This window comes from Centroberyx affinis, unplaced genomic scaffold (genome assembly GCF_046629955.1).
Source record: "Centroberyx affinis isolate AG114_WGS23_722 - 3 ecotype Tasmania unplaced genomic scaffold, CSIRO-AGI_Caff_v1 ptg002426l_1, whole genome shotgun sequence".
NCBI classification, from domain to species: Eukaryota; Metazoa; Chordata; class Actinopteri; order Beryciformes; family Berycidae; genus Centroberyx; species Centroberyx affinis.
The window spans coordinates 1-121731 of NW_027280672.1; the positions used below are offsets into that span (position 1 = coordinate 1).

General features: G+C 42.0%; 4 protein-coding genes across 8 annotated transcripts; 1 reads left to right on the forward strand and 3 right to left on the reverse strand.

The window, feature by feature from the left end:
* Window positions 1-2546: 2546 nt before the first annotated feature.
* Window positions 2547-56742, reverse strand: atp11a (ATPase phospholipid transporting 11A). 2 transcript variants are annotated; one of them, XM_071533760.1, is made up of 30 exons: window positions 56303-56742; window positions 27968-28090; window positions 27296-27385; window positions 26999-27079; window positions 26743-26850; window positions 26075-26203; window positions 25549-25652; window positions 25391-25438; window positions 24854-24918; window positions 24523-24604; window positions 23670-23820; window positions 22984-23181; window positions 22790-22903; window positions 21681-21740; window positions 21417-21583; window positions 20842-20913; window positions 20045-20118; window positions 19716-19819; window positions 18168-18349; window positions 17725-17976; window positions 17455-17632; window positions 17239-17341; window positions 16876-17021; window positions 16669-16728; window positions 16377-16504; window positions 12111-12246; window positions 8347-8412; window positions 8079-8182; window positions 7800-7965; window positions 2547-3971 (listed from the first exon to the last, which is right to left on the reverse strand). In XM_071533760.1, exons 1-30 carry the CDS (start codon window positions 56345-56347, stop codon window positions 3690-3692), a joined length of 3618 nt encoding a protein of 1205 aa, XP_071389861.1. In that variant the 5' UTR covers window positions 56348-56742; the 3' UTR covers window positions 2547-3689. The 2 variants fall into 2 exon arrangements, with proteins under 2 accessions (XP_071389861.1, XP_071389862.1); XM_071533761.1 differs by lacking the exon at window positions 2547-3971 and adding an exon at window positions 6062-6206.
* A 1811-nt stretch (window positions 56743-58553) lies between these two features.
* tubgcp3 (tubulin gamma complex component 3) lies at window positions 58554-76925 on the forward strand. 4 transcript variants are annotated; one of them, XM_071533766.1, is made up of 24 exons: window positions 58554-58705; window positions 60048-60155; window positions 61867-61934; window positions 62112-62189; window positions 62400-62608; window positions 63119-63125; window positions 63867-64011; window positions 66126-66238; window positions 68724-68849; window positions 68998-69066; window positions 69720-69852; window positions 69967-70133; window positions 71293-71403; window positions 72210-72318; window positions 72899-73088; window positions 73223-73358; window positions 73504-73572; window positions 73778-73913; window positions 74488-74576; window positions 74751-74882; window positions 74989-75129; window positions 75326-75442; window positions 75830-75924; window positions 76643-76859. In XM_071533766.1, exons 1-24 carry the CDS (start codon window positions 58630-58632, stop codon window positions 76707-76709), a joined length of 2691 nt encoding a protein of 896 aa, XP_071389867.1. In that variant the 5' UTR covers window positions 58554-58629; the 3' UTR covers window positions 76710-76859. The 4 variants fall into 4 exon arrangements, with proteins under 4 accessions (XP_071389867.1, XP_071389864.1, XP_071389865.1 ...); XM_071533763.1 differs by lacking the exon at window positions 63119-63125 and having other exon boundaries at window positions 63833-64011; window positions 75830-75932; window positions 76635-76925; XM_071533764.1 differs by lacking the exon at window positions 63119-63125 and having other exon boundaries at window positions 63833-64006; window positions 66115-66238; window positions 75830-75932; window positions 76635-76925.
* Window positions 76926-79651: 2726 nt separating this feature from the next.
* Window positions 79652-81889, reverse strand: LOC139656252 (nuclear factor 7, ovary-like). Its single transcript, XM_071533762.1, has 3 exons — window positions 81194-81889; window positions 80659-81124; window positions 79652-79680 (listed from the first exon to the last, which is right to left on the reverse strand). Exons 1-3 carry the CDS (start codon window positions 81887-81889, stop codon window positions 79652-79654), a joined length of 1191 nt encoding a protein of 396 aa, XP_071389863.1.
* A 31714-nt stretch (window positions 81890-113603) lies between these two features.
* LOC139656254 (fibroblast growth factor 14-like) lies at window positions 113604-114972 on the reverse strand (the record flags this gene model as incomplete). Its single annotated transcript, XM_071533767.1, has 2 exons — window positions 113604-113752; window positions 114774-114972. Coding segments are annotated over 2 exons (348 nt in total), but the record flags the coding sequence as incomplete, so codon positions are not given.
* Window positions 114973-121731: the final 6759 nt, after the last annotated feature.

The following is a 121731-nucleotide window of genomic DNA, read 5'->3' on the forward strand; positions in this document are numbered from 1 at the left end:
TACATTTAGACTAATAAAAAAAAATGTCATTGAGTATTTTTGGTGCAACTGGTAATTCACTCGTTCATCCATTTGTACGTGTGGTCACAGCTGTTATATTCCAGTGCTGCATTTGATTCGAATGCGTCTTGTTCATGTTTCAAGTCTGCATAAAATCACTTATGACCACACACAAGTGCATTTACACATTCATTCACCCGTTCGTTCTTTCAGTCATAATCATGCGTCCATACATCCATCATCTGTTTGAGTGCCTTTGTGCCATCCAAACACCAAATGCCTGATATTAGCAGAAGTATATGTAACATAGAGCGAGCAAAGACAGCTCACCACCAACATATGAAGATAGATTTCAGAAACTAGCACAAGGCACCTAATGTAAAGCAGCTAAAAATATCTCTATCTGCAACAAGGCTTTGGTTTGTAGACGTACTGTTAGAAATCACAGCCTCCTTTTTTGCCCTCTTTCCTACTCTGCGTCTCCCTCTTTGAATTTCCCAGAGACTCTTCCACCGTGAGATGAATGAATGGATGGATAGATGGATGATGGATGGAGCAGATGGAGGATGGGGACGGACGAGAGGAGAGGACGATGACCAGACGAGCGGAGGCGGTCGTCGCGGAGGTAGGAAACGGAGGACGGACGACTCCCGCGTCAGCATCACTTCCACCAGAGGGAGGAAAGAAAGAAAGATGGAGAGAAATATAGAGACAGAGAGAGAGACTTAGAGGGAACAAATTTGAGATTTGAGAGAGTGGGCAGAGAGCAAGAGGTAAGTATTGGAACAGGAAAGCATGAGACAGAATTGAAAGACTAAAGTGCAAAAGGCTGAGGTTGTGAATCTCATTGGACCTTTCTAAGACTTTTGTACCACCATCATAAGGCTTTTAAGAACATGAGCACTGATGTATTTGATGCTATAATCAATCTAACCTTGTAAACCAAAACACCTTTCCTTTCACAGCGTGAGATGGAATGAACTAAATTAACTAAAACAGCAAAAATCAAGACAGGGATCGGGACTGAAATACATTCTAGGGTAAATCTTTCCAGAACTGACACTAGCCAGCTCCACCCAGGCCAGTGGGGTTGCATGACATGAGGTCAAACTAGGTCAAAGTATGGATCTGAATCGTATGGAATGGTTACACACCTTGGGGTGCGCTTGATATACTGCATCTCAGCTAGTTTTAAATGTCCAAAAGGATTTCATTGATATTGTTTGCATAGGTTTGTCTCATCTTAAAGGAATACACTGGGTGTTTGGTAGATTGTCCCATTGGTTAACATAGAGAGCAAAATGATCCATGTGTCTCTAGTATGCTAACACTTTAGAATATGCTATGTTGAATGATAGCAGCCACTAGCATTATCTCAAATGTGATAAAATGAGAACTCTAGCAGCTCTAAAGATAAATGCTAAGTGATCTTGACCAACAAGACAGTCTCCCAAAAACATGATGTACTGCTTTTAGACATGAGCTCTCGACATCTTTGTGTTTGGATCACCTCGATTGTAAGCTAGGATACAGATTCACTTTTTATGCTTCAAGATGCTTCCGGGAGACTGGACCCACCTGAGCCAAAATATGAGAGTTCCTCAAATAAAAGTTCCTAACACTTTGGTTCCTACCTGGGTTTGTTAGCACTTAAGCACTTAATCTGAGGTGAGGAGGCAGGACTGACATGCACCCCATGATGTAACCAGAGAATTAAGAGGAGAATGGAGGAGAAGCTACACTTTACATCTCTGCAATCCAGCTTGTTCCATTTGAACAAATCTCCCACTAACACCCACTGAGCTACATATGCCGTGTCCATTTAAGTATTTTACAGAATCATGAGTGTATTCAGTTTTCGCATGGGTGGCCCCAGTTGGAATCAAACCCCTAACCCTCGCCCCTAACCCTTGCTCTCTACTCATTGACCTACAAAACACACATCGTCTAACAACTTGTTGCCTAAGAGGAGGCCATATTTATCTCGCTGTTCCTTTGGTAACGGATCCCTGTGGAAAATCACAAGGGATTTACAAGATGATGTTAAGGCAGTATGAAAGACACAGCTAGGAAGCCGTACTGTATGTCAGCCAGCTGTTTGTATTGGTTTACATTGGCATCACTACAAGGGATAAGCCGTGAAACGCAGACTAGTCCCTCAGCGTCGTATGTTGAATATAAGCTGAAAATCTAAAGTTAAAGTGCTGCAAAGACGATAAGACACAAGGAGATCCTGCAGAGATGAATACGGCACATAGACGAACACAACACATACACACACATGTTCTCTATTCTATTCTGACCTCTATCCTACCAAACACTCCATACTATCTACTGTATATCCAAGCTTAAGTGTCGGAAGAGGGAGCTAAAGTTGGTCTTTTTTTGCTTGTGCCTTTTTTTTAACAAAGACCCACGTTCAAAAGTTGACTATTCTTTTATCTCATATTCATTGATTCATATGAAATCCATTTGACACTGCAGATGATTAAACAGCGAAAAAGACAGCAACTCAAACTCGCCGCTCCGACACTTAGGCTCCGGACGCTCTACTGTATCCCTCCTTACAATGTTGTAGGATCTGACCCCAGTGTCCTAGGGAGTGTTTCGGGATAACAGGTTTGCACACAGGCAACACCAGTTTGTCCTATAAAAAGGCAGAACAGACAGACAGAGAGAGAGAAAGAGGTGGTGGGGAATTTAAAAGGAAAAGAAAGAAAATATTTGGTCAGAGAAAGAAGCCCATGCTGGCATCGTCACTCATGATTATCGTCATTGTCGTCTTCATCGTCGTCGTCGTCACCATCATTTGTCACCGCTGCCGTCACAATCCCAGTCACGACCGTAACGATTATCACCATAATCATTTAAAAAATATGATATAAATCCTAATAATTCTAATTCATCGTTGTTGAAGTACACTTCAGCTGCCCCGACAAAGGCAGGCAGACATAAAGGGCAAATGCACATACAGTCATATGCCAGAGTGTGGTTTTAAGAAATCAAAAGTCTCTAGTCTGCTTGTTTGCTGTGACATCAATAGACTTGAGCCCTTTGCATGTTGGATGGGGTCCTTTCCAGAGCCGTCCCATCATGCTTTGTGCCGTACTTGGCCTCTGACTTGGGATATAGGGTTGCGAAGGTCACTTTCAAACTGTAATCCTTTACAGATGTCTGATCACCTGCGATTGGTAATCAGCAACATAGTCCGTAGTTTACTCCAACTGAGTAACTTAAACAGTTTTCAGTTACTTTTGGGTTACTTTACTGTCCAACCTTGCTAGTGTGAGTGAATCCTAGCGGTGACCTGGGTCAGTTCCTAGGACTCCAGCATGAGAGTTACATTTAAAGCTGCACTATGCGATTTTTGCACGTTGGCGACACCAAATGGCAGCGAGAGGTAACTGTTTGAATGTTGAGGACTTCAATACCCAGAAATCCTGTAAGGTGATGTCAGGAAATGGCACAAAACCCGGACGGTCTGTGATGATTTATACCAAAGGATTCCAAAAGGAGGAGATGGAAACGGAATGCTTTGCCGCTACTGTTAACTTAATTTAGAAAAATCTTGCATAGTGCAGCTTTAAGACTGACTCCAAGTGGGAATGACGTCTCAAGCTCTACACCTGGGAAGCCATCACTGATATCTGGTAACAAAAAAATAAGAAGGGAAGAACACTAAATGGAGACTAGACGGAGGTCTCGGGCCCCGCCCCGCAGTAGGCGTGGCCCTGCTTTGAGTGGCGGGAGCCGTCGGCGAATCGGAGGAGGGGGGTGAAGGTGCAGTAGTCCGGCGCACTCCGCCAGCGCGTGAACATGAGTTTCTTGGTGAGGGGTTCGGACCTGCGGGGGTTCGGGGGGTTCCTCTGGAGCGCCGAGCCTCGCCGCTGGCCGCCGCCCTTGGGTGGGGCGTGGAGAGACGCCAAGGGGGTGAACTCGGAGAGCTGGCCCTTGTAGAGCTTATCAGCGTTCTGTAAGAGGGGGAGAGAGAGGGGGAGAGAGAGAGAGAAAGTGAAAATGGAGGAGAAAACATAATTAATTGTGGAAGGCGGGTGGAGAGCAGGCGGAGGAGGAGGTACGTGGAGGAGACAGTATCATCCCAGCCGGCCAGAATTGAAGGTATGTGTGGAGTTTGCCCTGTCTCTTGCACCAGACCTGCTGTATAAGGGGCTGAGAACAGCTGATAGTGTTTCCATACTTCCATACTGTCTCAACAGTATGGAATATAAATGGTGAATTTGTATGTTGTTTTTTGACTGGAGACTGATCATTTAATCACTGATACATCTCACCGATTTTATGTTTAGATTTGAGTTAGCTTGTTAGATATCTAGGCTAACCATAGGCCTATTATCTGGTCAGCTAACCATCACTGTCATGTTAACACATTTGATTTACTCAATAGCTAACATTACATTGCTAGTAGCTTTTAGTGCTAGTAGCTGCATGTTAATTCATTGGTTGCTTTGCTAATTAGAGAGTTAATAAAGAATAATGACTCTTCTCAAGCTGCAACTCGGGCATTTTGGAGTAGAGACTTTAGAGCCAGACGCAGCTTCAAAGGCTCTGTTCTGATTGGTCGGCCGTGATGATAATGTCCCATCCATACTGTTCTTTCCAGACAATAGCAACACAACGCCAGCGAAATAAATACATGAACGAATAAATAAATGAGTATAATAACACATAAACACAAGCGTGCTTTTACAGAAGAAAACCAAACCAGGTCATGCAAATGTGACCAATAAACATGCATGAATCCTCAATCCCAGAGTGAGTCCATGTTCTTCTCTCCCTTCAGTGCTGCCAAAATGTTTCACCAGAGGGCAACAGAGCTCCATTTACAGAATATCTGAAGTGAGGCATTCACCTACCAGAACCATAGTGTCTTGGAGAATAGAATTGTCCCATTGAACTTTCCTAGAGCTTCACACAGACACACACACACACCACACTCCGAGTGCGTTAGTCAGTCACAACCCCCAAAAGTCAAATCTATACCACACACCACGGCAAAGCAAACCCCCATCCAAAACTCGACAGCGTGTTAACGTCACCCTCCATGACCAAATCCCACCGTTACACACACACACACACACTGGCAGGGTGTGTGTTTTACCGTGCTGAAGCTCTCTAGGCTTCTGTGACTGCGACTCCATCTAGTAAGGAGTCAGAACTCTGGAAGGTGATGACCCTGTCAAACCCTCTATCAGCCCTCACACGCTGTGGACACACACACACACACACACATACACACACACAGAAACAAACGCATTTAATGTGTACCACACACACACGAGTAAGCGTAGGTGCTTTTGTACCGAAACACACAAAATACACACATCCTCTCTTACCCATACCTGAATATTGCAAAGAAAAAGTACATTTGCAAACGAAAAAGTCATCTGTCATTCACAAGGAGGTAATAAGTTGAAGCCATACTGCTGCAAAACATCACACTTCACATAGGCTGCATTTACAGTACAGGCCAAGGAACAAAATCTGATCTTCTGATCATATCTGATAGACTGATGAGGCTGTTTCGCAACACATTCTCTATGTGGCAAAGGCCAGATTTGTATCTCCAGACATTTTCAATTAGTAGCCAGTGAATTAAGTTTCCTCTACCATTGGAAAAGTGGGGTGGCTCACTCTGCCTTAAGGAGCTGCCAACCCACCTAAAAGAATTTCATTATCCTGGGTTTCAAGTGAGCTTTAGTGTCACATAATACCCTTAGTGCTGTTTCAGAGGCTTTTCCACTCTAACCCTAATTTATGAATTTCTAGCTGCAAAGCCTGTTATAAACCTTGAGCTTGAGGTGAAGAAGCTCTCAGCACTATAATAGGTGTCCCAAGATGTTCCCTGGATGTCCCCAGATTTATTTGATTCCAGCTGTTTCGAGAGTGAAAAGTTCTGTGCCACATATGGTCAGAAGATTGGATTTTTTTATGCCTGTGTAAATTCAGATGAAGACGTATTGGCATGCAATCAGACCGGGTGGCGAGGGACAGTCAAGCCATGCAAAACAGGATCAGGAGGAGAGCATAAGGAATAGACAGAGAAAGAGGGATCCTACGCAAGGCAGAGACAGAGGGAAAGGCAGAGGGTCACCTCCGGGAGGGCTGGGTTAGAAACTGATTCTGCTGGAGGTCTGAGACAGCATAAAGATGGTGGAGGGCTCGGAGGCAAGGCACCGGCGCTTAGTCTGCCATGGAGAACAAGAGAGGAGAGGAGAGGAGAGGAGAAGTGGGGGGGAAGGGGGAAGAGAGAGGAGTTAACGGGGGGGAAAGGAAAGAGTTAAAGCTCAGAAGATCAGGAACAAGGATCTGCGCTTTAACCGTTTGAAGTTAGAGGGAGGGTTAAGGGAAAGGAGCAGTTAAGGACGTGGAGGAAGAAATATTAGGGAAGTTCTTCCAGGTCGTTGGCAGGCGGAGGTTCACGCTTCACAGCAAACAGTCAGAAACCAAACAGCCTACATCACATATCCATCCTCATCTACTGAGTTGAGTGATTTCCTCTCTTCTCTCTCTCTTTCTTCTCATGTGTGAGAAAGGCTGATATCACAGCAGACAACTGATCTTCTTACAAAGTCCTCCATCTATCTAGCTATTATCTATTAGTACTGTATACAGTGGTAGCCGTGGTAAAAGTCACCCAACTGTCTAGACTTTGTGCCCTAGTTTGCAAAAGATACATATAAGTGCCTTGTTTTGGTTGGTTTGTGCTCTCATTTTGATTATTTTAGGAGCACAATTTCATAATTTGTAGACTTTGTATTACGTGGTTTTGTTGAATGCTTAATTCTGATTGGCCGATGAATGCATTCTGATGTGTGTTATTTCTTACTCAGCAGTCAAGAAGGCTGGCCCATGTTGTTGATTACTAATCAAATCAAATTAACATTGTAAATCAGCCTTTTGTGTCAAATTAATGTCTTTGGTAAATTAAAGAAAAGCTGTTTAATAAGCGGGATCATATGCTATTAGCCTCCACTTCTCATCGGTGTCTTCATTCACCCTGTTGGGGCTAATTTTGCGATAATGACCGAAATTCATTTTTCCCATTTTTGCCACACCCAGGCTCTGTAGAGTGGAGCAGCAAGACTTCTACAATAGCTACATTTGTAATGCTGTATTCATAAAATATTCTATGTATTACTTCTCAATTGTATAGGTTTGATTTAGGAAGAAATGAGCACTGCACACAGACAGAGGGGCTGACTGACTTACATCCAGCAGGGCGGGGGCATAACCATAGCCAGCATACATCTGCTGACCCACAGTCATCAGTTAGACATTTGATGCACCGCATGATCACAATCAACAAACAGTTTCTCCTATGGACATATCTATAGACACCTGTGTGTGTCTATGTATGTGTGTGTTGAGAGAGTCATTTATGCATGTTCATTTTCGAATAATCTAGCAAATTACATTAAATATTCAGATGATTTAGAAGACTTTCAGTGTAGCCAAATTGATTAAAAAATGTAAATGTTGATTTTTTTTTTACCAATGCAAAAGGTCAAAGTATTCTAACAGTGTAATCTGTCAACTAAATATAACAGCCTAATGAACCAAAAGTTAGAAACTTTTCAAAATATGAAAAAAAAAAATCAAATATATATGTATCTTGAATCAATTGAACTGTATTTAGTGGTAGAATATAACACCGGATCATTGCAGTGTACAGTATTGGCTATCATATAAATCTTTATTTCTGCAGTAAGTATGTATTTCTGTATGTATGTACAGTATGTGTGCATACTGTATGTAAGCATGTATGCAGGTGTGCCCACCTGTATGCGTTCGGTGGTGGTGGGCCACAGCGCCCTGCACAGGACCTTCTTCACCACGTCTGGCAGCAGGCTGGCTGTTATCAGCAGGATGATGCTGAGCCAGGCCGGACCGCTGGACAACATCTGCATGAACACATAGTACATCCTCTGGTAGTTGAGGAAGGGCCTGGTGGAAAGGAGACAGAATAGAAAATGATTGATTATGAATTGATTGGTGATCAATGTATACATCATTTAAAATGTTTAACAGAAAATGACGTTTGTTAAGTCGAAGCATACCAGATGATGCCTCCCCACAGTAGAGAGAAGACCACAAAGAAAATCAGCGAGCCCCAGATGACAAAATGATTGATCCAAGTCCAGTAGTGCGTGTCTAGAGCCAGCTAGGGTCAGCCAGAGAGAGAGAGAGAGAGAAAAGAGAGAGATGAGAGGAGAGAGAGAGGAACATTGTGACCAGTCAAATGCTGTTGAATCTCAAAGCTCACTCTGAATGCATACAGTGTGTGTGTGTGTGTGTGTGTGTGAGAGAGAGAGAGCGTGTCGGTACCTTGAATGTAACAGTGAAGACTAGCACAGTGAAGACCAGCGTTCCAAACGTCCAGTTTCCAAACATCTGCAGACAGGATTGGAGGCAGAAATGTCAAGACTTCATGTTAAATATATTTCATATGAGATTAAATCCAATTTTCAATTCAATGCAGACTGTCAAAAAAGTAAGTACTTTAACTAAGAGTATTGGGACAGTGAGCAAGTCTATTTGATGCTTTATACCAAGGCATCACAGTTCATTTGACAATGATATACTGATGTTTTCAAATGATACACATAGTAGCTACAAAGTTAGAAAAAACATGTTTTCCATACTGTACTATAATGTCACATACATATTCTGTTTCTGCTCGTACCAACGCTTCATTAAAGCTACAGCTGCTTATTCTGAGTGAAATATTCAAACCCAAGATTTTATGGCTGCACCACTACATCAAATGGAAAAAAATCTAGATGTCTTATGCATTATTTTATACACATTTCCCAGTAATTCAGCATGCAATGTTTGGTATCTTTTGAAACCTTGAGATCTTGATTCTAATTGAAAATAAAGTTCTGTGGGTTTGAACGAAGCTTAGTCGCTTAACATGTGTTTGTAATCAAAATAGTCATTCTATGGTTTCTCTATGTAGTCAGACTGTGAATGCTAGATGTGGAGGTATGGGAGTGTGTTAACAGAACTGATATGAGGTGTAAGGGAATGTCCTTAATATAGGGTCAATATTCTCAATATTGGCTTTTATATTTCATAACCAACTCAGCTCATATGGTCCACTGGGGGCTCGATACTCTAAAGTGCAGTGCCTAACATGCATTGTATATGATATGTGCATTGTGCAGTGAACATACCATGTGCTAAATATGGTATCCTGTACATACCATGCACCAATAATTAAGAATAATTCCTGTATTTTGCTAATAATATTCCTGTGATATTAAAATGATGATGCGATAAGAGCAAAGCCCAGCCCCTGCTAATGCTAAATGTTCTTTCAAATCAATTGAATTCAACACTTTTATTTACTCTCTTGACATTTCATCATAAATAAAAATGATTTTGATTTGTTAGAAATTACCCTTATGACTCCTTTACATTTAGCATTAGCACTGGCTAAGCTTTGCTGCCATTAGCTGCTACCATGCAAGAACCATCATCATATACAATAAAAATAAATCACACAGGTTTTACTTTTACTGTTGTTGAAATGCTTCAAGTCCAGGAGAACGTGTAACAAATTCAGTGAATGAATAAAGTAAAAAAAAACAAATATGAAAAGACAAAAATGTTGCTTTTTTTAAGGGCATCTGAATGTGGCTTGTGTTTGCAGTGCTTGTAATGTTGATGTTATGGTCATAAAGTGAAATGATGATAATGAAGATTCATAACCCTTATATTTCATTTTAACCCTAGAGTGAGGCTTATTGGGAAAACTCAACCCAAAATTCAAAGTTTTTATACTAAATGTCATACGTTTTTTTCATATATTACATGGAAGATTGAATATAAGGAAACGTTTTTTTTCTCTGGTTCGTCAACTTCCCAAGAGGCTCTTATGCCTCAAGTAGTCACATACTGACAGCTGCCACACACACACACACACACACACACACACACACCAATGAAACACAGAACAGAGAGTCTAGGTGTCTTATAATTACAATAAAACCTGGACACATGAGTGGGGTTCAAGGAGGAGGCGGGTCACTACACAAATGCCTACAGCTCATTGGTCTACAGCGGTGGTTCTCAATCCTGGTCCTCGGGATCCAGAGTGCTGCTGGTTTTCTTTCCTACCAGCTAGTTAGTAAATCAGTCCTAGACAAGATGGCTAGAATGAAAACCAGTAGGATTCTGGATCTTGAGGACCGGGATTGAGGACCACTGGTCTACAGCAAGCACTAGGGGCCGGACATGAGATGAAGGGTGGACAGCTATTGGATGACGGGTGGTTTGGTGTCAGGCCGTGTGACAGGACAAAACAGGAAATAGGAAACTGAAACTAGGGAGGGATGACAGAGAGAGAGAGGGACAGGCTTACCATCTGTGTGTTGGTTGTCATTAGCTGGGAGGAGGAAAGAGAAGCAAAAAGAAAAAGCAACACAAAGGTAAGAGGAGAGGACGAAGAAGAGGAGAAGGCCAGAAGAAGAAAAATCATAATGAAATAAACAACAGTTTTGTGGCTGGAGAAGAGTAAAAAAAAAAAATCGGATGCAAAATCAAGTGGAATCAAGCAACTCAAAGCAATCCAGAAGGTTTTGTCGGGTGAGTGATGCTCCTTGAGTGTGAAAGGAAACAAAGAGAGAGCACAGAGGAAGATGGTGGCAAACCCGCCATGCTGTCGCGTCTCGGATGTGAATGGGGAAACTCCCGTAGGATTTCTATACAGTCATCAGTCTGCTGAAATGATCTAGCTATCTTTCTTAAGTCCTCCTAGAGTCCTTCAAACCTTTTCAACCTGCCACCCAAATGAGAAGGTTAGTGTCTTTTCCTGGAACAAATGCTCATTACAGGTAATTAATCTGTGTATTATATGGAAACCTAAAAGATCAGTATGTAGCAAAACACAGATATCAACCTGGTAACATTGAAGTGCAAGTACGAATACTACACACTTACTGAATACAATACACCTTTAATGTTAATACCAGTAAATACCTGGTATTACAACTTGTTACTACATACTTGTTAAGTTACAACATAACACACACAGATTAATTACCTGGTATGTTATTACAACTTGACAAAATAATTCAACCTAAGCCTAAACCTAAGTCTAAGCCTAACAACCAAAATCTTCAATTCCAGTCAAGAAATTGCAGTCTGGAAAAAGTCTAAAATTTTAAAATGAAAAATGAGTAGGAACCTTTTTACTCATCATGAGATAGTTTGGACCTTGACCCATTGTTTAAGAAACTAACATGAACTTGAGAGAGAGAGAGAGAGACTAATTTAGAATGTAATTTTTTACATTTTTCAAATTAATTTACTAAGCTACAGATACCGGGATAGACAGTAAATAAGCTGAAAATGAGTTTTTACGTTTACAGTATCGTCAGGCTACCAAGCATTTGTTTGAATTTGCTTTGTTTGTGAACATTAAAGTAACACCAACCTGTATTTTGAGTTACAATTAGTTAGTTAGTTATAATTATTTTTGTGTAGTTTTCAAATTCTTGATGAATTTATCATACTATATCAAGGATTCAGTATATAGCCAAGCAAATTCTGGATTGCAGTGTCTTCATTACAATTTTTCCACGGTCTAAACTATGTAAAAGGCTACCTATTACCTAAAAGCAAATCCACCATTAAAGCAGCTAAATTCCTGTATCTGGTGTTCTACATTTTGGTTAAAAGCTAGAGTAAACCGACTTAGACATTGGTTACTAAGAAGAAGCAGTGACTAAGCTTTTATACAACAAAGAAAAATATCTCTGCTTTATGTCTACTAGTTAAGCCCAAACGTCCCAAAGAGACTGAACAAGACAAATGAGAAACAGCAAAAAATAGATGAGGTTTGGCGAGAGCTGCATCATGACAGAATTTTGCCTGTTGAGAATGTGGTACTGTTAGTGTCCTTTATGTTTTATTTGAATAGGGATACATAGAAACACATTGAGAAATATTAACAGAAAATCAAACGGCAAGTATGTATGATTTATAAAAACATAAATGTCAAAAATCCATGGGTTTCAATGTGAAACTCAAAAAACAAAGGACGAGGACCTGACTATTAGCTGCCACAGACACATGGGTGTTACCTGTCCGTTGCTGGTGAAGGTCGTGTTGTCGAACAGGAAGTAAGCACCAAAGAACATCACGATGGCGTCATACACACCCAGGAAGGTCCAGTATATGAATATGGGCCATCGCAACAAGCAGTTCTTAGCAATGTCCCTGTGGAAAGAAACACAGGATGATGGTAAATATTAAGGTTGGGATATATCAGGCCGAGTCAGTGTGGTCCACCTCTGATATGATGGATATAAAAGTTTGACTGATTACATATTTATTGTAGAATTGATCAATACTACACTGGTTGTCTATGGGAAGACCTTAACCTGAATTGATTCTAATGAGACATTTTGTCGGATTCAACAAAACTATGTGTGAATTTGTGTACTTTGTTATTATGCAAATTGCTAAAGATGGACACCACTCACATTGTACCTGAGTAGATGACCATACATGCAATGTGGTAACTTCTAAGCGTGTTTTTCTTCTTTCTTTCTTCCGGTATATTCCGTACTTTGAAACCAAAGGAGGTCAATTGTAACCAGAGCCGGGCGGCCCTAAACGCTCACTACGCAAGTTGCGTAGGGCCCCGCAAATTACGCAAGGGCCCCGCCTCCCCCTCGTGTCAAAGGATGGAGGATGAAACGGAACTATCACGAAAATAGGGGGGAAAAAAAACACCATGAGAGTGAATTGCGGGAACACCAATTAGGTAAACTTGTGTTCTCTCCTCTCCAAGGTTGATGTCGGCAAATCACAGTAAGGTTAAGTTGATGTGCTAGCTTGCAGTGCATCTCTCTCTAGTCTGTCTGTCTTGCTAACCTAGCTGGGCAGTGCATCTCTTGGTCTGTCTGTGTCTTGCTTGCCAGCCACTTCCAGGGCTGTTCTGTGACTTTGTGCCTGACAAAAGTGAGAGTGAAATACAACTATTTATTCCGTTTGATAAACGCCAACGGGCAGCGGTGTTTATAGACTGCTGCTCAGAAAAGATAACCGCATCGCGCATGAACATGCGTTCATATGCACGTGCACAAAATGAAACTCGTGCTTTCCAGCAGCAGCCTCTGTGGGGACCAGTCCAGTCCAGTCCAGTTCAGTCCAGTCCAGACAGTATAAGGGCGTGATGGCACTCCTCATAGGCGCACATCATTTTAAAACACGACAATGATTATCTAGTCTCTCAGTCAAGGTTTAGTTACAACTCTGGACTAATGCAAGATGGAAAGCAATGGATTGACATTGACTATTGATTAAATATTGAATTTAAAATGTTGATTAGCTGGGCATACTGGGAAATATGGATGCACATTTCTCAGTAAATAATAACCATCAAGTATTCAGCCAAGCCATAGTATAAATAGTATTTTATATTTGAAAATGTATAAAAGGAAATCTGGGGGAGCCAGTTTGAATGGGCCTGATGCAGCTGATAAAATTAATAATAGTAGGCTATTGTTATCTATAATTTACAGGTGCTATGCTTAATTGTTGGATTGTAGTGGGAGCACTGGGGTGTCAGGTGTGACTGTGTGGCAATGGCAAATGGTTTACATGGCTCACGGGTCAGGTAGGAGGGCCCCTTAGCAGAATTTTGCTTAGGGCCCCAGGGAGGTCAGGAACGACTCTGATTGTAACGGATCATTTTCTCTTTAAGTGTGTTTTTCTGTGGTATATAAAGTAAGAAAAAAGAAGTTGCTGCATCGGGCCTCGATCTTGAGTCTTGAGAAAGAGCAACTTAACACTCCCAATGGATTTTGGGGTTTGAAGAGAAGACTAACAAGCCTTCAGTTGAAGAGGGTAAATCTAATCAGAACTACGGTTTTCTTGTGTGATTTAGAAAATCTACTAAATCACACACTTTTCCGAGTATATGAAAAAACATGGAGGAAACTGAGATATGTCAATTCTAAAATTCATCTGTCAGTTGACTGTGGCTTGGCCTTTCGAGTGTCAACAAGGGAAAAAGGAGTGGGGAGAATTTTGCCTTTTAAATGGATGCAATGGTAAATGGTCCATTAGCTTAGGTCAGTTAGTTAGAGTGACTGTGTTTATCCATGTAGAGGAACAGGAGCAGGTAACATGATAGCACATCCATCCTCTCGGATCCAGCCCGTTCATGTAACTGAGACACTTTTCCACAGATAAACACCGGTCATACAACACTTCCAAAAACACACACATTCCTGAAGGAACAGAAAAGTGACAAACACAAACATCGGTAAATACAGATTTCAACAGCGATCAGCCCAAAGGAGAAGGATCCTGGAAACAGCGTCCTGCTTCTCCTATCTCCCTTCGCTTGCCACAATCTAATTTAACAAAAATGCCATGAAGCTTATCTTAGAAAGCAAAGATTTGTATTGACTGGAAACTCAGAAGACAAACAACCTCAGTCTGAGCAGAAGAAATGCTTGGTGTCTTTACGGAATCTTGTGACGTCTTGAGTTGAGTTTGGGAATGTTTGAGTTCTGAGTCACACTGCAGAACCAAAATGAACCAAACTAAATCAAATCAGGCCAAAGTTGGGGGTTTTCTGCCTTCAGATTCTTGGTTTTAATCTATTGCCTAAACCTTTTCCCTTGCATAAATGTAAAATCGTTAGATATTGCGTGTCCTTACAGTTTATTAGGAGTCAGATCTTGTTTCTGAGAACTGTGGGACACTGCAGTAATATGCCCACTTGAATTTGAATGTACTTAGGCCTTTCTGTATTGTTGCTCTGCACACAAACAATCCCAGTGGATTTATCTTAATACCAGCAAATGGCATTTAGTTTACTGACAGTCACCTTACAGGATTTCTGGGTAATGAAGACCTTCAAATTCAAGCAGTTACCTCTTGCTGCCATTTGGGGCCGCCAAAGAGTCTGATTTATTCACGTTTGTTTCTTTTGCTCATGAAATAAACCAAAACGTAACACTGCTGCTCTGGGATCTGTTCTGGAATACACCATGTGAAGACAGATCTGTCCCAGCGCAGCACAGTACAGCTCCGCTCAGCATTACAGTGGGAAACAGGCAGAGGCTCATTCTGTGATGCTGCTGTTTACCGAGAGCAGATTAGATTTAGTGAACCACCTGGAGAATTTCTCTCTCTCTCTTTGCCACTTTTGTGTCGTGACTGAACGCTTTCCCAGAGATGAACAGATGAATATTATGAAAGAAAGAAAGAAAGAAAGAAAGAAAGAAAGAAAGCTGGTGTGGCTGCCAACAGAGCTAAATGAGATGATCTCTGTGGTATCTTTATTCAGTCTGGTATCGCTCTCTGGCATCATTATCTGGATGGAGAGAGGCTTGGACAATGCTGCTCTGTTCTCAGAGGCTAAACGCCAAGCAGGGCTCTTGTTAACTTTTTCAGTTCCAGACTCAAACCAATGTGCTTGACTATTGACATTCACAAGTTATCTACTGTTTGAGACATTGTTAATGCTTCCTGGAATTGAATTTAAATGTCAAATTGAAGAAACGAAGCTGGAAAAAACTATTAAAACTATTGAATAAATCTATTTCTGATTGAACATGGCTAATGAAAGTTCTGAAACTATAAATGACTAAGACAAAGGACAACTGTGTTTAGTACAGCAGATAGGATGCATGTTGTACTACTAAACCTGTTCTGTATTAATCTAATTGTGGACATGCAGCGTAAAGACAACTGTCAACGCATGGTGAATAAAATAAGGCCTCTAATAACTGGATTTAAGACATTTTAATACTTTTTAAGGCCTGAAATTTAGCATTTTTTTAAGACTAAGAATTTTCCAGATACCCTGATTTATGTGATAGGATGAGAGAGACCTGATATGAAAGATGCAGTAATAGATGATCTAGCATTGCAGACAGCTAGTGAGGTAGTGATTTAGCACATGCAGTATCTATGTTGTAAATTGCCATTTTTTCATATTTTCTCAAATGTTCTACATTGCATATACTGTATCTCAATATTTTCATACAACATATATTCCCATATTTTTCATGTATTTTCACATCACACATATTTTTTCAACAGCAGTAGAACATACTGTGACAAAGAAAAAAAAATGACATGAACATATCCAAAAAGCAACAAATATGCACTATATAACAAATGAGAGAATATGAGAATATGAAAAAAGGATGTGAATTTACAACACGTATACAGGATGTGCATAAGGCCACATAGTAAATATGTACCGAAAGTGACTAGGGACGCAGAAACTATTAACTTTATCAAATATATTTAATTTACAGATATGACATATGTACAAAAGGTGCATATTTTGTATATGTGTGTTACTAGCGACTGACACCAACCTGTAGAGTGAAGGGTCCTTCTTCAGGATGTCCATGTTAATGTGCTGCTCTATGAGGCTATAGAGCAGAATGGGCAGGGAGGTGAAGCTGATGTTGTACAGAGTCAAGTAGGCTGTGTCATACAGCGGCTGAGGGAGGGAGGGAAGAAGGAGGAGGGAGAAAGAGAAAGACAGGGAGGGAATGAGGAGGAAGAAAGTGGGGGAGGGTGTTAGAGTTAAAATCATTCCTTATTTTATTCCTTCTGATTATTTATTTTGTGTACATGGTTGTGTGTGTGTGTGTGTGCACCTACCTGTTGTGAGAAGCCACAGAAAAACTGGTAGAGGAACTGGGGGAAGATGAAGCAGACATTCTGTGAAGAGAAGATACAATAATTAAACTGAGAGAAGAAAGAGGGGGTAGAAAGATAAAAACTAAACTGAAATAAACATTGAAGAACGAATGAAAAATCCCAAACTATACCAATCACAAACAAATAAATGGCATGGACATGAACTACCTTGTAGAAGAAGTACTGTACGAGCTCGGAGATGCGGATGTAGTAGTAGTGTCCGTGGACCAGCAGCATCTTCTTGAGGTGTTTGAACTTTGGGATGGCGTAGTCGCTGTTCCTCGCCGCCTGACGCCCCTCCTTACCCATAATGCCTGGGGAGGCAGAGAGAGCTTTCTAACTTCCTGCTGTATGAAATGACTTGAGTAGTGAGTGTAGTAAATGAGTAGCAAATGTACATGTACACGCAGATAAAAAGGGTTCAAAGGACCCTCTGGTTTAGTGGGAGGAGTTAAGAAGAGGTCAGTTATCGGGGGGGGAGCATGTTAGCCATAGTGCATGATGGGATTGCCGAAGCGCTAGAAGACCAACCGATGCCGACGTGGGCCTCCAGGATCATGCTGACGTCGTTGGCGCCGTCTCCGATGGCCAGCGTTATTGGGTGCTCCTTGGACGCTTTGATCAGCTTCACAATCTAGGGAAACACGGCGGAGAACAAAACCGACATGTTAGTTTAGGGGAGAGAGAGAGAGAGAGAGAGAGAGAGAGAGAGAGAGAGAGGGAGAGAGAACCGACGACCTCCATTACCTGTGCTTTCTGGAGCGGCGCCATCCGGCAGCAGAGCACGGCGCTGCAGTTGCGGCAGATCTCCAGGAAGATCTCCTTGTAGTTCCCTGAGTTCGAGTCCTCCTGGCCGGGCTTCAGCACCGCAGAGAGGGTGGCCCCGTCGATGATCAGGCCGTAGTCGGTAAAGTCACCTGACAGACTGGAAAAACACATACAGTATGAAGAACTGCCAAAATCCCCCGTCTGTAACTGTAACCGCAGTATGTCTCTGCCCACTACTTTGACACCCACCCGGAGAAGGTGTCCCGGGTCAGGCCCCCGTGCTGCCGCAGGACGGTCCGGCTCAGGTCGAACAGGACGTCGTGGAGGCTCTGCTCCTCCGTGCGCTTGGTGGTCAGCTCCAGGATCTGGGTGCTGCGGCGGAACAGCTTGCTGGCGTAGCAGGTGGCCGCCGCCGTCTCCATCTTGTCGCCCGTCAGCACCCACACCTTCATGCCGGCCTTGTGGAGGGACTCGATGGTGTCCGCCGCTTTCTCCTGGAGCCTGGGGGCGGGGAGACGGAGGGAGAGAGAGAGAGAGAGAGAGAGAGAGAGGGAGAGAGAGAAAAATTCATAGTCCGAATATGAAAAAAACAAATATCTGGATTTACAGCATATGTAATGTGCATCGTATTAAAAGCTTGCGTCTTCCAGAGGAAATACAAACACGAAATAAGTAAGTTCATGTACGGGTACCTGTCCTCCACAGCAGTGGCTCCCAGCAGTATGAGGTCTTTCTCTATCAGGTCGTAGGCCTCGGCCAGCCTCTTGTCCCGGTCCTGTAATGCCAGCTTGGCCCCGCTCAGCAGGTGGCATACCTCCTGGTACTGATCCGGGCTCAGCGGCCTATAGGCGACGCACAGTGTCCTCAGACCCTCCTGGAGGACAGTGGAGAATTATGCAACATTTTGAACACATTAGTATGTTTAATTATTATCAATATTATCCTGTTATTTCATGTTTTAGTGTCCCGTGATGGTCTAAATGTCGCTTCCGAGGCTTTTCCACCCTGACAAGAATACAATTCTGGGGGAAACACTGAAATCTGAATCTGCATATTGGCACAAAATATTGGGCATCGACGGCTTCAATCCAAAAAATATTGGTATCAATATCAGCCTTCAAATCCCATTCAAGCTTGCTAAGAAGAACTTATTTCCTCATATTCAAGAGGGTAGGGATAGAGGAGGAAAGGGTGGGGGTGAAGGGGAATGGAAAAAAAGAAAAAGAAAAAAGAGATAGAGAAGGAAAAAGAGAAAGCACCAGAGGTAGAGAGGAGAGGATGGAGACGTTTCTAGACAAGATTCCCTCATTGGAATCTACACACAAGGTCAAAGGTGACAGATAAAAACTGAAATGCTGATCGCTTTTCTATGTTCTCCTGTAGCCTTCTTTCTTTTTCCTCTTGCACCTTGACCCTGGAGTTACAATCATCGAAAAAGAACAGCAAAAATCAAGCTACTGCACTCCGAAACTCTATGTGTGATGTGTGGGCAGCACTTGCCCTTTCCATTTGAACTTCCCAATCACAACTCCCACAACAGATCTCTGTTTCCGCTGAACAGTAAGCTAGTTGCCTGGTTTCACTGACAGCTGCAACACTTATTTATTAGTGTGGATTCCACTACATGTTCAATTAAGATCATTTTAACTGTCACACTATTTCCTAAAGAAGAACATTAAAGGGGGAAATCCACCCTCAGATCCTCTTACACTGTTAGATATCACCAATCTGTAATGTTCAGTGCATTCCAGGAGTTAATTTGTGATGAAGTGTTGTCATTTACTTTTTTGGTGAACCCACTTTCCCTCAACTTGCCTTGTCTACCTTTACTTCAGTTAGTGATTTCCTACATTTCCCACAATGCCTTTCAACAACCCCCACAGAAGGGATGTGAACTTGTTGCTTTCAATCAAAGGTTGTGTGTCTATGACACGTATTGTTTATATATATCTATGTATATATGTAAGAAATGGCATGATATGTAAAGATATGAAAGACTGCCATGCTATTAATCGCCAGTGGGAAACCATACTAGTCTCTGCTGTGGAGCAACATGAGTACTGCTTGATGGAAGTGGGCCATGGTCCACTGACCGACTTACCATAGTAACCATGGAAACCTCCCACAAGAAGAATCATGGGAAAAATGTTACTGGCAAGAACTTGAACGAGTCACCTGGCCCTGACAACATGCTGTGTGTGTGTGTGTGTGTGTGTGTGTGTGTGTGTGTGTGTTCTTACCACTGCGTTGTGCTCCACTCGAGCTTTGACCTGATCCACCTTGCCTGAGACAACCCTGGGGAAGATGGAGGAGTCTGCACCCTTACAGAACAGATAGAGCTCACCTGGACACACACACACACGCACACACACACACACACACACACACACACACACACACACACACACACACACACACACACATACAGAGAGCAGAGGAAAGCAGATACAAGGTGTGTGAGAGGGGATACATGCACATATACTCTCTCTCTCTCTCTCTCTCTCTCGCTCTCTCTCTCTCTCTCTCTCTCTCACACACACACACACACACACACTGTAGTGTGTATTACCAGTGTTGGCCCTGACAATGACGCTCATCCTCCGTCTGACTGAGTCGAACGTCAAAACTTCCAGCAGCTCAAACCTGATAAAACACAACACACCAACATGTAAACATCAAACCAACAAATATCTACCTTAAAGTAAACATGTCTCTTATAAATGCACCCATTTTCAGCCAATAAGAAAAATAATACAATTTCCAAAATGTGACAGACAAGTTTTAATGACTGAGAAATCTATTGGGAGGAGTTTATTGGTCTTCATAAGAAACTTGTTACTCCAGATAAAGTGTGTACAAAATTCTATAAAGTACATAAATGATGTACAAAATGATATTTGGTACAGAAATTGAAATATGTTATAATATATAATATTTATACTGTATATTACTATATATAGTGTAATAAATTATTTAGAAAATGTCATGATCACTCCAGATCACAAGATGACAAGAAATATATTTGCACAAATTATTTGAATTACATTTCTATTTCCTCCTTATACATTTTACAAATCTTGATTTGTTTCTTGGTGTGTAAAAATATTATTATTGCTATTATTACTATTATTATTATTATTATTAATATTATTAGCAGTAGTAGTAGTAGTGAGAATTACAATAAACTCAAGTTCTAATTTCAGTTTTCATTTTTTCACATTTTAAGAAATAACCTAAATATATAAATATATAAACACAGCTGATAAAATACTGATAAATATCAAATTATTTTGTGCAAAACGGACTGTTGCCTGGGGTAAAAAAAACAAAAAAAACAATAGATAGTTTTTACGGGGACACACTCACCTCTCAATCTCATCCTCCCTATTTAGGATCTCCATGTGACTGTCCTTGAGTCTCAGATAGGTGAAACCAAGCCTGAGGCAGAGAGGAACGTACCATTAGTGGAAATAAAGGGGGGGGGGGGGGGGGGCTGGAACCTGAATTACTGAGCTTGAATGAGGAAAACAGTAAACGCTGATACAGCAAAAGTTTGTAATGCAGCAAGGGAGTGAACATGTTGTTGATTGGGTAAGCTAGTGTGTGTGTATTTGTGCATGTGTAGTATATACATGTGCATATATGTGTATGTGTGTATATACTGTGTGTGTGTGTGTCCCTGTATGCCTGCGTGTGTATTGTGCAAAACTGTGTGTATAGTTTTCTGTATATTACTGTGAAATATGCATATACTGTATATGTGCCTATATTTGTATGTACTGTATGTATGCATATATGTGGGTGTGTATGTGTGTGTGTGTGAGTGAGTGAGAAAGTGAGTGGGTGGTAGACAGAGAGAGAGAAAATGTATGTACATCCTGAAATCTGTATCTCACGGTATGTATGTGTGTGTGTGTGTGTGTGTGTGTGTGGGTGTGCACCTCTTCATGCCCTCCACCAGTGCCACCTCGTCGGGGGAGGAGGAGATGTAGAAGGAGGTGGCTTTGCCCTGGTGGATGCCGTGCTTGATGCTGTCCACCGTCTCCTCCTCCTTCACCTGCACCGTGTGGCACAGACACAGCGCCCGGAAAAACAGCTCCTCGCTCTCCTGCGGGACAGCCAGACACCGTGTCAACACACACACACACACACACACACACACACACACACACACACACACACACACACACTGAGGCTGTACTCACCCTCGCACCGGGACCAGGCGAGGTGTCGATCATGTCCATACCGGCTGCACCGGGCATCACCTGGCCATTACAACACATATCAGTCAGTCAGCCAATCAATGGATGGATCAGTTTATCTATGTATCCATTAAATGAGATTAGATGAAACAGATAATTGGATACAGAAAAGGAAAATAGGATATAAATAAGGATAGAATGTGGGGTAGTTGAACAGCATAATTCACATTTACAACACTAGAACATATTAAGTAAGACTATATGAATGAATAAAGTTGAAAAATATATTGATTTATAGCTTATATTTATAGCCAGTACTGTGCAAAAGTCTTAGGCACCCAAGAGTTTTTATATAAATTGTGTCTTCGATTTTTTTTTTTTTTTTCTGCATTAGTGTGTCAGTAGACTGCTCTTTATAGTACATTTTTTGATATTTAGAAACTTTTCATTTAATTATTTTTGAAAGCATCTTCGCTTTTTTTTTTCTTTTACATGTGCCTAAGACTTTTGCACAGTACTGTATGCAAGGTGTGCAAAACAACAGCAGTTGAGGCATGGAATGGAAAACATGATAATGTAATATGTAATATATGAAAGTATATGAAAAGGGTGAGAATATTTGAATTATGAAAATAAATGAAACTATACAGATAAATGTGAAAAATAACAAATTTGAAAATATGAAAATATGTGAATTTAAAGCAGGATGTACTATTCATCTTATTAAATATATTCAATTTACAAATGTAGATAAAATATGTACAGAACATGCAAATTCTATCTATTTGTCGGTTTCTCCACCCTCTAGGGATGCACCAATCAGTTTTTTGGGTCCGACTCCCATTATCGATTTTCTAACAGTGTGATCGGCCGATCACCGATCTGATCGCTGGTTGAAATGATGCCAGACTTTCTACTAACAACAACACATCATGTACCAGTGCACAGCAAGTATAAACAGTAGCATTGCTTATGGCTGCATGACACTGCTGGAAATAAATCCTAGGTTTTATCCAAACAGTCATCATTGATCAGTGCATCCCTATGACCCAGCCTTCCATCCCTCCATCAACCCATCCACCCCTTTATCCATCCATCCATCAGGAGGTTACCTGTCCGTTACAGATGACATCAGGTACGTAGACGTGTCCGTCCACGCAGCACTCTATGAACTCCATGTTGTTCTCCGTCAGAGTCCCTGTCTTGTCTGTAAACACATACTCCACCTAGAAGGAGAGGGGGGTGAAGGTTAGTATTTGTGCATGTGTGTGTTTGAGAGAGAGAGTGTGTGTGTGTGTGTATAGACCTGTCCCAGCTCCTCGTTCAGGTCGGACGTGTTGACCACGGCCCTCTCTCCCAGCTCCTCGTCGAACATCTCGTCGTCCCACATGATGAAGTAGGAGCCCAGGAACTTCTGCATCTCCACGGTCACGTACATGGAAACGGGGATGATGTAGTTGAACAGGACCATGAAGGCCAAGAAGTCCGTGAACGCCCTGATCACCTGAGGAGGAGGAGGAGGTAAAGACGGGGATGAAAAATACAAGAGAGGAGTGGAGGGGGAAGTATGAGCAGAAGCAGGGAAGAGAATTGGGAAGTTAAGAAAACTGTCGAGAAATCTGACTGTAGACTGTAGGTTTGAATGTCATGTCCATTCATAGTTAAAGACAGTAGAGACTGTGCACTTTTGCACTTGATACATAAGACTGACACTCTATAGGATTTGGGTTGAATATACAAGTGATTCCCAGTGTGGGGTCAAGGGACCAACCAGGAGTCCTTGAGAATGCTTGAGAATAGTTTCATTTTACTACAATTTCAAGTTAGAACAGTGAGAGAATGATATAGGATTCCAACAACAGAGACAGAAATCCTCTCAATTGGCATTCCTTGGGGAAAAATCTTATCAAATGGGGTCAAACTGAATCTATTCGGGGTCTCTTCACATAAAAATACAACTGAGATGCAATAACAATGATAATGGACTCTCACTATGTGCCTCTGTCTCTCGGACTCGGTCCTCTCGTTGTACCAGGGCTCATCTCTGTTGGGGTCGGCCTGCCAGACGTACTTCAGCACGGTGTTGATGAAGGCCTTGCTGATGAGGATGCACAGGTAGACCACCAGGTAGGCGTTCATCGACCTGCAGGGGGCGACAGAGAGCAATGGACACAGGGCGATGTAAATTTGTTTGTTTGCTCGTCCATTTGTCCATCCATCACCCTTAATATCTCAAATATCTCTGATTGGAGTTTGATTAAACTTGGGGGAATGATGCATCTCATCACTCCGTACCAACATTTTCTACTGTGCAGTGATTAGCTCAAAGGGGGTGCCACAATTACAAGTCAAATCAAGTGTAAATGTAATGCAGACAAATCCTATCCAGAAACCATCCAGATACAAGACAGAGCCAGATGGAAAGGAGGCCGTTCGGGCACTGCAGTGAGTCAGACGGGCGGGAACACGCGAGGAACGTCAGTCAATGGATGGAGGGGGAAATGAAAAGATGAACAGATGGATGGAGGGACGTCTGCGCTGACAGCGTTTATGGATGTCTGTAATGTGTAGGCTGAAAGTGAGGCTGTGAGCCCAGCGCGATGCCAAGGTACTTGAAAGCCTCGACCCGCCTCTCCATTTATGGTGGTCGGGCGGCGTCTGCTGTCAGCGGGTGAGCTTATGATGAGTTCTTTAATTATCTGAGCCGGGCCTTAATGGAAAAATTGGATACCAACAAACTCAGTGAAGCACTTGGATGTCAATCAATGCTAACTGATTCTCCTGCGGAAATAAGGCCAACATATAATGGGAGAGAGAGAGGGAGAGAGAGAGAGAGAGCGCTTACTTTTCTACTGCAGAGCGTTTCTGAGACTTGGTCTGGTAGTTGAGCGCCATCTTGGTTTCCATGCCTGTGTAGATGGCAACCGCTACATGGAGGAAGAAAGAGTGATTTTTTTTCTGTTTCATTTGAAATGATTATATCATTGCCCACACTACTACATGTATTTCCTTGTTAGTGATGGCAGAATTCAGGAAGTCTGAGAACTTAGGGTCCAACTTAGTACCCAAGGTTCCTAAGAAGCTGAGGTGCATGGTATTTTCTAGCAGGATCCTTGTATCTACCATCTTTCCCATGTGAGGTAAATGCAGCATGAGCATATTCAGTATAACATTACCATGGATGTACTCGGTGTTCTTGAGTGTGGCTCCTCGGAGCAGCAGGTTCTCCGATCCTAACGGCCTGCAAGCAGACGACAGCTCAGTTACACTGCTATCCTGCCATATTCTTACCTCATTAGTCATTTCAAAAATAATATAATTACTTTACTTATTACTGCCTGGGAGAAGTTATTTGTTACAATTGTTATATTGCTTTTGGTTTACACCCCCTGAATTAGCGACATCTTGTAAACATTAACTTCAAAAATCAAAAAAATCAATTGCAGGGAGACTAAACAGAACTGAAGTCCAATGCTCTTGTCAATATTTGACTGAATAATATCAAAGTAATAGGAATATTTCCACCCAGACAGTCAACTTTTCTACCATTTCTCAACTAAACTATTTCAGCATGAGAAAACAATGACTAAACACAAGAAAACCAATGGAATTTCAATTTGATATCACTGAAATTGCACTGAAATTACACTGTTTGTTACTGGGGGAAGTAATAACACTACTGTAATATGTAAGTGGTTCCCTGGACTAGTTACCTGGCCACTGGATCATTGTCCATGTAGATGTTGATGCGACCCACAAATCTGTAGGAGGAAGGGAGAAAGAGGAGAGAAGTGGGATGTGAGACAAGTTTCAGACTGTTCTTTGGCAAGTGAGTGTATTTCAAGTGTGTGTGTGTGTGTGTTGTACTGACTTGTACAGGTCAGGCTGTGGTTGTTCACATTCTATAGTGGCGTGGATGGAGTCCACCTCCTCCTCTGTGTTATAGGCCTTGGTCTCCTGAACTGCATAGTATGTCTGCAGAGGAAGGGAGGAGAGAGGGAGGGGACAAAGCAGGACAGAACAGAGATGAAGAGGGAGTATGAATAGGGAGAGGAGGGCCGACAAGGAAGGAGGGAGGAACGGAGAAGATGGATGGATGAGGAAAGAAGGAGGGAAGGAAAGGTGGTGAGATGATGATCGAGAGACACAGGATGTAGAGAGGGGGAGGGAGGGATGGACGGAGGGATACAAAAAGGAACAAATAGAGACAGGGGAAGGAACAAGGGAAAGAGAGAGGGATAGAGAGAGTTAGAGAATTAGCTGATGTTTCAAAACAGCTCCAATACGTTCCACCCATATACAGTAGGCATTTCCATCCACCAATCTAGAAAATGCCGTTCACCAATCTAAGTGTCACACACACACACACACACACACACACACACACACACACACACCTTGTGGCTGCTCTCTCCGTCCAGACTGGCTGTAGTAACGAAGCAGGTCCCGTCGTCCCGGGACGAGGAAAGCAGGATGAGGTCGCAGGGAAACGTCTCGTTTTCTTTCACCAAAACAACATCTCCGACCTGAGAGAGAGACAGAGAGAGAGATGAAGGGATGGAGAGACGGAAGAAGAGTGAGTAAGTCGTTGTCATGTTCCTCTGTAGATGCTGTTCCATGCTCTGTTGCGTCTAGCTTTAGTAGAGTCCATTTTCACAAATCTAGACCAAACCATCTCATATCTCAGGGATCACATGGTGTGGAGTTTCACTGTAATGAAACGCACACTCAGCATCTTATTGTTACTACATCTTATCATTCTTCATACTTTCAAAATCTGGAATATTGTGTTGTCTGTTTATACCGGTGACTCTACTGTTATCTCTAGCTCTCTGAAAGTTATGCAACAGATGCTGAGACCTAAATTGCTTAGATGGACACACACACACACACACACACACACACACACACACAGTTTAGTAGCAGTAAAATCTCTAAGCATGAGCCAACAAACACATATGCCAAAGCTCTATTCAATCTGTATGGAGTGAGATTTATGATATTTATGTCGTCACACACACACACACACACACACACACACGTGCACACACACACACACACGTACCCTGAGCTTGCGGCTCTGTTTGCGGACCACCTTCCCATGCTGCACCACGTGGACCGGACACTGGTTGACAGCGTTGTCTGCTTTGTGTCTCAGCCAGTCCTCATAGCCCTGAGAGAGAGAGAGAGAGAGAGAGAGAGAGAGAGAGAGAGAGAGAGGGTGGGGATGCAAGAGAAAGTGATAAAAGTAAAACAAGGGAGGTGATGGAGCGTACTGAATTGAATTGAAGTTAATTATCATCTGAAGATTTCGGTCTCACCTGTTTAATGGCGGTGACTGTGATGACGAAGAAGAGAGGCAGTCCACTGGTGATAGGACTGGTGGGAGTGTCAATGATCAGCTGGAGAGAGAGGGAGAGAGAGAGAGGGAGAGAGAGAGAGAGAGAGAGAGAGGGATAAACGGCAGAAAAACATTGTCAAGACATAATGAGACAGCATTATCATTATTAGTGATATATGACCTCTAATGCTGTCGTACCAAACAGGATGCAACTGACCATTACAGCAAACATATTCATAGAAATATATGAATGAATAAAGAGAAAAAGGCTTCTTACCTGGACTAGGAATATGATGAGGAAGTAGAAGTTGGCAACTCTCCTGAACTGCTCGAACAGATTCTTAGGGATGAAGTTCCAAAACGTATACTGGAAATATGAGAGAAATATGTGAAATATGTGAGAGTCATGGTCAGGTTTAAAGTCAGGGGCAGACAGGGCTGCACTGTCACCAATAGGAAAATAAAAACCATTGTTTTACAGGTGCATGGATATACAGAAAAGCATAGAGAAGGAAAATGCATTGCATACCATACAAAAACCAACACAGGAAACAAAAATGATGAAAAATGCAGCGATTTCTGAAGTGAAAAGTGATTTTAATACATGTGCCAAATGCAGGACGGATACAGGATTAATGCTATTTACTATATAGAAGCCATGTAACTATGTTTACACTCATAAAAATAAATGTGATTTTTGGCTGATTCACTCTGAAAGTATTATGACACATGATTATGTGCAATATTTCCATGGTTTAGGGGACAAATTGAGGTAGAACTGACTTGGTATTTCCTCATTTCTTCTTATTTCCTCTTTATTAGGCAAAATAAATCTAATTCAGGCTTCTGAGTGCTGTAGTGAACTGTGTAACCCAGTTTTGAGGTTCTGACATATCAGTGTATTTGGTTCTTTGAGTGTGTGTGTGTGTGTGTGTGTATTTTGACTGACCTTGGAGGAGACTATTCTGTTGTCGGGGTATCTCTGGGGTATGTAGGCCTCGGCTCCAGGAGGAGGCTCCTTGTGTCCGATGTAAATCGTCCTGCTGTCCACCCAGTTCTCCTCACCAACACACTGCAAGGGTAGAAACAGGTTGAGTGTGTGTGTGTAGGCGTATATGTGTATGTGTGTGTGCGTGCGTGTCAATTTTCATTGTAAAATCAGATTTGTAGGTGATATACGGTTGGGTTATGGGTTTGATTCCCCCTGTTAAATACAATTAAACCATGCTGAATTGCTTTTCTTAATACAAAAATGTCCATCAACTGCTGAAAATATTACTTCATTTTTCATTTTCCTTGCATTCCTTCTCATTTGACTCCAAAATTTGGCAAGATTTCATTGTAAAAAAAAATCCTATATTTTGAAGCCTTTCAGAAAAGAAATAAATTGAAATAAAACAAATATATTCAATACAATAAAAAGTAATATAAATAGTACAAAAGTGCTACAATCAAAATAAATGAAAATAGATAAAAATAACAATCAATTAAAATCCGTAATTACACTCACACACACACCTTATCAATACACTCATCTTCAGTCATACACACCTTGTCACTACAGTCCTAAACTATAACAGACCACTGTGTCATACACACACACACACACACACACACACAGATTCCCAGACATTTAGCGTGGGCTAGAGTGTGTGAGTAACTTCTCCACTGTGAATGAGAGCTTTTGTTGCCACGGATACACGGGCCTGCATGTGACTCAGACTGGAATGCAGAATACACACACACACACACACACACACACACACACACACAGATAAGACACCTGAGTGCTTGGTGAATGAAAACTCCCACTATCGATACTCCTCTATCTCTCCCCCTCTCTCTTGTTCTCTCTCTGTTCTTCCTCTCATTCATCTCTCTTTCATGTCTACAGGGTGGAAGACTAGCCTTGTTTCAAGTGTGTGTAGCATTTTTGAACATCAATATATCATTGTCAAATGAATTGTGATGCCTTGGTATAATTACTGTAAACAAATGAAAACATGGTGGAGACGATTGGTCGCCTCTATCTCACACCAGTGGTATTGTTAGTGCTAGTGTTTCTCCACGTTAAGACTACGTTTCCCATAAACCCCGTTGCTTCCTTTTGCTTCTCTGGCCAAAGATTTTCTCTTTGTGTTTACTGAAGAGGATAAACAGGTTGGAAGTGATTTTTCCATCAACCTATGAGACTAAGTGACTTGTTGACATGGACGTTTTTAGCAGTGTGGGACGAGCTCACAACATCCTGTCTGAACAAGTCGTTTTTAACCCTTCAGCAATTCAGTTTTTTACGACCTGGCTGTAAAGTTTGGTGCTCGGCAGCAGTAAGCAGCCAAATCTCTGCTTACCGCCTGACAACATTCAGTCGGGAAGTATTTGAACACTGTGGGGACGGTGTTTATGGGATAGCGGGCGGCGGCCATCTTTAAGCACCTGGTCCACTTGAACTGTGGTGACCAGAGGGAAGGGAAGGCCTGGGCGAGACAGCTGGACACCTAATCCTCTCTCGCTCTCTAGTACTCTCCTCTGCCTCTTTCTCCATCTCTCTTTTCTATCCTATTCTACTCTTTAGTTCTTCTTCTGTTTATTCCAAACGAACCGGGAACCTAGAACGCATCACTTCCTGTGAACCAGAGGATTTTTCCCAGGAAACAGCTACCAAACATTTTCTAGGTGTGTCCAATGACAGCTGTCAATCACAGTGACAGAAGTAAAACTGAAGACACAAGAAGCAGTGGTAAGGATATGTATGTGATGCCAGGGATTTCATTTATCATGAAATAGTCGCTGTCTACACACACACACACTCACACACACACTAACAAGAGGTGACAGTAATCCATGGCGGGTGAATGGGATTGGGTGTCAGGGCAGCATGGCCCAGTTTCCAGCCCCGTCTCTCTCTGTCTATGTCTCTCTCTCTATCTCTCTCTCTCTCTCACTCAAACACACACACACACACACACGCACAAAGCGATCGGTTAAGTCACTGTGTTTCTCCTGCTCTCAGGTTACCTCGTCTGAGGTGGAAGGCTATTTATACTCTGTATCCTCCAATTATCTATGGGAGAGGAGATGAGGGGAAAGGAAAGGAAAGGAAAGAGAAGAGAAGGAAAGCAATGGAAAGGAAGACATATGATGAAACTATGAAATTACATATGAAACATGCAGAAATCCGTCTTTTCCCCCTAAGCAGTAGATTCTCTGTCCTGTTACAACATGCAGGCTGCAGATAACTGGGATACAAGACTGCACTTTTCCTTCTTTTGTTCTTTCTTTCTTTCTTTCATTTAGATCAAACATGTTCTTAATACTTGTGTAGAACCTGATCAAAATGCCTCATTAGAATCAGTTAAGGTTAAGGTCTTCCCATAGACAACCAGTGTAGTAGTGATCAATTCTACAATATCATCATCATATCTACAATCATATCCATCATATCAGAGGTGAACCACACTGACTGGACCAGATCTGATATTTAATAAAGGGACAATATTGGCCCAATACATTGATGTGTTGGTCTAATCCTATTACTCACTCTCCCATAAGAGGAGAGAGGAGGAGGAGGAGGAGGTTCACACTAGATAGCATCGATGGTTTATCACACACTGCTTGCCAACTCCGTCGCCCACACAGCTTCACTCTTCCTCCACTTCTCTCCCACAATCCTCTCTCTCTCTCTCTCTCTCTCTCTCTCTCTCTCCCTGTTCCCACCTGCCTGCTCCTTCTGCTTCACCAAACACATTTCCTGTTAGTTGTGTATGGAATAGAGCCACAAACACACACACACACACACACACATCTTGGCTTGGTGTTGTCACATTGTGAATGCTGGGAAGTACGGGCCGCATAATCCAATTCAGAAATTATATTTGAAGCATTTCAGATTGAAAGCGGCCACTGTCTCTATTGCAACTCTTCGCTGACTACACACACACACACATACACACACACACACACACACACAAACACACACTTATAAAAAACACATAAAACGCATCACTTTCTGTGTGTCTCAGGATTTTTCCCAGGAAAGACCTACCAGATCCCGGGTGTTTAGAGCAGCAAATGGAAAAGCTTTCATGTTAAATCACTCCTGCATTATATCAATCACTAATAGAGAGAAGCAAAACGGACATTTATTTATATGAAAATGTCGCCAATTATGACTTTGATGAGCTTTAAAGTCAATTCTGTGTTCATAACTTGTGTGATGAAGTGATCATTGCAGGGGCAAATATAAAGAAATACAAATATTACCACTGAAAGTTTAATTGTGGGTCCTTGTAGGGTTATTGCACTACAAGTGCAGTTCAATTAAACAATAATGTTGCAAACACAAGCATGAGAAAACGTCAAAAAGTCTTGGATTATTACTTCAATTCTTTGGTCATGAAATGAAATCATGAAATGTGTCAATGACAGCTGTCAATCACAGGAAAAGAGGCAAAACTGAAGAAACAGTATGGGTACAAATAAGTATGGGGTGCTATAGGGAATTAACTCATCATGAAAAACTCACTGTTTATACTCTCTCTCTCTCTCTCTCTCTCTCTCTCTCTCTCTCTCACACACACACACACACACATGCTAACAAGAAGTGACAGTAATCAGCAACCTATCCTGGGTATAGGCTGAATCAGTATTGTGCTTAGAGATTTATTTATATGAAAACTTCACAAATTATGACTTTAATCAGCACTGATCAGTGCCCACTCTGTCCATTCAGAGCCAATGGGCCTCCCCACCCAATGCCATCTCCTCCATTTTATCAGTAATGGAGCTCTTTATCATTTTTCTCACCTCTTTCCCCTCCATCCCTCCATCTGTCTACCTACACCGCAACCTGGGCGGCCTCTAAGCCGACGATTGCCCTCTTATCGATTCCGTCTTAGCTTTCGTCCGGATTCGGGGGCTTTTTACATGAAAGCCTGTCTGCGTCTAATCCAATAAAACCGCCTCTTTACAAAATAAAAGCCCCGCTTATAAAATAAAACTCCCGCCGATCGCCCCGGGCCTTTACCGTTCGGACGTAACCGGAGACCGTGCGTGGCTATTCTGGAGCGCGCTAATCACTTTTCGAGGCGTTTCGTGTTTCAGGACGCGGCGGGTTTCGGGGGGGGGTGTATTTATAGTTGGAAGGGAAACATTTGTGGTCGGGAGAGAGGGATGGAGAGAGCTTTGTTTCTGTCGGGTTCCACTCCCACCGTCCACAACCACTTTCCTTAGAAAGCGCGGGGAGCCTTTCGGAGATCACACACGAGCAGGCGCAGCCACACAGCATCAAACATGTATGAGTAAGCACACACACACACACACACACACACACACACACACACACACCATGTTACTTCTGTAGTCACTAGTCCAGAGGATATATTTAGACCAGCAGTCAAGCCCCACTTCTCCTATTCTTCTCTTCACCTGTGTGTGTGTGTGTGTGTGTGTTCTTCTATTTCTATGTCCTCACAAGGATAGAAAGAAGTGAGGACATTTTGCCGGTCTTTACTTTTTCAAGAGGTTATTTTAGGATAAGAACTTCGGTTTAGGGTTAAGATTAGAATTAGGTTTAGGTTTAGGGAATGAATGTAGTCGATGAAGGTCCTCACTTGTGTGTCTGTGTGTGTGTGTGTGTTTTAAAGAAGTGAAACCAACACTGTGCCACCAGAATGCTATTTTAAAATACATAATACCCTTTTACAGATAACAGCTGGGTTTCCTAAGTCATGAATGTTCTGTCAACTAAACTTGTGTATGTCTTATTGTGTGCCTGTTTGCTGTAATCGATGACTGATGTGTAGAAAACACTCTATTGATAATGCATTGGGAATTGGGAATTGGCAATTACGGGAATCAAGCAGGATTTCAACTCGCCTCTGCCATGATGTCATTTACAGAGAAAACGTCAATAACAATTCTACAGAATTGTTGTTATTGACTACTTCAGTCGGGTTCAAACATGCAAACACTCCCAAGTCAGCGCTTTTAACCGTCAAGTCAATCAGAGTTGTTGTTTTTCCCACGTGACCTGAACGCAGCATAAGGGCCCGGAACTGCAGCCCCACTGTGTGGACAGGAACGCAGGACCGTATTGTAAACAGGAAGGGCTGGACCCACCCACTCACAGAGAAGACACACACTTCCTGAAACAGCCTACACCCCCCCCCCCCCCGCCCCCACCCCATCCACCCCGCAGAGATAGAGAGAGGAAGATGGAGCGAAGACGGATAGATGGAAAGAATGGAGGAAAGGAAGAGAGGAAAAGGACTGAATATCAACAATTTGGAATGGCTTACAGTCACTGAAGATATTTCTCCCAGTGTTCCCAACAACGCTGATGCCATTCTGGTCAATGAAGTGCAGAGCAGAGCGAAGACATAAACTGTCCATTAAGATTAGATTAGATTACATTAGAGCTTTATTTGCCCTCAAGGAGGAAATTCATTTTCCACAGCCAGTCGGACACAGATACTGCACCTCCAGACACGGCCATTATCACCCGGACACATGACTTGACACAGACCAACACACCATGACAGAGGGAAAGCAGACAGAACAACAATATATGGATGATGCCCTCCAAACCCAGTACCATTATTCTTATTTTTTTAAAGTACAAATTCGGCTGGTGGGATATTTCCAGTGCAATTTCACCTGTTTCAAGAAGTTAAGAATCATTGAACACTGCAGAATAAGGAGAATCACTCCAGAAAATGATTCAAGAAAATCATTGAAATATGATTTTCACTCAACAACAGAGCAAATGACTTGTTAAGATGGGTATTTTTTGCAGTGAGTCCTTACTGCATATATGAGTGCTTTTGGTTTAGTTTGTAATCTGATGTTCCCGATATTTAACAGCCTTAGATGTTCACTAACTTGCTGTTAGAGACTTACACACTCCAGAAAAATGACCCAACAACTAGCGAAATGCTATTCAGTCTCCCTCTTACTGTATTTAGCGGCGTGTGTGGCCTGGCAAGTAAAGATAACATTTCCAGGACCGGATCACAGGCAGGAAAGGGGGAATCGGTGCAACACACACCAATTACTGCTGTTTGTCTGCGGCATTAAAGGTTGCTGTTGTTCCGACTGATGACCAGTCACGAGGTATTTTATCTGCCTCACCAACAGGCTGCGCTGTAAACGTGTCTCCACAAAAGCTATGGCTGTCAACCTGCTCTCTGTGATAGGGCTGATGGACACACACCTACACACACACACACACACACACACCTACAGGCAGTGCTTGAATGCTATATATCAGTGTCGCGTGCTCAAACACACTCAAACACATGCGCACACACTGGGCGTTTGGGTATGTGCAACTGAATGTGTGTGTGTGTGTGTGTGTGTGTGTGTGTGTGTGTTATCTCTCTCCCGCCGCCACCACTGAACCGAGGAGATAAGAGAAATCTTGTCCACTTCCCTTATTCACTAGGCTTTAAATACAGACATACGGTGTGTGTGTGTGTGTGTGTGTGTGTGTGTGTGTGTGTGTAGGCTGTGGCACTTGAGATTAGGTGGAGAATGTTTTTGCAAGCAGGGCCGGACGGATAAACAAATGGAGGGATGTAGTGACAGCTATCAAACTGGCTATATAATATATGAAAGGCAATGCATAAGACAAATACATGATTTTCTTATTGTTCTTGTTCAACAACAGTTTGTAGCTGCAGATCACTATGTACATAGGTGCAGTTGGAGCTTCTTGCATCACCCACAGTCAGTCAGGAGAGCAACACATCAACATTACATCAAGAGGTAAACCTTCAACCATTGACCATCAACCTTCAAACATCAAAAGTGCAGTTTTCTTTGAATACAATTTCAATTTATATCCAGTTTCAACTCATTTCAGTCGAACAATCATTTCACTAGTTACGCTTAGTCACAGTCATTTCCCTACTAACTCATTCCTCAAAAATACATGGTAATCAAGGCAAAACCATATGGGATATTTGTTGACTATGATTGACATTACTCTTGTTTTTCACTATTGGAAGTTTCATGTTATGGGACTAACGTGACAACTTGACGGGTAAGAGCAGCGACTTGGAAGTCTCCGCGCGTTCAAACTTGTTTGAATCTGGTAACTGAAGGTTTCTTTAGACTTTGGTTGCTCCTGATCCACTTCTTTAACACTTAAAACACATTCAATTTCTGAGAGATATGTCTATGTTCATGTTTTACAGCAAACAAAATTCCATGACTTTCCGTAACAAAGTCGGATCACTTCCATCCTGGTTTGTTAATGTTGTTTTTCTAAAGTGGAGAACTGTCTGGTTTCCACTACAGGGTTGAAAACCACTAGCTAATGCAACTAATGTAACACTGATGGCTACTTCTATAAAACTCCCAAAACATGAAAACTGCAGGAAAACAGTCCTTTTGTTGCCAAAGCTAATTGAACTCCAGAGAGAAGAGAGATGACTCACTTGTGTTAAACACAAATCTGTGATTGTGCTACAGTAGTGTGTGTGTGTGTGTGTGTGTGTGCGTGTGTGTGTGTGTGTTTGTAAGGAGGAAAAACAGCAAGCCACTGTGGTATTAACACAGAGAGATGAGAGGACATAAAACTAATCAGTTAAAGCCAAGCCTGTGTGTGTGTGTGTGTGTGTGTGTGTGTGTGTGTGTGTGTGTGTGTGTGTGTGTGTGTGTGTGTGTGTGTGTGTGTCTGGATGCCTCTGGGGGATTTAGTGATCTGACCCATCTAGTTCTCGCTGCCTGGTCACGTTTTAAAAATGTGACCAACCATCTCTCCACACACACACACACACACACACACACACACACACTGATGGGCCCCGATCACATGAGAGCGCTTCTGGTTTTAATCAGAGTCAGTAGACTTTACAATTCAGCATTTGTGCTGGTAGCCTATGTGAGAGAGAGAGAGAGAGAGAGAGAGCGAGAGAGAGAGAAAGAGAGAGAGAGACCGACTGATATTATCTAAACTCTTGTCTACCTGCATGTCCTTACAAGCACCCCCTTATCTGGAAAGGTGAGGGAAAAAGGGAAAGGGAGATACAGAGGAAAAAAAGGCAGAAAGGGGAAAAAATAGAGGAAGAATGACTGTGAAAGAGGTAGAGAGAGAGAGAGAGAGAGAGAGAGAGGCGAAGAGAGAGAGAGAGAGGGAAATGTCAGGAGATAAAGAGAAAATGCATGGGTGCAGACGAGGAAGACAGACAAAAAGACAGACAGAGATAGAGAGAGATTGACAGAGAGGGGTTTTGCTCCATGTTGACGTGTATGTGTGTGTGTGTGTGTGTTTCTTATGTGATAATCTGCTACGATTACTACTACTACTACTGCTACTACTACTGTTACTGCTACTACACTACTGCTACTGCTACTATTATTACTACTACTAAAACTACTACTGAAGTAAGTCCAGCAAATGAATGCAGTGAAAAGCAGCAGCAATATCCGTCCAATACAACCTGAGTAAAAAGTCTCAATCAGCAACTCTGTGCTATATAAGGATTTGACCCTCCTGAGCTTCCATTGACTCTCCTCTCTCTGACTAATGAGCATGGGCGTTGCTCAAAGTGACAGGCAGTCGACCCAACCCTCACTATGGAATGCCACACACACACACACACACACGCTGCATTCCTACACACCTGGATCATACCCATTTAAATGCTTAAGGGGGGGAGGTGGAGAGTTTATCATTTCACTTTTCTACTAGAATCTATTGTTTAAAAGGGAGATGGGTTACCAATTTATTTGTAAAGGATATAATTTGAATTTTATGTGTGATTATTGGGACTAATAAATGAAAATGACATGACCACAGGTGCTTGTGGGCTGGTCATGTTCTCATATGTAGCGATCAACTAGGTGAACTACGGCTTTTCCAGATGGTGAAATTATGGTGTTTATGGTATTAATATTATTGATATTTCAGAACAAAATATGCATATGAGACAGATCACTTTTTCAGTGGATAAAGTCAGAGTGCATGTTTCATTTTGATGTATAATTAAATAGCTAAATAATTAAATATACAGAGGGATTCGTAAAAATCTTAGTGCTGAGTCATTTACAACATGTTATGTATACAACAAAAATATAAAAAAAATTTCATATAAAATGCTCCATAAATTAGAAATGACAAAATCAATTAAAAAAAAAAAGTACATTTTGTTAAGATGCAGCAAGTCAAAGTTGGTAAAAAAAAAAAGGGAATATGTCATTTAATGGAAATGGCTGAAGCAAAAGTTTTTTTATTCAGCTTATTTTGCGCACTGGACATAAATTAACTATTTATTGCTGTTTTTGATGATTGATTTGTATATTTAGTTATAGAAGCAAAACACTACAATAGCTCAAAACTGAACAATAAGGCCAAAATCGCCATTTCCAAGTGGTGCCCCACCTTAACGCGAGTCAGCAATATTCACCTGCAAAAGTCGCTGCACTTGCATAAAAAACCCCTGCTCCAAAATGTTTTCTCCCTCAGACCGCGTGCTTGCGAGACAGATATACATACATAAACCCATTATGCAGTTTCATTTCATAACGCAGCCCTGCTCCGGACTGATTGACTCAGCACACAGAGGGACCGTCGCAGCCAAGAGGAGCTTTGTTTGAGGTGAAACTTAAGGTTCGGAGGTAAGCAGCGGTGCAGCGGACCCACTGGAGATCAGCCGTCACCCAGATGAAACATAGAGGAACTGAAATAGAACGTTCACCTGGTTCCATTACCTATGTGGGTCAGCAGAGCACTGTTCTCTCTGTGTGTGTGTGTGTGTGTGTGTGTGTGTGTGTGTGTGTGTGTGTGTGTTTGAGAGTGAGGGAGGAAGAAGAGGGTGTATTGCGTAGATAGGTGTTCTAATAATAAATCTGTCATCCACACTTTTTCCCTTTTTCCATTCCCCCCTTTCAATTCATACACCCACTTAATGCTTTGAAATGAAATCGTCAGCTGCGTATGTTTATTCAAAATCAATTTGCTAATTTCTTGTTCATATTCTAATGTTTACACTCAATTTGTCTTTGCTGTATCCTATCTTTACTATTTAACTGCTACGACGGCTTGATTTCTCCACAGGGATCATTTAAGTTTTATGTTATCTGACTCAGACAGATACATAGATACATAAATATATACATGCATACATAAAGCTATTATGTTGTTTCAGAGGTAATGTTATCTTAGTGCACACGCACATAAACACACTCACACCGCTCCCATAAGGCCAACCCTTCCTGCTGAATCACTGTTTTCCCTCCCTGATAAACTACTTCTACAACATGGAGAGAAGTAGGACGAGAGGAGAGGAGAGAAAGAGGAGAGGAGAGGAGACTAGAAAAGAGGAGAGGAGAGGAGAGGAGTTGAGAGAAGAGGAGAGGAGAGGAGACTAGAAAAGACTAGAGGAGAGGAGAGGAGAGGAGACTGGAAAAGACTAGAGGAGAGGAGAGGAGAGGAGACTAGAAAAGAGGAGAGGAGAGGCGAGAAGGAGAGGAGAGGAGTTGAGAGAGGAGGAGAGGAGACTAGAAAAGACTAGAGGAGAGGAGAGGAGTTGAGAGGAGAGGAGAGGAGAGGAAAGGAGAGGAGAGGCGAGAAAGAGAGGAGAGGAGAGGAGAGGAGACAAGAAAAGAGGAGAGGAGAGGAGTTGAGAGAGGAGGAGAGGAGAGGAGACTAGAAAAGACAAGAGGAGACTAGAAAAGACTAGAGGAGAGGAGAGGAGAGGAGAGGAGTTGAGAGGAGAGTAGACTGGAAAAGACTAGAGGAGAGGAGAGGAGAGGAGAGGAGACTAGAAAAGAGGAGAGGAGAGGCGAGGAGAGGCGAAAAGGAGAGGAGAGGAGAGGAGTTGAGAGGAGAGTAGACTGGAAAAGACTAGAGGAGAGGAGAGGAGAGGAGAGGAGAGGAGAGGAGACTAGAAAAGAGGAGAGGAGAGGCGAGGAGAGGCGAAAAGGAGAGGAGAGGAGAGGAGTTGAGAGAGGAGAAGAGGAGAGGAGAGGAGACTAGAAAAGACTAGAGGAGAGGAGAGGAGAGGAGAGAGTCAGTCCCATCCCCACTAACTGCGACACTGTAAATTTGCCCTATTTTCCCAAATTAAATTCCGGTGGACACTGGTGGGAAATCTTCTTCCACACCGGAAGTGACGAATCAAAACCTCACGCTCAGCCTCTGCAGCAATGTACAGCCATCGCAGAAGTCCCAATGTTAACCCCTCAGAGGAATTGTGTCATTAGTAAAGGGAGGGAGGGAGGGGGGGGTGCTTGTGCTTCTAAAATGTCAACCACTGTGCTTTTCTTAGCACCGTATAGAAGGCCATTGTTGTGGATTTCCTCTGGATAAGTGGAGTCATTCTTGGGATGTCAAGGGCATAAGTTTACTGACTGTTCATACACTGTGTGTGTTCTGAGAGAGAGAGAGAGAGAGAGAGAGAGAGAGAGACAGACAGACAGACTGGAAGAGAGTGCTGTTGGTCACATGATCCCTCTGTGACTAGTAATGCATTCAGGTCATATGGGAATAACCATCAGAAAGACTTGTTGGTGATGTCAGAATTCAGGAAGCTGGAGAAATCCACCTCCAATCACCAAACCCCTGAATTCCCAAGTAGTAGCGCCTCTCTCTCTCTCTCTCTCTCTCTCTCTCTCTTCTCTCTCTTCTCTCTCTCACTTCCCCCACTGTACTAGACAACCGGTTAGTAGAAGTAGATTTCCCAGACTCACTATGATAAAACATTAATCAGTTCCTCCTTGGAAAGCAATGCACCCAAGACACACAGCACATATTATCTTTGGATCGCCTCTTGAAAACTAGCGTCTAAGGAACAACTTCTCATACGCAATAATAATTTGGATTTCAGCTTGTGAAAAATGTTCATGCTTCAGGGGTTGTTTTTTACGACCAGGAAAAAACACTCTAGTTTCAGTCACGTCAGCTCACACACACACACACTGAATCAAATCAATTCCAAATTTACCTGAGTAATGCATAAGTAGTTCATTTACCTATGTCATCACAAAATAGATTGGGAAATGATTTTTTTTTTTTTTTCCAACTCAGTAAGCAGTGAAGAAAGATTTGACAGCAACTGTAACAGAGTGACTGCCACTCAGCTCACTCCTCAGTCAAACGTGTGTGTGTGTGTGTGTGTGTGTGTGTGTGTGTGTGTGTGTGTGTGTGTGTGCATGTGCCCCCAGGTCAGACTAACTGCCTGCATTGATCTGTGGACACTCAGTTGGCTTTAAATAACTCTACCACTGCCTTTCAAAAGGCATTGGATCCTCACTAGTGGCAGCAAACTACAAAAGCTGGATATTTTCATGAAAATTATGATGTATCAGATTACAATGACAAGATTTGATCACATTTGCTCAGTACATGAATACTCAGTGAAGACATAATGCAATAAATGTTATGGATAGCGCTTAACCACAAGTGGAAATGCAATGTGCCTCCAATCCACATGCAGAACTGTAGATGTAACTATAACTGTAACTCTAGATCTATAGATATATAGATGTGTGCGGATCCAACCAGGAAGCTCAAGCAAAACAAACAGGCAGCAGGCTGCTCGGACAGTAACATGCTACCAGAAATGGATTGTCAGGATACTGAAGGATGGGGAACAAGAGAGATCGGGTGTTTACTGTCATAAATATTGTGCAAGGAAGTGAGGGAAAGAGAAATTGGATTGGAAACCAGCTACATCAGATGTAGACACAATCCGGATACAAGACTCATATTAATGCTGGGTGTAAAGGGCACCAGTGACATATTCTTGGCATGATCTGTCTTGAATGGGTGAGTTTCATTGCAAATCAGTTCACAAGTGGTTTTAGACGTTTTGAAATGTAAAACGTAAAATGCCAATAAACTTGGCGAGATTGGTCGCGGGGTTAGATCATGTGAGCCTATACTGTTTTTACTATACCTTTTTAAGGTATAGTAAAAACAGTATCTGAAAGTGTATCTGAAAGTGCCATTAGTCTGTGTTGGTATAGTGTAATGTCTTCTACCTCAAGCCAAAATCTCACTCCGGTAGTCCTTTCATCTCCAGACACGCTGCTGTAATATAACACTGTCTAGTCTCCCAGGAGCTCTGAGAAAACTACCGAAGTGCATTTGACACTATCCTCCTCCACTGTATTTATTCCTTTCAACTTTTCATTCTCTCTCTCTCTCGCTCCTGCCGCTAATGAGGCACTACTTCTCTCTCTTCCCTAATGTTAGTCCTGTAGAGACTCTGCTGCCTAATGGCTTTCCTCTCATACAATTTGTGTGAGCAGGAAACACAAACAACATGTTTGTATTCCTATACTTGTGAGGGCCTCCATTGACTACATTCATTCCCCAACGCTAACCTTAGACTGTACTCTAATTCTAATTTTAATCCTAAACCCGAGACCAAACTAAAAGACTATTTTTCAGGCTGAAATTGATTGACTGAGGATTTAATAGAAGTGCCAAATTTTATCACCAGCAGAACTGATGCTACCAAACACAATATCAGTGATTGCACAGCTACGAATCTTTAGTCGTCTGGTTATATTGTCACAATGCTGTGCCGATGTATTTCGCTTAGCAGGGATCTATGTGCTGTCCGTCCAACCCCACCAAAGTGCTACACTTAGAGCAGTGCTAGGCAAGATTCTGATGAAATGCATCTGTCTTATCAGTTTAATCACAAAGCGTGGCTGCAGCAGAGAAGAACGTCCCGTCCCCGCTAATTGAGTCGCTGTAGATTTGCCCTATTTGCCCAATAAATGAAATTCTGGTGTGGTCACTTCTCTGCCCGCAGAAAGTGACAAACTTTGGAGTGAAATCTAAACTGTCTCATAACTAGCAGTGAGCGAGCACTCCGTCCAGAGAAAGCGGGACTCAACCAACGTTAGATCTTTTCCTCTCACGTCTCTTCTCTTTACTGAAGTCACCTTACAAGACTTCTGGGTATTGAAGTTCAAACAGTTTTCAAACAGTTACCTCTCGCTTCCATTCCATTGATATCTGTAAACTCTGTCAGACTGGACACTGACTGCCACGGTTGCCACTCGCTTTATTTTTCAACTCTGTACTCATGTGCTAAACTTTTGAGAGAAGCTAGGTTTAGTAGAGTTGGGTGAAATGTTGTCTTGGCACAGTGGAACAAGGCCAAAGAAAGAATGCGGCAACACAGAGAGAGAATGAATGAAACAAGGAATGTAAGCATCAACAAGGCAATGAAATATTTGAGGAAATGAAAGCTCTACCTGTGTCAGCCTCTTCATTCTTAGCCTTAGCAGTTCCCATACACTCTGTCACTGCCTGATTGCCTGTCTGTCCTTCTGTCTGCCTTACTGTGTGTCTCTGCACCTGTCTGTCTGTTTTCCAGTAGAACCGACTGTAGCTTCCTCAGCAGCCGGTCCGTCTGAGCGACAGGCCTCCAATCGATCACATGACGATCAACTGATCCGGAGCTGCAGTCGAATCCTAAATCTAGTCTCTCTCTCTGTCTCTCTCTCTCTTTATATATATATTTCCATTCAACGGTCAGGCCGATTTGAAGCGAATTTTCGAAATGTCGCAAAATTAGCTGCGTCGCCTAGTAGGCGTCTTGAAATTAGAAAAAAACACACCCGTGACAAAAATGGAAAGAGTTTTTAAATAATTGATTAGCGTTTGGCCAGTTTGTTCATTTGTTTCAGCTACTGGTCATATTTCATGCTTCCATCTGAGGACAAAAACAAACAAATGCATTTCTAAGGCACAAGCTAATGGGCATACAGCCGTGACGGATGCTTTATACATGAAACAACAGCACAAACATCTCTGGGAGGTTAAATCTAATATATATTATGGTTAAAATCTAATATTGTATACATTAGATTTCCATTATCGTAAAATGAGTACATGACATGATAAACTAAATGTATGATGCACAATCCTGATTTTTACAAACTGCCTTAAATTCTTCAGATTACAGTAATATCACTGTGTGTTATTTATTGTTGTCAGATGGCTAAACCTGGCATATTTTCAGAGAAGCTGATTGTATTTTCCCTATTGAAATCAAAATTCAAAAACACTGTTGAAATACTGTTGCTTTTTATTTTTACAATGCTCTTCAGCCCGTCCATAAAGCCGATCATCGCACCAAATCCTGTCCTGATTTGAACTGCTGTCCTGTACTTGTGTTTTTGTCTAGTCTGTTATGTGGCATTATGTTCTATTCTATTACATTGTGTGAAGTTACATTACATTACATTATATTACATTATGTTCTGTTAAATTACATTCTGCTCTATTATGTTATGCAACATTTTGTTACATTACTCTGTTCTATTCCGCTCTGTTCGTGTTTGTTCTGTTCTTTTCTATTCTGGTTGGTTCTGGTCTGGTCTGATCTAGTCTACTCTGTTCTGTTTCATTGCTCTCTGTCCTAGTCTGTGCTATTCATGGTGTTACACTGCCGCATGCCCCCCCCCATGAATCCTGCTGCCCTTCCATGTCACCTAGGAAGACAAACACACACATAGAGAGAGAGAGAGAGTGCGAGAGAGGGGATAAAATACTATATGGTCAGTTTGTTCTTCTTGTTCATTATCTCCTTGACAGAGATTAAGCGTGAGATTAACCATCTCTCTCTCTCTCTCTCTCTCTCTCTCATCACCTCTCCATCTCACTCTTTCTGACTCTTCTGCCTTTAAATCTCTGTCCCTTTCTTTTCTTTCATGTTGCCGCAACTACATTGGAAACAAGTGGGATTCTATCATCCCCCTGGAAGAATTCAAGAACAGTATGGGGTATGTTTGTCTGACATCACAGATTAGGAGGAGCGATACTAGTCTTGCCTCTGGCCATGGTGTGTCATTAGTGAATGTTCACTATTGAACACTGGTCCATTCTAAAGGCACACTAATAAAATACATCAGAGCTGAAATGCAGTGCTGCTGAGGTTAGTTAAAGTCTCCAGTGAGATTAAATTCAGGATTAAGGTCGGAATTCATTATCAACTTTTTAAGTGAATGTTAGAAGGAATTCCAGCATTGCAGCTTAGCCGGAGAGTAAAATCCACAGGGCAAATCAGAGAGGGGGTGAGGGGTCCCTTCTGGCATCATGTGGCCCTCATGAGACCCGTCACCTGACCAGAGAAAGTGCTATGGTGGAAATGGATTCCTAGACATTATGGGATCCTTACATTTTGCAACCGTTTCGTAAGTTCAAGTGCATCAGAGCGCTCTCGCTGGTCCGGGGAATGAGAAGGTGATGCAATGTGAACTCTACAACATGGTTTTAATCTGCAGAGGATTTTATCGATGCTGTTTTTGAATGCGCTGAATGTTTTATGATCCAGGAGCTGCAGGGCAAAATAATTGATCATGAAACAAAGTTAAATCACTCCCTGAACGGAATGGACTTTAAAAAACACACACACAGATTCCAGTCTTGCCACCAGTCTACTAGCCCAGGAAGCACGTTCAAGCACCATTGGTACCCAACAACTCCTATATCCCACTGCTAGCCATTTAAAGGGGGAATATCTTGGTATAATTACCGCAAACAAATGAGACCATGGTGGAGACGATTGGCAATCTCTATCTCACTCCAGTGTTTTTATTGCTGGTGTTTCTCCAAATTAAGACCACACTTCCCATAAACCCTGTTGCTTCCTATCACAAAGAGGATCTTTGCTTCTTCACTGAAAGGTTTTCTTTCTCTTTACTGAAGAGGATAAACATATTAGAAGTGATTTTTCCATCAACCTTTCTCTCTTTCCACCATCTGCTGTTTCCAGACGCTCTGAAAGCTTTAGGTCTGTTTGCTCTGGAAGAACAGCGCCCTCTTTCTGTTTCGTGCCATAAAGCAATCCAGCAGATTTCCCGCCAAATCCGACCAGGTGGCACACAATGTAAAATGCAGTGTAGAGGCTTGTAGAGTCTGATGATCTTCTCAGCAATTATACTAATGTCTCAACATGAAAGTATTAATGATTTATTGATACTAAAATGCTACATACCACAGAGTAAGAGGCACTTTGAATCCAATAAAAGATGTTTCTCAACTTCTTGACTGAAACTTTTTGAGTCCAGGTTCCTAATTGGATAAATGTAATTTTGCCCTGGGCTTCTCAAAAAAATACTAGTAGTCTAGTCATGTGGAGACCAAAACTGAATAGATCCACACAGCCCATTTTGGCTCTTATGTGACAACATGCCATCTCAATTCTACCAGAGACATTTCTGTGTGCAGCGAAGTGTACTGTATATGTCCAGTGTTATGTCACTGGGTGCTGCTCTGCTCTGGGACGACAGACAACCTTACAGTCATAGAGTCAGAATGGTTAGGGAGGATCATGGTTATCTCCTTCACAGTGGCTGCCATAGTACGCTGGACATTATAGAATAATCAGCATTGTTTCATGTGTAGGAGTTGAGCTTGAGCCTTCAATAGTTTCCATTACATACTTCAATGTTCACTTGCAATTAACTGACTTGCAGCATCTACAATTCCAGACAATAAACATTGTTTTAGCTCACGTTGCTTGGCAACAAATGTACTGTCTGGACGAAGCAACTGGATCTTTTAAAGTTGCTGTACAGCAACTCGCTACAAGGCTTTGAACTGCAAAAGTGGCTTCAGAAGGGCTCCCTTTGGATGCCATTGAAAAGCTTTTAACTCTGTCTCAGGAGGAGCTGCAGTAGCCCCTTAATCTGTAATCAATGGGCCATTTGTGGAGGAAAACACATTCAAATGTCAGCATTATCCTCAAACAGCAAAGACAAGATGAACGTACACATAAACAGGGATGATTCTAGCTCTTTCCTGCAAGCCCCAAGTATTTCTCACTCTGGCCTGGTGCTACATTGTTCTCACTGGCTCAAAGTTGAATGGGGTCTTGTGCAGAAGCTACAGAGATGCAGCCAACTATGCTTCTGCCTGGTTAGTGACCAAAATTAAAGCAGAACATCAAAGAAAGAAAATTGTCATGTTCATTCAGATGACTCTTTGGCCTGGCAGTGGCAGGTTCTGCAGGGTTTAAGAAAAGTAAAATCCTATTGGATACCCATTAGGACTACTGAACTGAACTCCAATAATACTCCAATAAAAATGCATTGAGTGAATTTGAAATTTTAATGCTGGATGGATTTTCCAATGTGCTTTTTATGTTTTCCTATCTGCTTCCTTAAGGATTTTCTGTCCGGAGTGGACTTTGCAGGATTCAAAAATCCATCACAGCAAATGTGGTACATGTCTGCTACATGTCCAACATCCAGAGCAAACACAGAAAAAGAGGCAGCACAAATGCATGCAAAGTCAGTGCTGGAAGGAGGCAAACAGAGCAAGATGGATGCAACTTCACTGTAGATAGCGCCAATTGAGGTGAAAAGGCGTGCGCTCCAGCTGAAATTGTTCAAGTTCAGACAGAAATGCGCCTGACGAATTAAGCGGAAGCCAATCAGCTTCACACAGGACTGTAGACACCTAGTATTTACAGCGAGAAAAATGACAAGTGACCAGTGCCAAAAAGTTTAGAAAAGCTAGATTCTAGCTTCAAGCTAAAAGTTTCAAGTAATAAAAGTCAAGAAAGATGTCAACCAAAACCACTGATCATAATGACTGGACAATAGCAAGATGTCAACCAAAACCACTGATCATAATGACTGGACTATAGGAAGATGTCAACCAAAACCACTGATCATAATGACTGGACTATAGGAAGATGTCAACCAAAACCACTGATCATAATGACTGGACTATAGAAAGATGTCAACCAAAAGTGATCAATTTCATGCAAGTCAAGCGAGGCACAATTGTGTCTCACTTCCTGTGTGAACGTACGGTCAGAGGTGGGCGCTACTGGCCAATAATCCAGATAATCAATAGTGTCCTAATGGTCTCCTTCTAATGTCTCAAGCAAAGCAAAGAGCGGGGGCAAGCAGGAGATGTTAGGGCTCAACAAATGGAAGAGGGGGGAGGATGAAGTCTCCTGAGTGCACGGTCAGCGTTTAGGAAGAGGGGGAAGGTGGACTCTCGCTTCTCTTCCGTTCTCTCTCTCTTTGACTTTCTCTCTCTCCATCCCTGACCTGTGGACCATGGGGAATGGTGAGTCTGCCCGGCTATCATTCCCTCAGACAGGGAGAACATTAAAGTGTACCTGCCCCCCTCAGCACTTTCGCTGGCAACCCAGAGCAACGCTATGATGATGACCCAAGTTCAAACAACATCTCTCTCTGTCTCTCCCCCTCCCTCTTTCGATAGAGGCCTCTACGCACCATTAACCCGGGGCTATCCATCATCTGTCTCCCTTGTTCAATGGGCTGTAATACACCCTTAATGTTACTGGAACGACAGTGATACAGCCCCTTAATGGAGCTCGCGTTCTCCACCAGACACTGTTTGGACGGTGTGACTAACAGTTGAGAGTTTTAAAAGGCAGGAGTACTGAATTTTATTCCTGTTATGTATTAGTGGACAGGAGAAACGAGAGGAAAAAAAAATTGGCGTCTGTGAAGCAGCTTCAGGTTTTGCATTTTAACCCTTATTTAACCAGTAAAAGTGACAAAGAACACATTCTTATTCAGATGAAGTTGCGGTGGGAGTGAGGGATCCACACATCAGCATCCCATGTGGCAAAAGAAATACATTTCAACATTCAAAATATATTTTGTGTGGCCAAAACTAGATATATACAGCTCATATGACAAAAATGTATTTCTAGTGTTCAACATTTGTCATCTACAAATATATTTTAGATTTTGGAACATTTGTGTAGTTTCATTTATGTAACATCCTGAACTAGGCTATTTGTGAAATGTTGTTTTTTTTCTTTTTTGCAATAGGAGATTACTCATTTACTTCCTTCCACCAAGTTTTCCCAACTGGTGACCTTTGGACCACTCCCCATCACAAATTAGGCATTTAGTTCTTCAGTTTCAAGTTAAAAGAAAGAAATGTTCACATTGATAAATATTGATTTAGACAGCCCAGGGCCATAAAAATACCATATTTGATCTAACAGTATAATTCATGGCTTGAAGTGGTAATCCTCAAAATCAATTTTGTCTCCATCTTTGGTGCTAAGCGCTCATTGCTGTGGTGTTTTTGCACTGCTCCCAGAGATCACCTGTCAATCAAACAGTGTGTCCAGTGCTGTGATGTCTTTTTCCTTGGATTTTCTGTTGATGCAGTTTGAGTTTCTGTAGGTGTCGCTCTATTCTTTGTCTGTTCAGCCATGGTGGCTATCACTGCTCATGCTAACTACCCAGTTCTTCTTCTATTTACTACAAAAAACCTGAAACAAAAAATGCATCATTTCCTGATTTTTTTCCAGGAAAGAGCTACCAGACACCAGGTGTTTAGACATTTATTTATATGAAAATTTTAACTAGAGGTACATGAGGTTCTCCGTCATTGTCAGTGCAGAACTTGACATATGGCTCGTACTGCAGCTTCACGTAAACAAAAACAAGTGACTGCTAAATCTCTGGCTGGAAAGTGAAGCAGCAGTCAGACTAGAGGTGGAACAATACCAAGACCAAATGGCTTAGTGAGAGCCTGTAAATCCTTCAGGTAAAGAGGTTAACCCCCGAGCACTTTGTGGATGGCCGACAGTATGGACGGCAGGGTGTTAACTGATTAGCATGAGGCTGACAGCAGGCCCGGAGTCGCAGGCAGACACATGAACACACGTCAAAACCCCACGGCACGTTTGTCCCTCAGAATAAAAGGCTGCCTTTTCTGATTCCTGAAAAGCTGAGTTTTTACGCAAAGTTTTCATCTTGCAGTATTCCTGTACAAGTAAAGTTAGATTGGATTGGATGAAACTTGAATGATTTAATGAAGTGTTTTAGTGTGAGTATATGAATGAAAAACAGGTAAGAAATGTAGATTACATGATTGAAAAACAGGTGAAAAATCTGTTTCTGTAGTTGTGGTGGAAACACTTGAAGTTGGATTCCACTGTTCCAATCAGTTAGAGCGTCAGCTGAGGTTAGATCAATATGAGGAGCTATTAAGAGACCCACTTTGCCAACTGAGAGCTATTCTGAACAGAATCAGACACAGAAGACACGAGTTAGACAAAGTACTAGTCATGTTTATCTGTCTATCCATCTACCTATCTGTCTATCTATTCTACCTTGTCTCATTCCATCCCCCTCTCTGGAGACCAGGGGTTGTCAAACTGGGGTCCGGGGACACCCGTAGGTGCTTGAGGGGGCTCTAGTGGGTCCTCAGCAAAATGAGGAATAGTTTACTTGCACTATAATCTAATTCAGAGAATGTATAGGAAAGACTATTATTACTATTAGACTATCCTAGGTTTTTTGCTCACCACTATTATCTCACCATGTACAATGTATAACATGAAAATGGTCTTCAGCAGGCATTCTCAAACATTTTTGTCATGAACCCCCATTTGATAAGATTTTCCTGAATTTCCCCAAGGGGATTAATAAAGTGCTATCTTATCTTATCTTATTTTGTCACCAATCTAGGATTTTTTTTTTATTTAGTATTGAATTGCAGTGATGTAGTGGAAGGTATACCCACCTTAACTCAGTTTAACCACCTATTGCAGGCTGACATATATCCTAATGACATAAATTCATAGTATACATCACAGTAATATGTAAGCTATATTAGCATAGGGTCTTTTAAGGGAAGAAGATTGTAGAACTAGTCTACAGTGCATTTGGATGAGATAATAGTGGTTAGAGTGAAATCTATGATTAAAATAGTCATTCTTACACATTCTGTAGTTGGGATGAGTTCTAAAAACCTTACATAATAGTGAAATTAAACTATCCCTCATTTGGCTGGGGACACCCTGGAACCCCCTCAAACACCCCTGGGTGCCCCTGGACCCCACGTTGAGAAACCCCGCTGTAGACAACTCCCATAACACGCTACACGGATGGCAGCCAGCCTCGCTTATGAATTATTGAGAAGCAGACAGTTCATGTGATCCGCCGCCCTCTGCGTCACCCGGCTACTACTGTATTCTGCCTACTATGTTACCAGCTATAGCCATGAGGTAACAGTAATACTACAGAGACAACAATACACTCACCGCCCATTATTCACCTATTCTCAACGCTTATTCTTCCCTCATCCAACGCACAGATCAGTTTGACTCGGTGTTACATCATGATGCTTCATGCACAGCCGGCTGCTGCATTGTAACCAGGGCTGTAGTGGAAGTTAACCCCATCTCAACTCAGTTTTAGAGTTTACCCGCCTTTTTTTTTAAGACGGATATAAATCTTTATGACCTTAATTCGTAGCATACATCATAGCAATTAGTATAAAAAAATATACAGTATATGCAGTAGGAGATAAGAGGTATAGGTTGAGCTTTTGAAAGTATAGCTGCAAACTGGATTATGTGGGTGAACATACATTAGCCAGTAACTCTTTAATCCTCTATGGGAAGACAGGAAGCCAGACAGAGAGAGGAGAGGCACTTCCTGCCCAGAGATACAGATTAGTCAGCAGCAGAGGAATGTTGACTGGCTGCTTCAACACACACACACATACACACACACACACACACACACACACAGCACACATGACGTCACTGCTTTCCTGCTTGACTAGTAGTTGCAGCACTAGTGCTGCAACTATTGATATTTTTTTTATTTTTAAATAATTTAGCAGATCTTGCATCGGATATTCAAGAACAGAACATTTTTCAACATTTCAAAATAAATAAAAAATAAATAAAAAAAATCATTAAAAAAGTAAATCTCTGTTTTTTGTGTAATCTGTCAACTATGACAGTCCAATAAACCAAAGGGATTAAACTACTGAAAATGTAAAAATAACAATAATGAAATCAAATCAAATAGGCATGTATCTTGAATGAATTTAACTGTATTTTGTGGGAGAATGATAGAATGTAGGTTCATTGGCTATCATTCTTACCATTGATTTCTTAATAAAACATGGAGGCTATTCTTCTTCTTACTGAATTAGTTTGATTCGTTCGTGATTGATAGCAAATCAGAATATAAATATTATTCTAAAACAGAAAATGGTTTTGATTAAAAAAAATGTTTTGGTATTTTTGAATTCATCAGATATTCGTTGCACATACACATTTAGCACTGGATGTGCTAAATGTGGACATGCGACACATGTGGTCACAATTGCAAACACACACATGAGAAACCAGCAGGAAACCAGTAACATCTCACTTCTGCCCCATGCCTCTAACTGTGTGTGTGTGTGTGTGTGTGTGTGTGTGTGTTGTAGTGACTTTGTGGCTAAAATCAGGAAATCAGGAGCCAGCTGCTCCCTCACTGCCACAATCAGCCAGGTTTATAATCAAAGGGTTGTAAAGGGATTAAAGGAATACAGCAAGTTTTTGTTAGATCGTCCCATTGGTAGCCATTAAGTGATGAGAACACAGACAGCAAAATCATCCACCTGCCAAAACCTCTGTGTATTCCTTTAACAGAAAAAGAAAATAATGAGAGGAGGAGAGAGAAGAGAGGTGAGAGACGAGACATTATGTGTTAAAATACAGTAGAAAGAGGAATAGAAAGTCTGTGTCATTGTGATAAGATTGTTTCATTGGAAGTGAAAGAAATGTCAAATGATTAAAGAGTGGAAAAGACGATAAGCAGGGTATCTCCAGGGTTTAGACATCCAAATTTATGTTACATTCTTAAGACCTTTATTTGGAATTGAAATTAAGACCAAAATAAAGAAACAAAGCTGGCAAAAGCAGACAGTTTCTGACTGAACATGGCTAATGAAAGACATGAAACTATAAATGGGTAGAATAAGAAAAAGGACAGCAGTGAATTAATTGTTAGGGGGCACAAAGTTCAACCGTGTTTAGTAAGGCAGATAGGATGCATATTGTATTACTAATCCTGTTATCCTGTTCTGTATTCATCTAAGAGTGGGCATGCAACACTGTCATAAGACAATTTAAGACTTTTTCAAACTTTTTCAGGACCTGCGATACACTGACAGAAGAGAAAAAAAGGGAAGCAAGCCATCAGAGTGAATACAGTAAAAGTACACTAAGTCCCGGTGCTATTGCATGTCACTGCGATTTCATCTCGCTCTCGCTGGGCCGGGACAGGGGCGACAGCCACGGAGATTACAACTCTACATGTTAAGGCTTTAAAAGATAGCTATAGGCTTATATAACGTTCCTCTGCCTTTGTGGCTAACCAGAGATGGCAGCGACTGGAGAGACATCCCTCCAACTGGTACCACAGCACTCCACATATTACTACTCCCAATACAAACTTCATTAAAGTTAATTAGAGTCATGTGTTTGCATCAACCATGGCTTAATCAGAGTATTCTCATAATCACATTAAAAGAATTAAGTTTGGGCTGAAGCTGCCGATATTGCACTGATAATCAATATCTTTCATTTTGACCATTTTCATGCCAAAAATATATTTAAAAAAATACAAGTATTCAGTGTCTCCCCCTGAATTGTATTCTTGTCAAGCTTTTGAAACAACATTCAGACCATCATGAGACACTAGAACTCCCTAATTTGCATATCACATGACAGAGCCACTCCACTGGGTTAAGTCTATTTCCTGCTTCTTATTCCTCTCCTCTTTTCCTCTCCTCCTGTCCTCACTTTTCCCCTCCCACTTTACTCCCTCTTCACAGCCTAGGCAGCACACCACCAAGTCACCACATACACAGATTTTCTTTCTCTTTCTCTCTCACACTCTTTTTGTCTCATGCAACTGACTTCTGATAGTCTCCAATCTAATCTACGTCAATGTAAAGTGTTATCAGTGTTATTTACCACCATATCAGTGATATGGTGGTAAATAAAAAGGTGGGTGAACTATGACCTCCAGTCGGAAAGAAAAAGCTATTAATAACAAATCAGCTACAGAAAAAGATTCATTTTTGCTTTATGTAAGGAAACTATTCTGATGAAAATGTGAATAAACTGTTGATAAAAATGCTCAAAAATGGCAAAAACAATTAAAAGTGCAGTGTAATATGAAAAGTGCTGTGGGCTGTGATGCTGAAACATTTGCTTTAACGTTCATTGTCTTCACTTTTCTTACTATTTCAGCTTCTTAATGTCCTTTTTAAGGTTCGATGCCCTAACTGGCTGGTGTACAGGATCCTTTTCCCTTTTAATGGTGTTTTAAACTCGAATAAATCTCTCCAATGAAAAGGGCAAACTGAGTTTAGATGGGTTTCCCTTCCCTTACGTCCCTGGACTGGCCGAAGTAGCGATGACACACTACCCACTACTTTTCATGTGACAATAACTGTGACTCTGTAACCATTTATGTGGACAAAGTTTAACCCAGGAGCATGCTGTAGTGCATTAACTAATAGCAACATTTACTGTTTTCTTAGTGTATTGTGCTGAAGAATGACAAAGCATGTAAACTCTGAAGGAAAAGCATTTGACAGCATGGAACTTAAAAGGAGACAGTGAGATAAACTCTGTCTTTTTGCTGTCTTTAATATAACATGGAGGACAATGAAGACCCATAATTAAAAGCTGACAATCTGTTCTTTCATTTTTTTTCCATCCATATTAGACCTTGTCGACAACAAAACATTAACTGAAGCACACTGTCCAATCTGAATATTTGACTATCGTGGGTGGAAACAAAGAGTTTATCATTTGTATTGTGTATTGAAAATAGAGTTATAGAATGCCAAGAAGCCCTAAAAGGTGTTTAAACGATGTTGATTCTATTCTATTCTGTCCTGTTCTGTTCTATTATTGTTGGTTTAATGTGAATTCACCTGCACCATCTATCACTCTATCATGGCTGGCTGGCCATGAATCACAGCTATCTGTTAGTCAGTTTGTTTGCTGAGAAAACACAAATCTCAACACGCCCAAGGCGTTATGGCCGTCAGCCTGCGAAGCAGACTAGTTCCTGGAGGGGAGCCATGTCTAAATTTAAAAATGCGACAAACTTGTGGGGAGAAAAATACAAACCACATTTGAAAACAAGGCTGTGGAGACTGAAGTTTAACTCGCAAAACTAAAAAAATCCTTTGAACAGGACAAATCACTGACAGATCAGATAGTAATGATATTTGGATCAGATTAAAGCATTTAGGGTTTTTGAAGGCTGATACAGATATTTTCATTCTGTTGCCAATAGCTGAGATTTTGTGCTGATATTCAATATCTTTAAATTTGACCATTTTCATGCTTCAAGTATTCAGTGTTTCTCTCTTTTTTCTGTCAGGGTGGAAAACCGCCTGAAACAGCATTTAGACCAAAACCAGAATTGAACAATTGAACGACTAAACAAAAAGTACAGAGAAAATAACATTTCTTTTCAGGTTTCCCAGACTGTTTTCATGTAGCTGTGGTCATGGAGGAACCTCCATCATCTCGCCGGTTTACAACATTGACCAGCCGATACCCGATATTTCATAAAAGGCCAATATCGCCAAACCGATACACCGGTCTAACCCTAATCTACAGTATTCTTCAGCAGTGTCTTTAACCTCGCAAGTCCTCACAGGCTGCAACAACAGGCTTTGCAGAAGCAATACAATTAATTTAGCCATTTGTCTACAGCTGTGATCCTCATCATCACCCAATTTCTTACAGTCAAGAGGCCTGTCTCTGCACGTTCCTCACTATACGCCTCTACAGCCGGCCATATACACAGCAGGGACTTTATTTAATCAGCCGTTTGCAACAGTTGGGAGGACGTGTCTAAGCCTCCCTGAGCATGCAGCCGGGATATAAACCTGGGCCTCTCATGTGAGCAGCGCTTGCTCTGTCTGGATTATTGCCAAACGCATTACTGCGGAGCCTAATGCAAGCCACAGCCATATAGGCCGGCCCAGGGCTCCACGGTTGCCCATCGATTTGACCAGCAAGTGGGGAAAACAACTGGATTACATAATTCATGTGACTGACTGCTCCATTTGTAGTTCTGCTTCAACTGGGAGGAAAAGAAATGAGAGCAAATGGGCCACTAGCTGCTTCACTGGAGCTGAAGTATTCCATTTCTACACTGCAAAAAATATATATCTAAAGGAGTGATTTAATCCAGTGTTGGGGATTAAAGTCTTACTGTGCAATCTGCCACTGTGGTCAAATAATTTCACTTGTTTCCAATGAAAATCCACTTGTTTCAAGAGTGATATTGAATATACAATTATTAGTGCAGTTATATGATTTATTCTGCATTGTTTTAAGCTATTAGCTAACACCTGTTTCTGGAAAACCCCTGCAAAAAGGGAAACTGTATTGGAAACAAGTGAAAGTCCCCTATTGGAAGAAACTTTCTAACAAAAATAAGATTTCACTGATTATGCATATCTATCGGCATGTTCTGTCTTGAGTAGATATTTAGTCTCCGGAATCCTGCATTGCAAGTAATGATCATCCAACTCCACCTTGCACTTATTAGAGTGTTATTAAAGTGTTTCTGAACTGCCTATCGATAAATGGCGATACATAGTGTGCCATAACTTTTGGCATAAAGTCTTCAGAGGCCATACAAAAATGCGATCCAGATAAACGTGTGCTCTAGGTAAAATAATACACAAAACTTAGCTCCGATTCGTCCCGTTCTCTCTCGTACGGAGAGAGGTTTCACTAAACTACATTCAAAAATCTGACATTTTAACGCTCTCTTACTTATTCGCAAAAGAACATATGTTATAGAACAAAACTCAAGATACTTTCCGTATAAATGGGAGCCAACAGTAAATTCGGCATATAGAAAATCCACTAAGCAGCACTTATTTTAATAGAATCTCAACTTTTAGAATAGGCTCACACACTCTACTCCACGCACCACGGTGTATTTTGAGGGAGGATGGTCCTGAATAATAGGCGAATCAAGTTGAAAATTCGTTGAAAAAAGTGCAGATTGGTGGATCACTTGTACGCCGAATTTACCAGTAGCCCCTAACGATTCGAACAGGCCCTCAGTCGTATTTTATGAGGCATGTACCTATGCCGATAAGCGACGAAACTTTAAATTGCCAGATTTTTTAATGGAGTTTGGCGTCCTGCTGCTCTCCATTCAAGAGAGAACGGCACGTACCCCGGCTCGACAAAACTATAACTTCCTTTAAAAGTGGCATAGTTGGAAATGTCTAACGTCAGGTAGTTTCCCAATGCGCCTCTTCCCCCTCCCTTTCTCTCTAGTGAAACTTAAGCCGGATGAGTAGCTGCCTCTTTGCGCAATTTGAAACCTATAATGACAAAGGCTCACAAATGTTTTCAATTCATCTTAATAGATTCCAAACAGCCATGAACTGCCGGCTAAAAGCGGCCGGTATAAGCCAAGCGACCTGGACACATAAGTGGTATATATAAGCGCTGTAAAAAAAACTTACATATCTGCTGATGAGGGTCCGAAGAGTGCTGAAATCCATCCCCATCCTGTTCCTCTTCCCTCTCCGGACACTTCTTCTTCTTTCTGGGTCGTTTTCCAATGGTTGCTTTACTGTAGACGCTAGCTTCTTTCTAATTCTCCTCTTTTCTCCATGACTTTTTTTCTCCCCCTTTTCTTCTTCCTGAAATTAAAAGCTTGCTTGTCCGACAAACCACTACCGACAAATGTAGTCCTGTGTCTGCTACTCACCTACACCGGCATTTAAAATTAGGTAACAGGCATTAGCAGTAACAGGCGTTGTAGCTGTGTGGTTTTAATTATAGTTTTGGTACAGTTCTTACAGGCAGAGACAAGTGAAGCGCTCCTCCTGTGTGATTGGGACCGCACTAATATCTAGTAAGTGTCTCTCTACCTCTCTCTCTCGCGCGCGCTCGCTCGCTCTCTCTCCCTCTCCCTGCGCGTGTACTAATCTTCTTGTCTCGCGCTGCGGCCAAAGGAGCTTTTCTTTCATCTTACGTCACGAGGAGCCAGGTGGTGGCTCCGGAGGTGAGCGCATGCGCACTCTAGTGTTTTGAGGGTGTAATTGATTAGACGTTTCAGTTAATTAGGAAAGTGATTAGTCCGCTTAGGGCGGGCTAACATACAAGAGGAACAGTAACATTAAGAAAGCCGAGCAAATAAAGCCCTGGGAAGTGTGTGTGTGTGTGTGTGTGTGTGTGTGTGTGTGTGTGTGTGTGTGTGTGTGTGTGTGTGTGTGCGTGCGTGCGTGGGTGTGTGTGTGTGTGTGTGTTTTAGGGGAGCTGTCCAGGCACCCCAACAACCCAGTGGTGCTGTCCATCAACATGGTGCTGAAATCATTAAAAAAAACCAGACATCTGATCTGAATCATTCTTTTTTCCCCAGTAACAATGCAAAATTACAATATTTTCTTCAGAATCATACGACCAGATGATTTTGAAAAATAGAAATCACTTTGTACTGGTAATAAAAAAGACGATAAAGAATAAAACTTAATTTTCTTCTTCTCACGTCTGATGTCCGCTTCTTCAATAGACTACACCAGGTTGTAATTATTTCATTTTATTCTAAAGACGTGTTATAAATTATTGCCGCAGAAAATGAAAATAATAAATAAAATATTGTGGCATTAGCTTGTAAAAGTTAGTCAGAACCTTTCTCCGTGATGCTGTGTTTCCGGGGGGAAATATTTTCATTCATTTGTCCATTCCGTGTTTCCTGGAGACGCTTTTCGGCGGGTTCTGTTAAAACACCAGCGTCAAGCCTGCCAAAGTAATAAACACCACTTCCTGTTATAACCTTCAAAATAAAACCCTAATCACAAACGCGTTTCAACTTTTTTTTTTTTTTTCGAAGTACAGAAGTGAAAATAAAGAATGTATTTAAGGAGGAATCTGTAAGTGAAAATAAAATGTTTTTTTTGTTTTTGTAGTTTTTTTTGTTTTTTGTTTTGTTTTTTTGCAAAATGTCCTTTTCACAGCAAATTCTATAATAGGCCTGAATGGCATGTAGAGTGGATGTAACAAATTACAATCATCCTTGTTACTGTTACTGAGTTGCTTTTTTGAATCCTTGTGCTTTTTGATTATTTATTTATTTATTTTTTTAGTAATTGAGTATTTTGTAAGTTAGTTATTTTACTTTTACTGAGGCATGTTCTGACTGACAAATTATACTTAGCCTAACAACATTTTAAATTGCATCCATTGCAGAGTAAAAATTCTCCATAAACATTGCACCAGAAACTGGCCAACTGTAAAGTGAGAAGAAAAAAGAAGAGAAAGAAGAAGAAAGAAGAAGAGAAAATAAGAGAAATGTACTTGTTTATGAACGTTAATTTATAAAAGTTTTTTCTTTCATTAAAATAATCTATTTTGAACATTCTGTCTTCTAATCTGTTTTGCATTACACTTGTAACAATTTGCTCTTGCAAAAAAATGTAATAACTTTTATTCTACTTACAGTACATTTTAAATGAGCTACCTTTTACTTTTACTCTTTTACCTTTTTACACTAGTAATTGAACTTATACTTAAGTAAAATTTCAGCAAAGTAATAGTACTCAATTTATAGTATTCATTCATTCCACTTGATAGCCATAAATGTCTGTAAAAGAAATGACAAATTTGATGCTTTTACTTTGAAGTCAAAATTGCCTTAGTTCTGGTCATAATCTTTCTATTTCTTGGTAGCTTGACGCAACTTGTCAAAATGGCGTTGCTCGCAGTGAGAGAGTGGAGTTAGTGCACATTAAACCGTAGCATTTATTCCGTTATCTGTCCAAGAAACGAAACGTTTGCCACGGACACCATGGCGACTCTGGATCAGAAATCACCCAACGTGCTTCTCCAAAGTCTCTGCTGCAGAATAACAGGGAAAAGCGAAGGTACATCAGTTAACGCTAGCATAGTTCGCGTTAGCCCAGATACGTGCCATTCTCTTGTATGTAGGTAACGTCACGTCAATATCCATTCAAAAATCTATCGTTTTAACGTTGTCTTGCTTACTGGCAAACGTGCATACGTAGTAAAGCATAATTTAAGATCTTTATTATTATTATGGTCTAATGGTGAATTCGGCGTACAATTCCACCACCAAGCAGCTCGTATTTATATAAAATTCAACTTCAACAAGAATTGGCTTACACTTCTCGCTCCCGCCTACAACGTTGTATTTTGGTACAGGAAGACTGTAACAATAGCAGGCGAACCAATTCTAAAAGTTTAAATTTTAGTGAAATAAGTGCTGCGTGGTGTTTTGGATGTATGCCGAATTGAAGAGTGCATCTTAACGAATCGCACAAGGCCTGAATTCTTGTTGTATGAAGTGTGCACGTTTGCCGATAAGCAGGGCCACATGAAAGTGCAAAATTTGTGATGAATGGAGATGAATTGAATGGAGTTTGGCGTGACGTTCTCTCCATGGAAGAGAGGACGGCACGTATGAGGCTAGGTCCGCGTTAGCTGACAGCCAATGGGCTCGGCTAGCTAGTGCAAACCCCCGGTTAACGTTAGCGTTTCATGTTTGTTCCAGTTGTCATTGTGTTCATTCTTTTAGCCGTGGTTTGCACTTCAGCTGCCCGTCAGTAGCTAACGTCAGTTGTTCAATTTAACTGTATTGTAAGCTTGCTAAACCGTTAGCTCTCATGCTGAACACCACACTGCTTCCCTGCCTCTTGTGGCTGTAGTTGTGTCTTGCTAGCTGCAGGCCCTTGCTGGATGCAAGCATCTCTCTGGAAGGTTAGCATGTCTGAGTATTGCATGTAGCAGCACAAGTGGTAAAATATCGTCCCAACTCTGTATTTTTCTGCAAATTTAGCATTGTAGCCTTAAGCCTATGATATATTTGAAAGACTCTGAAGCTCTGTAAATGGGCAATATTGCCAGAGAGTATTATCAACAGTATTTTTTATCTGATACCATACTTTTATCCACACTTATTTTGTCCCATGTATTAATTTATATCTCCGTAGGAAGCAATATCACCCCTCACCAACGCCCCAGAGTGTTAAGTGTCAAGTATACTGCACATTGGAAACTCTGAGGCAATTTAGATGTGGAATATCCCAAATAGCACAAGATGACTGTGGATAAAATAGTGGGTTAAAAGGAGGAAACACACAAGGAAAAGTACTGTTGGTCATAATTGTTGGCAATTTCTACATTACCTCAAAATGCTGCCCACGTGCCATGACCTATAATCATTGTTATGTTATGTTATGTCTCCAGCTGAAGTTGCCCACCAGTTCCAGTATGCAGTGCGAGTCATTGGCAGTAACTACGCTCCCACTATTGAACGGGACGAGTTCCTGGTGTCGGAGAAGATCAAGAAAGAGTGTGAGTAGCATGTGGACTAACACTATCCTCCATTGAATTCATATAAGTTGTTGGGCTGTGAGGAAGTTGGTAAAACTCACTCTACTGGCTGAAACACTGTTGGAAGGTACAGTATTTAATGACTGGAGTGAGATGAGGTTGAGGGGGGCATGTTCTGGTATTTCTGAGTATTTTCTAGTCTGCTAGACCAAATCTAAACCCGCATGGAAACTCATTACTACCAGTTCACCATAGGGGAACTCTTAGGCTTATAAGGCTTCAGTAGGGGAACTCTGCCACACTCGCTCCTTTTAGCCTCCCCCTGGTCATATTAATGAAATGAATGCATTTGTATAGATGATGCCCAAGTATTAGATTTTCATGAGACAAATTGTATTACACCGCAACTATTTTCAGAGCCAGTCTCTTCGATCCAGTAGCAGAATTAGTCAAGTCTGTGATGTTGCTAGGTGGATTTGTATATGTGCTCACCATGTGCACTTTCCTACTAAGTGTTTATGCTGGAGAATCATTCCTTTTATCTTGGAGCCTCTACACAACAAAACAAGTTTTGTTGGCAACTAACCTTTATTGCACCATAATAGGAAATCCCAGTAGACTTTCATAGTAGCCAAAGTAGCGCCATTAGTGAGAAAATATCGACCCGCGCTTTGATGTAGAAAATAAAACATAAGGGGCAGCACTTATCTTTATTTAGCTCAGGACTTGACCTGGACTTATTGGAACTTGGTTAAATGAATCTTTAAGGACTTTACCAGAAGAAAGGTTGCACAGTTGTGTTTTTTTTAAATGATAATCCAGATTGGTAAATATTATGCTGATCAATGAGGCTTATCGGTCTTTTAGATGTTTGTGTGTCTGGCCTTCATGCGCACACATATTGGATTTTTATGATGATGCTTGAGGGGATTGAATGAATCGTTTGGTCATATTAGTTTGAAGTGCCGCTAAAATCCCGAGGCAAAGCTTGTACGGGTCTGCACTTGTTTGTTGTTATCTGTTTTTCATCCGGAATGACAAATGATCAGTTTCTTACACTACTTAAACAACATTTTGTGACTTGGGAAGAGACTGATATCTGTTCTGGCCTGAAGTGAGGCCTGCAAATGCCAGCAAATCATTTAAGTCTCAGTTTTCCCTGATCTGAAGTTAAAGCATGAGGCCACCAGTCTCTCCTGTGCTTGATTTGACAACACAGCAGGTGTGATGGATGACATGAGCTGAAAGCTTGGTTCCTGTCCCATCGGTAGTTTTCTGCACTCAGTCTTACAGTAATCATAGGAGGTGAAAGCACCATTTTACCTGCCTTTTAAAATGGGAACAGGGTACCGCTGGGTCCTTAAAAAGTTGGAAAAAGTCTTAAAATATCAAAGTTTTTTCAGCATGCAATGACAGGTTCTTTGCACTGCATGTACAGTCTTCTGCCCATTTATAGTTTAACAGCTTTTATTAGTTATCTTCAAATTTTTTCTTTGTTTAGGTTTTTAAATTGGTCTTAAATTCAATTCCAGGTAGGATTTTAAAAAAGGACTTGAGAAGCATTATGTTTGAAACCTGCAGATGCCCTGCTGTAGCTGACAATTTTCCAACTTTAGTAAGTGTTCATCTGCCAAAAGAGGCTGGTAGACGTTAAGAAGCTGTCCTCTCCTGCTGTGCTGTTGTCATTCAAACCTGCCAGTAAAAGGGATAATAGATTTTTGTTTTGTTGCAGTGCTGAAGCAGAGGAGAGAGGGAGACGCTGCTCTGTTCTCAGAGCTTCATAGAAAACTTCAGACTCAGGTTGGTAATTGAGCTTTATGTGTGTGTGTGTGTGTTTGTGTGATCAACGAAGAATATTGGCAGTAGGGTTTTTAATAAAAAGCCGATATCGGCAAAACAATATATTGGTCTAACCCTATCATGTTATTATAAATGTGAGTTTTGCTGATGTGACTCTGCTGTGTTTCCTGTCCACAGGGCGTTCTGAAACATCGCTGGTCCGTCCTCTACCTGCTGCTCAGCCTCTGTGAAGACCCCCGCAAACCATCCAGCAGGGTGGGACACACACACACACACACACACACACACACACACACACACACACATACACACACTCACACTCAATCTCTCTCCCTTAGTCTTGGCTGATTTTTTGTTGGCAGTAAGGGAAAACTTTTCTTTACAAAGAAAAAGGCTTAATATGCAGTTGTGTCCATAAGCCAGTGTCATTGACCTCTTCTCCTGTTTGTCCCTGTGATTCCCCAGGTCGGCAGCTATGGGGCGCTGTTCGCCCAGGCGCTCCCCCGGGACGCCCACTCCACCCCGTTCTACTGCACCCGGCCCCAGAGCCTGGCCCTGGGCTACGGGGAGAGGAGCGGGGCCCTCACGGCCAGCATGGGCACCAGCGGCGTCTCCAGCCTCGGCGTGTACACGCTGAACGGACCCACGCCCACGCCACAGTCCCTGCTGGCTGGGTGAGAGCGTGCACGTGTAACACACACACACACACACACACACACACACACACACACACCTCCTCATTACTGAGTCACACTCCACCCGAAAGGCTCCGGGGAGAACGGCGTTATTTATTTCACGCTCGCCCTGTAAAAACACTCAACGCCAGATAAAGGAGGCATCAATTAGCACTAGAAAATGAGTTTGTCATTGAGCCTGGCCTCTCATAAACCTGCTTTATGAAGCTCTTAGCTTTAGAAGGGCATTTCATTCCATTTCTCCGCATAAATAATGCAGGGGTCCTCCACTTACAGATGACCGTCGAGCTGTCTGGGCTCACCTTTTTAGTTGTGAAAGGGCTAATCCTCCATCTAAACATGAAAAAAGGTTTAATGGCGTTGAATTGTGATTTAAAGATCCTGAAAAATCCACCACTTGGGCTTTAATTATTCATAGACATGCATGTTTGAAGGGCTCCTAGTGTCTTTTTTCTATCCACTGAGTTGAATTACCATCTTGAGTGCTAGGAGTCACGTGTTGACAGGTTTAGACACAGTGTAAACTGTTAGTCCCATGACAAACAGAGAAAAGCTTGAGGTTTCTTCACTGCAAAAGGTTCATTACACATATAATCTCACACATACTGAAAAATTCAGTCCAAAGCACAACTTTCCACAGATTTGTTTGTTGAATTTATTAACAAAAGATCGGCCAAATCACCAAATGACACCTTGGCCAAATCTGACAAGCACACACACACTCTCGATATGAAAGTTAATTTTTAGCTTCTTGAATGTGTATGATTTCACATCACTTACCTGTCTATTGCGATATGTTGACTTTCATCCCTAGGAACCAGGTTTCAACTGGTATGGTTTCTTAAAAGCCAATACAGATATTTTTGGATTGGAAGCTGCTTATAGCCAAAACATTCCTTATATTCAGTGTTTCCACCAGAATTGTATTCTTGTCAGGTTAGAACAGCATTTAGACCATGAGACACTAAAAATCTCTACTGAAATCCAGGATGATAATAATAACAGGACTTCCCATAGTGATCCAGTGTAATATTGATCAATTCTACAATAGATATGTAATCAAACAAACTGCATCATCTCCATCATATCACAGGTAGATGACACTGACTACTGACGTATAACATTTTTAGTAAAAGGACAATATCAGCCCGATGTCAGTCAAACTCTCAATAGTAATTGTGTGTGTGTGTGTGTGTGTTTCAGACAACCCCCTCAGTCGGCAGCGGGCGGCGGTCAGCCCCTGGGCTCTCGTCTGGCCTGGGCTCTCCCCGTAGGCTCCTCCCCGTCCTCCGCTCTGGCTCCGCCCGCCGCGCGGCCCCCCCTCGGACCCCCCGCCCTCTCCGCCAGGGCCCTCCGCCCGCGCCGGGACGGAGACGCCAACAGTGAGTCTGGCCTACACACCCGGTCCCCCGGGTTATATTTAGGCCCGCGCGAACTGCAGCCTGGCTTTTTCCTCCGCTCCGTTCCCTCTCATTTGTTTTCATTTTGCCCCCAAACCGTCCAGGCGGTTGGTCTGAATGGCAGTTAAGGGAAAAGCTATTCGAATCCATCCTGGGTTATTACCTTAGGTTGATTCTCTCGGTGCCTGTGCATGTTAGCTTGAGTTCAACAGGGAGCCATTAGTACTGTAGTCATTATTTTCCCACAAAACTACTTCCTGAAACAACATTTTTGGGAATCTTTTTGCATGATTTTAGTGAACAGAGATGATTTGTTAGTGGAGACCAAAAAAACACATTCATGAAATCCATGATATAATTCAGTTCCAGCAGTCAAACAGTCAGCAACATACAGGGACAAATGTTATAATAAGAAATCGCAAATGTCATAGAAAAAGTTAGATTTTTTTTTTCCCCAGAATTGTTCGGCATGACGGCAAAAACTGAGGCCCAGGTTGAAAATAGCTAGAATTATCCTTTAAAGTACAACCATGCACACCCCATCAATGAAGCCTCATTTTCAAAGCACGTTTCGTACAGTGAACGCAATTCAGTGTGCATTAGCAGTGGAAAACTAGAAATATTTCAAAGCCATTGATCTGTCCACTGCTCTCCCATTACCTTTGCGTCCCTTTGTTCTCTCAATATCTGAGCTAAAACTGCAGATACTCCACATCTTGCTCAGTGTCGGTAGCTGGGAAAGTTTCTCTCCTCTACCAGCCGCTCTATTAGAGTCAGAAATCAGAGGCACCAATTGACACATCAGTAGTTTCACATAAATTAATTCCATCCCTTGCTTGGAGGTTAGTATTGTTTTTTTAATTCCACCAGCCACTGTGGTGAATATAGAAAAAGTGAAAGGTTTTGACTGGATCCTCTGTGTCATTAAAGATGTAATCTGCCCCAACTGTGTGTCAACAGTTCTCCATAGCTTCACTAAATCTACAGCTGTCGACTCCTGCTGCTATGCAAGGATCCTGTGACACTGATCAGACCTGGTTATCGGTTGTAGTATCAGGGATTCTGTGGGTCCTTAAAAAATTAATGATTTAAATTTAAGGCCTTAATTATTAAAATGTAAGACATGACATTTGGTGTCATCTGGTCAAAAGCAGAGTTGGGAAAGTAAGGCAAACACAATAAGGTAAATGCCATGAATTGTGTATTTCTAAAAGATGTGAATGGGACCAGTAGTAGTGTTAGTTTTGTTTTCTTTTGTTGTATTAAATTACTTGCATTTACATTTGGCCAGTAAGTTTAATCCACATGCATGTCCACTCTTAGATGAAGACAGAACAGGGTTAATACAGTATGCCAAGCATGTTTTGTCGTCATTGCATCTGCTTTATAAACATTTCAACATTGTCCAACATCATTCGACATCCGTGTTAATTTCCTTTGTCTTATATTGCTCATCCAGAACTTCAATTTGAAAAAGGCTGTTTGACAGATTTTTATTTCTTTACTTTGGTTTTAAATTGAATTCTAGGTAGCATTAAAAATGTCTTAAAAAAAAAAATTAAACCTGCAATAAGCAATTACGTTTACGTATATTTTAGCCAGTAGCCTTTATGCACAGTTTGTCCTAAGGGGCTTCCGTCCAGTAGCTTTGCTATGTGTTTACAAATGTGTTGCAGTTTCTGTCACCCTCTAGTGGTCAGAAAAAAATCGCTTAGTGTAGCTTTAAATTTATTTTTCTGAAAACTGCAGATATCCTGAGTTATAAACAACATAAACTTTGGTTGCAACTCTGATTCACTGTGGAAATGTTTGAGTTTAGTTGCAGTTCTGATTCATTGCAAAAAAAATCTTCCCGGAGAAGTAGGAAAAAACAGGACCAAACAGCACTGGTTTTAACACATGCATCAATGCATAAGTAGAATACATTCAATGTATACAACACTCGCAACATAATGATGTAGCGGTAACAGATTCTCTCATTTAATATGAATGCACTTCCATCTCAGAGGAACTCATTGAAAGCACTAAGCGTGAGCCAGGTGTAAGTCCTCTCCATCTCTTTGTCATTTTTATTCCCTTGTCCTTTGCGGGCGCAGCGGAGGTGAGCGAGGCGTCGCTGGTGCGGGACATCCTCTACGTCTTCCAGGGCATCGATGGCAAGTTCATCAAGATGAGCGCCCAGGATAACTGCTACAAAATAGACAGCAAGGTAAGGCCAGCAAGTAAAGCTGTTAATAGCCTTTATCAGTTCAGCAGGAGTCCCAGACAGTCAAGCATATTCTCTTAACAGTGCAGTTTCTCATCATCGTCCCAGAACAGCTGCTGCGACACAGACAACAAGGTGACCACATGGCAGTGGGAGGTATAGTTTTGAAGCAGGGTTCAAATCGGTGCCTGAAAATGGCTTGAATTAAGTCAAGATCAGGTCCCAGAACAGCTAATGCCATTGACATCAAAGTACCTTAACCTGACTCTAAACCAGTAACATGTTAAATATACTTTATCTTCAAGGATAACTGCTAGAAAGACTACAGTGACTTAACCACAGTTGTAGGTTATGTTGGCCATGGAAATGCTGCTTGTCATCTCTGCCCCATTTAAATTCTAGTTAGGGAGGATACAATTGCACAGGTAAAATTTACAAGGTCAGAAAGATAGTCAACTGTTTGTGACCAAAACTATACCTGACTTCATTCTAACCCAGCAAATGAGACTTCATCCATCCATCCAGATGAGATGCAAGATCTCAGCCTCACTACAGCATGACTTCACCCTAACATCCTAATCCAAACCTGCACCTGTACCTGTTCCTCGTCTTTAGGTGTGTAATCACAAGGCTTGATGCAGGGACCACACAAGAACATCTGACCTGGCAGTCATGGCATTGTTAATGGTTACAGAAGGATAGGTGGAGCTAAGCAGGAAAAACACTCATCGCCAATTCATAGATTCCCATCCAAACCATATAACTTAAATGTCACCATCAATAAATCATTACCACATTCATTTTGAGACATTAGCATAATGTCCGCAACCAAACGAGGCCACCGCCAAGAACATTACCAGCCTCTGCACTGCATTTTACATTGTGTGCCACTGGGTGGGATTTGGGGTGGGGCTTGCTTTACGGCACAAAAACAGAGATCACTTCACCGTTCATTGACCAGTGCACACTACAGGAGGACGTCAAGACTCCAGATTCGACTTGTAAAAATCATGTTTGAAATAACGGTGATGGTCCTGACTGGATCAGGAGGCCAGAGATTAAAGTCCTGAACCCTCACACACTACTAGATCACCTGTATGACGCCACAAACCGGCGTTGACTCGCTCCGATTTTGAAAATCGATCACGCTGCCAAATCGTGGCTATAATCGGCCTTGTAGTCTATTCATAAGCGATGAATGGTAAATTGACTGACTGAAAGTTTGACATTATGAAGAAGTGCCAGGGCCATTGTTACACAGCGCGTCGTTTTGAGATAAACCTCCTGTGGAGAAGGAGGCTTTTTTTTTTTTACATTCTCCAGCCACTTACATTTTATTGCTCTATCAAATAGATATGGACTGAAACTGCTGTGAGCCAGTCCTTTCATATCCTACTGTGATGTTGATTGTCCCCTTCACTATGATCTATTGGAGAGAATTTGTTTCCATGACGGACAGCTTTTCTCATGAGGCAGTGTTGAAACAGTGGCTGCCCCACACACACACACACACACACACACACACAAAAGCACACATCCAGAGTAAATTTGATATCAAGACCATCGTTGTTGATCTGGCTTTAAAAGCTTTAGAAAGATTCAACAGATCAATACGAAGCTCTTTGGCTCCCAGCCACATCGACCACTCTTTTCTCTCCTCTTCTCTCTGTGTCTGTCCTGTCAATCTCTTTCACCCCCCCCCCCCTCTCTGAACACACACACACACCCTCCCTCCTCTCTCTCTCTCTCTCTCAGCATTGATAAGAAGGCCCTCGCTTTAATATTTCCACGAGAAGACCTGTCCTCTACTCTCTCAGTTGTGCTAAACATAGACTTACGGTCAAGCTGTTGTGACCAGGCCGATGGACAAGGAGCTACTCAGACTAGTGATACATTAGTCAAGGATGGGGATATTTTTGGACTCGTCTTTTGCCACTTAACCTCTTTGTAAACCTCTCTGGATAAACATGTTAGCGAAACCGCTGAAAATGTGATGCATCATTTAATGCAAAGTTGATGAAAATGCCTTTCAAACAACAGGGCAATAAGAACCATGTCATCCCTTAATAACAGTTATAATCAAGCAGTGATGCAGAGTACAGAGTATATTTAGTATTGGGGTTGGTGTATCTGTCTCCTTCGGCTGTGTATGAAATTTGGTGCTGATGGGTCAAAAAATGAAAATGCCATAGAGGAAAGGAAATTCAAAATGGCAGAAAATCTACTATCATATACATTGATGGTCCTTGGAGGCAAATATGTATCACATGGATGGCTGGATGTGTGCAGTAAAATTGAATGTCAGTCAAACTTGCAGTGTGGGAGACAATGCATTTTCAATGTACACATTAGTTAAGTGATTTTTCAGCTTTTCATTCTTTATTTGACATTAACTCCCATTTGTTTCTGTCACATCCTCCCAGTTTTTCTCCTGTTCTTCTCTTCTCTTCTATGCCTTCATGTTGTAATGTGTGCTGTGTGCCACCAGGTGGTGCTGTGCAAGTCCCTGAGGGACACCAGCAGCCGGCTGGCCGAGCTGGGCTGGCTCCACAACAAAGTCAGGAAGTACACCGACGCCAGGAGCCTCGACCGAGCCTTTGGCCTGGTCGGACAGGTGTGTGTGTGTGTGTGTGTGTGTGTGTGTGTGTGTGTGTGTGGACACTGCTACATTTACCACATGTATTCATTTGTCTTGTGTGAATGTGTGTGTGTCAGCCTCCACTAACACATTTCCTTCCTTCTCTCTCTCTCTCTCCCTCCAGAGTTTCTGTGCCTCGCTCCACCAGGAGCTGAAGGAGTACTACAGACTCCTCTCTGTCCTCCATTCCCAGGTAACTGCACTTAAAACACAGACTGAACAACACGTGTATTGATTGGTGACAGCAGGGATAGATCGGTGTACACTAGTTCAGGTCATATGGGAAAGATGGTAGATACAAGCTTTATTATAAAATAGCGTTCCTCAGCTTTCAGATGGTAAATACTACTTGGGAACTCTGGATTTGTTGATGAATCCTGATTTCTCTGACTTCCTGACGTCACCAACACTGAAATACCTGTAGTCAAGTGTAGGGAATGATATATTCGTTTCAAGTAAAATCAATAAAATGATGGATTTTCATCACGCAAGTCATTTTGTGATCACAACTCTTAAAATGCCATTGCAGGACACAACCAATTTCTGGATTTTTGCTTTGTGGTTGACATTTCAACGTTGCGCAGGTATGAGAAAGCTGATCAGGAGCAACAAAAGTCTACAGAAAACTACAGAAAAGAGAATTCAAACGCGTGAACACTTCCAAGTCATCGCTTTTAACCAGTTGTTTTCTGCCAGTTGTTCCCATATGACCTGAACACAGCAGCAGAACAGACTGAATCCCAGCAACAGAGTGCTTGAAGATGGCAGCTTTCCAGTCTGACGTCATTTCCCTCCCTGCTTCTGCTTGTGTCCATCTGTTTGACTGTGTGTGTGTGTGTGTTGTAGCTGCAGCTGGAGGATGACCAGGGTGTGAACTTGGGTGTAGAAAGCAGTTTGACTCTCAGGAGGCTGCTGGTCTGGACGTACGACCCCAAAGTGCGACTCAAAACACTGGCTGCCCTCGTCGACTTTTGCCAAGGTATGTGGATTGTTTTGTGTGTGTGTGTGTGTGTGTGTGGTGGAGGGGTGGGCTGGGTGATGTTTGCCATTGTTTGTTCAAATCCTGTGTGTGTGTGTGTGTGTGTGTGTCCAGGTCGGAAGGGAGGCGAGCTGGCCTCGGCGGTCCACGCCTACGGCAAAACCGGAGACCCGCAGATGAGAGCGCTGGTCCAACACATCCTCAGCCTGGTCTCACACCCCATCCTCAACTTCCTCTATAGGTGGATCTATGACGGAGAGCTGGAAGACACCTACCACGAGGTACACACACACACACACACACACACACACACACACACACACACACACACACACACACACACACACATTTAGGCACATACACCATCCCAGTTGTCTTCTATAGAGGGAAATGACCGCCATGCGTGAAACCAGCAGGAACATTGTACTGTTCAACTGACACCGACCTTTGACCCCAGTGAAAGAGAACATTGCTGGGGGCCTGGGGGGGGGGGGGGATTTAGAAGAACGAGGGAAGAGAGAGAGAGAAATAAAGAGAGGGAGGAGAGGAAGGACAGAGAGGGGGTGGCAGCGTCTTAAATGAGGAGTGATGAGAGGAGGCTAATGGAGAGCCGAGTGATGGATGCTTCTCCTTTATTTCTCCCTGCCCCCTCCCTCCCTCTCTGTATTTCTCTCACTCTCTCTTACACACACACAGAGTATTAATGTGTCCAGCATTAACCAGTAGTTATCGTTGGGCTTCAGTCTAAAGTGCTGCGTTCAAGAACACAGAGAAAAAGTTATTACGCCACTCAACCCTAACCCTAACTAACACATGCATTCAATAACACTCATATTTATTGGAGAGAAACTGACAAAATAAATTGGACTTGTATTATAAGATGTGAGGTTGTAGCATGATTTACAAATTGTAAAATGTGAAAAGCAAAATGTGTGTGGCACAATTTCCAAAACTGGGATGTACTTTGTAGTTGTAAATGGGTATTTGCAAATGTGTGAAATACATTTTGTGTTTGATGTGCGTTTGGGTGTTCAGCCACATAATGTTCTGTAACGTTACAATACACTCCGAAGTGTAAAATGTAGGATTGTTCCCAGCGTATTAGGTGGTAGCTGGGACACTAAAGCTCTCCATTGAAACGCAGGATGATCATTATGCTAAAAATAGTAATAAAACTTCATGCATACTTGTATGTAATCTGATCAAAATGTCTCATTAGAATCACTTCAGGTTAAGGTCTTCCCATAGACAACCAGTGTAGTATTGATTAATTCTACAGTAAATATGTAACCAATCAAACTGCATCATATCAGAGGTGAACCACACAGACTGGACCAGATCTGATTTTTGATCATATATTACATATTAACCCTAGCGGGGAAAGTTACATTGTGTATTTAACTGTGTGTGTGTGTGTGTGTGTGTGTGTGTGTGTTGCAGTTCTTCGTAGCGTCGGACCCCAACGTGAAGACGGACCGCCTGTGGCACGACAAGTACTCCCTCAGGAAGTCGATGATCCCCTCATTCATCACCATGGACCAGGCCCGCAAGGTACACACACACACACACACACACACACACACACACACACACACACACACACACACACACACAGCACTGTGTTTGTCATATTCTTCTAATGGCTGCATTACATTGCTGGCCTAACCACATGCAAATAAATCAGTTTTTATCCAGACATAGATCTTACTCACCTCCTTCAGCAGTTGGACATGAAAAAGGATATGCCTACTGTCCAATACATTAAAATGTTTCTGATCATATATAATGTCAGAAATTAATATATTTGAGCTGTCATTGTTTATTAATAGTTGAAAATAGTGAGTGAATCCAGTATTCCAGGTGAAATGAAATGATCAAGTCTTTCTGAAATGAAAAACAGCAAAGCCACTTAAAGAACAGACATGTGCATTCTCTATGGGGGGGGGGGGAAAGACCCTATCCAATCAGTCAAATGGCACACAGGCATGAATAATGGATGCAGGCTTATAATGTGATCAGACAGTTGAAATGGTAATCGGCCGATCACTGATTACCAATTTAGAACGTCTATCGGCCAATTACGACCAGCGGCTGATTGATCGGTGCGTCCCCAGTGGACATTTGTATCCAAAGCGCCTCACAGTACATTGAGTGCATATACATTTTGAATAGGGAGTTGAACCTTACACAGGACCACAGACTACATCATCTCAATAGTGCTGCTGATATAGCACTATTAATAGCAAAAGTTGCTCCAAGACAATTATCTGTGGTCTCACCGGTGCTGATGAATTCAGTTTCCAGCTCATATGACTCACATTCTCTCTCTTTCTCTCTCTCTCTCTCTCTCTCTCTAGGTTCTCCTGATCGGCAAATCCATCAACTTCCTGCATCAGGTCTGTCACGACAGAACGCCGCCGGGCAAAATCACACCAGCGTCCAAGTCTGCAGACACACCCAAAGACGGTAGGTCTCTCTCTCTCTCTCTCTTTTTTGACCGTGCTCTCGCTTAATCAAGCACACTAATAGCACAATAATAGGAGTAAGTCAGGGGGAATTTAGGTGTCTTTTTGCCGATTCAAGCATGCTAAATATTATTATTGACCGACAAGAAGCCATTTTCTATTCCCCCACGCTTTCACTTCCCGGATGTTCCATTTGTATTTGCCACCAGTCTCTACCTCCCCATCGTATTGATATGGTTACATCGATATATAGACCGGTGGACTGGCAGTGAACGATGCTCTTACCGCTCACTGGCCTCGTCCTTCTACCCTTTTGATTATGGAGAGGAAGGAGGTATATTTAGCTATTGATTCCACAATCTTTAGGACCTCATTTTACCAGAGCTTGATCTTTAGCTTTTGTGCTGAAGGGCATTGCTCTCTCTCTCTGTCTCTGTCCAACTGCAGCGGTCTTGTTGGACCTTGAGCGGATTTCCAGTCATTTATGCAGCCCTTTTTAACACGAAACTGCTTTACAAACAGGCAAAAAATCACTCAAACCGTATTTTAAAAACATCTACATCTACAAATGCTCCCCCTAGCTGCAGAGCTGCTGTCGGACCTGGAGGGGGCGTTTCAGGGCAAGATCGACGCCGCCTACTTCGACACCAGCAAGTACCTGCTGGACGTCCTCAACCACAACTACCTGCTGCTGGAGCACCTGCAGGCCATGAGGAGATACCTGCTGCTGGGCCAGGGGGACTTCATCAGGCACCTCATGGACCTGCTCAAGTTAGTAGTAACACACACACGACTCCTAAGACGTCTGCTCCTTTATAGGGCGTCTGAGGTAGAAACATGTATATGATTGTATGAAGAGTCCCCATGGGGTCCAATAAAGTTTGCTCTTTCCCGATCTGTCCCAGACCAGAGTTGGTCCGTCCCGCCACCACTCTGTACCAGCACAACCTCACTGGCATCTTGGAGACGGCAGTCAGAGCCACCAACGCCCAATATGACAACGCAGAGATCCTCAAGAGGCTGGACGTACGCCTGCTGGAGGTAATGCTGTGTGTGTGTGTGTGTGTGTGTGTGTGTGTGTGTGTGTGTGTGTGTGTGTGTGTGTGTGTGTGCTCTTGCATTTCTGTTCTAGCGGTGACCCAATGTCAAATGTCAATTCAGATGCATCTGTGTTTGTTGCCTCTAGGTTTCTCCTGGTGATACAGGCTGGGATGTCTTCAGTCTGGACTACCATGTGGATGGACCTATCGCTACGGTAACACTCACACACACACACACTTGCTGTCTCAATGAAATCAAACCATATTGTACATTGCTGTTCTGGCTGCTGAAGAGGCATCACCACTGTGTGTGTGTGTCAGCCTGTATGGTTATTTGTGTCTCTCTGAGCGAGTGTTTTATATGTGTTGTTCATATGTGTTGCATATATAAATATATCTGTGTGTGTGTGTGGGCTCCAGGTGTTCACGCGGGAGTGTATGGGCCACTACCTGCGTGTGTTTAACTTCCTGTGGAGGGCGAAGAGGATGGAATACACTCTGACCGACATCTGGAAGGGACAGATGTGCAACGCCAAGCTGCTCAAGACCATGCCGGGTAGGTAAACACACACACACACACACTCGGAGAATGCTCTTGAGGCCAGGAGACATTTTTTTAGAGCATGATTTTGCACATACAGTACGTTTACTGTAAATTCACATTTGTTTTCTTCACATTCCCATGTCCTGGCATGGTCGGGGTCTTAAAAAGTCTTAAAGTTAACTTGATGAAACTTGCAGACACTCAGTTACATTGGATGATGTACATAGGAGTTGTTAGTCATAGAATGGTACACTTTCATTCACATTCACGTTTGTGTTTCACAATTGTAATTACTATAGTTTCAGTTGTCAGACTCTTTGTTAGACAGGTGTGTATCCCATTTAGTCCAGTACTCTTCTCCCCTTTCTTTCTGTAATCTTAAACTGAATGTCATACGTTCCATACTGTATATGCTGTTAACAATATCTATCCATAGGTTCAGGGTGGGAGGCTCTTTAAGAAGCCAGCGTCTTGTAATTGCTTGCTACCATGAGAATTTTTAGTAAATATTTGTCTCTGATATCCAGTTCTTTAGATATGTTTCCTAAACGTTACATGTGTTTTGCTTGCATGTTGTTTTCTCCAGAGTTGTCCGGTGTGCTGCATCAGTGTCACATCCTGGCCTCGGAGATGGTCCACTTCATCCACCAGATGCAGTACTACATCACCTTCGAGGTCAGGCTACCAGCAGTGCTGTCACTACCACAGGCCATATAATATTCACTGATATCCAAGTATAGTAATTATCAAGCTCAGAGATGATCTACTTTGTCCAGCAGATGTAGTACTGGACTGCTTGGGAGTGCAGTGCTTAGTCATACATTTACTATTGCTAAATTGTGTGTGTAGGTGCTGGAGTGCTCTTGGGACGAGCTGTGGAACAAAGTGCAGCAGGCTCAGGACCTGGACCACATCATCGCCGCCCACGATGTCTTCCTGGATAGCATCATCTCTAGATGCCTGCTGGACAACAACAGCAGGGTAACACACACGCACACAAACCCTGAAAGCAAATGAGGTTGAAGTTGTCCATCGAGGTCCCTATATCTCTCCTTCTCTCTCTCTTTGTTTCTGTGTGTCCGTCCAGTCTCTGTTGAACCAGCTGAGGGCCATATTTGACCAGATCATCGAGTTCCAGAGCGCCCAGGACTCGCTCTACCGCTCCGCCCTGGAGGAGCTCAGCCTCCGCCTGCAGTACGAGGAGAAGAAGAAGGAGAGAGAGCAGGAGGTAGGAAGGGAGACGGAGATGGAGAGAGGGAGGCTTCTGGGATACGCCGCTTAGAACTGCAGTACAAATGGCAAAAGAATGGCATGGACGAATGGATGAAACACGGCTTGAAGGCCTAAAACCAAAGGGAATCCCACTCACTACAGCAGTAAAGCAGTTTGTGCTGTTGCTAACTGACACCTGTGTGTTAACTCAGGGGGAGTGGGGAGTGACGGCCGAGCAGGAGGCAGAGGAGAAGAGGAGGATTCAGGAGTTCCAGGAAACCATACCAAAGATGCGCTCCCAACTCCGCATCCTCACCCACTTCTACCAGGTACCAGCTCCAACACCTAGTCCATCTCTGGGAAGTTTGAACAACAAACCTAACCTTTTTACTGTATTTTTTGTGTGTTCTAGACCAAATAATTAATTCATTACTACACTCATTGAAATCACTGAAGTTTTATGTCATTTGATACGAGTAGTACAACTGTTTGTTTATCAGGTTCTGCAGACTGGAAAGATGTTTTATAGTCCTTTTGACCACACTCCCGTTTCAAACATATTTAAAAGTTCAAATTCTTTGATTTTTCTGTCACTTTGGCTCATCCTTAAAAGGAGTCTAGCTGTTTATATCTTCTTTTTAATTTTTCGTCTACTTTTTTTTTCCCTTTTTCTCCCAACTTTTGTTTCTCCCTGACCCCCCCCCTCCTCCTCACAGAGCATCGTACAGCAGTTCCTGGTGTTGCTGATGACCAGCCCAGACGAGAGCCTGCGTTTCCTCAGCTTCAGACTGGACTTCAACGAGCACTACAGGTCTGGCTTCCAAAACTCACTGAGCACAGAACACAAAACGGTCTTAAATAGTCTTTCTCTGGGACCAGGATTAAACCAGGATTAGGCCCTGTTAAATACCAAAGACATTACACGTTACTGCTTTAGGGAGATGTCATTTTTAACCGGATTGTAATTATCAGATGACCACCAAGTGTACTGAGAAATGGCAAGTAATTTGCTCCAGTTATTTTTTGTTCCAGTTGTAAAAATTACAGACATCGCAGATTCATATTGGATTAAAATTCATATTGGATTAAAACTGTTAGTAATAATCACAATTACAGGACATTCTCCAGTAAAACAAATCGGTTCAAATGGGGCTTAAGACATATTAATACTCATGTGGAGACTCACCAGAAAAAAAGCCTATGACTTTAAAGGACAATTCCAGTGTGATTTGATTTTTATGTTCACTTTTTAGATTTTCCATCCCTTTTATTGTTAACTTTTACTGTTTTTTTTTACATGCATGCATCACAATTAAAGGCATTTTGAAATCAGTTTTGCAGTACCTTTCGGGCTCATTCACTCCCATTCAATTCCAGCCAGCATAGAACACGACTGAAGACTTAGAATTTGGTCGGTAAAGGTAACCCATCACTATGAACGAGAAATCTTGAGAGAAAAATGCATTTGGAAGACGGCCCGCTCGCCGGAATATTCATTGTGATTTCTCGTTCCGACTTAACCACTCCAGGGCCAGAGAGCCGAGGCTGCGGGCCTCGCTGGGGGCCGCCAGGGGCCGCCGATCGTCAAACATCTGACACCCGGTAGAGCGACGGACAACGCCAGACAGAAAGGAGCTTCCATTGACGCGGAGGACGGGGGAACGCCATCGCGGCGTGCGGCCGCGACATCGCAGCGGACAGTAAAGCGCTTTGACGCGGAGATGATGTCATGCCTTGGAGGACAGAAACCAGAGGCGGTGGCCAAGTGATGACATCACAACCGAGAGTCCAAACCCCCCCCCCCCCCCCCCCCCCGGGCGAACGGCATCGCAGAGGAACAAACATTGCGATGGCGAACACATTAAAGACAGTCTAGTAGCATAAACCGTTCAGACCTTGTGACTTGAAGATCTATCTCAGAGTATATGAAACCCCAAACGGACTGCTTCACATTCAGCACAGCAAGAATGATGGGAAGTGTGAAACAGTTTAGTCAAAAGCTGCTGTCTGCTCTTATTTTGAACTGAGCTCCCCAAGTCAAATAGGGCTACCTTCCATTTGAATGAAATAACAGAAAAAGAAAAAGCCTTTTTTTCTCTGCAGAGTTGCCAAATTACTAGTCCCAACACACACTTACACACACACACATGTATGTACATATATGCACAAATGTATGTATGTGCATCTTTACATGTCAAACACACACGGGCCTTTGCGTCTTCTCACTAGGGTTCGACCGATATGGGTTTTAGAAGGCAGATACCGATATCTTTTGGATTAAAGCTGCGGAAAGCCGATATTTGAGACTTGAATTCTTTTAAATTAGCAGCTCTTTAAAGTCACCCCGTCTTTTCAGTGGAAAGGAAACTCTCATTACTGCCTTTAATTGTCAGAAAACATAATTGAAAAGTTAAATGAATATGTTTTTCATGTTTTTCTGTAGCTGTGGTCGGGGAGGAACCTCCATCATATCGCAGATAGACGACACTGATTGGCTGATATCTGATATTTAATTAAAGGACAATATTAGCAAACCAGTATATCGGTCTAACCCTACTTCTCATTACCCCCCTGCTTAGAAAAACAGTTTGTTTTGTCAGTTTAGCAGTTCAATACAAGTTTGATTCAGAATCATACAGAGAATTCAGAGTAACACCCCCCCCACACACACACACGCTCCAATCCGATTCCCCTTAGAGTTTCATATTGTACAGTCAAAGCGTCCACCTTAAGTTGCCCTTCTGCTTTGTTTACATCCTTCTATAAATATCTAAAGTTAGATGGTTTGTTGATTTTTTTTTTTTTACTGAATAGTTTTGTTTCCTACCAGTGTCTTACCAGTCTGTGTTGGTTGTTAACAGAAATGAGAAACAGTTATGAACAGTTATGAATTGTAGGGCTTCAGGACTACGGAGCAAGCTCTCCAGACTCAGATGTCTCCTTGACTGAATTTCGGTTGCTGTAAAAAATTTTATTGAGTTTGTTTGTTTGTTTGTATTATTTAAGTGTGGTCTTCCTCCTCCAGTATCTGCTCTTATGCCTTTAAGACATAAACAGGAAAGTTGGATCGTGTTTAACAAAATAAAATCTTTTAACAGTTTAAGAGTAATTAGTAAATTTCGGCCCTATGAGCCGTCTCTCTCCCAACAGTATCACTTGCGGTTGCGTAAACAACTGGAGGAGACTTGATTCTTGAAATATTGTAAATATTTCAAAGTGAAAGTCCATCTTTACATAAAAACACTGACAGTTTCTCATTGACACCCATGCATTTTTGAAACGATACAATTAGTTTTCAATGGGATTCAAGGTGCAATGTCCATAAAAACATAACTGGCATTTGTAAAACTCAAATTAATATAACCCCATATGAAAATCATGAGCTTTGTACGCCCCACACAGTGTTATTGGAGTTCCCTATTATGGTCATAATGAATCATTTACTTTTATGTAATTCTGCAAAAGTTGAAATTTTCCTAAAATTTGCGAACTTTGTTTCTTTTGCGTTTTGAACAATCTCGAGATCAAAGAAAATGCAATCCTACAACTGTCAAACCTCACTCATGCTCTTGTATCTCCATTAAACATCTACTTTTTTCATAATTTTAGGAGGAAAATTTCTGTCCACATAATTTTTCTGTCAACAAACTGCATTTTCCTTGATGTTGAGAACACAAAATTCAAAACAAAACCCCTTTCTTGGGGAAATGAAAAATACTTCTGCAGAACAACAAAACTAAAAGAATTTTTATTGAATTGTCGTTGAAAGCTATACTTCACTTTTGTAGAATATTTTCACACAAAGCAGCATGCTTTTTGCCCTGGGATCCACTGTGTTTCCTGGTACATCCAATGACATCTAATAACCTGGGTAAACTTAAACTTGGATTTACAGACTTATTTTTTAATGGAACAAAGTGGTGCTGCCTGAACTCCTATTGAAGCATGTGCTGCTGAAGAAATGAAACTGTTCTACTAAAGTGAAACAGCGTGTTAAAAGACAAAACTGATCCTGGGTCAGTAGTCTTATGCTGGGATCCTTGGTTAATGCTGTCTCTCTCTGTCCTCTCCATTGTATAGCACATATGTATAGAATATATGGAAACAAACCATCCGGTCACTTCTTTAATAAATTAACCTTTTTTAAATAAGTGTGTGTTTCAATATTTGATATTGACAAATTGCTCCAGCCAAAACACTTTGTTTTGTTTGACCTTGCCTGCACTTGTACTTGAATTGCATTTCGACTGATATGGGTTTTTGAAAGCCGATACTGATATTTGTAGATCTGATAACTGGTATTTTGTGTAAATATCTTTAAATTTGGCAATATTCCCCCGTTTCTCCAAGACTTGTATTCTTGTCAGGGTGGAAAAGCCTCTGAAACAGTATTTAGACCATCATGGGACACTAAAACTCTCCACTGAAAGCCATAGTAATGGAAAAAAGGGAAGAACCTCTATCATATCAGTCTATCACTACAAGCTAGATTGACAAAGTACCACAGCTGGTTCACATGTGCCATCACAAACCTGTGATTAGATGATCTGATTAACTTTATTGATCCCTGAGGGGAAACAAAGAGCACGGCTGTATGTTGGAGAGCAAAGACTACAAAGGCCTCTACAAACCAGTAATCCCTTAAAATAACCTTACATTTACATGAATTCACCCCTTAATTCATGCAAAATCCCCTTAAAATGAGTTAAGGGAGTTATTAATGGAGGATACCCCATCAAAATCTCCTTAAACACCCCTTAATGTTTGACTGCTTACTTTCTAATTTAATGTAAAATTCAGGGAGACAGGACCTTCCCATTAATAACTTATTAATAACCTGTAAACCTGCAAAAAAGGCATGAAAAACCCTTAATTACTAGTGTCTCCATGAACCAACCCATGAATCCCTTATAAACCCATGATACTACCTTACTTTTTTTTAAAGCTATGTTAATTTTAATGGGTAATTCATGTTTATGTAATGAGAAAATTAGGACATTTCAGGGATAAAATTAAAGGGTTTGGTTTCCCACAATCAAGTGTTTTACTGCTGAAGTCAGTGGACTTGACCTGTCACAATTACAAGCCAATACTTGTAATTATACTGGGGTTCTAATAAAATAAATTCAAAAGATACAACTACAAATGCTTTTAATGATTTTATTGATTGTACTCAAAAATAAATTAATACAATTCTGAAAGAATATCATAATAACGTCTTCTGCATGGCAACTTGCAAAGTCATGCCAGTCTATGAAACAGTAAACAGTGCAGTATCTGGGTCAGGTGTGGTCCGCCACTGATAAAGTCTGCAATGGTTCTCATGCTGACTTCCAGAGAGTCCGCTACCCTGCAGATCATCATCATCATCACCATCATCTTCATCTCTAACTGTGCTGTTCCGCTGTTACAGAAACCTTCACTGGTAAAATCTTCAGAGGGAGTTTATTTACAGTGCTTAAGTATGGAAACAGCCTGTCGGTGAAAGTGTGTGTGAAGGTGTGTATGTGTGTGTTAGCGTCAGGATCAGAGAGTGACAGCTTGCCTCGGCTCCAGTCCAGATGCAGTCTGATCCTCCGGAGCTGCTTCTTCAATGGGAGGACGGTGTCTCGAGCCGATGGGGAGTACACTGTGTATTTACCATTAAAGAACAGTATTCTCCATAATCCGGATCTTATGTCTTCCTCCCTCTGGACGGACTCTGCTAACACACCCAGTTCCCAGTCTGCGTTGTCTCCGACCTCAACATCCCAGCTGTGAGTTCCTGACTTAAACCCCTCAGAGCCCAGGACAGACCGGTAGGAGTGGAACCTCTCTGGGTTTTCCGGAAGCTGCTGCTCTTCTCCCCATCTCACGCTGGTCAGATCTTCAGACAGGACGAGTTCTGGATCGGCAGTGTTGGGGTCCAGAATCACAGGAGTGTAGGAGACCATCTGCTTCATCTTGTCCCAGACCATGAAGCTCAGGTTGCCCAGGTGTTTTGCCTCATCTATCAGAGCTCCTGAGACCAGCTGTGGATCCTCCAGCAGGGGGCGCTGGACTCTTTCCACTGTAGCCTTGTAGTTCTGCAGGAACGAGACCTCTTCAGCTCTCAGCTCCTCCTCTATGGCTCTGACTGTGTCTGAAAGAGCTGCTATCTCTCCGCTCAGACCCCCAATCTTCTCCTTCATCGTCCGACTCTTCCGCTCCTCTTCCTCCCTCAGTGCAGCGATCCTGGCCTCCTCTTCCTCTTCTAGAAACTTGTGAAGCTTCTTAAACTCCTCCTTAATCTTCTCCTCTATGCGTCGGGCCTGGACCTTAATGTGGTCCGCCGTTCCATCGCAGGTTCCTTGAACTTGATGAAGGAGTTTCAGTTTCCGCTGAAGGAGCTTCAGCGATTCCTGAAGCTCCCCACTGAGATCCAGCGCAGCTTCGTCGATGGGTCTGAATCTGTGGTCGGTGTGTGTTTTGGAATCTCGACAGACGAGACACACCGGCTGCTGATGGTCCAGACAGAAGAGCTTGAGTTTCTCAGAGTGCAGACTGCAGAGGAGCTCGGCTCTCTGGTCTCTCTCCAGTAAGAAAGCCTCACACAGGTTCTTTAACACCAAGCTGACAGGCGGATGATCCTTTGAAGATCTTCTCTTACAAAGTGGACACTCGTGGATTTGCTTCCCTGTCCACCAGCTCTGCAGACAGGCTTTACAGAAGCTGTGGCTACATGACAGGACAACAGGCTCTTTAAAGATGTCATGGCAGACCGGACAGGAGAAATCCTCCTCTGATCTGCAAGCCATTTTCTCTCTGAGTGAAGCTAAAAGCTCAAACCGGAAGTGACTCAGTCAATCTTGCTACCACTCTCTCCTCTAGAAAGTTACTTTCACTTTCAGTCGTCGTTCCTCTAAAACTCTTTTTTTGTGCAATCAGCAGCAGTTGAAGTGCCAGTATTCCCAGTATTCCCTCCTGTAGCTGCCCTCCCTCAGTGGAACTTGTGGGTTTGGTCTGGAGGGGAATCTTACCGTCTGTCTCTCGATGTGTGTCTCTTCTCGGTGAGGAGAGAAAGAACAACAACCTCAGTTTCCTGGTTAGTCTCGGTGAAGCACATTAAGAGGCGGAGCGTTGTCCTGCTTCAAAATTAAAGTGAAAGAATAAACTAAGAATGCATAACAGTCCAAGACCAAGGTGACACTGGCTACTCTTGAAATCTGACTGGGCACCCCAAATTTTCTTGTATGTCATTGACTACTTCACTCTGACACATTGAAATGACCTGAAATGTAAGGGTGGTTTTGCCTGTTTTCACCTATAGTTCTTGTTAAAAGGAACCAAACTCAGTCCTTTTTAGGACCCCCTGCTATTTAAAAAGTGCTAGAATCGCCACTGCAAGTAAGTAGTACTAGTAGTAGTAAGATGTAAGTAGTAGTCGTATTGCAGTAAGATGTAAGTGGTAGTAGTAGTAGTATTGCAGTAAGATGTTAAGTGGTAGTAGTAGTAGTAGTAGTAGTAGTACAAGCAGTAGTAGTAAGAAGCTAGTAGTAGTAGTAGTAAGAAGTAAGAAGTAATAGCAGTAAGAAGTACATAGTTGTAGTAAGAAGTAAGTAGTAGTAGCAGTAGCAGTAGCAGTCGTAGTAGTAGTACTAGTAATATTCATTATGTAGCAGATTACTTCGAGTTTAACAAGAAACTCAACACATCAAACTCTCCAATAGAAGTTGAAATGGGCTCAAGGGAACCGCCTCTGTTTCATTTAGCCTCGAGCTCAACCCTGATTGGCTGATTTTCGCAGCCTTCTCAAAGATGAGACAGTTAATATAGAACCTCCTTGTACAGTTACCGTTTTGATTAGCTACAAGCTTGAGACTGGAAACAGGCGTGATTGGCTCTCTGGTAAAGTTCAGACAGAGTTGTGGAGAGTAGTTGTCTGTGTGTGGGGTGTAGTGCCATTCCTCGACCAGCAGATGTCGCTCTGACACTGTACAACATCCTGTGCGACATCCTACTGTATTCCTAACTGTATTCCTGATGTGTCTTTAATTTCTCCATTACATAAACATAAATTCTCCATTAAAAATAACAAAGCTTTTAAAAAGTAAGGGTTTGTTCGTATCATGGGGTTTTAAGGGATCTATTCATGGGTTGATATTTAATTAAGGGATTAATTAAGGGATTACAGGTCTTAATGAGTTATTAATGGAAAGTGTCCCGTCTTCCTGAACTTCCCATTATATCAGAAAGTAAGCAGTCAAAATGAAGGGGGGGTTTCATCCATAACTCTCTTAACTCATTTTAAGGGGGTTTTGCATGCATTAAGGGGTGATTTCATGTAAATTAATGTAAATGTAAGATTACTTTAATTTTAAGGGATTAGTGGTTCATAGTGTAGTGGAGGATATGAATAAATAGGTGATACAGGGTATAAAAACTATTACTAAACTCACACTAATCACTAAGGTTATTTAGTGTCAATGTGAGTTAGTATGTAATTAATCTGCAGTGAAGAAAGATTTAATGCTCAGCCATATTGCCTTTGTCAAGGTGGTTACAAGGTGACTACTCAACAGCTACTTAAGTATGAAATATAGACCTTTTTATGAACTATATTTACTCAAACAAAATGTATGTATTTGTTTGTTTGACTGCTTAGCACTTCATTGCATCTCATTTCATGGGGAATTCCATTATTTAAAGCCTGTATCATTCTCAAATTACTTTTGATAGCATAATAGTATAATGGTTGTAGATAAATGAGACCATCGTGGTGAAAATTGGTTTATTCACTGTGTTGCTTTCTATGTGTTTATTCTGTCTCCATGGGTCAGGTACAATTACCGGAAATGTGCAACACTTTTTGACAAGACAGACCACAAACTACATTGATAACATTAGGCTTTTAGGCCTGTAATAGGCAAATGTGGCAACAAATTATGTCTACATGACATGTGATGCAATAATGAGGGTAATGACCGAGACCTACGTATAAACCCAAGCCAAATGAAGAGAGAAATAGCTCAATGTTTGATGGCAAACATCACAATCCTAGCACCACGCCACTCAGGGAGGTAATACTTCAATTCTAAGCGCACTTTCTCCATGGTTCTGTCAGTACTTGTGGATGCAGATTACCGGTTCCGAGTCATACAGTGTGGAGATTTTGGCCGGACAAGTGATGGCGGGGCGTATGTCAATTCTGCAGTGGGAGCAGGGACGCAGGCCAGAGCGCTACAAGAGCCAGAAAGTGCCCCTCTGCCAGGATCTGAACAACTTGGACCAGTGCCATTCACCATGCTTGGGGATGCTGCATTTCCCCTGGAGACTTTTATTTGATGAGGCCGTATCCCACACACTCTCACACTTCTGAGTGGCTTTGGAATTCTGGCTGTACAGTGGAGCTCAGTAGTGCTCTACACTAGAATCAACATGGCACCCAAACATGTAGATTCTATTGCTGCAAAAACAGTAAAATGATTGGAAAGAGTTACAAAAGCCAAGAAAGTTACAGAATTGGTTTGTCCATCTTCAGTGCTCCTTTGTGCTGGACCGCCATGATAAACTTTTCTTCATCCATCATTCCAAAACTGTTGTTAGGGCTAGGGGAAATTCTAATATGACAACCTACAGTACCTCCGTCCCCGTTCATCCCATCCAGACCCCTGTTTCTATTCCTATTCCCTTCACTTAAAGAAGGACTCTGCATCTATTTTGTCCCATACCCACCCTAACCCTAATTAAATAGTAATTAGATAGTTGAATTGAGTGTTTTAGACAATAGATGGTGGGTAAAAGCAGTTAAAATGGATATACATATATACAGACACAAAAAAGGGGTGGGAAAGATAGGAATAAGGTTACTTAATAGGTAATGACTAGGGGGATACAGGTGGAAAGGTGCAGGGAGGCTTGGGGAGGTAGCGATAAATTGGATTAAGAAGAAGTATACGATCAAGGAAGTAGCAGTCTGGGGTGCGATGGGGGATGTGGAGGTGATCATGAAGAGATTGAGGGTTGCAGGAAGAGGGGGTGATAGGAGGACTTGGAAGGGGGCAAGGGTGGGACCAGGATTTGCTAGGGGTAGAGGGGGTAGGGACATAGGATTGGGGAGGGGTGGTAGAGGTAGGGGTATGGGATTGGAGAGGGTTAGGGTTAGAAATAGGGTTACAAATGACACATTCAAAAGGGTACAAGCCCCAGAAGGCAGGATGAGAGAGGAAGGAGGGAGAACAAAACCGAAAATTGGAGGTAGAACTCTTGGGGATACAAGGACAAGAGAAGGAAAAAGGAGGAGAACAAAGGGATGTGGTGGTAGAGAAGGAGCAGGTAGGAGAGGGAGAAGGTCAAACAGACGGGGAGGAACCGAAGGGACAGGGACCGAAGAAGAAAGAAAGAAGAGGCCACAGAGAGAGGGAGGAGGAGAAGAGGGAAGAAAAGACGGAGAGAGAGAACTTACTCTGATAAGACGAGCGGATGAACGCATTCCAAGACTCGAGCAGTTTAAAACAGAGGAGGATAGAGCGCACTGGACAAAGTAAGTTGTTCCCTAAAAAGACAAAAAAAAAAGAGAAAGAAATGAAAAAAATAAGGTTTTCATACAGAAGTATAGACAAAAAAAAATGTGCCTTTAAACTCACACAGAAGAGATGAACCACTAGAGGGAGCAACAGGCTCTCTTACATTTCTTCCATTCATTCTCCCCTTTAATCTACATTGTAATGCCTCAGCTGTCTCATTTTCCTCCTCCTCTCCTCCCTCAGTCTCTCTCTTTCTCTCTGTCACACACACATACACACACAGCTACACGCACACACACTTCATCATCTCGGATTCAGATTCTTTGCTATAAAATGTAGTACCTGTAATCAGTAGGCTAAATTTAAAAACTGCTTTGCAGGTAGAATGGTCTTTGCTCGCACTATATTAAGTGCTGAATTCAGTACAGACTGCAGCGGGTTATTTTTACATTGTGTTATGAGGGATTTTGGGGTTGGAAAAAGATTAGCATTGTGGTCTGAGGTAGAAACAGATTTTTCAGATTTTTTTTAAAGTAGACTATTCAACAGTAGTATTATGATATGAGAGAGAGGGTTAGAAGGTAAGAACTGCCAATTTACTAAGTGAACTGTTGCATACTGTATGTCAAGGTGTGTTTTGAGGGTTTGTCTTTAATTGGTTGGACTTGATATAATTGATGAGTCAGTAACAGGTGGTCACTGGCACTGATAGGCACTTAGCACCATCGTTCGGCCACCTGGATGCAGTTCAGATGGCCAAGCAGGGGTATTAAGGAGCAAGTCTAACTAAAGGCTGGGACACATTACGTGTCCACACGTTTTTGAAGCCTGATTTGGCCGTAAAGAAAAAGAAACCTGAATGTCTTCCTAGTCTTTTTTCCATGCAAATCGCAGCCCCAACCACAATTGCTGCAAGCCGTATGGGCTGCATGTTTGTCTTGGTATCAAAATATCACCGAAAAATACATTCTCACGAGTGCAGGTGTACCACGAAAACTCACATTCTCCTGAGAGAACTACAGCCACTTATTGTATACAGTCTCTAGTCCAGACAGCCGTTGTCTGGAGTTTCAGTTGTTAAATGTGCGCTGCTCAATCTTTTCATTGTCGTTTATGATTGGAAAAATCTTTTAATGTGTCCCCAGCTTTAGAGGCGCTACCATTCTACCTGCAGTATAGTCACCTTTCTAAACACACTTCACACATTTCACAGCTACCCTAGCTGATTTATCCACATGGAACGTGGCACTGAAACTGAAACGATGATTTCTTAGTCAAAGTTAGAAAAGTCATAACAAACAAACATTATGTCATCCCTGTCATCAGGGGTTGGTGTTACCAGTTCCAATTCAGAGAATTTTTGTTTATATTCAGCATTCTTGCCTTAGTCTGCTGTTTATGACAGGAGGGAAAAGATTTGACATCGCTTGTAGCTATAGGTGAACACAGGCATAACAATCTATTCAATCAATATAACAATAAATGAGACTGCATGAAAGCCAGAATTTTTACACAAACACCATCTACTGTGCATGCAAACAGCCTCATCTAATTATTCCTCTAATCAAAGCAAAAGCAGTAATTAGACTAGTGTGTGCATGGAAACAAAGTCAGTGCCATTTAGCATGGCCCATTTGACCACAGTGAATGCTCATTCAAACTACTGTTCAGCTGTTAATAATGGCTGTGCAAGTGGAATGAGCAGCTGCTTGATTGCCGACATTTCTGTCGGTGTGACAAATGAATAGTCTTCATTATAGTCTTCATTATAGCACAGGTTGTGATTCGGTGTAGGTGCACTACTGCAGGGACTTTGTTCATGTTCTTCAATTGTGCCTCTGGATATTTTTCGTTAGTGAATTCTTTGTCTGCTAAGTATTTAAGTATGTAAGTATATAAGTGTTTTTTTCTTATAATAACACCAATTGATGCAGTTTGAGTTTCTCTTTTCTTTGTCTGTTCAGCCAAGGTGGCTATCACTGCTCATGCTTACTACCCAGTTCTTCTTCTGTTGATTCCAAACAAACTGCAAACGCATCTGTTCCTGTGTACCAGAGGATTTTCCCCGGAAAGAACTACCAGACACCAAGTGTTCAGAACAGACAATGTAAAAGCTTTCATGAACTGGATATACTGTAGGTTGAATCACTATTGTGTTATAGCAATCAGTGACAGAGAGTAGCAGAACAGACATTTCGGGATTTCCCGGAGGCTAAGAGGTGCAGACAGCTTCACTAGATATCGCCCCCTTTGACGAGAAAAGCCGTTAACGTATACACTCTGCCCTTTAAAATTTATCAAGAGGAATGGCAAAAGCAGCATGTGTTTCGAATGTTTTTTTTTTTTCATGCATAAATTTGGCTTGGAAAAGTGAAGGGCGTGAAAAGGAACTGGAATCGAAGGTGTGAGCAGTGTGAAAACCCAAAGTTAACACTACTGAAGCCTCATTAAACTTGAGCTTCTCCATGGACAAGAGGCTGATGAGTGGAAGTTAACAGGTAGAAGTTTCCAGAGGGAGCCAGGCCGTTTTTATGCGTTCTCGCTCGGTGTCTATTCTGCTCTTTTCAAAATAAAAGCCTTTGTCCGTTGTACAGCAGAGAGGTAAAGTGCCGTCCAACCACACAGCTTTTACCACCTGCCTGTTCCTGTACCACCAAGTTCTAGCATGTTCAGCTTGGCTAAGAGTGTGTTTCTTAGTCAACTTGCCTGATTAAGTGTTGAGTGCAGCATTTATTTGAAAGCCTAACCCTTATGTCAACAATGTCCCGAGGTTCAATACACGACAACACCACCTAGGAGTTTTTAGAGCCCTAGGAGCTCTTGATTTCTCTAGTTTTGACTGGTCCTTTTGAGAGGAGAGCAGTGTTCAAGCACCCAAGGAGGACAAATGCTAGATGAGTTAAACACAACAAATTTATTACGATGGTCAGGTAATCAGAATGAAATCACACAATAACTCCAGCCAAGTTAACAAAGACATGCAAAAGTAAATCAAAACATGCAAATATATATATTATTAAAATTATGAAAACAAACAAAAGAAAATTATGCAAAACCAACACAAACTAAAGTCACTCCAAGCTAGACCGCATGAAACAGACAAAGTATCCACCTCACACTTACACTCAGTCTAAATCCCAAAGTGTGGCAACAGAGAAGAGTGCCCTATGCCCACTATTTGAGACGCTGTAGATCCACCCTATTTATTATAAAGGTTAATACTAATTATAATAATTACGGCAAGTGAGTGAAATCAGGAGCTAAATCTATCGGGCACACGCTTTCAAAAAGGTGCACATTGTATTAAACTGTCGAGACGTGTTAATTAATCTGTTCACACAAACGATTAAATTGTGCGCACTAAATGATGACAAGAGGCACTCGAGCTGCCTAACCTGCCGCCATAATCACCGGAATATATTCAACATAACCACTCCAGCTCTCCACCTCCTCCACTCCCACCACACACTAAGAAGAAGAGATAGTTTATTGGCATCGCCTTACAGGATTTTTGGGTAATGAAGTCCTCCAAAATTCAAACAGTTACCTCTTGCTGCCATTAGGGGCCGCCAACGTGCAAAATCGCCTAGAGCAGCTTTAAGATATCCGCTCGCACACACAGTTCAAGTCAAGTCAAGTCAAGTCAAATTTATTTATACAGCACATTTCATACACAGGGCAACACAATGTGCTTTACATAAAAAGACAATACAGTATGCATATGCAATATGCATCAACAGAGCCTCATGTATGTTCACTCAGTTCACTCATGTATGTCCACATTACAAACAACCAATGGACATAATCAATTCCAATACAATCATAAGCTGTATTCAAGAGTGTTACATAATCAGTCGTAGTGCTTATAGACACTGATGATGCCTTTTGCAAATATAGCAACTGTCATTAGTTGGTCAAACAAGGAAAATCCAGCCAACTGTTCTGCTTTTTTTTCCTTGGCAGTCCTGATACACACCCTCCTCACACACACACACACACACACACACACACACAATGCATAGGCTTTGTTTCTACCAGCTCATATGCAAGAAATCTGTTCTGTCTGCCTTCCGAACTCCTTCACTCACTCATTCTTTCATTCAATTTAGTGCACTGCTGTCTGTACATGTGTGTACTGTGTGAGTGTGTGTGTGTGTGTGTGTGTGTAAATGCCTGTTTGTTCAGAGCCATCTCTCTAGACCTATATATAGCCGTCTCTTGTCTTTGAGGATAACACTTTGAGAAAATTGTCAATTTGGGAAGCCGGAGTACCGAGAGGCTGAGAGAGTCATGACTGCTGAGCTGGAACAGACAGACTTTCCACTTCTTTGTTTTTCCTTCCTGTCTTTCTTTCTATATATGTTGTCTGTCTGAGTGCATCTTATTTCTGTCCTGACAAAGTATATATGTGTGTGTGTGTGTGTGTATGATGATGTGAATGCTACCGCTGTCAAGAGAGGTGTAACCGCTGTTTACGTCGGCGCATTCATGTGTGATATCGGAATGGTTCAAAGCCGCTCACGACATTTCTCCCAGTATTCCCTGCAGCCAAACTGACCCAGTATCAGCTCTTACTGCCTGTACCAGTGGTCTTGGTTGTGTTTGTAATCTGATGGTCCTGATGTTTGGCAGCCTTGGATTGGATGTCTTCACCAACTTGCTTATAGGACTAATGGACGCTCCAAAAATCAACCACAAAAGCACCCAACATTTCATATCCCGGGTCACTTTAATTCAATTTAATCACACAAACTATTTCAAGTGTGTGTGTGTGTGTGTGTGTGTGTGTGTGTCGATCCTAGTCCAGTACCCTAGTGCAGTGAACCTTCAGTAATGTCTGACATGCAGATCCAGCTGCTTCCTGGCTGCCACATCTGTACTTTGATCAACCTCAAGGCCTGTTGGTCTAAGTGAAGTAGAGCATGTTGTTACTGTGTTTGTTCATATGAAAATCATAGGCGATAGTGTAAACATTGGAAAAAAATTTAAATAAAATGACCCTGAATAAATAGGATATATTCTACATTATCAGTGTGTGTTCATGCCTAAATCCCCCTGTTTGCCTGTAATTGGCTTTTCAATGATGTTGGGAAGGTTTTGGGGCGTAAACCATTTCTTGTGGGCGTGGCCACCTGTGAGCTGGTTGTGGCTACCAAGGTGAGGCTAGCAGCCATAACTTGAAACCACCTGCTGGGCTTCATGCTGAGGACCACCACAGGGTCAAAGATAACCAAAACTGTGGAACCAGGGTAAATCATGTTATGTGGAAAATATGTTAATGGACTAGTTTAGGGGATTTTAGTGTTGTCTGGTGTTCAGTGGACATACAGCATGTCCCATTAACGTAATAACAATTTGTGGTTAATGGTGCAATAAAATTAATAAATATAATTATTACATTACAGAGGCTGAAATCTTAAGTTTTCAAAAGCATAATAACTGAACTGTATTAATGTCACCCATTCACAAACATGGCTATGGTGCTACATCTCAATATGAATGGAAGAGGTCTTTAGAATAGGCGATTATTGTAAATGGCTTACAATTTAAAAGAAAAAAAAAAAAAAATCCACCCTGAAACACTTTAACACTGTAAGAATAACAGCTATTGGCGATGTACTTCGCATTTCTGGGCCCATTTTGTTGTTTTCTGGTGTATTATACCTGCTATACCTGCAGCTATCATTATCGCTCTCTCCACCTACACATAAAACCCACAGCTGAATGCAACACCCATTCTCTGGGGGTTGCTGAAAAGCATTCTGGGAAACGTAAGAAATCCCTAACTGAAGTAGAAGTAGAGGAGACAGGTTGAGGGAAAGTGGGACAAAAAAGTAAATTGCAACACTTCTTCTGGAATACATTGAACACCACAGATTGATCACATGTAATAGTGTAGTATCTCAGGATGGGATTTTACTTTGATAGAACCCAATAAAGCAGTAGAAAAAATGATATTACAATAATGGTAACTTTTATTGCATTTAATTTAGAGAAATTTAGTACAATGATTTTTACACTATCAAGCACACATGGCTTCTCCTATCTCCTCGTGGGTGTCATGGCTCCTATGGGCATGAGCCATGTCCAACCCGTAAAAAAGGGTCACGGAAATTGTGAAGTCAAGTAAAAAAAAAAAAGGACAGTTTGCTACGTTTGGAACAACACAATTTTCACGGAACAACGGAGCCGCGAGGACGGCCACTTTACCCCATTCCAGCTCCCGCCAGCCCAAGACGTCAACAGCGATCGCAATAGACAAGCTTTGTTCAAGACAGACTCTCATGTCATATCATGTACGTGCCAAGTGGAGCTCCTGCTGAATATTACAGTACGCGTTATCCATGATATCCCGTCTCTGTCGCCCCTTATTCTCTATGATATACTGTACAAGAAAGCAGAAAATGCCATTAAAACAATCTAGGAAAAAGAAATGCTGGGTTATTCCCAGTGCAATGACTTTAGAGCAGTGTTTCTGAGTGAGAGGGAGAAAACAAATGTGTGTGTGACAAGCGGCTGACATCTAATGGCATCTCTGGCAGCAGGTGTGTTTGAGAGAACGAATGCCTTCTTTTCATTCCTCATGTCTATCGAGTGGCAACTGGAGCCATGCTTACCTGTTTACCTAGTGTGTGTGTGTGTGTGTGTGTATGTTGTGGGGCTTAATCTATACGGTTTGTCTCTATGTAGAAGACAATAGCATGTGAACTATGACAGAACAGTGTGAGAGACAGAGAGAAACTTTTTTTTTTTTTTTTTTGCCTTTTTCTTTGGTTTTCTTTTGCATAGCTGCAAAATTAAAGTGAAATCTATAGAGCCCAAGTACTACCTACAGTTGAAAAAGTTTACTTTGTTGCGTTTTTGTCTCCAAACCTGCTTGGTGTGAACGCGCCCTTAAAATTCATACTGAATTTACATACTGCACCTTATCCATTTTATATTACACACCACACTTGTTCATGCGCGAGGCATTTTCTCGTCACTTTCCCTTCTCTCCCTTTCTCCTCCGCAGCTCTCTGCCCCCCCAACCCGTAAGGTCTAGGTTTAACGAGAGCCTTGAGAACGAGCGCGCAGCATTAATTGGACATTTGCAATTCCGGGGATCTTAATCAGGCTAATTGGAGCAGCAGGATGTGGTTGAGCCTGATGGGCTTGCCCAGGTACTGAGGAAGGTGCGAAAACTACTCTGATCTGTTAATACTCGACACCTCATCCAGCCCAGCTCTTTTACCTTTTGGAATGGGTATCCTGTCTTGGATTTTCACTAATTATGTACATAATCACCTCTACATTCCAAAGGGAGTGTTTCCTGTAGTATGTGCGTGTTTAAAGTTGTAATCATTAGTCAGGGTCAAGTCAAATTAAGACTTTACGAGACCGTTTTTAATGCCACACAGAATTGAATTCAAGCCAAAAAAAAAAAAAAAAAAAAACAAAGCTGGCAAAAGCAGCCTGTTTCTGATTGAACATGGCTAATGAAAGTTGTGAAACTAAATGGGCAGAATAAGAAAAAGGACAACAGTAAATGAATTAAGAGACATTAAGTCCAACTGTGTTTAGAGCATAGGATGTATATTGTACTACTAATCCTGTTCTGCAGTGATTCTGATCTGGACATGCAGCACAAAGAAACCTGTCATTGCATGGTGAAAAAATTGAGACTTCTAGTAACTGCATTTGAGACATTTTAAAACTTTTTAACACCTTGAATTGAAATAAAAACAAGACTTTTTCAGATTTTCAGAGAAGCAGATATCAATCCCAGAAAACAAACAAAAACAAGAGGGCAGCACAAGATGAAAGGATAAGAAGAAAAAAAATATTGGATGAAAGCCCTCACATAAAAGCAAGTCTATAAAAACAAGTTTGGAGAAGTGATTTAAAAGATGATACTGATTCTGCTTGGCAGGTCGATCAAAGTCTTGAGATTTGGAACAACCAGGAGGCCCTGACTTAGGATCTGAGGCTGCGCACTGGCACATACGGGGTTAAAAGCTTTGTGGTAAAACCTGGAACCAGATCTAACGGTGCTTTTTAAAAGTGATCAGTAAATTCTTCAAATCAACCTTAAACCTAACAGGCAGTTGGAGTGATGTGATTTCATGTTTGTACCCATTAAAATCCTATAGCTGCTGCATTTTAACAAGCTGGAGACATGAAACACACGCAGAAAAAAAATCTCGGCATTAGGAGGAGACTGGTGGGCCGACTCGGTCATAAGAATCAAGAAGGAGCCAAATGTGTACTTTGACTTTGGTAAATGGGGTAAATTTGTGAGAGAAGAGAATATCCTAAGTGATGAAACCATAAAAGTCTTAAAACCAGAAGTAACACGGGAGCGTATCTATGTTCCCAAGGTCCTATGTTCCCAAGGTCCTATGTTCCCAAGGTCCTATGTTCCCAAGGTCCTATGTTCCCAGGGTCCTGTGTTCCCCAGTTTAATATTCTGTTAACACACATTAACCCTCCTGTTGTGTTTGGGTCAAATCTGACCCGTTTCAAGTTAAAATATTTCATAAATATTATACAGTTGTTTTTTTTTATTGGAACAAGGCTTCAAAATAGCTATATAAACACAACAAATCATTTTATTTGCTTTTGAAGGTCTCTAACCCTAACCCTAGAACTGGGGAACATAGGACCCTGGGAACATAGGACCCTTTGTCATGTTCCCATTATGTGCAATATAAATCTGGGGAACATAGGACCCTGGGAACATAGGACCCTGGGAACATAGAAATGACTCCAGTAACACCCAGAGGTTGGATAGGGTCAGCATTAAGAGTTATAGTCGAGTCTGGACTGTTACTGTCCAAAAGTAAAATGCGTAGAGCATCTTTTCAGCTTTACTTCAGTTTATCCTCTCAGCCATCTTCTACCTGTACGAGGCCTTCTTCTTCCTTCTTCTTCTTGGCCTTCTTCTTCTTTCTATCTTTGACGGTCAAGCTCTGAAGAACCGCCTTGGTAGGTTGGCGTTCCTAATGCGATGGAAGTCAGCGTAAACCTGCAAACACACAAGACACTCAAAGCGTGTAAAGTAAAACTCCACGCAAGACAAAACAGGAAATACTACAAAGGTGAGATGAAAGAAAGATGGGGGAGTCCGGACTGAGACACGAAAGGAAGGCCAGTTCTTCAATCAGTCCTTCACCAATGGATCTCCCTTCATAATCACTCCGCAATGAAGGGCAAAGGTGGTCCGCATCGCTACGCCTCCCTCCGTCTTCTCTATTTTTACACTATCTGTAGTCTCAGCTGCTCCACACTGATTTGGCTTCCTCCCCTCTAAGTTGGGCAGGTAGCTCTCACTTTCGGCTCATCTGGATTGCTTGATGTTGCTTTGGGGTGACTTGCTGTCAGGGTCGCTTCTGCTCCTCTTCCCGGCATTAACTTGACACCTCGGCACATCCCGATCTCGACAGCTTTGCTCTATAATTCCCCATTTTGAATTTTAAGCAAGCCTTCCAGCCGTACCATCCACCAGCGCTCCCGGCTTTCTTTGAGACACGGCTGCCTCAGCTGCCTCACCCACGTGTCTGTCACTTGGGTAAAGCAGTGAGACCATGTATGGTTACCGACATATTCCTCAAAAATGTCGTGTTTTGGGGGTCTAAGAGAAGGCCAACAAGCCTTCAACTGAAAGGAGTAAATATAAGTACAACTACTCTTTCCTTCCATGATTTAGAAAATACAAAACACTGAGTCTAGGAAAAGTCACGGAGGGACATTTTGAAAGCTGAGATATTTCAATGCTAAAGCAGCAGTTGAGTGACCACAGCTTGGCCTCTCTAGTGTTAAGTGGCCGTCCATTATCTTCTTTTTCTTTACAAAAATAGTGTTTGCCTGTCCAAGTTTGCACTCGCTTTCATATGAAAAGGCCATCTCTGCAGGCGGTCAGCCATGCGGACACGAGGGAGTATCTCCGTGTCAGCAGTTCCAGTTGAGCTGGCATCACTCGCCGATCAAACGACTCTCCAGACAGCCTTCTGTGGCCGAGAGACAGCAGAGCTGCCCGTCAAGATCAGGATCCTCGCGCTGTACGGAGGAATCACGGTCCAGTTTGGGCTTAAACTTGTCTCTTATTATGTTCATCAGCCCATCCCCTTGGCTGAGGCCGCGCTGTCAGGCTCGTTTTCGTGGCTGTATCTACGTGGACGTACAACAGCCTCCTAAAAGTTCGTGAACTGAGCACAAAGTCTGAAACACAGTTGATGGTGTTCCTCCACGAAAGGATTCTGTGACAATAGGACGAATTGGACAGGCTTTTTCTTTCCTGTTCATCAAATGAAAAGGTCAAGTAATGGTTAGGTTTAGGCAAGAACTTTGGTTAAGGTTAGGTTAAGCTTAGACAACTAAATGGGTTAGGGTTAGGCTTCAACGGTTTGGTAGAGGTTAGGGTAAGGTTTTGGTCTTCTTGGTATGAGTTCGGAATTGAACGCAGTTTCGTTGGAGTGGAAGGTACATGTATTCGCCCTGATCTCAATAGCCTTACGTTCCACTGCGCTATTTCAATGTCAGACTACTACCTGTTTCTAGTCGTTTCTCCTTCGCATAATCCTTTAGTGGTGGGAAAACGTATTTCTCTCACTTTTTGTGCAGGGAGCACGTATTTGCATTTTAAGACATTCTGCTCATTTCACAAAATTTCACTGAAACACCAAACTCCAGCCCTCATCTGAGACTAGCAAAACACTGAATAATTAATTCATTTTAATAACATCCACTACCCTTTTGAGAACATTAGGCCTTGAATCCAGTCCTGTGGAAACTAATAAAACACACAGGACAATTTTGATGAAATGTTTCTAATGAATAACAACAAACAGAACGGCTTAAAGCCAACAAGTCATTTGTGATGCAATATTTAAGTAAATCGCTCATTTTCATACACAATAAGATGATACAATACTCACTTTAGTGCAGAAATGTGAATCATTTGGGTGTGGACAGTAGGCCTAGTTTACCTTCCTTTCTGCATATAGAGGGTGGATGTTTTGGTTAGTTCTGGCACTGTGTGGACAGTCAGGTTGTATGCAGATGGTGCACAGGACCTCAGGTGTTCAAGGTAGAGGGATTTGTATTCTCTGCTAATAAAGGCAATATCATCGTTAACAAGAAAGACCTGAGGGGCATCCTGGAGGCTCAGTTGGCAAAGGCGCATACCATGTTGATGAAAACTAGATGATAAAAATACCAATAATACCAAAAAAGGCTAGAACTGAAGAAAAAAAAAAAAGAACTAAAGTAAAACTACCAAACCCCCACTGAAAACTAAAACTAATGTGAAACGCAAATAAAAATAAAAACGGAAATAAAAATCAACCGCTATGTTCTCTTCTATCAATAATAATGCTATTTGGCGAAATTATGTTCTAAAACGTTGGACCCGCACTCAAACAACGTTTCATGATTTGTTGGCAGCTTGTACTTAGCCCATTAGCCCATAGTCGTTCCATCAGGTAATTTCTGGGGACAGCACAAGCTCTACTCTTCCTTTCAAATCCATCAAAACGGCCCACACACTTCCTCTGAAACTATACTGCCAGCCATTAAAGAGAGCAGCAGGTGGCATTTTCACCGCCACCAATGATACCCTTTTCTTGCAAATATCTTCCTGGCTGGCTGCGGGTTTATCAGCCTGGTCTTATGCGTCCATATGGGGAATGATGCTGTTTTGCTGTTCAAATATTCCAAAGTATATGAGACAAATCTTCTGAACTCTCCAGGTACAATGCCTTCAAAAAGGTCATGAAGAATATCAGCGGAGGGGGGGAAAACCAGCGATGCGGACATTTTAAATTCTGCCTCAAAACACATTCAGACTGCAACATGCTGCGCAATAAGGTCATGACTAGTGTTTGCTCTCAGACTACAATGTACTGGGACTGAAAACAGTCGAGGAGCTGTGCAAAATCTGCAGATATATTCTCCTCTGAAGGACTTTTCGAGAGCCTGCTAAGCCATGTGCTGCAAGATCCAGCAGCAACACACCAAACCAATGGAGCCAACAGTCACTGTGCAGACATGACAAGTTTAGACAGTTAATTATGCTCGAATAATTAACCAGCTGAATGCGTTCTAACAAAAACAAAGATTTAAACAGTTCTATGGTGATTTCAAAGCCGAGGCTCTGGCTGCTTTAAACAGCCGATATTTATTCAGCTTAGATAGTCAAATGGGATTGATGGACACACGGAGGGACGAGCGAAGAATAGTCGATCACCGCACACGCATTCATTCATACGCATGCACAGGAGTTTAGCCGTCAGTCAGGAGGCCTGATGGGAGAAGCTGTCCGCGGGCTGGAAATGCCACCGTCTCCTCTCTTGACAGACGGGGAAAAAACAGAGGGCCGGGGTGGAGGGACGTCGGGGGCTACGGGGGTTTGTTTGTGTTGTTTAATGTTTGATGAATACAGATGTAGATTTTCGATAATGAGAAACAAGAAAGTCTGCAGTCTCATCGTTCATCTAAGTCGAACTAGTCCTCAGAAATCTGTAGAATAGATAAAAAAAACAACACTAATGACTGCTGGATGACTGCTTAGTGATATGATTAGATGTGAAAAAGTGGTCTGCTGTTCAGAAATTGCGTGTTTTGTGCCATAAAGCAATAAGCAGCAAGTTAACATAGCTTATTTGAATTTGTCCAGCTTATTTTTTTAATGGTGCAATCTAGAGTGGCATTCATAACAGCTGCTGGCACGGGCTGCAAACGTTTTTTTACCTAGAGGCGTGATTAAACTATTCGGAGAGCTGCAGGATACAGGGGGCCTTTATTTTGAAAGGAAATAACTGTGTTTTTTACAGCAAGAGAAGTTCCAGCAAGAGAAATGTCTAGATCGCCCAATTTAACATCTTGAGCATGCGACGCCCACCTCCCCACCCCGCTCCCCACCAACACACACACACACACACACCAATCAAACGTTCAGTGTTCCATTGCCAGTTGCCAAGGTCACCAAACTTGCAGCCCGAACATTGCGTGAAAGCAAAGGAAAACACTTTTTTTTCCTGTTTTTTTTTTCGTGTGCTTTTGTGCTGCAGTCTGGCATTGATCTCACTGTCTGGCTGACTCTCTTCCCTCTCTGCTCCGGTCCATTTTCTCCTCCTCCGAAGCAGCGAAAGAGGTAGACCGAAATAAAGCAGCCTATTCTCAGAAATCTCCAAAGGAAGCCGCTCTCTCTCTCTCTCCCTCTCCCTCTCTCTCTCTCTCTCTCTCTCTCTCTCCCTCTCTCTTGCGCGCTTTCCACGGAGCTGTGATGATTTCAAAGCCGCACGCTTAATAAATGCGGGACAAAAAAAAAAGAAAAAGGTCGATATAGCACCTACCCGGCACAGTCGGCTTGTGTGAATGAACCGACGCGCAAAAGGTGGTTACTTTGACCCAGCGCTGGGTTGATTTTGATTCTTCTGCTGGGTTACTGCTGAGATCTGTGTTTCTGTCTATCCAGCCCTAGGTCTTCCATTTCCTCTGCAACAAAGCTAATACATTTTCTGAATATGACACACTGAATATACCAAATACATGCTTCCCTCTTTTCATGAAGTCCGCTGATGAAGTGAATCCAGGTAAAAAGCCATTGTGCCTTATCGATTTCCCTTATTGAATCTGTACCAATCACAAAGAGGAAGCACACAAGTTTGAGAAGGGTTTTTAAGCTTGGAGACAAACTACAGCTACATTAAGTATTTATTGATGCCCCCCCCCCCCCCTCATATTCCTTTGCTTGCTTTTGTGCACATATGTTGTTCTGCGTTTTTTTTGTGGGTTTTTTTGGTATGTCATTTGTGTTTGCATTGTGTATGTATGTAATATATATGTTTAATGCCCAGTCTGTAATATAAAAGGAAAAATTATAAAATAGAAAAAAATTAAAAAAGCATGGAGACAAACTGCAAATAAGATCAAATAATTGTATCAGATACATGGAATACTCAATGGAATTGGATACATGGCAACCTACAGGGCAAGTGCTTGAGTCATTCATTCATTCATTCATTCATGCAATGGGTGGAAAACGTTTTATTTGTGCATTTCATTGCTCAATTTTGTTCTTTGTGCAAATGAATCCGATGAATCAGTAAATGAATCACTTTGTGTCACCTCATCTCTCAGTTTGCTTGCATTATCGGCACTGTGGATGAATCATTTCATGCATTTTCCAGCTGTCTTCTTTTCGGTCTTTGTTTGAGCTGTAATACCCTTGAAGACGCTCTTTACTTTGATTATGACTAACTCTGTACTTCTACTCACACTAAAGAATTTATCATTGCTATTGCAAAATTAAAACAAATCACCAGAATAATGCATTTTTTTTTGGATTGTATTATTGATAGAATAGAGCTATAAAGCTATGAAATTAATGTCATTTATTTCACTGGAATGTTATGATACACACATCAGATCTCACACTGTTTACATGCTCTGTATTCAGAATACTCCAAGGTCTTTTTCAAGGTAAGTTGTTTATATGCATCTTCATATCCCACTCACAAATATATACACGAATAAACGCATATTCTGCTTGTTGGAAATGTAGAAGTAGACCTTTATAGAGATAGTAAAAACCAGCAGTGAATGGGATAAAGTGATTACACACCTCAGTACTCTCACTAGTATCGTGTTCGCGCCTCTCCTAACCGGGTTAAGAGCTGATCCAGGTGAAGGAGATGTTAAAATGAGCCAGCTCAATAATAGAATACTCCAGTATCCCAGATTATAATGGGATATTGGTCAGATGAGAGACGGGCAAATGATATTCATATGAAATGCAATATTTATGAATTGCGATATTGAAGGCTTCCCTCCGACTTCCAATATTAAACCTGGTGAGGTGCCCTTCAAAATCGTCTGCTGATACACCCTCCTCTTCTCCGTTCTCTCCATCTGTCTGTCTCTGTAATGATGTCTCTCTCGCACAAATATATCCAAACACAAACACACAAAGCCAGTGCATCTCTCTCCTTTGATGGATTCTTTAATGATCAATCAGTTTAACGATTTAAAAGGAAAAATCCACCCTCGGATAGTTTTGCACTGTTTTATGTGTTATCAGTTTGTGATGTTCAATGCATTCCAGGAGTATTTTGTGATGAAGTGTTGTAATTTAATATTTTGTTGTACCCTACTTTCCCTCAACCTGCCTCGTCTACTTCAGTTAGAGATTTCCTACATTTGCCAGAATGCCTTTCAACAACGACAAACTTGCAACTCCAATTTTGGTGGTTTTCATGTTCTACCTTGAATGGATTTACAGTTCCCTCTCAACCACATTACAATGATTACATGGTTTCTCTATGGGTTGAGAAAATTCTGCCACCCTTGGTGCTCATGAAACGCTTTCAAAACCCATTGAATGAGCTCAAAAATATATGGCAGTCAAGCTAAACACAACAAAGTCGTTTTTTTACCCGACAGCGACGCTGAGGGACACAGCGGCTTGAAGTGGCCATGATTACTGTGAAAACCATCTATGACGCATGCCTTCGTGTGTGTGTGTGTGTGTGTGTAGTGCCAGCAGCCTGGTTGGGGAGAAACCCGCTGAATCTTGATTGGGTTCGCCGTTCTCAAGTGCATTTTACGAGCTTGGTGATTGGATGGGTAAATACAATTGCATGGTGACATGAAGCACTTGCGTGGGTTATATACACTGACTGTACAAAGTACTGGGAACATCTTCCTGATATTGAGTTCCAGCCCCTTTTGCACAATCCACATCTCAACTGTCTCAAAGCTTAAAAATCCTCCTCCAACTCGTCTGCTTCTGTTTATCTCCATCTCCTCGTTTGTGATTGGTACAGATTTAATAAGTCAATCAATAAGGGATAATGGCTTTTACCTGAATTCACCTCATCAGTGGACTTCAAGAAAAGAGCAATATTCACTGTATATTCACTGTCCATGATGCTAATCCACTTCCAACCTACATTAAAAGGAGAACCTTCAAGAAATTCAATCAGAAAATAACTTGTAGCTAATACTGTGCCATTAGCCGCACACACAGGATTTGAAACTGTACTAGCTAGACTAGCTAGCAATCTTGTAAAATAATTCATGCTCCTCTTGCTTGGCCAACTAGTAAATAATGGTCGGCATACAATGTGAATATTGCAGCAAATTCACCCAGCACACATTTTCACTTCATTTAGTTTGCTAGCTAAAAAGACAAGCAAATTAGCTTTTAGTTTAGCTTGTGCTATTCCTGTCAAGCAAGGCTACTACAGTTCCTAGTCCTGTAGCGCTTTAAGTTAGCCAGCTAGACTACGTCCATGGCTCATTTTCCACAACTTTTCAATAGACCTTTTTCACAAACATGGCTGCTGTACTTCTGCAGGGTATAGCTCGCTTCTCACCATTGCCAGCAATGTTAAAAAGCGAACAACAAAACAAAATGCAAAATTTGGCTAACCAAGGCTAACGCTAATTTCTGTACTGTTAGCATTTTGTAACCCTCAATCAAATCACTTTTTTTTTTATAGTGGTGCAGTCGTCTGACAACATAAACAGAAAGATATGTCAGTCAGCACCTGTATTGTGTTATACATTATTTTGAAACACAAAATTAGTGATCACAGACAGAGTTATGGGCGACAGAAAGTTGGCTTTTTAACATTGCTGGCAATGGTGAGAACCAGGCTATACCCTGCGGAAGTACGGCAGCCATGTTTGTGAAAAAGGTTTATTGAACCTGCATGACCATCTTTACTTGATACCATGACAGCGCAGGTCAATGAGGTGAAAGATGGGCAGGAGCAAAGGCAACAAAGACCAATAGAACTGTATTTTTGTTCCCAGACAAGTTGGAGCGCGAGTCCTTCTGGAACTTCTGGAATTCATATCAAATTCTTGTTCTAAAATACACCGCTTACTACTGTTAGCAAGTGAGCACAAACAACATGGAGGACAAAGCTGTGAAATCTCATCTTTTATCATTGAAGATATTTTTGTTTTTTGTGTTTAATATACCGAGCCTGACCTTCAAATGCAGGAGAGCTGACTGTCATCATCTGTAACGTAGCTGACTCTCCTTCACTTCTACCCATTCCCTCCCTGTATCTCCCTCAATCCAACGCTCCTCATTTGCATGACAGTGGAGAACAATATTGCCAAAGCGTCAAGACAAAAGATCTCTCTGTCTTTCATTCTATTCTTTCTTTTTTCCCTCACTGTGTCTCTCCGCTAATATATTCTTGCTTCACAACCATGACTTGCTGCTCTCTCGATTCACTTTATGTATGAGAAACAGCCAAAGCAGGATAGAAAATGAAAATTTACAACCAACAACATATGATATTCACTATTTTTAAATATGTTTCCCCCAGTTTCCCCCAGAATTATAACCTTGTCAGGGTAGAAAAGTCTCTGAAACAGCATTTAGACCATCATGAGACACTAAAACTCTCCATTGAAAGCCAGACTACTACTAAATAAAAAAATAATGCATACTTGTGTGTAATCTGATCAGAATTCAGATTAAGGGCTTCCCATGGACAGCCAGTGTAATATTGATTAATTCTACAATATATTTTTTTCTAGAGGATCTGATTCTTCTCAATCCAACGTCTTCGGTACACACACACCCCCACACACACACACCAAGGCTCTTCCTCCCTCTCCATTCAACTATGATGCTTTCTTGGTTGCCATGGCAGCCAACGAGTATCTCTGGTGCCGGGCAGAAATGGGCTCTGATTGGTTAATCAGTATTCAGGCCGCGTGTTTGCTTGCCTGGATGCCGCTCTGCCCTAATCTGTGTGTGTGTGTGTGTGTGTGTGTGTGTGTGTGTGTGTCCATCAAACGTCTCTTATCACCTGAAGGATAAATGACTCTTTTCTCTCCCCCTCTTCCTTCTTGTTTTTTTCTATCTTCATCAGCCTTTTCTTCCCCTTCCTGTTGTTCTATAGGGAGGACAGGGGATAGGTGGATGGATGGAGGAGTAATGACGGAGAAAAAATGGGATGAGAGTAGGAGGAGAAGAGGGAGAGGGGGGGTGGGAAGGAGGTGTGGAGAGGAAAAGAGAGAGCAGGGTAAAAGGATGAGTGACAGCTGTGACGTCTGTCTGCCTGATGACTCTGACCTCTGACCTTTATCTGTACCGTTTAGACAGAAGAGTGAAAGATGAAAAACTAGAGATAACAAGAAGGCTTAGACTGATATATATGCTGATACTGATCGTTTATTAAAAATCAGATCTGGTCCAGTCAGTGTGGTTCACCTCTGATATGATGGATATGATGCAGTTTGATTGATTACATATTTATTGTAGAATTGATCAATACTTAAGAATAAACTTCTGGGGGAAACACTGAATACTTGGAATTTTATCGGAATAAAAATGGTCAAACATATCGGCCTTCACAAACCCATATCAGTCGAAGGCCATAATGAGAGAGATATAAAAAAGAGAGTAATTAGAAAAGGGGGCGTGGGGATTGATCTTGACCTCTGAGAGTGATTGACAGCAGCCCGGTTGCCATAGCGACATTATGAAACTTCAGACTGCCTTACATAATGCTGTTGCCCTGTGAAAACCCTATAACTCCGATTTTGGTGACTTTTTATGATGTAACTTCAGTTGAAGGATTGCATGCTCCTCTGTGGGTTGAGAAAATCCTGCCACCCTTGGTGCTGATGAAACTCTTTCCCATTGGATAAACTGTAGAGTGCATGGAGGTCAAGCTGAAAACAAACTGTTGGTCTGAGCTGCTGAGAAGCTGACAGGTTCGGAGATACGAGGTTTTCACCCGACAGCAGCGATAAGGGACACAGCGGCTTAAAGTGGCCATGATTACTAAGAAAACCATCTATGACGTATGCCTGTATGTGTGTGTATATGTGTGTGTGTGTGTGTGTGTGTGTGTGTCGGCGTGCCTGTTGCCTTTGATGATAATGAGGCAGACAGAAACAGGCTCTCAAGTGAGCTCTCAATGCCACCTCAAACACATCGCTTCAGCACCGGCAAACTAGCCTTGTGTGTGTGTGTGTGTGTGTGTGTGTGTGTGTGTGTGTGTGCGTGCGCATTTGTAGCTGATAAGAGAATAAAAATCCCAACTTGATGCTGTCTAAATGAAATTAATCAAAGAGAAGGGAAATCGAAACATTTTCTGCTCTGTGTGATAACAAAATGAAAAACTCTGTTTTGCTTTCCTGTTATAATTGGCTGCTTTTTAATAAGAGATAAGTGTGCAAATGTGTCATTTTGCTTTGCGCAGATTGGTGTTTTAATGGTACAAACATTTCTCTGAGGCAGAGCTGTTCTAGAGGCAGAAATAATGTCATTGGTTGAGTTAAACCTCAGTGGGCGGAGCCAAAGAAGCACAGGTTTTTGGAGCGCATGTTAGCTAACTGGCAAACTCCAATGGAACTGGTGAAAATATAAATTAAAAATACAAATGGTAGTGACTTATGTTTTTTCATTCATTCATGACCATGGCAGTCATGTTATTGGAAGGTCAGCGGCTAGCTAACTGGCTTACCTACATAGCTATAGGCTAGTATGGCTAGTTTGAACTAGGGTCAGCTAGGCTAACTAGCTAACCTAGATAACTTGGTATGGATAGACTGCAATATAGCAGAGTGGGTCTTATCTTGCCCGTTTATAGTTTCAGAACCTTCATTAGCTCTGTTCAATTGTTTTCCAGCTTTGTTTCTTTATTGTGGTTATAAAAAGGTCTTAAAAAGTGTTCAATTTGGCTTTCTGGAACGTGCAGATACCCTGACACATGAACATGTCGTATTTCAGCGGGTAGAATTACTAACATTAGTAAGAAATACAGTTCTATATAACCTGCTTCTCTCACTGATTAAACACCATGTTGTCCTTGAAGCTACAACTAATTTACATGAAATTTACATATGCAAAATTTAATTACAGGCGCCTAATTATTTGGTCGCTTCATCTATCATTTAGAGCGGGCCAGGGGATACGTGTGTGTGTGTGTGTGTGTGTGTGTGTGTTCGGTTCTGCCCGTCAACCTGTCTGAATGTGTCTGCCTAGCTGTCTTTCCACCGCTCTCTCTACCTATCTGTCTGTCTGGTAGTTTAGCTATTTCATGGTGCTTCCATCATACTCGGCTCCGAGGTAAATGTGAGCAATATTATTTTTCTCTCTCGCTCACTCACTCTCGCTCTACGTCTGTGTCTGTCTATGTCTCTTTGTCTTCTGGGTCATTTTCTGCCCCACTGCCTCCCATTTGAACCCATTCAGTACAGTAGGACCTGTCAAAAGGCTGCGTTCAAAATGGGCCTTCTGTTACTTTGCAGAATTTCTACTTTAAAGTAATATGCTGCAACATTTCCATATCAATAAATGGCACTTTTGCTGCTCTCTATCACTGATTAATATAACACAATAGTGATTCAACCAGTTCAAAGCTCTTCCATTTGCAGTTCTAGAGCTGGTAGCTCTTCACCTGGAAAAATCCAACGCAATATGTGATATTATACGCTTTTGTAGACAATGTTGAGCGTTCTAAAATTAAATTCATGTTGTTGTTCATTCTGTGATTAAATAAAAAACTAATGCGCATCCCATTTATTCTATAGCGTTAATATATTTATGTTTCTTTTGATGTTATCTATTTGATGTTATCTATCTATAATATGTTATGCCGAAGACAAAATTAGAGCTTGGTAGAATGGCTATGAATAATTTTTAAAAAATGTCTTAAGTCAATATATGTGAGACAATAGAAATATTTAGTTAATGATGATATAGATCATTGTATATAAGGTGGGTTTCCTGCTGTATACAGGACATCAATTGTTGTACTTTGTTGTTTTAATGTTTAAATGTGTTTTTTTGTGTGTGTGTGTGTTGCACAATGTATGGGGCTAATTGTGGGTTTAAGTGTTTTACTTGTACAAATATTGTTTGTTTCTGTTTGTATCTATTAAAGTGATGGTTTTATGTTGAGGACTCTTGGAAGAATAGCCCAGATGAGCTAAAAGAGATCCTAATAAAAAAATTTTAAAAATCAAATCTATCCAACTAGCTAGCTAACAACCAGGAAAACGTATACCAATAATACTGTAGCTGGATGGATATTAACTAAGTTACTACCATGGATACATTTTAGCATTTAATGTTACAGTTAGTTAACATTTCCTCCGTGTGCTTGTAGGTTTGATGTTCATGTAATTTACGTTTGGCCAGTTATGGATGCAATACTTATGGAGAACCTACAAAATTCATGGATTTAAAATGTAACAGAGTAGCCTACAATACTTCAGTCAAAACATACCTAAGTAGAAGTAAAATGACTGACTGAAAACACTACAAGTACACAGAAAAGCTGCTCAATTACAGTGACAAGAGTGAACCTCACTTTGTTACTTCCCTCTATGCCACTGCCTGCCTTTGTAGGGTTTTGTTTGGGGAAAATAGTAATATTTGACTTCAAGCTGCATCCAGCAGTGTGTTATCCCTTTGCTAAGCAGATTCAGTTAGTTATCATTTCTGCTGTTGAAATGGCTTGATAATACAACCTTCTCTTCATTTCTTTCAAAGCCAGAGTGAAAATGCTGCCCGAGAGGGAGCTCCGCACAATGGATGAATGAACTCAGATACTTTATTGAAGAGACCATCAGGTGTGTGTGTGTGTGTGTGTGTGTGTGTGACACTGGTAGATGGGCAGTATGTGATGAAAGGCTGAGTAAGCTTAAAAATGAGTGCTAATTTTGTGTGGATGGATGGATGAAGGGATGCAAGAATTTATATCCACTGAGAGATGAATGCATATGAGAATGAATGGATGGGTGATGAGCTGATTGACAGACTGAGATGTTATGTAGTCAATCAATCGAATCAGTAACGACCACTCCTTTCTATAAATCCTTTATTCAATATCATTGTTTTCTGAGTGTATACAATGGATTGGACACAAACTGTACAGTGCAGACAAACTCTTTGCATAATATGTATGTAAAGATAACTGTACATTTGCTGACAGACAGAGTAATCTCCTTTAAGGATAGCACCAGTGACATTTTGCTTTTGCCTCATTGCTAACATTGGTTTATACTGGCAAGAAAACTGTTGGGGACAATCACACAGGCTACAGTTACACTTGTCATTTTAATTTTTCAGATCTGATTCAGTATATGTATGTCTTCACTTGTCCTGAAATTGACTGATGCACTGGTTCTGCAGTTGGATTTATTTAAATGTGTCCCTCTTCATCTCTCTACAGTACATTGCTTGTATTCTGGATTGCGTCACAAAGCATTCCGATTTTTGTTCATCCATTGAATGCGTCACATTGAAATTGAATGTGTAACTGTAGCCCTACACACTTTAGCAGTGGTCTTCCGTCTTGCCATTTCCAGACTCCAGTCTCCTCCATCTATTTCTATTTCTACCAACATCAAAAATAACTTCCTGAGCCCCAATCCATCATTGTAAAAAAAAAAAAAGAAGCAGAGGACGAATATATCAAGCATTTCTTGTTCCTGTGTGTTCCTCGCCATAAGTTTCGTTTTTTTCTGCTCTCAGCCGCCGGAATTAAATAACGGTGCTCTGCTGAAAATAGTCCCTGTAAGACATGCATTAGTGTAGCAACATTAGTGCTGTAAAGCAATGTTTGATACATTCGTCCTCCGCTCTGTTATTACAATGATGGATTATGCTTCAAAAACAAGCAATGTGTCTCCGCAAGTGGTTTCTGACGCCATTAGGATAAGACTGGAGTCTAGAAATGACACAAATGGGAGACGGGAGACTGTGTGTGTGTGTGTGTGTGTGTGTGTGAAAGTGACCACAGCCTCTCTACCGGCGCAAACCGGTGGCGGCAACGAGCCGGAGGCAACGTTTGACTGGTGCTACGCTGTAAAAGTTTGTTTTGTTTTGATAACACATACAGTAGCCTACATTACCACATGCATGATCCCCGGCATCTGTCCTCTTTTTAAAATCATGCAACGAGTGGGAAACGGACAAACAGAGAGAGGGAGGGGAGGCTGAAGAAGAGAAAAGGGAGGGTGAGAATATGGCGGATAGATACCTTCCCTGGCTGCATGGTTACAGAAACGAGCAGAGAGCGAAAGCTAGCATAGTTACAGTGAACCCGAAGTTTGGGGATCAAAGGATAATTGAAAAAGTAAAATAGGATGAAGAGTGTGTGTGTGTGTCTTGTGTGTGTGTGTGTGTGTGTGTGTGTGTGTGTGTGAGAGAGAGAGAGAGAGAGAGAAATTGAGTGTGTGTGGGAATGTGTTCAGAGAAAGGAAGAGCGAGAGAGCGTTTACCGTATAGTACCAGATCCAGACATAATAAGGCAGTCCTTTGTATTAGAGTCTACATGGAATAAAAGCTGCAAAGAAAACCTGAGGGAAACAAGCTACATTATGAGTACAGTGGCAGCCACCATAGAGCTTCCCCATGCCCCTATCATGCCTCTAAAGAGTGCCAGTGTCCTATTATGTCTTGCTGGGACCATTGTGTGAACCTTTTCTTGACTTCTGATGGAGATGGAGCAACAGTACCAGCAGCGGTTCACTGATGCATGCATTAAAAAGTAGGACTCTTGAGAGATCTCTTGAGAACATAAGCGGTAGTTATATGTGGGGAAAAATAATAGTGATCTGGGTTGTTGTGGACTTCCACGATTGCTCATGTCTAATTAAATCAGTTCTACTCTACCTGCACTGAGCCCAGTGTTAGGTATCACATAATTGGAGCCTTGGCTACCTGGCTAACCACCAGTGCGGACAAATCTCTCAGGAGATGATGACAGTAATTACTCATTCCTGTTTGAACCGGGAACCGCGGCCATCGTGAGCCAGGAAACACTATTGTAACAGTGTCTTTGGTCAGCAGCCAGGAAACCAGGCCATTTTTCTCTCGCCTGAACCGTCATTAATACTTTAGCAGGTGCTACAGATCTACAGTAGCTCCTTTCACAGGATCTGAGCCCTAACAAGCTAGACCTCTGCGACTGCGGGAGGATCCGGTTCCCTCGCAGACTCAATCGCGTTCCTCTCCCGGCACCGGTGTCGGGACAAATTGGCCGCTTGATCGTTTGAATTCGGCGAGTAGCGGTCGGCGTCCCGTCGGCCTCGGTGGAGTGCTGCTACCAATCCTGCCCACAAAATGGATGTTCCAATCAGTACAAACCCAACCTCCTCTTTACCCGACTCCCAAGTCATCCGCTACATCAAAGAGGCTTCCAAGAAAGAGTCTGGTTAAGACACGGACAGCTGAGACACGGCGGTTTGCGTCCTTTTAAGTCACGCTATTTTTTTTGTAATCACTTCTTGACAAAAGGTAAGCAGTAACAAATTTACTCCACAGCATCACACAACAGATGGTCACATTTCTTTGACGCGAGACAAGCAGAACACCAAAAGACTCCTTCCTCGTCGACAGGACAGAGCTGTTGGCTAATTGCCTGTTCCGGGGATCCAGCTTCAAGACTCGGAGCACTCGGAAATCTTAGGTAAAGCCCCGCTGAAGCCCCAGGAAGGCATGAGCATTTAGCAATGAAGCAGCAGGCCGCCCCGGAAAGTCCCATCTCGAGCTCAGCTAAAAGGGATAAGAGGCACTCAGACGGCTAGGAAACAACCCAGGCCGGGCTAACGAAAGTAGAAGGGCACCAATGCCACTCACTGATGACCAAACAGCAGTAATAGCAGTACATTTTGAGTGCTGACCAATTTTGAGTACCAATATTATAGATTCTATATGAAACAGTGACATTATTGAGATAAATACCGGTGCTGTGCTTTTACATAAACAGCTGCTAATCTAATGGAATGGTACCATCCTGCCATTTGATTCTGTAATGTAACTGATACATATTTCACTTACATTTAGGCATTTAGCTACCTTTTTTTTTTATAATTTGTGGTCTCAAATGATATTCTCACAATAGTTATACTATATAATAGGTGAGGGCCAATAGATGACACCAGTATCAGTGCACCAATACCCAAAGGCATCCAGACTTGAGATGATCTTAGCATGGTTACCAAATGTATTTCCACGACCCAAAGGAGTCAATCCAATACAGTCCAGAATATGGGGCAACATATTCCCAGAGATCATCAAGAGAGCCCCTGTGGTTCAGTCAGAAGTGTAGTCAAGGGTATTTGCAGGGGAACACAACGTATACTTTATGCTGGGACTTTTAGGCTGACTATAGCCACGATTTGGCATCACGACTCGTTTTCAAGATCAGGTTAGAGAAGCTCTTGTAGTGTGAGCTGGGTCATCCACCCTAGATCCAGCTGGTCACCGAGTGCGAGTGCCTCTATGACGCAAGACGAAAAAGGATCTCAGGAATCTCAGGAATTAAGTGTGAGCTATCAAATATTTTCACGGCCTACTCAGTTTTGGAGTGTATCCCTTGCCTTATGCTTACACTGAACACGTTAGAGTCACATCACATTTGCACAGCAATGCACAGTGTTTCACCTGCTACACCGACAGCAACAAGGATTCATGACATCTTTCATTTTTGTGGACATGTTTTGCCTGATCTATAGGTAAAGTCATTGAAGAGTCACCTCGACCAATAAAATGTGACCCCGGGACCATCCCTCTCAGCAAATAAAACAGTGTTTCAATACAAATTCAAATACATGTTTTAATGGGTTATACACGTCACAAATGCGTTTATATATGTTTTTATAGACCTTTTCTGGGTAAAAGGGACGCACATTCACGTGTTGAGGAAAAACAAATCGACTACTCTCGCAAAAATAGAGTTCCAGCTGCCGAGACGCGCGGCTTCCACGGCTGGCGTAGCAGCTTTCATTCATCACAATGGCAGCGCCCAGCCGCAGCACTCCATAAGTAGACGTGTCGCGTCTCTAACGAATGCGGTGTAGCAGCCCGGTTCTCCTGAGCACAACAGAATACACCCATCTGCTCTGCGTCTAACTGTCGCTGACACTAATACGAGGGGCGGGGTTCACAGTATACGCCGTTTCTTCAGCAATATGCCCAACTACCGGCTCAACTTTCTGAGGAGTTAATTGGCCCAAACAAGCCTCTAGTCTAGCTGTCAAAGAGAAGACAAGTTAACAGAAGGCTTGGGTGCAGAACCAGCTCCGGGTCCAGAACAGATTGGCGTCATGTTGACTGTCACAGTGAGAGGGCAAACAAGCCGTCTAGAGTGCGTGGGAATCTATTTGGTTTCATTTCACTTCAAGGCATTTGATTTTCTGCCTTGTAGTTTTCCCCCACATTCGCACATACCCACCATTCAGTGTTTTGATTTGATTACAGCTTGATATAACATTGTAATCACTATGTGCTATTTGGTGTTGGCTGTTGAACTAAAAAACATAGCAACTCTGCAGTGCTTTTCAGACTTTTCTACAGAGACTACCTACACTGATTCTGCAGTATTGTGCACGCTAATTTAACATCATTTACCCTGTTCTGAGTTCACTAAACTACCAACCTATAATTAGCCCTACCTTGCATTTCAAGTATTTGGGAAGGCAGTGGAAACAAAATGTATTTAAAACATTAACTTTGGATACCAGTTCTTCCTCCATTATGCTTCAAAAACGTCCTGTGACCCACCTTGAGGTTTTGACCCAGCCTCTGAAAAACCTCAGTCTACAGTGTCGGCCCTGCTACTCCATGTAAACTACAGTTAACTGCTACCATGGTGCTTGGACACCTTGCATGCCCCCCCCCCCATATACTCCCATGTTGCTACAAACAGGGAATTCATGGAAATCGTTCAGCACTCAGACTGTAAGAATACACCCGACTGCAGTGGATGTTATCCCAGCTACAATACCCTTCTTGATGCCAAACCATTACAGTTTATCTTCTCCTCTCTCGAGCTACACTTCCATCAGCGGTTTGGAAATTAAAGCATTAGTAAATGGACAGAAAAAAAGGCTTGTCACAGAGAAAAAAGGGAGAGAGGTGCAAACTGAAAAGGGTCTGTTCTTGTTTTGTGTCTGTACAGCAATGTAGCCAGATAATCACTAGTGCTTTGTGTGTGCAGCATAATAAACCATCAAACAAACAGATAATAAAGAAATAATGAAGAGACAATCATGCTTACAGTGTCATTGTCAAATAAGAACACTCTTTTCTACACCATACCCCGGGAGGAGAAGTGTTGAATTTGAAAACAGTAATATATGTAAAATTAGAGACAGTTCAAAGCTGATTAATGCCAGGATTAATGTCTGGTTTGCTTTGTATGTAATGTACAGTACCCCCTTTTCTCAAGTACATTCCATTACAAGCTATTGTACAAAATGTCCTTTGATCAGTTTTAATCGTTTGAGTGATGATTCAGCGTCCTCTGAATCACCAGTGTTTGGTCACTTGTCCGATATTTGGCATTATTTCAAATCTTACTTCCAAATAAAGCCACCAGTGGAATAGTAGGGGTAAAATGTTTGGAGTGATTTTGTTTGCCTGATGCTACACCACCAGAGAGAGAGAGATTTAAACAGAAAGAGAGAAAGAGAGAAACCAAGTGGTGGATTTTCAGTGAACCTTGGAGGTTGTGTGTGTGTGTGTGTGTTAGTGTGTGTTTAGTTGTGTGTAGCCATCAGCAAGCAAGGCTACCTGGCAACAGAAAAAGTACTACCTGGAGAGGAAAAAGGGGGCCTCATTCTTACAGATTGTCACAGAAAAATACCAGTAAAGACTATTTTTTTTTTGTTATTATATATTTTTAAAAAGGCATTCTGTATCACATAGCTCGGGCGTTCCACTGTCCCAGTTCCAAAATCTGGCCGGCACTGGCCTGACTCAACTTCTTTCTTCATCCTCCTCCTCCCTTTATTTCCCCGTCTTCCTCCTCTCCCCCCTCCCGCCCACCGATTGGTGCGCTCTGTTCCTCTGGCTCGGCCCCGCTACGCTGGATCCAACCAATCGGGAGAGAGGGGAGGCGGGACGTGCGGCCCCACTGCTGACCAGTCAGAGCGAGACGTTTTTTTTGTTTTGTTTTTTTTAAGAGTGCAGCAGTGGGAGGAGTCTCTGGCTTTTCCTGGCCTCTGATTGGCCAGGAGGGAGAGGAGGGGGGCGAGGTTATGTCGCCTCCTTGTCGGGCTTGTTGACTGGCTTGCCGCCGTTCATGACCACCGGTTCGCTGGTTGTGCTTTTGGAGGACGGGACCCCGGCGGGTTTAGTCGCCGCCTCCCCGACGTCGTGCAACGAAGGCTCTCTGTACATAGCAACTGGAGGGGAGGAGGAGGAGGAGGAGGAGGAGAAAAGGAGGGGGGGAGGCAGCCGTGAAGGGAGGGATGAGGAGGAGCAGAGAGGAGGGATGAAGAGGAGGAGGCAGGAGAAAAGCAGGTATGATGAGGAGGGGAGGAGAGAATGAGGAGAGATACGGATGAAGAAAGGATGAGAGGAGAGATAAGAGGGAAAGTGCAACGGAAGGGGGAGTGGTGGATGGTACAGGTAAACGAGGGAGGAGAGAAAGAGGGATGGACATAAGGGGCAAAGGATGAAGAATTGACAGAGAGGTTAATGTGTGTGCGTGTGGTTATTAAGGTTATTATTAAGGTTGCTAAAGTTGACTGAATCTAAAACTAAGGCTGTGTTCACACGTAGCGTTTTTTATTTTTCAAAACTGACCCCACCTTTTTTACATTCAAACGTATGGGGAGAGACCACAAGGTGCACAAAATGTTGTTGAGAAAGTTTCAACTTCTCAGAAAAGTGCCGAGTGACCTGAACTGTTTTGTTCTCAGCCAACCAATCACAATGAAGGAGAGGCGGGGTTTCATGCTATGTAGGAGGCCGGCCGTTTCCGCACAACAGCAACAAAGATGGAGAAAGTGGCGGTGGAGAAATTGGTCATTGTAGCAAGTGAATATCCGGAGCTTTAATAATCTAGTATTTGTTGCAAGCTAAGCGGTGGGATCAGACACAACGGCGCAACAGGTGAGCTGAAACGAGTGGTCCGTTGTTATGGAAACAAGGTGTACATTGCGCAATCCGCTTTTATTTCTCCTCAGAAGAAGCGCTCCAGGCAGCGCTTTTTCCACACGAATAAACGCTATGAGTGAACAGAGCCTAAGACTAAAACTAAGCATGAAACGAAACATTTCTGAAAAGTAAAAATTAAAACAAGCAACCCCTATCTAAAAGATAACTGAACGCTAAATTTATAAATAAAATAAAAACGAATGGAAATCTAAAAAATACTGTAACCCTGCTGTGTGTGTGTGTGTGTGTGTGTGTGCATGTTACCTTCTATAGGTTTAGGCAGGAAGTGTGCGGCTGGTTTGGTCTTTTTGACCCTGTTGCCCTTCATGGCCTGTCCTTCTTTATTGAGGCCCAGGAACCAGGCCCGGCCCGACTCCTGCTGTCTGTAGAGCATAGAGCTGTAGATCACATAGTAGTTCTCAAACACCGACTCCTTAAACTTACACTCCGCCGTAAACAACTCCTGAAGAGAGAGAGAGAGAAAGACAGAGACAGAGAGAGATTAGACACATGATTTACAGTAGCAGCAAATCTGTTGTGGTCATCTGTAATTAAGGTGCATATTTTCAAACCGCCTTTAATCAGTGTGTTAGTGGAAGGACTGTCCTGGTTGTTTGCCTCGAAGTGTAATTCATGTGCATAGTTCTTTCTTATTGTTCTGTTTCCTTAGACAAAATTAAGCTTTAATGATTCCTGTGGGGGAATTGGATCATTGCAGCAGCCAATATAGCAAAGAAAATTATAGCAAAGACAATTACAACACTAGAACATATTAGGTACAAATATATGAAAGAAAATGATACAAATATGAGGTGCAGCATGTATGCAGGGTGTGCAAAAGAGAACATACTGAGACAAAGAAAAAATAAATGAAAAATGTATGATATGAAAATATATAAAAACAATTCTAAATATATGCAGTATGAAAATAATGACACAACATAAAAGGCACCAAAATCTATTCAATACATGACAAAGGAGAAGATATGAAAATAGGAAGGAAAAAGAGAATTGAAAGTTGTGATGACATCTTAAGTCAGTGGTTTCCAAACTGGGGTTCCAGTTGTTCCCTAACAAAATAAGGAAAAGTTTAATTTCACTATTACTTAATTAGAAATTAACCCAATTTGAGAATGTATAAGAATAATAATGTAATGAAAGGTCCATGTCATACCATTTTTATTGGTTATTGTTACACATTCTTCCATTGAGCTAATTATCTAGGCAATGAAATAATAGTGAAATTTAGCTATTCTCATTTTGCTGGGGACCCCCTGCCAACCCCCCTCAGGGCCCAAACGGAGGTCTCCGGACCCCGGTTTGGGAACCGCTCGTCTCGTCGCTCATTGGCTGTTGTAGGCCTCTCGCCGGAGCCGGAGACACATTGTCATTCAGCTCAGGTCTGTCGGTCCGAGTCTCATAGCAACATGAGGAGGAGAGGCGACACTGTAGCCGTGGCAACCAACCAGCGCTGGGAGGGAGGGGGGGCGGATGGATGGGGGGGGGGGGGGGGGGGGGTGCAAGATTGAGAGAGAGACACACACACCCACACATACATAGATACATACCATACACTATATATCTCTCACTCTCCCACACACACTCATACTGACACACGTAGACACTCTGCTTCCCACACTTATAGGGGGGGTGGGGGGTGGGGTGGGTGCCATACATAGGTGTGAGGGATCGAACATGGCTGATTACACACACACACACACTTGTGGCACTGGTAGGGAATGAATGGGGGGGCCGTTTCGGAGGGCGGGCCAAAGAGCAGTTGAATGTGTCTGAAAGCTAAATGGCTAAATGATTGGTTGGCAACAAACCTCTGCTATAGACAGGTGACAAAGACTGAATGCTCTATTTGTTGGCAATGTCACAGACACACACACACACACACACACACACACACACACACACACACACAACCATGCACACACACCCCAAAGTCTAACTACCTCCTTTGGTCCTTTGGTAACTATGATTTTGTTTCCCTGGTTTGAATGTGTATTGATGCTGACAATATTGTTGGTTGTTGTGGATCTTAATCTTTTTTAGCCTGGGATTAAATTGACGAAGTAGTGCATATTTACACCAGAGATAATCATAATCTTGTGATATTTATGTTTTTTAATCTTATCTTATTTCATGTATGCATTTTATTTCTTTCGAATGTGTTTCCTATTCCAATCTCTCTCCCTCAAATATTTCACTACTGCTTGTTTTTATGCCTTCCTGTAACTGAATTTAAGACTTTAAACGTAATATTTAACTGTCTTCATCCATATTTAACTGTCAGTCTTTGGTTCATGACCCGCAGACACACTGGCTGAAAATGAACATGCTCAGCAAAAGCCTTCCTTTAGTTAATGAAGGTTAGAGAGCCATCCATTTTGGGACCGAACTCATAGTTTAACTTTCTGGAGGAGTGTGGCATTAACACAAAGTCAATAGATGAGGGGTCAGTCCACACAGTAAGTGCTTTTACTATTTATTTAAAGCAAACTTCCGAAAAAACTATCAGCCAGTGTGAACATCTAGCAGTAGCCCTAAAATGTCAAGCAATTAGTAAGTAATATAGAAAGAAAGGAGGGAAGCTGAGCAAATGTAGACCGTTCACCATGACTACACTACCAGAGGATGCATCTAAACAGTAGCTGTCAGTACTCAGCTGTTAAGGCTGTACACACACACACACACCAACAACCCCCACCGCGCACACACACATCCTTTAAAATAAGAGACATTTTCTGTTGAGACTCCTCACAGCCTAGTGAAAAGCATCAACATTCAATCCCAGCTGAATTCAGACAAAAGAGAGGAACGTGGGAAAGAAAGAAGTGTACTTAAGACTTAGAGATACTTCAGATGAAAAAGCTCAGAAATCACAGGTGAGTCATTTTAACAGCCCCGTCGGTCTGTCGCCACTTCCAAACAGCTCTGATAACTATGTTCACCAGCTGCCCACGGAAACAAGACAAGAAAAGAAGGGAGCGAAAGAAAGGAAATGGGGGGGGGGAACGGAAAGGGGGACGTGAAGGAAAAGGAGAGCGAATAAATCACCCGGTGAGGAGAGCAAGACGCCTCCTGATGGGAGACGCGGCGGGGGGATTCTTCGCTCTCCTCTTTTTCCTCTCATTTTTCTGCCTTATTTCTTTCCCCTCTCTCTCTGTCTCCTTTTTTCTCTCTCTCTCTCAATCTATCATTCCCCTGTTCTCGACGGAGATTTAGCAGAAGTGAAAGCGGAGGTGCCCGATCTGCGCGCACACACACACACTCGCACGCAATCTATTGTAATCTTTTTGAATTACACACACACACACACCTACGCGCACGCCACGATGAATAGCAGCTGCTTGAGACGGCTCCAATCAGACAGGTAGAGGAGAGCCCAGTCATGTGTTGAACTACCAGCTCCTACACAGACTCAATTGATAGAGACACTACTTTGTCCCCTTGTCCATTAAAAAAACTGAGTACTTCCTGCATAGGGAAATGTCTGGTAGCCAGCAAAGACTTTTTCTTTAAAAACGAGGAACTCAAAAACAAACTGGAAACAAAAAAATCACTTGGAATCATTTGACTTTTGGCGCAATGCGGTCATTCGACAAACAGCAGAGGGGGAGTTAATAACACAACTGGCAGATATCTCAGAGGTTGTGTAGGCAGGACTTCTCATCATGCCGATTGGCTAAAAAACAGAAATTATTGCAAACTTTTTTAACAGTTGCTAGATTTAGCGACGTTTCAGATCACGACTCAGCACGAGATCTCGCTACTTTCTCGGACCACTGGGACAAATGTTATCATGTTGACTCCCGAAGCATTTGGCAAGACATTCAGGGTATGTGCGGGTCCTGAAAAAGTCTTGAATCCAGCTCTAAAGCCGGGCAAACCGGAATGAAAATGGCAGACACCTACGAGGGACGGGCGGTCATGTCCACCCACCTAGCATCCCACGCTGTATTATCGTCAATGCTAGCAATGCTATGAAGAGGAGTTCGCCCACGATCCCGGTAATCCAGCCAGCTTTCTAGCTTACAAGTTAGTTTTTGAAAGGCACCATCGTGTCCTTTGTTTTTCTGGAGGGCGCCCCACTGAATAAGCTGTGTAAATTTGTCTGTAGGTGTGGGCTTTTTCATTACACAACCTCCGAGCAATCACCAACTGTGACTGAATTTACCATCGTGAGGTAGCTCAGTCTGCGCCTCTGCCCTGCTTTATTGTTTGTTCCTATTTTGGTATAACTACGTAACAATGTGTTTCATTATTAAAAATGACAATTTCAAAAACGGGGCGAACACAGCTCCAATTGTTTTCCCCTTCATGTAAAAGTGGGGGGGTTGTAGTTGCTCCACTTGCACCATTACTCAGGCGCCTAAGCTCATGAAAGTTGTTTTTCATCCCACTCTGTGTGTGTGTGTGTGTGTGTGTGTGTGCGCTGCTCAGTGAGTGGGCGTGTTTGTTTCCAACACTAGTTATTATCACAGCACTAATTACCCAGGGGAATTGTGGGTAAACAAATCATTCTAAAGAAAGGAAGTGCAGAGAGAAGGAGGGAGAGGATGAGTGGGGAAATGAAAAAATGAAAGAGTAAAGAGAGGACCTGAAATAACGTCCTCAAACTTAGGCATATTGAATCAAATTTTCTTATTTACATTTTAAGCATTTACCATCCCATCTCTCTCTATTGTTAATTGTCAAATAATTCAAAAATGCCAAAATAATCTTAAATAAAAATTGGATTCTCCTTTCCCTTACCAAGCACATCTCCTTTAAAACTGAGTCAGTTCCTCATATTACTTGTTCCCCATCCACAAGTATCCTGACAATCCAGCTTTGACAAATGTGTTACTATCTGAGCGTGTGCTTCCTCACTGGATTAGTGTGTTAAAGTTTATTTCTGTTTATTTACACTTTGTTGTTAATGTGGCTACGTGCGTCTCTCCCCACCTCCAGAGGTGGTTCGGCTGATTGGATCTTCAATGCATCTTCAAGATGCGTTCGATAATTTATCGATTAACGAATGTCAATCTCCCGGCTCTAGCATCTTGGGTACCTTTACACCTGAATTTGATGAGTTTTTACTCTGAATACAGTTCAGTCCTCCTAGGATGCATGTTAATGCCAGGTGAAATGCCAGGTGAAAGAGCGGCTGTTGGTTGTTACATGAATGCAACCTTTTAGGGATGTTATGGGATGGTCTCTCTAACCACTACTTTTAAACTTTTTGAATAAATTTGATTTTTCACTTTTTTTTTATGGCATTCTTGTTGTATAGGGCAATGGGAGGTGACTAGCTATGTGTGTGATGTCTGTCCTCTGGTACTTTAATGCAGTGATTCTCATTCTCAGTTTACTTCGTTAGACATGATCTGAGAATGAATTAGAAACTGTATAAGAATGATGATTGTAATCAAAGGTTTCAGTCTTACCACTATTATCTCCCCACCTATAGCAGACAGTTCTATAATTCAATACTTAATCAACAACAACAAAAATCTTCCCATATGGATCTTTTGGATAAAATATTATCAAATGGGGGTATGTGGCCGAATGTGTGTCCATTTGGCCGTTAATGACATGAAAACATCTGAGAATCCCTGCTTTAAACATGACACTGTTCTGTGTGTGTGTGTTTGTGTGTGTGTGTGTGTGTGTGTGTCTGTCTGTCTATGTGATGACTCACACTCATTCTCTCTTCCCCTCCTCTCCTTTCTTCTCTTCCTGGATCTAGACATCATTGGACTCTCATCATTCTGCCTGAGTGTTGTACCCATTGTGCCATGAATGGAAGAAGTACACGCCTAAATACACACACACACACACACATACATACGCACACTCCTACGCCTGTTGAAGATATCCCGGTGTAAGGAAACAGATGCTGTGGCTCAAAAAGAGAGAGAGAGAGGGGATACAAGAACAGACAAGAAGATGGAGGAGAAATGACGAATAGAGGAGGACAGAGAAAGAAAAGGATGGAGGGATAAACTGGGTGTCTGGGACAGAAAAGGATAAACTGGGTGTCTGCCAAATTCATCATGTGAACTTATTCAGGACCGTTTTAATGACTGTAAGGCCAGTTTCGTAAGTGAAATACAAAATGAAAAGAATAGAATATATAGACAGTCTGTACAGTCAGCACAGCAAGATATAATTTTTCAGACGTCAAAACTGAATTCAATATTTAAATGCTTTATTTAACTATATTGAAAACCGTTTTAGGACATTTAGTTTGATCTAATTTAAGGACCTGCAGACCACTGGATAAAGAGGGAAAGGAGAGGAGAGAGGGGAGATGAGGAGTGAGCAAAGAAACAAGAGGAGCGACAAAGGAGGAATAATGATAGAGAGAGAGAGAGAGGGACGGAGGATAAACTCTGAATCGATGGTGTCTGGGCTGCCAGGTCTTCGCCGGCAGACGGACCGGGTCTCTAATATTCTGACTCACAGGAGCTGGCATGTAGGAATATCTTTCCATTACCGTTCGTGGGCTGGTGGACAGTCAACACAATTCACATTCCGAACACAAACACATTTCAGTTCCGTTAAGTGTTGCTTTTTTGAGAATTGGCGAGAAATTACAGATGGCAGGAAGGCTGTTATCTAAACACATCCCCTACAGGGCCTTAACAAATACTTCTTCCTCTTTGTCTCCTTGGAGAATTATCTTATATATTATATTATGTGCCACTGCCATGTTATGTATTTTATGTGTTGATTGATTGTTTCATTTTGTTTCTGTGTCATGTCCTCTAGGTGCCCAGCCGATGTGGGATTTACAAGACACATCCATACATCATGTTGTCATACGTGAGAATAATAAACACATTGCATATGAATGTGTGTGTAATAGGTTGGAGTTGTTCTGTAAGTGCAACTTCCATGTCACTGGCAATAAAGATCTAACCTGTCTGTTCAATTATCATCATGATTATTAGTAGTAGTAGTAATAGTAGTGGTAGCAGTAGTGATATTTATGATATAGGGAACTTGAATTGTCAATTTACACCCTGACATCTGCCCAGCCTCACTGACACACACACACACACACACAAATGTGTATACGTATATACTCACAAAAACACATACAAGCATATAGACTCAAACATATAATCACGCACAAACACATACAGCACATAATTATAGATTATAGACACACTCCAGTTCAGAAACACACAAACAGACAATCTCTCCTCGCTCTCATGCTCATTCA

Bases quoted from the DNA above. Each gene is read 5' to 3' on its own strand.
- tubgcp3 (XM_071533764.1), top strand. From the start codon at position 58,630: ATGGCGACTCTGGATCAGAAATCACCCAACGTGCTTCTCCAAAGTCTC. The intron at 70,134-71,292 runs GTACACACACAC...TGTGTGTTGCAG, and splicing joins TGGAAGACACCTACCACGAG to TTCTTCGTAGCGTCGGACCC. The intron at 75,933-76,634 runs TCCAAAACTCAC...TTCCGACTTAAC, and splicing joins CGAGCACTACAGGTCTGGCT to CACTCCAGGGCCAGAGAGCC.
- LOC139656252 (XM_071533762.1), bottom strand. From the start codon at position 81,889: ATGGCTTGCAGATCAGAGGAGGATTTCTCCTGTCCGGTCTGCCATGAC. The intron at 81,125-81,193 runs GTCTCGTTCCTG...GAGGATCCACAG, and splicing joins AGGAGCTGAGAGCTGAAGAG to CTGGTCTCAGGAGCTCTGAT. The intron at 79,681-80,658 runs GCAAGCTGTCAC...GTTTCCCCTCAG, and splicing joins GCATCTGGACTGGAGCCGAG to GGATCAATAAAGTTAATCAG.
- atp11a (XM_071533760.1), bottom strand. From the start codon at position 56,347: ATGGGGATGGATTTCAGCACTCTTCGGACCCTCATCAGCAGATAT. The intron at 27,386-27,967 runs GTCAGTCAAAAT...TCATATTTCCAG, and splicing joins ACAGAATAGTCTCCTCCAAG to TATACGTTTTGGAACTTCAT. The intron at 8,413-12,110 runs GTAACACCCATG...TCCTGTCTGCAG, and splicing joins CCTTCACCAGCAACGGACAG to ATGTTTGGAAACTGGACGTT.